The 141,493-nt window shown below is 50.6% G+C and overlaps 1 protein-coding gene and 1 long non-coding RNA gene across 16 annotated transcripts; one reads left to right on the top strand and one right to left on the bottom strand.

Annotated features, from left to right (window-relative positions):
* Positions 1–39,897: 39,897 nt before the first annotated feature.
* Positions 39,898–92,690, bottom strand: FOXP4 (forkhead box P4). 14 transcript variants are annotated; one of them, XM_035295591.3, is made up of 18 exons: positions 78,019–78,358; positions 77,224–77,394; positions 73,622–73,841; positions 61,882–61,977; positions 55,462–55,584; positions 54,831–54,917; positions 53,179–53,326; positions 52,822–53,035; positions 52,443–52,547; positions 51,609–51,696; positions 50,482–50,565; positions 50,170–50,374; positions 49,993–50,069; positions 49,060–49,161; positions 45,383–45,504; positions 43,271–43,337; positions 42,567–42,736; positions 39,898–41,752 (listed from the first exon to the last, which is right to left on the bottom strand). In XM_035295591.3, exons 3-18 carry the CDS (start codon positions 73,823–73,825, stop codon positions 41,605–41,607), a joined length of 2,040 nt encoding a protein of 679 aa, XP_035151482.1. In that variant the 5' UTR covers positions 73,826–73,841; positions 77,224–77,394; positions 78,019–78,358; the 3' UTR covers positions 39,898–41,604. The 14 variants fall into 14 exon arrangements, with proteins under 14 accessions (XP_035151482.1, XP_078226795.1, XP_035151481.1 ...); XM_078370669.1 differs by having other exon boundaries at positions 50,170–50,341; XM_035295590.3 differs by lacking the exons at positions 77,224–77,394; positions 78,019–78,358 and adding an exon at positions 92,228–92,690.
* An 83-nt stretch (positions 92,691–92,773) lies between these two features.
* On the top strand, positions 92,774–118,427 carry LOC144582332 (uncharacterized). 2 transcript variants are annotated; one of them, XR_013534809.1, is made up of 4 exons: positions 92,774–92,940; positions 114,180–114,586; positions 115,122–117,844; positions 118,105–118,427. It is a non-coding gene; the product is annotated as an uncharacterized LOC144582332 (long non-coding RNA). The 2 variants fall into 2 exon arrangements; XR_013534807.1 differs by having other exon boundaries at positions 114,180–117,844.
* Positions 118,428–141,493: the final 23,066 nt, after the last annotated feature.

Genomic DNA, 141,493 nt, shown 5'->3' with positions numbered 1-141,493 from the left:
TCTGTATGTTGGGCCTTTGCTGGATACTTCTAGATTTATTTCCTTTCATGCCTACAACAGTCAGCATAGTTATTATCCCCATTTTATTGATGAGATAACTGAGGTATGGTGAGGTGAGGTGAAGAGACTTGCCCACTAGTAAAGGGTGGAGCTGGTACTTTGACTATGTTTTCTGAAGCCAAACGCAGCATTCATCCTAATCCCAGGCATGGCCTTCAGTGTGTAGAAAGGACTGTGATGTTCTCTTCCATGTGCTGCTCGCCCCCCCGCCCCCACCAAGCTGGTTACTGAAGATGAGGACATGGCCCTCTGTCCTCTGTATCCCTCTTCTGTCTCATTGTGTTGGGGTACCAGGAACTTGGCAGGGTATATGGGAAGAGTGGGGCTTGGTTTTGTGTCATGGAGACCCAATTTGTATTCTGGCTCAGTCACTTCTACTGCCCTATGTGATTTTGGGCAAATCGCTTGAACTCTCCAAGTCTTTAGTTCTCCTGGGTAAACGTGGCAAAGTCATTGGCTGTCAGCAAATGGGAACTCTTGCCCATCACATCCCTCCCCAGTGCTTACCCTGTGGTGAGGGAGGGAAGCTTCAGAGGGCAACATTTCTGTGGTACTGAGTCTTACTTACAAACCCTTACATCATACTTACAGTGCAACAGGCACAGTTCACAGCTTTTACATGAATTAACCAATATATTTTATTTTATTTATTTTGAGACCTTGTCTCAGTGAGCTATGGCTGGGACTACAGGTGCATGCCACCATGTCTGGCTAATTTTATTTTATTTTTTGTAGAGATAGAGTCTCACTTAGTTGTTCAGGCTGGTCTCAAACTCCTGTCCTCAAAGAATCCTCCTGCCCTGGCTTCTCAGAATGCTGGGATTACAGGCCATTTCAACAATTTTTAAGTGTACAATTTGGTGGCAATAATAGTATCCACCATGTTATGCAAATTGCACTGCCATCTATTTCCAAAACTTTTCATCAACTCAAAAAAAACCTGTAACTATTAAGCAATAACTTTGTTTTAATTTCTTAGACTCGTCATGACAAAGTACCGAAAACTGCGTGGCATAAACTAACAGTAATTTATTATTGTCTGATGGAATTGGAGGCTTGAAGTTCAAAATGAAGCTGTGGGTAGGCCTGTGCTCTCACTGACAGCTCTGGGGGAGAAGCCTTCCTTGCCCCTCCGAGGTTCCGGGAATTGCCAGCACTCCTTGGCTTGCAGATGCACTGCTCTGGTCACATGGCTGTCTCTCCCTGTGTGTCCTCACATCAGTGTCCCTCTATACATGTCTGAGTCCACATTTTTTTTTTTTTGAGATGGGGTCTCTCTCTGTCACCCAGGTTGGAGTACAGTGGTGCAATCTCCAGTCACTGTAACCTCTCTGCCTCCCAGGTTTAAGTGATCTTCCCACCTCAGCCTCCCAAGTAGCTGGGATTACAGGCATGCACCACCGTGCCTGGCTAATTTTTGTATTTTTGGTAGAGACCGGGTTTTGCCATGTTGACCAGGCTGGTCTTGAACTCCTAAGCTCAGGTGATCCACCCATCTGGGCCTCTCAAAATGCTGGGATTATAGGCATAAGCCACCACGCCCAGCCTGTATCCAAATTTTTTATAAGGACAACAATCATATTGAAATCGGGATCATATTAACCTGGTTAAATCTGCAAAGAACGTATTTCCAAATAAGGTCAAATTCTGCAGTATTGGGAGGTAGGACTTCAGCCTATCTTTTGGGGGTACACAATTCAGTCCGTAACACTGCCTGGAAAAAGCTGGATCAAAGTAGAAAAGTAAAGAAGTGAGATAAAAAGTAAGCATAAATGAATCTAATATAAATAAAAGTACATGTAAACATGTGTTTCTTCCTTGACCCCACCGTGGAGACAAGGATGTGCTCCTCTTCCTGAAGGAATATATGTATTTGACAAATAGGCTAGTCTTACCCCGCTGGTTAAGCTTTTTCTGGAGCCCACATTTCCTTGACAATCTGATGAAAGCTAAAACACCCTCTCCAAAAACCTTCCCCTTGAGTAAATGTAGCATTTCTGGTACAAGCTGGGGAGATTCCTGGACACCCTAGGAAGCTGCATTGAAGATGATTTGCCATAATTGGAAGCACTGCTCCAGGGGTGGAAAGTCAGGCATCTATGTGTAGTGCCATGGGGAGAGGAAGAGAGAATTGTATCCACTTCTGTGGTCCTGTTTCCGGTCTGTAGGTTTTTGAGGGCAATCTAACATTACTGAAGACAATACATAAGGCCAAATCCATGGGAAGTATAGAAAGTGAACTGAGTCAGATAATCAGAAAGCACTTCCTAGCAGCCAGGAGAATAAGACAGAACTGTGGGTGAGGAGGGAGGTGGAGAGTGGGGGAGAGCATTGGGTGGGGCTTTCTATGTATCCTGGTCTCTGAGGATGCCCGTGAACTCTAGTTGGGGTGACAGGTGGCCTAGCCTAAAGCAGTCAAGCTGATGGGTGGGATGATATCAGATTTCCACTAAGGGGGAAATCACTGAGCATTTGGGTTTGGGGTTTCCTTTCTGCTTTGGCCCTTGTAATAAAAAGAAGCAAATAATTTTCATATTAATTACCCCATTTTTGCCATCTATATCAATTAGAGCCCAATCAGGAAAATAGAAAGCAGTCTAGGCACCTCAAGGAGAAGGTTGTTTAATTTAGGGAACTGGTTACAAATGTCTTGGAAAGATGAATGAGCAAAGGGAGAAAGTGATGCTCTTGAGTTGAGGAAGCTGCTACTGCCTGTGGGCTGGAACCAGAGGCACACACCTGCTGGTGAGCAGCTAGAAGCACTGCCATTGTTGCTGCTGCCACTGCCGAGATGGGACGCTGCCACCACCACCACTGCCACTGCCGAGATGGGACACTGCCACCACCACCACTGACACTGCCGAGATGGGACGCTGCCACCACCACCACTGCCACTGCCGAGACGGGACGCTGCCACCACCACCACTGCCACTGCCGAGACGGGACGCTGCCACCGCCACCGCCACTGCCGAGACGGGACGCTGCCACCGCCACCGCCACTGCCGAGACGGGACGCTGCCACCACCACTGCCACCACCACCACTGCCACCACCACCACTGCCACTGCCGAGACGGGACGCTGCCACCGCCACCGCCACCGCCACTGCCGAGACGGGACGCTGCCACCGCCACCGCCACCGCCACTGCCGAGACGGGATGCTGCCACCGCCACCGCCACCGCCACTGCCGAGACGGGACGCTGCCACCGCCACTGCCACTGCCAAGACGGGACGCTGCCACCGCCACTGCCACTGCCGAGACGGGACGCTGCCATTGCCACTGCCACTGCCGAGACGGGACGCTGTCATAGCCACTGCCACTGCCGAGACGGGACGCTGTCATAGCCACTGCCACTGCCGAGACGGGACGCTGTCATAGCCACTGCCACTGCTGAGATGGGATGCTGCCACTGAGCCACAACCAAGGAGCCTGCACTCCCAGGGATGCTGCCGGGATGCCTACCCCGGGGCCACCACAGCTGCTGCCACTACAGAAGTCACCTCCAGAAGCAGAGAAAGCTGCCTTTCCCTCCCTCATGCCTTCCCATCTCTCACTAGTTTATCCCATTGGCTGAACCTAACTGGAGTTTGGGAAGTGTCATTTGCAGGCTTCCTGCCCCTGCAAAAGACAGAAGGGAGAGAAGGAATCTCAGAGCCAACAGGCAAAGAACCAGCAGACTGTAGTAGCTAAAGCAGACCCCAGCCTCTTTCTCTCCTCCCTGCCTGAGATTATGGCCTTTCAACCTCACTGCTTCACAGCCCTTACACTAGAAGTAGGGGCATCATTTACGAGTGTGTTTTGTGTCTCCCCTCACTAGAATATGATTGCCTTGAGGACAGGGTGCTGTTTTGTCTACTGTGCTTTCTCCAGCACTTACAACAGGCACCTGAGCCAGTGCTCAAAGCAATGTTCTCCCTTACTGGTTTTGTCCTCTCTTAAGTAGACAGAAGACAGGGTCTCGCTCTGTCAACCAGGCTGGAGTGCAGTGGCACGATCACAGCTCACTGCAGCCTCAATCTCCAAAGCTCAAGTGATCCTCCTACCTCGGCCTCCCAAGTAGCTGGGACTACAGGTGCATGCCACCACACCCAGCTAATTTGTATGTGTATGTGTGTGTGGTGTTCTTTTATTATTATTATTTTTTATTTAAGAGATAGAGTTTCACCATGTTGCCCAGGCTGGTCTCAGACTCTCAAGCTCGGCCTCCTAAAGTGCTGGGATTACAGGTGTTAGCCCATCCCATTCTCTACTTTTTTTTTTTTTGAGACCGAGTCTCGCCCTGTTACCCAGCTGGAGTACAGAGGCACGATCTCGGCTCACTGCAGCCTCTGCCTCCCAGGTTCCAGTGATTCTCCTGCCTCAGCCTTCCAGGTAGCAGAGATTACAGGCACACGTCACATGCCTGGCTAATTTTTTTATTTTTAGTAGAGATGGGATTTCACCATGTTGGCCAGGCTGGTCTTGAACTCCTGACCTCAGGTGATCCCCGCCACCTTGGCCTCCCAAAGTGCTGGGATTACAGGCTTGAGTCACCACGCCCAGCATCTCTACTTTTAATATACAAAAAAAACAAGATCTAGAAAGCTCTGACTTGCCCAAACGCACCGAGCTGCCATGACATGTCCAGCTGGCCAGCCTCAGAAAGGTCTTGGGTGAAGACAGGGCTGACTTGGCAGCTGCCTGCTCCCTGCCATGCCTTGGGATCTGGCTGCCCCAAGCAAGCTATGAGCTCTGACGTGGATGCCTCTTTCATGTTTCCATGTGCTCTTGGAGCTGAGGGGCAAGAAGGGGTGACTCAGCCGTGGCCTCCTACCGGTGACTTCCTTCTGCCCCAAGAAATAGGGCATCCCAGTGGCTCTGCCAAAAGGGCCACGACGGAAGTCAGGGTGTAGCAGCTGAGGCAGGGACAGGGAGACAGGTGTGAGGCCCGTGCTGGCCCCTCCCTCCTCTGTTCCCCAGGGTGGAGTGCTCAATGGCAGAGTCACTGATAGACTTATGGTGACCGTATTTCCCAAACCAAAAATTCATACACATGATAGACACATATGACTGTCCCGATGAGGGAAATGGGAGAGAGAATTAGACGTAGGGTCTATCCTAGGGTTTTTCAACCTCAGCACTATTGACATTTTAGGGTGGGATGATTCTGTATTGAGGGCTGTCCTGCTCATTATAGGATATTTAGCAGCATCCACGGCCTCCACCCACCAGATGCCAGTAACACCTCAGCCCCTAATCATGAAACCAAAAATGCCTCCACCAGACATTGCCAAATGTCCCCTGGCTTTGGGGGAAGGAGGGGGTTCAGAAGATTCATGATTGAAGAGCACCAGTCTGTCCTTGAAACACAACATGTATTCTGTTCTGGACTGTCTAGGGGCCTGGAGATGGTGCCCAGTCTCGTAGAGGAATATGGCCCTTGTCCCTCAAGGGAGAGAGGCACAGTTCTGTCCCTAGTCTAAGGGTAGAAATAGAGTCCTATCTTCAGGAACTCCTGGGCTAATGGGGACAATGGACAATAGTCTCTAGACAGGTAGAAAAACACGGTGGTCAAGAGCATGGACTTTGGTGTCAGAATGCCTGAATTCAAATCCTGGCTCTGCCATTCATAGCATAAGTTACCTCTTTGTGCCTCAGTTTCCTTATCTGTAAAACGGGCATAGTGATAGCATCTATTTTTAGAATTTTATTACATTTAAAACTTTTTGTAACAAACTTTACAGGACAGTTTTAGATTTACAGAAACATTAAGAAGTACAGAGAGTTCCTATAGATGTCACCACCAGTTTTCTCAATTGTTGACACTTGTTGCAATGAATGAAGCAATATTGATACATTGTTAGTATTGTTTTAAAGCCCCCAGTTAATTCATATTTCCTTAGTTTTGACCTGATGTTCTTTTTCTGTGTCAGGCTCCCATTCAGTACACCACATCACATTTAGTTTGTCCTGTCTCCTTACGCTGCTTGGGTGTGACAGTTTCTTATACTTTTCTTACTTCTGATGACCTTAAGAGCTTTGAGGAGCACTGGGCAGGTAGGTATAGTGCAGGATGTCCTTCTGTTGGAATTTGCCTGATGCTTTTCTCATGATCAGCCTGGCTTATAGGTTTCTGAGAGGAAGACCGCAGAGATACAATAGTCATCAAATTGTATCAGTAGCACATCGTGTGAACATGACTTGTAACCACTGAGGTTGACCTTGGTCACTTGGCTGAGATCGTGTTTATCAGGTTTCTCCATGGCCAAGTTACCTTCTCCCCTCCAAACTGTACTCTTTGAAAGGAAGTCACTATGTGCAGCCTATGCTTAAGGAGTGGGGAGCCTCAGAGGGTTTTTGTGCATGTTGAATAAGGTTAGAAAAGTAAAGTCCGTGGGGCAATGCCTGGCATGTGGTAAGCCCTATATAGTGATTTGCTGTTAGTGTAATGATGCCAAGACAGTCAGGAGGGGAGATGAGACAGGGTCCACATGGAAAACATGCTTAGGGCAACTTGATAGATATCGTACTGTGTTAGGCTGAATGAGGGTCCCCCAAAGATGCCCCAGGAGTTTATGAGTATGTTACCTACAGGGCAAGAGGGACTTCATAGATGTGATGATGGGCGTAGAACCTTGAAATGGGAATATTAGCTTTGATTATTCAGGTAGGCCAATCTAATCACATAAATCTTTTTTATTTGAAACGAAGTGTCACTCTGTTGCCCAGGCTGGAGTGCAGTGGCATGTTCTCAGCTCATTGCAACCTCCTCCTCCTGGGTTCAAGTGATTCTCCTGCCTCAGCCTCCTGAGTAGCTGGGATTACAGGCACAAGCCACCATGCCTGGTTAATTTTTGAATTTTTAGTAGAGACGGGGTTTCTCCATGTTGGTCAGGCTGGTCTCAAATTCCTGACCTCATGATCCGCCCGCCTCAACCTCCCAAAGTGCTGGGATTACAGACATGAGCCACCGCGCTGGCCACATAAATCTTTAAAAGTGGAGAGCCTTTATTGGTAGAGATCAGAGAGTGTGACAGCATGGCAGGGGGCAGAGGCGGGCAGCAAGAGGGGCACTCTACCCCTCTTGGCCAGCTTTGAGGGTGGACAGAAAGAGCCAGGCCCCAGAAAGGCATGCACCCTGCCAGCACTTCAGCATAGCCCCATGAGATGCATGATGGGCCTCTGACCTACAGAACTGCAGTAAGACAGGAAACTTGCATTGTTTAAAGCCGCTGATGGAATGACGGCAGTGATAGGAAACGAACACGTGTACTGACATGCACAGGGCTGGAAGTGGAACCATAGTCCTGGAGCAAAGTGACTGCTTACCAGCTACGAATGAATCAGCCCTCTATCCCTGCAAGCTCAGTGCTTTCTAACAATAACAACCACTGAAAGAATGGATGAGCCTACCATTTCTTGAGGGACGACTTCAGGCTAAGTGCACCACTAGGCCTTAAACTGTTTAAAAAACATTGTGTCATTTGATGTTCATACCATGTAATGCTCTTTCTAAATTAATAGCGTAGATAGATGGAGACATCTCTTGCCCTTCCTTCTTCTCTCCCAGGTTAGCTCCTTGCTGATAATTAACTCTCAATGAGTCAAAGCAAGCTCTTCAGTAAGCCAAAGTCCCTTCAAATCCAAAGAATTAGTTGGAGAGGTGTGTTGACTATCTTTGAGGCTTCAGTTCAAGAGGATTTAAAAGACAGTCTTGTAGGTTTGACAGAACATCACCAGAATGTCTGCAATCTTCTGCAACTGTTCGTTCATTCAATACGCATCTGTCGAGCACCAATTCTTGAGCCCCCTCCTTCAAGAAGCCCAGACTCTCTGGGGACAGTGAGGCGTGGACAGGCATAACCACAACCTGGAGAATGTGGGTTGTAGCCGCCTTCAGGAAGCATACCATGATTGTTTACATGGGGAGGAGGCACAGGTTGTGGGAATCTGGGAGGGCATCAAGGAGGTGGTGCGTTTAACTTGAGCTTTCAAGAGCAGGCAGGCTTCACTAAGCAGAGACAGTGCCAGAGGCATCCCAGGTAGGACAAGTGAAGGCTGGGAGGCAGGGGAGCAGAGGCCTGTGGATCTTCTATGTCTCATGGCATCCTTCCTGAGTAGGTACGAGTATTATGCCCATTTTGCAAAAGAATAAACTGAGGCATAGAGCAGTTGAATGACCTGCCCTAGAGAATACTCAGCTTATCAATGGTGAGCTGGGTATGCAGCTGCAGTCTGACTACAGAGTGAGATGCATTTCACCACTCCCTTTGTCATTCAGTAACTAACAATGTGCCCATTGGGTGCTAGCTCTCTGCTAGGGGACTTAGCAGTATCCCCCGCCTCCCCCCAGCTCCCATCTGGAGGGGAAGCAGATGTGTGAATGGAGACCTGCCTCACTGCTCAGTGAGTGCCCCAAGAGAGGGGGACAGTGGAAGGAAATTGTGGATGTGAAAAGCTGGCTCCAGAGGAAGCCTTTTTCAGGAAGATGAGCGAGGGAGCCAAGTCACTGGAGTCAGAGAAGAGCAGCCCCAGGTGCCAGAAGGCAAGCCAAGAGGGCAGAACCACGCCCACCCCGAAAATCTGCAGGACCCAGGAAACCCCATGAACTGCCCCTGGCTCACAGCCAGCCCCTTTCTATTCACACTCTAGGCTTGTCTGGCAGAGTGAGGCTCCTCGTGTGAAGGAGCATGGGAGTGCCAGCAATGCCTTCAAGTTCTGGCCTAAAAACAGCTCCACCTATAAACAGCTGCCCCTGGTTATCCCTCAGGCTGAGGGACACATACCAGAATTACACTTCACCCCGTAAGGACAAATCGAGGGAAAGGAGGAAGATAAAACGAAAAGCAGAGGGGCATGCAGAAGCTTTTAGAAGTGATGGCTGTTGACTGCCTTGAGTGTGGTGACGTTTTCACAGGTATATGCATATGTCCAAATGCATCAAATTGTACGTAGGAGATGTGTGCACAACAACAAAGAAGAAAAAGGAGGATCAAGAGGAGTTGAAAAAAGAAAACCAAATTAAATAAAAGAAAATAGATGACAGGCTGCGGGGATGGGAGGAACAGGAAGTGAATGCAAACGGGTGCAGGATTTCTTTTTGGGGAGACAAAAAGAATCTAAAATTGATTGTGGGGATGGTTTGCAACTCTGAATAAATGAAAAACCATTGAAAGCATTGAAATGGGCAAATCGTAAGGTACATGAATTACATCTCAATAAAGCTGTTACAAAAAATAGCTATATGTTGGGGCATATGGAAGCTTCAATAAGCTTCAAGGAATTTAAGTAATTTTTTGGAAAATAAAAAGAATAATAGGCAGGCTGGGCTGGGTGGCTCACGCCTGTAATCCCAACACTTTGGGAGGCTGAGGCAGGTGGATCACTTGAGGTCAGGAGTTTGAGACCAGCCTGGCCAACAGGGTGAAACACCATCTCTACTAAAAATACAAAAATTAGCTGGGTGTGGTGGCATGTGCCTACGGTCCCAGCAACTCAGGAGGCCGAAGAAGGAGAATCACTTGAGCCCAGGAGGTGGAGCTTGTAGTGAGCCAAGATGGCCCCAGTGCACTCCAGCCTGGGTGACAGAGCAAGACTCCATCTGAAAAAAGAAAGAAAGAAAGAAAAAAGAAAAGAAAGAGAGAGAGAAAGAAAGAAAGAAAGAAAGAGAAGAAAGAAAGAAAGAAAGAAAGAAAGAAAGAAAGAAAGAAAGGAAGGAAGGAAGGAAGGAAGGAAGGAAGGAAGGAAGGAAGGAAGAAAGAATAATAGGACAAACCGAGGGAGGAAGCCTTGTAGGCTCTAGAAGAGGGCCTAGGGCTATTTGGGCAAATAATGTCCAAATATTGGTTACCTGGCCCATGGCCTAGTGACAAGTTACACACTCCAGGGAGGTATGTTTCCTTGGCCCCATGAGCTCCCTGCTCTGTCAGGGACCCTGGTTGTCCAGGTGTAAAGGTCATTTTGCATAGAATCATGGAAGCCCTAAGAACAGGTTTCATCCTTTCTCCCTCTTCTCCAGGGAGTCCGAGTGGAGCAAGGATTAAGGAGAGGCCACACTGGGCATGTTGTCTCATGCCTGTAATCCCAGCACGTTGGGAGGCCGAGGCGGGTGGATCACGATGTCAGGAGATCGAGACCATCCTGGCTAATGTGGTGAAACCCCATCTCTATTAAAAATACAAAAATTATCTGAGCATGGTGGCACGCACCTGTAATCCCAGCTACTTGGGAGGCTGAGGCAGGAGAATTGCTTGAACCGAGACCCAGGAGGCGGAGGTTGCAGTGAGCTGGGATTATACCACTGCACTCCAGCCTGGCTGCAGAGCGAGACTCTGTCTCAAAAAAAAGAAGCAGCAGCCACTGCAGCCAGAATGTGCTGGGGCTTGGTGAGAGAGCAGTGTCTGTGCAGTGGGGGCTTGTGGAGACATAGCGGGCATTAGGTGGGAATGGAAGGTGGAGGGCACAGAGCGCTCTTTCAAGAAATTTGGCAGCAAAAGGAAATAAAGCAAGGGAAAAAGAGCTGGAGAGGGAAGGAGGACGGGGGAATGTTTTTGTTTGTTTGGATTTAGAAGGCAGTAGACAGGAGTATGTTTTCGTCTGAGGGAAACAGAGTGTGGAGAGAGAGACTGAAAAATCAGGGTGGAGGGAAGGGAATGAAAAGGAAGTATGACCAAAAAGAATCTTTTTACCTCATCATCCAGGGGATTTGACAGCCTTATGAAAAAGGCAGGACCTGTCTTCCTCTGAGGGAAGGTAGAGGATAGATTGAGGGAGCCTTAGCCAGGCGGTCTTGATTGTCCCTGAAATAATTACATTTATTGAACATTCACTCACTATGTGCCAGGCACTGTTTTAGGTGTTAAACATGTAATATCTTGCTCATTTCTCACAAACGCCCTCAAGGTCAATACAATCATTGTTCTCTTCATTTGACAGTAGGGAAAACTCAGGCACAGAGAAGACTGGTAACTGGCCCAAAGTAACGCATTGAGTTAGCAATGCTCTTAGACATAGGCAGAGAGGCCTCTGACCCGGGGTCTGAATGTTTGAAGGCTCTGAATGTCACAGCCACCCAGAAAACAGATTTATTAACAAAGCAAGACTTCAGCTACTGGCCACAGTGAAGTTACAGAACCAGATTTATCATCCTGCCTTAAAAAACTAGGGCTCCAGATAAAGTAGATGAAACAATGATTTTTCAGACTTTAAACAAAGGCAACTCAGGACTAAGATCTCTGAGAAAAGGGAAACAAAGGAGGTGAGCCCTGTAATTACCTCTAGCTCACTGCCACAGGCAGTTTGCAGGCTTCAGTACAGGGACAGGGAATCCAAACAGAGTTTGGATTCTAGCTGATTGCGAAGACCGACAGAGTTCAAGAGGCCAAGGTGCTAGAATTTGCAGGGCAGAATACCAGAGAGTGGGGAGCTGAGCATATATCCAAAGATCTGCAGAGATGTCTCCTTAAATCTTTGGCTGAGTACTGATTTGCACACGCATGAAAGGAAAGGCCTGGGAAAGAACCACAGAAGGCAGAGCAGTGCCTGCAGCTCACACAGGGTTGGGATTACTTTGTGTTCCCAACTGGCAGAATGAAAAGACCTTGTAATACATGGGATATCGGGTACAATTCTCAAAAGGGCATATTGCCTTAGTAGAGGTCTGAATTAACCTTAGACTAACAGCTACTCTGTATCTGTCCTAACAAATCTTAAAAGTAAGCATCAGAAGTAAAAACCGGATTCCAAATGTGTTCAGTGTGTGGCCAGAGCCAAGTCTGATACTACTTAAAGGAATGCAACAACGTGCAGCACCAAACAATGTAAAGTTCACAACGTTCAGCATCCAGTCAAATTACAGATCAATTACCTCATAAACAGAGATGCAAACATTCTGAACAAAATTTTAGCAAATCAACTCCAGCAACATATAAAAAGTATAATACGCCATGGCTAAGTGGGGCTTATCTCAGGAACACAGAGTTGGTTTAATGTTTGAAAATTAATCGAATTTAATTCACTGTATTAACAAAATAGAAAGTGAAAACCATGTGATCATTTCAATAGATGCAGAAAAAGCATTTGGTAAAATCCAATATTCATTCCTGATGAACACTCTCAAAAAGCTAGGAATAGAAAGAAAGTTCCTCAATCTGATAAAGACCATCTAAAAACAAACAAACCAATAATCACAGCAAAAGGCATGCAAAGAAGTAGAAAGTGTGACCCACAACCAAGAGAAAAATCAGTCAGCAGAAACAGACCCTGAAATGAAGAGGTGAAGAAATTAGCAGAAAAGGACATTGAAAGAGATTACATAAATATGACATATATTCAAGAAGGTAGAGAAAATCATTAATATAATCATGAAAATGTGATTTCCAGGAACAATATACAGCATCTCAAATAAATAAACAAGAACAGTATATTAAGTAAAAAGTATGGAGTGAATAAAGAGCAGGTTATTTACTAGAAAATAAATTATTTTGAAAATATAGCAACTAAAAAATCTAAATAAAATACAGAGAGAAAATGGAGGGGGTGGATAAACAGAATATCAGTGACATTTGAGGTAATATCCAACAATCTAACACATGTGTAATTTGAGACTCAGGGTGAGGAGATAAAAAATTATATTTGAAGGAATAATGTTTAAAAATTTTCTAAATATACCAGGCACAGTGGCTCATGCCCATAATCCCAACTCTTTGGGAGATGGAGATGGACAAATCACTTGAGGCCAAGAGTTCAAGGCCAGCCTGGCCAACATGGCAAAACCCTGTCTCTACTAAAAATGCAAAAATTAGCTGGGTGTGGTGGCATGTATCAGTATTCCCGAATACTTGGGAGGCTGAAGCAGGAGGATTGCTAGAACCTGGGAGGCAGAGGTTGCAGTGAACCAAGATTGTGCTACTGTACTATAGGCTAGGTGACAGAGTGAGACTGTATCATCCCCTCCCCCTACAAAAATCCAAATTTGATGGAAACTAAAAACAGCAGATTCAAGAGGCTCATGAACCTAGGCAGAAGAAAGATGAAGAAAGCCACACAAAGGCAAAGAAACATCATAATAAACTTGCTAAAAACCTGGCTGGGCACAGTGGCCTGTAATTCCATTACTTTGGGAGGCCAAGGTGGGCAGATCACTTGAGCTCAGGAATTCTAGACCAGCCTGGGCTACATGGTAAAACCCCATCTCTACAAAGAAAAAAAAAATTCCAAAACCCACTGTATTTGGTGCTGTATTATATTTGGAAAACCAGTGTATTTCAAATTGTATAAGGAACCAAAGAGAAAAGAAACATCTCACACAGAGAAACAAAGAAAAAGAATGATGACACATTTCTCACAAGAAACTGTGCAAGCCAAAGGACAATGGGAAGCTATCTTTAAAGTACTAAAAGAAAAAAAGAAATTGTCGACCTGGATTTCTATACTCAGTGAAAACACCTTTCAAAAATGGGCCAGGCATGGTGGCTGATGCTAATTACAGCACTTTGGAAGGTGGAGGGGGGAGGATCACTGGAACCCAGGAATTTGAGATGAGTCTAGGCGACATAGTGAGGCCCTGTTTCTATTAAATATAGATATAGGAGAATTAACACTGACTGATTTCAAGACTTACCATAAAACTATAGTGTGATATTCCTGTACAGACAAATGATTAACTGCTATTCATCAATTATAATTTGTATTTTTTCTTTTTCAATTGCAATCGATAATGTTGAATATTTTAAAATAAAAAATTAAAGTATTAAGGTAAATAATTTTGTATTGCATTTTAGGTTTTGGGATACATGTGAATAACATGCAAGATTGTTGCATAGGTACACGCACAGCAGTGTGATTTGCTGCCTTCCTCCCCATCACCTATATCTGGCATTTCTCCCCATGCTATCTCTCCCCAACTGCCCACCCCCTGCTGTCCCTCCCCTATTTCCTCCCCACAGACCCCAGTGTGTGATGCTCCCCTCCCTGTGTCCATGTGTTCTCATTGTTCAACACTCACCTATGAGTGAGAACATGCGGTGTTTGATTTTCTGTTCTTGCATCAGTTTGCTGAGAATTATGGTTTCCAGGTTCATCCATGTCTCTACAAAGGACACAAACTCATTTTTTATGGCTGCATAGTATTCCATGCTGTATATGTGCCACATCTTCCCTGTCCAGTCTATCATCGATGGACATTTGGGTTGGTTCCAGGTCTTTGCTATTGTAAACAGTGCTGCAATGAACATTCGTGTGCATGTGTCCTTATAGTAAAACAATTTATAATCCTTTGGATATATACCCAGTGATGGGATTGCTGGGTCAAATGGAATTTCTATTTCTAGGTCCTTGAGGAAGTGCCACACTGTCTTCCACAATGGTTGAACTAATTTATACTCCCACCAACAATGTAAAAGTGTTCCTATTTCTCCACATCCTCTCCAGCATCTCCAGATTTTTTGATTAAAAAAAAAATGATCCCATTCTAACTGGCATGAGGTGGTATCTCAATGTAGTTTTGATTTGCATCTCTCTAATGACCAGTGATAATGAGCATTTTTTCATATGTTTGTTGGCCTCATGTATGTCTTCTTTTGTAAAGTGTCTGTTCATATCCTTTGCCCACTTTCGAATGGGCTTAAATTTGTTTTTTTCTTATAAATCTGTTTTAGTTCTTTGTAGATTCTGGATATTAGCCCTCTGTCAGATGGGTAAACTGCAAAAATTTTTTCCCATTCTGTTGGTTGCCAATTCACTCTAATGACTGTTTCTTTTTCTGTGCAGAAGCTGTGGAGTTTCATTAGGTCCCATTTGTCTATTTTGGCTTTTGTTGCCAATGCTTTTGGTGTTTTGGTCATGAGTCCTTGCCTACACCTATGTCCTGAATGGTTTTGCCTAGGGTTTTAAGGTGTTAGGTCTTATGTTTAAGTCTTTAATCCATCTGGAGTTAATTTTAGTGTAAGGTGTCAGAAGGGGGTCCAGTTTCTGCTTTCTGCACATGGCTAGCCAGTTTTCCCAACACCATTTATTAAACAGGGACTCCTTTCCCTGTTGCTTGTTTTTGTCAGGTTTGTCAAAGTCCAGATGGTTGTAGATGTGTGGTATTGCCTCCGCGGCCTCTGTTCTGTTGCATTGGTCTATATCTCTGTTTTGGTATCAGTACCATGCTGTTTTGATTACTGTAGCCTTGTAGTATAGTTTGAAGTCTGGTCGTGTGATGCCTCCCGCTTTGTTCTTTTTGCTTAGAATTGACTTGGCTATACGGGCTCTCTTTTGGTTCCATATAAAGTTTAAGGTGTTTTTTTTCCAGTTCTGTGAAGAAGGTCATTGGTAGCTTGATGGGGATAGCGTTGAATCTGTAAATTACTTTGGGCAGTATGGCCATTTTCACGATATTAATTCTTCCTAACCATGAACATGGAATGTTTCTCCATCTATTTGTGTCCTCTCTTATTTCGTTGATCAGTGGTTCATAGTTCTCCTTGAAGAGGTCCTTTACGTTCCTTGTTAGTTGTATTCCTAGGTATTTTATTCTCTTTGTAGCAATTGTGAATGGCAGTTTGTTCTTGATTTGGCTCTCTTTAAGTCTGTTATTGGTGTATAGGAATGATTGTGATTTTTGCACATTGATTTTATATCCTGAGACTTTGCTGAAGTTGCTTATCAGTTTCAGGAGATTTTGGGCTGAGACGATGGGGTCTTGTAAATATACAATCATGTCATCTGCAAATAGAGACAATTTGACTGCCTCCTTTCCTATTTGAAAACCCTTTATTTCTTTTTCTTGCCTGATTGCTCTGGCTAGAACTTCCAATACTATATCGAATAGGAGTGGTGAGAGAGGGCATCCTTGTCTAGTGCCAGATTTCAAAGGGAATGCTTCCAGTTTTTGCCCATTCAGTATGATATTGGCTGTTGGTTTGTTGTAAATAGCTTTTATTATTTTGAAATACATTCCATCAATACCTAGTTTGTTGAGGGTTTTTAGCATAAAGGGTTGTTGAATTTTGTCAAAGGCCTTCTCTACATCAATTGAGATAATCATGTGGTTTTTGTCTTTGGTTCTATTTATGTGGTGAATTATGTTTATAGACTTGCGTATGTTGCACCAGCCTTGCGTCCCCAGGATGAAGCCTACTTGATCATCGTGGATAAGCCTTTTGATATGCTGTTGCAATTGGCTTGCCAGTATTTTATTGAAGATTTTTGCATCTATGTTCTTCATGGATATTGGCCTGAAGTTTTCTTTTCTTGCTGAGTCTCTGCCAGGTTTTGGTATCAGGATGATGTTGGTCTCATAAAACGATTTGGGAAGGATTCCCTATTTTTGGATTGTTCGGAATAGATTCAGAAGGAATGGCACCAGCTCCTTTTTTGTATGTCTGGTAGAATTAGGCTGTGAACCCATCTGTACCTGAGCTTTTTTTGGGTGGTAGGCTGTTAATTGCTGCCTCAACTTCAGACCTTGTTATTGGTCTATTCAGGGTTTCAACTTCTTTCTGGTTTAGGCTTGGGAGGATGCAAGTGTCCAGGAATTTATCCATTTCTTCCAGGTTTACTAGTTTATATGCATAAAGTTGTTTGTAATATTCTCTGATGATGGTTTGAATTTCTGTGAAATCTGTGGTGATATCCCCTTTACCATTTTTTATTGCATCTATTTGATTATTCTCTCTATTCTTTTTTTTTATTAATCTGGCTAGTGGTCTGTCTATTTTGTTAATCTTTTTGAAAAACCAGCTCCTGGATTTATTAATTTTTTGAAGGGTTTTTTGTGTCTCTATCTCCTTCAGTTCTGCTCTGATCTTAGTAATTTCTTGTCTTCTGCTAGGTTTTGAGTTTTTTTGATCTTGCTTCTCTAGCTCTTTCAGTTTTGATGATAGGGTGTTGATTTTAGATCTTTCCTTGCTTCTCATGTGGGCATTTATTGCTATATATTTTCCTCTAGTCACTGCTTTAAATGTGTCCCAGAGATTCTGGTACGTTTTGTCTTTGTTCTGGTTGGTTTCAAAGAACATCTTTATTTCTGCCTTCATTTCATCATTTATCCAGTCAACATTCAAGAGCCAGTTGTTCAGTTTCCATGAAGCTGTGCCGTTCTGAGTTAGTTTCTGAATACTGAGTTCTAACTTGATTGCACTGTGGTCTGAGAGACTGTTATGATTTCCATTCTTTTGCATTTGCTGAGGAGTGATTTACTTCCGATTATGTGGTCAATTTTAGAGTAGGTGTGATGTGATGCTGAGAAGAATGTATATTCTGTGGATTTGGGGTGGAGAGTTCTGTAAATGTCTATTAGGTTTGCTTGGTCCAGGTCTGAGTTCAAGTCCTGGATATCCTTGTTAATTTTCTGTCTGGTTGATCTGTCTAATATTGGCAATGGGGTATTAAAGTCTCCCACTACTATTGTGTGGGAGTCTAAGTCTCTTTGTAAGTCATTAAGAACTTGCTTTATGTATCTGGGTGCTCCTATATTGGATGCGTATATATTTAGGATCGTTAGCTCTCCTTGTTGCATTGATCCTTTTACCATTATGTAATGCCCTTCTTTGTCTCTTTTGATCTTTGTTGTTTGAAGTCTATTTTATCAGAGATGAGAATTGCAACTCTTGCTTTTTTTTTGCTCTCCATTTGCTTGGTAAATCTTCCTCCATCCCTTTATTTTGAGCCTTTGTGTATCCTTGCATGTGAGATGGGTTTCCTGGATACAGCACACCGATGGGTTTTGGCTTTTTATCCAATTTGTCAGTCTGTGTCTTTTCATTGGTGCATTTAGTCCATTTACATTTAGGGTTAATATTGTTATGTGTGAATTTGATCCTGCCATTTTGATGCTAGCTGGCTGTTTTGCCTATTAGTTGATGCAGTTTCTTCATTGTGTCGATGCTTTTTATCATTTGGTATGTTTTTGGAGTGGCTGGTACTGGTTGTTCCTTTCTATGTTTAGTGCCTCTTTCAGAAACTCTTGTAAAGCAGGCCTGTTGGTGATGAAATCTATGAGTACTTACTTGTTTGTAAAGGATTTTATTTTTCCTTCACTCATAAAGCTTAGTTTGGCTGGATATGAAATTCTGGGTTGAAAGTTCTTTTCTTTAAGGATCTTGAATATTGGCCCCCACTCTCTTCTGGCTTGTAGGGTTTCTGCTGAGAGATCTGCTGTGAGTCTGATGGGTAACCTGACTTTTGTGGGTAACCTGACTTTTGACTCTGGCTGCCCTTAGTATTTTCTCCTTAATTTCAACCCTGTTGAATCTGATGATTATGTACCTTGGGGTTGCTCTTCTTGAGGAATACCTTTGTGGTGTTCTCTGTATTTCCTGGACTTGAATATTGGCCTGCCTTGATGGGTTGGGGAAGTTTTCTTGGATAATATCCTGAAGAGTATTTTCCAGCTTGGATTCATTCTCTCCATCACATTCAGGTACACCTATCAAATGTAGATTAGGTCTTTTCACATAGTTCCATATTTCTTGGAGACTTTGTTCATTCCTTGTTACCCTTTTTTCTCTAAACTTGCCTTCTTGTTTTATTTCATTGAGTTGGTCTTCGACCTCTGATATCCTTTCTTCTGCTTGGTCAGTTCGGCTGTTGAAACTTGTGCATGCTTCGTGAAGTTCTCATGTTGTGTTTTTCAGCTCCATCAATTCACTTATATTCCTCTCTAAGTTGTTTATTCTCGTTAGCATTTCATCAAATCTTTTTTCAAAGTTCTTAGTTTCTTTGCATTGTGTTAGAACATGTTCTTTTAGCTCAGAGAGTTTCTTATTACCCACCTTCTGAAGCCTGATTCTGTCAATTCGTTATACTTATTCTCCATCCAGCCTTGTTCCCTTGCTGGTGAGGAGTTGTGATCCCTCATAGGAGGAGAGGCTTTCTGGTTTCGGGTGTTTTCATCCTTTTTGTGCTGGTTTCTTCCCATCTTTGTGGATTTATCCACCTGTCATCTTTGTAGTTGTTGACTTTCAGATTGAGTCTCTGAGTGGATGTCCCATTTGTTGATGATGAAGTTATTTCTTTCTGTTTCTTAGTTTTCCTTCTAACAGTCTGGCCCCTCTGCTGTAGGACTGCTGAGGTCCAGTCCAGGCCCTGCTTGCCTGGGGATCACCTGCAGCCTAGTCACTGTCCTTGCTGAGCAGCTGTGGGCTCCGCCCAGCTGCTGTATGAACTTCCCTGCAGTCCTGTGTATAGCAGTGTAGTTAGAACTGCCTCAGCAATGGCGGCCCACCTCTATAATGATGGACTCTCTCTGTAATGGCAGGCTGCCTCGGCAATGGCGGGCTGCCTCAGCAGACTACCTCCGTAGTAGTAGACTGCTTCAGTAATGGCAGACACCCCTCCCCCACAGAGCTGGACTATCCCAGGTTCAGCTGTGCTTGCTGTGAAACTCTCAATCCAGAGCATTTCAGATTGCTGTTTTTTTTTTTTTGTGGGGGTGGGATCAGCCGAGCCTGATTACCTGGCTCCCTGTCTCAGAGCCCTTTCATTTTTAGTTGAATGGGCGACTCTGTGTCCCAGGTGTTCCAGTTGCCTGTTGAAAAGGCACCAGGATCTGTGTGATTTCCCATGCAGTGATCCACTGCACTAGCTGAAACAGTGGCACTGAGATTCGTGGTGCTTTTTTGGCCTCAAATCGCCTGGCCTGGCTCCCTGTTTTAGTCCCCCTTTTTTTAAATCAGTTGAATGGGTGACTCTGTATCCCAGGAGCTCCAATCGCCAGCTAAAACGGCACCTGGACCAGTGTATTTTGTGTGGAGAACTGCTGCGCTGGCCAAAACATCTGCATGGGCCAAAACAGCCACGCTGGTGATTCGTGGGGCTCCTCTGCCTGGGAATCTCCTGGTCTGTGGGCAATAAAAATCCATCTGGAAATTTGGCATCCACTCACCCTCCATGCTTTCACTGGGAGCTGCAATCCTGAGCCATCCTAAAGTAAATAATTTTAATTTTTTATTACATTTACTTTAAAATGCATTCATAATAATATATTAAAACATATATTTTGAACAATTACATTTTATTTTTAATCTTTATATTATTACTATTAATAAATTACATGAAAATCTAGATTATAAAAACATATCTGATTTTACTGAAATGAGAACATAAATAAGAAATATTACAGGATACAATATATTCCATAAATTATAGATGTTTTATTAATTTTTCATCCAAACATTGCCAGCCCATCAAGAGGCCCTATAGACATTCGGTATTAATTAAATTCAATGATTTTAGGCTGCAATTGGTGGCTCACACCTGTAATCCCAGAACTTTAGGAGGCCAAGGTGGGTGGATCACAAGATTGGGAGTTTGAGACCAGCCTGACCAACATGGTGAAATCCATCTCTACTAAAAATACAAAAGTTAGCCAGGCGTGGTGGCATGCAGTTGTAATCCCAGCTACTCAGGAGGCTGAGGCAGAAGAATCACCTGAACCTGGGAGGTGGAGGTGCAGTGAGCTGAGATCACACCAGTGCACTCCAGCCTAGGCGACAGAGCAAGACTTCATCTCAAAAAACAAAACCTCCCCACATCCCCCCAGAAAAACCACAAAAAATTAGCCAAGTGCGGTGGCACACACCTGTAGTCCCAGCTACTCAGGAGGCTGAGGCACAAGAATCACTTGAACCCGGGAGGTGGAGGTTGCAGTGAGCTGAGATCGATCACACCACTATACTCCAACCTGTCACAACTGAATGAGACACTGTCTCAGAAAATAAATACATAAATTCAATGACCGTTATATTTTCTTTTATCACATAAAAACCTAGTTCTGCAGGTGCACATGCATACACACACACATGTTTTCTGGTATTAGGAAGATATGTTTACCAGCTAGGAAGCTGGAACATAGTTTATGTAATGGATTGATAGCTTTATTTGTAACTCTTAATTATCAAAAAATAGATTTTGGGGTCCTCCTTTGCACTCTTGCCTTGGGCTGCAAATGTGAGGGGTGGGGTGTGTCTGGCAGGTGATGGGTCCAGGACTTTACCCCGGTAGTCTGGGAAGAGAGAGTGGAGAGGGTGTTTGGAGTGAGTACAACATGGAGAAGTTTCCCAAAGAGGCTTACAAAGATGCCACAAAAGCTCTGTGGGGGCTGGAATGTAATATTGAGGAGGAAATGTTTGATGCGCGAGGGTGGTAAAGAGGACAGATTAAGGGTATGAGGTGTGTGGGTATTGACTCTTTCTCTGAGAACAAAGGGGTATTATCAGAAGAGAGCTTGTAGCCTGGAGCTGAGCAGCCTGTGGACTCTGATGCCGTGTTGAGATGGCTCTCTTTACTTAGCTAACTCCCTATTGCCCTCAGGAATGGACAGCCAGTGTCATCTGGCAATCTTAAAAATACATGTGGGGAAACAAAGCAAGGTACTACATTTTAATACCACGGCTGTCAGATGTTGTTAAATTCTGGGCCAGCGATCCACTGGGGCTTGAGAGCTGTTGTGGACAGGCTGCACTAAGCTGAGATGCTTCTCTTTGATGGTGTCAGAAAAATGGAAAGAGAATTCAAAATGCAAAGTTTCTGCTTCCCAAGGTCCACCAAGTAATCTTCAGGACCCCAGTGATATGGTCACTGTGGTCTGGGAAATTCTGGGAGAGGAGGTTAGTCCAATTGGCCAAGCCAGACTTCCACCACTTGTCCAAACTTATGTGCAGAGTACACTGTTTTCAGACAGTCAGAATTTCTCCTATCCCTGGTCCGTGTCACTCCTCCTACCAGGCGGTAGAGGCTGTTTTCCTTCTCCTTGATTCTGGGCTGGCCTTGGGACTCCTTTGACCAACAGAATGCACCAGAAGTGCTCTGTGCCAGTTCCAGCTAGGTTTTAAGAGGGCTGGCTGCTTCTGCCTGCACTCCCTTGGAACCCTGGGCCACCATACAAGAAGTCAGTCTACCCTGCCAGAGAAAGAAGTTCCGTCAGCCTCCACCCGTTCCAGTCACCCCAGCTGAATGCAGACAAATGAGCAATGGCAGCTAACACAAGGAGCAGAAGAACTGCCCGCCTGAGCCCTCAGAATCATGAAACATAATGGGTAGCTGCTGGTTTTGTGTGTGTGTGTGAGACCAAGTCTCATCTGTCATCCAAGCTGGAGTGTCGTGACACAATCTCTGCTTACTACAGCCTCTGCCTCCTGGGTTCAAGTGATTCTCCTGCTTCAGCCTACTGAGTAGCTGAGATTACAGGCGTCCGCCACCACGCCCAGCTAGTTTTTGTATTTTTAGTAGAGATGGGGTTTGACCATGTTGGCCAGGCTGGTCTCGAACTCCGGGCCTCAGGTGATCCTCCCACCTCAGACTCCCAATGTGCTGGGATTACAAGCCTGAGCCACCACACCCTGCCTAGCTGCTATTTTAAGTCACCACATTTAAGTCATCACTCGCAAATGTGAGTGATTTTTGCACTATGTAGAGCTTTCCACGTGTTATTTATTTACAACAAAATGTTCCCCACAACATTCCTCTGACAGTGTTATCTTTTTTTAATAGAAACTTTTATAATAAAAATTATTTTAAGACTCCCTACCCTGGCCATCTGCTAAATTAAATCCATTGCCTCATTCCATTCTAAAAATAAGGGAGACAGTTTGATATGATCTTATAACATTGGTCACGTTTTTGTTTGAAGTTTGAGGAGTTTTGTGCATATAAACTGCACGAATAAATATTTCTTTTTTGTAGTTTTAAAATTTTAGTTGAAATGTAATAATTGTACATATTTACGGATACAGTGATATTTTGATACATGCATACGATTGTAATGATCAAATCAGAGTAATTAGCATATCTATCTCCTTGATTATTTATCATTTATTTGTGTTATGAGAGTGTTATCTCCAGCTCCATTTTACAGATGAGAAAACCAAGGCTCAGAAGCGAAACAGCTGGAGTCCATCCACTGAGGGAACACGTCAGACTCCCTTTGGGGAGAACGTCATCTGCTTCCTTTCTCTTGAACTAACCGCTCCCCTCAGCCTTGTCCGTCTCAGACTCTGGCATCCTGCTGACCATTCTTCTTGGGTCACCAAGCTAACCCTGGAATCTCTCTTCCCTCTGGATTAGCTGGATGCTTTCCCTGGTGGGTGCAAGGGGAGGGATAAGGTAGACCTTTAAGCACGCTGATATGTCCTCAGGCACTTCAAGCAGGGTGTCCTCGATAAGCCACTCTGGGACTATACTCAGAACTGGTTGGCTGGCGGCCCTCTGGGCATCTGTTTGCAAGAGTTTACTAATGTGCTGGCGGCATTCCTTTGGAGGCCTCAAAAGAAAAGGGAAGTTTGGAGCAGTTGCCTGGGACACAAGGAGAGATGAAAGGGAAGGCCTGAAAACAACAGAGGGCGTGGTAGAATCTGGTGTCAGTTTCAACCTCTGGTCCACTCTTCCCTGGAAATGTTGGAATGCTGAAAGCCACATTACTCAATACTTCCTTTCCAGAGGGATCCAGGTGGAAACTAGTTTCCGCTTCATGTCAATACCTTTGGTGGTGTCTGGAAGGCAGAAGTGAGGTGGAACTTTCTTGCCCCTTTGGCGGCTTTGCCCCCAGGTGAAATGTTGGAGATGTGGTTTTTCTGCAGCAGCATCCAGCATCCATTCTGGAGTTTGCTGGCTGTTGACAGGAGGGTTTGGTGGCAGCAACAGCAATTTCCTGAGCCCTGGATTGCAGCCATGGGGTGTGGTCTTGAACTTTTAGCTCCAGTGGGGCCTTGGAGGGAGGAATCCCCTGGTAGGCCCCGGGTGGCCACCTCCTCTTCTGTGGAATGCTGTTCTCTTGAGAGGCTAGGGCCATGTTACACAATTCTGGGAGGAGCCACCTGAGCCTCTCTAATACCTCTACCTCCTGGAAGGCTTCATCTTCCCTCTTCTTGTTCCCTCTGATTTCTCTCTTTAAATGCTCTTCCTGGTCAGGCATGGTGGCTCATGCCTGTAATCCCAGCACTTTGGGAGACTGAGGTGGGTGGATCACGAGATCAGGAGTTCAAGACCAGTCTGGCCAACATGGTGAAACCCCATCTCTACTAAAAATACAAAAAAAATTAGGTGGACTCAGTGGCAGGCACCTGTAATTCCAGCTGATTGGGAGGCTGAGGCAGGAGAATCACTTGATCGTGGGCGATAGAGGTTGCAGTGAGCTGAAATTGTGCCACTGCACTCCAATCTGGGTGACAGAGTGAGATTCTGTTTAAAAAGGAAAAAAAAAAGTCCTCTCCCCAAGGGAGCTGCTTGCCTAACTCATCACCTGAGAACTGGGGAACATGTCATTTCTACTCTGGGCCTCAGCTTTCTACCTGTAAAATGAAAGTTCCCTCCCAGCCTGAACCTGCAATGATTCATTCCACAAGTGTGTCATTGCAGTCTGCCAGGTTCTGGGCTAGGTGGTGAGCCACAGGATGAGAGGGTTCTGGTCCCTATCCTAGTGGCTCTCACATTCTGGAAGACAGGCAGACAGGTAAGCACAGAGTGACAATAGAGAGGGCTCCAGACCGGGTCACAGAGCATCAGTTGGTTCCACTGGGCTTGCTAAGAAATGCAGGAGTGTCCTGACTACCCCAGCCTCTCCTGCCTGCTCCCTAGACACAGCCACTTTCAGTTCTTCTAGAGGATTCTTTTGATTTTCAGCCTTGCATTGCTACTTGCTGATTTTTCAGTTTCAGTACTCATTAAGCCCACACTCTATGAGACATGGATTCAATCTCTTTCACCTGCTCACGCCCTTATGACCTTCCCCCAGCAATCCCTGCCTGTCTCCCCATTCTCTCAATATGGTAACACCATACTTTTGGTTAGATTAGAATTTCATGTTTTCATTATTAGGACTAACTGTCATGTACAGCTAAACCACACAGTATGTTATTACTTTGCTTTCAACATTTTGTTCCCCTGAGTTATTTGCTTAGTTTTCTTTTTCTTTTTTTTCTTTTTGAGATGGAGTTTCACTCTTGTTGCCCAGGCTGGAGTAAAATGGTGTGATCTTGGCTCACTGCAACCTCTGCCTCTCAGGTTCAAGCGATTCTCCTGCCTCGGCATCCCCAGTAGCTGGGATTATGGGCATGCGTCACCACACCCGGCTAATTTTGTATTTTTAGTAAAGACAGCATTTCTCCATGTTGGTCAGGCTGGTTTTGAACTCCTGACCTCAGGTGATCTGCCCGCCTTGGCCTCCCAAAGTGCTGGGATTACAGGCATGAGCCACTGCGCCCGGCCCAGTTTTCTTTATTATTATCATATTAGGGATTCAACCCCCAAATCGTCCCTCATCGTGTAAATCTCACCACAGTGTGTTCACTGTCAGGCATCCTGTGAGTTTCGTCTTCTGCGGGAACTCCTCTCCAGAGCTTTTACCTTCTTCAGTCTGGTCTGGTAGCTCTTCGCTTCCAGAGTGGGGACCTCCGCCCTATTCCTTACGGTCATTTTCTGCTTCCCTTTTCTTGTCTTTGGTGGAACACATCCTTCATTCTACCACCGTGAGAAGTGGTCAGTGGAGCTGCATTTTGGGAATTTGCATGTCTTGACATGTGTTTATCCTGCACTTAATTAATAGTTTTGCAGAGCATGGCATTTTAGGTTGGAAACAATTTTCTCTTAGAGCTTCAAAGGCAATGCTCCATTATTTTCTATGATACTATTGTTGTACAATCCAATACTGTTTTGAGTCTTGATCCCTGAATATGACTTATTTTTCTCTCCTGGTGTTTGTAGGATCTTCTCTTGTGTCCCATGTTCTGAAACGCCATGATGATGTGCTTTGGTGAAAGTACATTTTTTTTTCTTTTGAGATGGAGTCTTGCTCTGTGGCCCAGGCTGGAGTGCAGTGGCATGATCTCGGCTCACTAGAATCTTCACCTCCCAGATTCAAACAATTCTCCTGCCTCAGCCTCCCGAGTAGCTGGGACTACAGCCATGCATCACCACACCTGGCTAATTTTTTGTATTTTTAGTAGAGACAGGGTTCACTGTGTTAGCCAGAATGGTCTTGATCTCCTGACCTCGTGATCTGCCCGCCTAGGCCTCCCACAGGTGCTAGGATTACAGATGTGAGCCACCACGCCCGGTGGTGAAGGTACATTTTTACACACACTGTGACCCATTCAGTTAGACATGATAGAAACTCATGTCTGTCAATTCTGGGGCATGCTTTCAAGTTACTTAGAAGTCTTCTCTTCCCTGACTCTCTTTCTAGGTCTCCTGTTACATAGACGTTGGACCTCCTGAACTGGTCCTCTATTTGATTGTGTTTTACCTTCTGTTCTATTTGCTGTACTTCATGGAAAATCTCTTTGACTTCCAGCCTTCCTGCTGTAGTTTTCATTTCTGCTATCATATTTTAAATTTCCAAAGCCTCATTCTGTTCTTGGAATGTTCATTTTTATAACATCTTAATCTTGTTTCATGAGTGCAATATCATATTTCCTTGAGAATAAATGATTTTTAAAAGTTTTCCTCTCTCTGTCTAGTAATGTCCTCTGTGTTGCTTGTTGTCTGTTTTTCATATTAGATGTTTTACTCATCTCTCTGGGGGTCCTTGCATTTTTATTGGAGAATAGGATTCTAAAAGCTCTGTGTCCTGGGTGGGCCTCGCTGACCTGACCTTTGAGAACCCTTGATGTCTATGGCTTTTGATCCCCCTGGAGTGTCCCTGCTTCAACGACATCAGTGTCTCCCAGCCTGAAGATCCTCTACTCCTCCAGAACATTCATCTCCCATCATCTACCATGGTATAGGGAGAAGAGGCCCGCCGTATAGCGTGGGAGAGTGGGCAGGGAATCTGGAGGACTCACTACTCCTTAAACTGACTTTCAACCAGCTTGCCTGATTTTTCTTTTTTCTTTTTAGAGATGGGGTCTCGCTATGTTGCCCAGGCTGGAGTGCAGTGGCTATTCACAGGCACGATCCCACTACTGATCAGCACAGGAGTTTTGACCTGCTCCGTTTCCGACCTGGGCCAGTTCACCCCTCCTTAGGCAACCTGGTGGTCCCCCACTCCCGGGAGGTCATCATATTGATGCCGAACTTAGGGCGGACACCCGATCGGTATAACGCACTACAGCCCAGAACTCCTGGGCTCAAGCAATCCTCCCACCTCAGCCTCCCGAGTAGCTGGGACTACAGGCATGCGCCACCGTGCCCGGCAGATTTTTCTTTTTTCTTTAAAAAAAAATAGGCTTGGAGGAGCATGGTGGCTAACGCCTGTAATCCCAGCACTTTGGGAGGCTGAAACGAGTGGATCACCTGAGGTCAGGAGTTTGAGAACAGCCTGGCTAACATGGTGAAACCCATCTCTACTAAATATACAAAAATTAGCTGGGCATGGTGGTGTGCACCTATGATCCCAGCTACTCAGGAGGCTGAGGCAGGAAAATAGCTTGAACCTGGGAAGCGGAGGTTGCAGTGAGCTGAGATCATGTCACTGCACTCCAGCCTGGGTGACAGAGTGAGACTCTGTCTCAAAAAAAAAAAACATGGGCTTAATTTTTTTAGAGAAGTTTTAGGATCACAGCAAAATTGAGTGGAAAGTACAGAGAATTCCCAGACACCCCTCCCCACACACGCACAGCCTCTTCCATGATTAACGTCCCCACTGGAGTGGTACGTTTGTTACCATCTGTGGAGCTACACTGACCATCATTGTCACCCAAAGTCCACAGTGGTTCACTCTAGGTGTACATTCTGTGGGTGTGGACAAATGTATAATGGCGTGTACCCACCATTGTAGTGTCACTCAGGGTAGCTTCCCTGTCCTATCATCCTCTGTGCTCTGCCCAGTCATCCCTCCCTCCCTCCCTCCCAAATTGTGGCAACTGCTTGTTATTTACTTGGTTAAAGATATGCCATTACTACCATTTCTTCTTTTTTTTTTTTGAGACAGAATCTTGCTCTGTCACCCAGGCTGGAGTGCAGTGGCATGATTTCAGCTCGTTGCAAACTTCACCTCCCAGGTTCAAACAATTCTCTTGCTTCAGCCTCCCAAGTAGCTGGGATTATAGGCGTGCACTACCACACTTGGCTAGTGTTTGTAATTTTAGAGATGAGGTCTTACCATGTTGGACAGACTGGTCTCAAACTCCTAACCTCAAGTGATCTGCCCACCTCAGCCTCCCAAAGTGCTGGGGTTACAGGTGTGAGCCACTGTGCCTCGCCATTACTTCCACTTCTAGGAGTACCCAGCACCAGCCACCGGTCCCTGTGCCTTGGCGGGGAGGTCCGCATGGACGGTGGGCTGCCTCTGAGCTCTTCTCATGCTGCCTTAGGACTCAGCAATCTCTGCCCATCCTCTCCAAGCGTTCTGAAAAGTACTGCTATTGTCTCCTGTCTTGTTCTATTTGTCTCTCTGAGGCTATTCCTTCAAAGAAAAATCCCTCAGCTGGGCGTGGTGGCTCACGCCTATAATCCCAACACTTTGGGAGGGCGAGGCAGGTGGACCACCTGAGGTCAGGAGTTCAAGACCATCCTGACCAACATGGAGAAACCCATCCTACTAAAAATACAAAATTAGCTGGGCATGGTGGCGCATGGCTGTAATCGCAGCTACTCGGGAGGCTGAGGCAGAAGAATCGCTTGAACTCGGGAGGCAGAGGTTGCAGTGAGCCGAGATTGCACCATTGCACTCCAGCCTGGGCAACAAGAGCAAAACTCCATCTCAAAACAAAAACAAAAACAGACAAACAAACAAAAAAAACCATGGTTATACCGTTCCCCCGCTCAAAAATATTGTATTTTGTCTAGAGTAAAAAGTTCACAATGTTCTGAGTTGGGCCAGTGATTTTCCACACTCTAACTCCAATCTATGTTTCTGGGCCTAATTCCCCTGCCATGCCTGCTGGGCACTGGTACTCTGAACAGATCAGCCCCTTTCAGAGGCTGTGCCCTTCACGTGCGGTCCTCTTTGCCCAGGCACCTCCCAAACACCCAGCTCAAGTGCTGCCCTGACATGAAGCTTCCCAGGTTACCCCAGGGAAGTTGCATGCATCCTTTTCTGGGCTCCAACCCCAAACTTAATGTTGTATTGTCATTCTTCTGCTTATATATCTGTCTGTATATATAAGCTTCATATATCTATGTCATTCTTCTGCTTATATATGTATCTGTTTGGAGTTCTTTGAGGAAAGAGACTGTGTCTTACTCATATTGTACTTTCAGAGCTCAGCTTTGTGCCTTCTATGCAGAAAGTTCTCAATAAATTTTGAATGTATGAATGATTAACCTCAGAGTTATACTTCACTATTTGTCACTTTCTATTCTTTTCTATGCAGCTGTCTTCACTGTTACCATATTAATAACAATTTTTATAGGAAAGCCTTTCGAATAATTAAATTCCTTGGAAGTGTTGTAAGAAGACCCTTTTCTAGGCTGGGCTCAGTGGCTCATGCCTGTAATCCCAGCACTTTGGGAGGCCAAGGCGAGTGGATCACCTGAGGTCAGGAGTTCGAGACCAGCCTGGCCAACATGGTGAAACCCTGTCTCTACTAAACCAAAAAAATTGGCTGGGTGTGCACCTGTAATCCCAGCTACTCGGGAGGCTGAGACAGGAGAATCGCTTGAACCTGGGAGGCAAAGCTAAGTTTGTGCCACTATATTCCAGCCTGGGCAACAGAGTGAGACTCCAACTCAAAAAAAAAAAAAGAAGAAGAAGACCCTTTTCTATATGGGGAGCACAAAAGGGAGTCGAGCATGTTCTTTTGTGTGCTGCCTTACCTTGACTTTACTTAGTTACATATCAGTGTTATTTTTTTTCTCTTTCTTTCTTTCTTTTTTTTTTTTTTTGAGACAGAGTCTTGCTCTGTTTGCCAGGTGATTCTCCTGCCTCAGCCTCTTCAGTAGCTGGGGTTACAGGTGCCCACCTCCATGTCTGACTAATTTTTTAATATATTTTTTAGTAGAGATGGGGTTTTGCCATTTTGGCCAGGTTGCTTTTGAACTCCTGACCTCAAGTGATCCACCGGCCTCGGCCTCCCAAAGTGCTAGGATTACACGTGTGAGCCACTGTACCTGGCCAACATAGAGTGTTCTTTTTCCAGCTGCTCTGTTAGCCCCTCATGGTAGGGCCTGTGGCTAGTCATTGCTTTCTGTATTCCCTGTAACACCCAGCCCTGTAACACCCACCCCAGGTTGGGTGTGGAACAGATGCTCAATAAAGGTTTGTGGATTGACTGGGTGTGCTCTGGGGTAGGGAGAGATACATGCCACCACACTAGGCCCCATGCTCCTTAAAAAGACACCGAAGCATATATAACCATCACTGCTGAGAAAATTAATAAAACCTTTTCTTGACATTCCTTGGCTGTGTCCTACCTCCTCTCCATCTCTGGAGGTCTCTCTCTTTCCCTTTACTACTTACTAAAATCACTGAAAGACGGGCCTACACCTGTGCCTCCACTTCCTCTCCAGGTAAGGACTCCCTAACCCAGGGGTTCCCAATCCCCAGGCCATGGGCTGGTTCTTGGCCTGTTAGGAAGTGGGACACACAGCAGGAGGGGAGCAGCTGACAAGGGAGCGTTACCACCTGAGCTCCGCCTCTGTTAGCAATGGCATTAGATTCTTGCAAGAGTGCGAAGCCTATTGTGACTTGTGCATGTGAGGGATCTAGATCATGTGCTCCTTGTGAGAAGCTAATGTCTGATGATCTGAAGTAGAACAGTTCATCCCGAAACTATCTCCCCACCCCTACCCTGGTCCATGGAAAAACTGTCTTCCACGAAACCAGTCCCTGGTGCCAAAAAGGTTGGGGACCGCTGCCCTAACTCACCATGTTGCCCTCCCTCTCCTTAGAAACTGTTCTGTCCTTGGGCATCAGAAGCCTCCAGGTACAAGTCCATGGAAGCATCTTCAAGGCCTCGAATTCTGGGAGCCCTGTGGCGTCTGTCACAGTGAGCATCAGGACTGCCCTCTCCTGTGGTTCTCCTTCCTTGCTACCCGCGGACTATCCCCACCTTCCTTTGTGGCCATATCTCCTGCTCCAAGACCAGATGTGGGCCCAGATGTGCTTTGCCAATCCCCATCTGTCCAGCCCTGCCACCCCTGCAAACCCCTCTCATGTTTTACCTTTTCCCTTGCTTGTCTTGAGCCCACAGGGGCTGGAAGGATAAGGATTCTTCCTGTGGCATGGACCCCAAACCTTGGAGCCATTTTTCTTTTAATTTTATTTATTTTAATTAATTAATTAATTAATTAGAGATGGAATCTCACTTTGTTGCCCAGGCTGGAGTGCAGTGGCGTGATCTTGGCTCACTGCAACCTCTGCCTCCCAGGTTCAAGCGATTCTCCTGCCTCAACCTCCTGAGTAACTGGGACAACAGGCATGCACGACCATGCCCAGCTGATTTTTGTATTTTTAGTAGAAATGGCGTTTCATCACGTTGGTCAGGCTGGTCTCAAACTCCTGACCTTGTGATCCACCCACCTTGGCCTCCCAAAGTGCTAGGATGACAGGGGTGAGCCACTGTGCCTGGCTGCTATTTTTCATTTTTAAAAATCTTCCTTTTATTTATTTATTTAGATATGGGGTCTCCTTCTGTCACTCAGGCTGGGGTGCAATGGTGTGATCTCAGCTCACTACAGACTCCACCTCCTGGGTTCAAGCAATTCTCCCACCTCAGCCTCTGAGTAGCTGGGATTACAGGGGTGCACCACTACGCCCAGCTAATTTTTGCATTTTTTTTTTTTTTGGGAGGAAGGGAGGAAGGCAGGAAGGGAGGGAAGGAGGAAGGGAGGAAGGCAGGAAGGGAGGGAAGGAGGAAGGAAGGGATGAAGGAAGGAAGGAAGGGAGGAAGGAGGGATGGAGGGAGAGAGGGAGGGAGGGAGGGAGGGGAGGGAAGGGAAGGAAGGAAATCAAGCAATGAGAGAGACATTGCAGACCTGGATCTAAAGGTTTACAAGTTGATTTCTTTTTTTTTTGAGAGAAGGAAAGAAAAAAAATGAGTAAAGGAGAGGAAGAAAGAGGAAGAGAAAGAGAAAGGGTGAAGGGAAATATTGCTTTATTCTGAAAAAAAAAATGGGTATTAATAATGGCCAATGAATGTTTCATTTAAACCTATGAGTAGGTGTGATGTGGTATTGACAAGAATGTATATTTTGTGTATTTGAAGTGGAGAGCTCTAAAAATATTTATGAAGTTTACTTGTTCCGGATCTGAGTTTGAGTCTTTGATATCCTTATTAATTTTCTATCTCACTGAATCTAAGTCTCTATGCATCTGGGTGTTAGGATCGTTAGCTCTTGTTGTTGCATTGATCCTTTTACCACTATATCTTTGTTGCTTTAAAATCTATTTTATCCGATAAGAGAATTGCAACTCCTGCTTTTTATTTATTTATTTATTTATGTTTGCTCTCCATTTGGTTGGTAAATCTTTCTCCATCCCTTTGTTTTGAGTCTTTGTGTATCCTTGCCTGTGAAACAGGTCTGGATGTAACATGCCGTTGGGTTTTGGCTGTGTCTTTTGATTGGGGGATTTAGTTGATTTAAATTTAGGGTTACTGCCATTTGATGTTAACTGGCTGTTTTATCCACACGTTGTTGTAAATTCTTCTTTATGTTGGTGCTCTTTACTTTTTGGTATATTTTTAGAAAGGCTAATACTGGTTGTTTCTTTCTGTGTGTAATGCTTCTTTCAGAAGCTCTTGTAAAGCAGGCCTGGTGGTAATAAAATCTCTGAGTACTTGCTTGTTCATAAAAGATTTTATTTTTCCTTCGGTTGTGAAGCTTAGTTTGGCTGGATATGAAATTCTGGGCTGAAGGTTCTGTTCTTTGAGGATGTTGAATATTGGCCCCCACTCTCTTCTGGCTTGTAGGGTTTCTGCTGAGAAATCTGCTGTAAGTCTGATTGGCTTGCCTTTGTGGGTAACCTGACCTTTCTCTCTGGCTGTTCTTAGTATTTTCTCCTTTGTTTCAACCCTGGTGAATCTAACGATTATGTGCCTTGGGGTTGCTCTTCTTGAGGAATATCTTTGTGATGTTCTCTGTATTACCTGGGGTTGAATATTGACCTGCTTTGCTAGTTTAGGAAAATTTTCCTGAATAATATCCTGAAGGGTATTTTCCAGCTTGGATTCATTCTCTCTGTCACATTCAGGTACACCTATCAAACGTAAATTTGGTCTTTTCACATAGTGCCACATTTCTTGGAGACTTTGCTCATTCCTTTTTATCCTTTTTTCTCTAATCTTGTCTTCTCGTTTTATTTCATTAAGTTGGACTTTGACCTCTGATATCCTTTCTTCTGCTTGAACAATTCGAGTGTTTAAACCTGTGCATACTTCTCGGAGTTCCTGTATTGTATTCTTCAGTTCCATTAATTCACTTATATTCCTCTGTAAGTTGTCTATTCTCAATAGGATTTCGTCAAACCTTTTTTCAAAGTTCCTAGTTTCTTTACGTTGGGCTACAACATGTTCTTTTAACTCACAGAAGTTTCTTATTATCCATTCCCTGAAGAGTGATTCTGTTATTGGGATGCGCTCGTTCTCCATCAAGCCTTGTTCCATTGTTGATGTGGAACTGTGATCATTTTTAGAGGGAGAGGCGTTCTGATTTTGAGTATTTTCATCCTTTTTACACTGGTTTCTTCCCGTCATTGTAAATTTATCCTCCTGTCGTCTTTGAAATTACCAACTTTCAGATTGGGTCTCTTGAGTGGACATCTAGGTTGTTAGCTCCCAAGGCCAGAACAGCAGCGTTAAAGCTGATGGTGCTTTTCTGCCCAGGATTCTCCTGTCTGGCTTCCTTCTTGTGTCCGTAATAGGCGACTCTGCCTTCCTAGGGCTCCAAACCTCGGTCAGAAGGGGAACCGGTCTTGTTTACTCTGTGCCGAGAGCTGCTGCACCGAGGTGCCGTCACAGCTGCTGCGCCAGTCTCAGGAGTCCTGCTGGGGACCCGTGTGGGTCCTCCAAACCTCGGTCAGAAGGGGAGCCAGCCCTGTTTACTCTGCTCCGAGAGCTGCCACGCCGAGGTGCCGGTTAAACCGCGGCACTGGCCACAAGAGTCGCGCTGGCGACCCGTGTGACTCCTCCACTGGGGATCTTCTGCTCCGTGAGTGACCAGAATTTGTCTAATTTGTCTGAAAGTGTGGCGTCCTCTAGTTCTCTGCGCTTTCACTGAGAGCTGCAATCCCGAGTTGTTAGTGATCGGCCATCTTGGATCGTTCCTAATTTTTGCATTTTTAGTAGAGATGCGGTTTCACCATGTTGGCCAGGCTGGTCTCAAACTCCTGACCTCAGGTGATCCACCCACCTTGCTTCCCAAATTACTGGGATTACAGGCTTGAGCCACTGCACTGGGCTCATTCTTCTTTTATTTTTAAGTGAAATATTCTAGCCACAAAAAGGTACAAAGAACAGATTTAACCTCTGTGTTGTCACCACCCAGCTCCAATGCTAACTGTTACCAATAGACTTGAAGCCCCCTGAATACTCCTCCCATTGCATCCCCCTCCCCAGAGTGACAGCCGGGATCTTGAATTTGTTATCATTCCTACAAATTATTTAAATGTTTGCAACATGTACGTGTGCCCATATGTACTATATAGATTACACGTTTTCAAATATTACATAAATGAAAAGTCTTTATGTATCTTTTTTCAACTTACTTTTTTTATTTTGCTCAAATTTACCCTGCCGATGGGAGCTCTTCATTTACTTTCTTTGCAGTATAATATTCCACTGTCAAACTGTGCCACACACATTTCCCTCTCTCCTGTGAACAGACATTTAGGAGGACCCAGCTGAGCTCATTCCCGACCTTCCTTCTCTCAGGTAGCCGCCAGCCTCTCTTTTTCTCTGTTGTTATGCAAAAAGCCTCCTGTTATCATTTTCCAAAGCACCCCCCGCAAACACCAGCATTTTCCAAAGCACCCTCCCCACACACACACACCCGTACTTAGGCCTTCATTATCCGTCACCTGGACAATCACAATTGTTCCACTTGGCCTATTCCCCAAATCTCAGGTCAATCCTGCTACTCCTCTGCTCTAAATGCCCCTGTGGGCACAGCTCCCCCAAGTCCCAGCTTGGTCCCCAGCTTGACCGGTGGGGCCCTCCCGAGTCTGGTGCCTGCCTTTCCACTATCCAGCCTTCCTGGCTGACCCCAGGTGTCCTGTTCAGTCCGCCTGTGCATTTTCAGCTATCCCCTGCCTTGCAAAGTGCTCCTGCTAAGTTGAATCTATTCAGCTCCTTGTAAACTTTATCTCCTTCAAGAAGGCTGCTCTGCACACCTCTGAAGGTCACAGCACAAGGTGTGGGAACCACTGACTGGCCCCTGCCATGCCTGCGAAGTACCTATTAAGTTCAAGACAGTCCCTCTCTGAGTGGAAACTCCCCAGTGGCATCAACAGCGGCAGCAGCATCACCACTTACCGGCATAAGCAGGTGTGGGCAGGCCCAGCCCACCAAGCCAGGTCGTTCTCCCCTTAACCTTCTGAGTAGTCGGGGAGTCTTGGGGCCACTTCATAAGGAAACCACACTCCAATTCACCTGCCCAGGTCCAGGCCCAATCAGTTGGTAATAACAGGGATGGGGCCAGGTTTCTAAGTCCCCGTTGGCCTCCCTGCCTCTGCTTCTGTCTGTCGCCCCATTTAAGGTTTTGTTTTCTGCCACGCTAATCTTCCCTAAGCTCCATCTCAGTTCCCCTGCAGGCCTAGAACATTCTCGCTTCTCCTTTCTTTCTAACCAAACATCCCCTCCTCAGCTCCAGAACTCTTTCAGGGAGTCTTCCAGGTCACACTGGTCCCCAGTGAGCACTTGGGCCCCCCTGAGCCTCTATGGTGACTGGTACCCAGGACTCCATTTTATTAACAGCCATTATGTATTGAGGGCATGTTATGCACCAGAATCTTTTTATATATCATTAATCTTCTCAACAAGCCAGTGATGTAGAGATGATTACTCCACCCCATCCTACAAATGAGAACTCTGAGGCCCAGAGAGTTCCAGTGTCTTTCCCAAGGCCACAGAGCTGGTGAGCAGCAGAGGCAGGATTCGAACCTTTATGTTTACTCCCTCACAGCACATGACACTTGGCTGCTCTCCATCTGTTTTCCAGCCAGAGAACCAGCTGTTGGAGAACAGAGACCCACCCTATGCTTCTCTGGTGACCACCCACCCCTATCCCCTGCACCTGGCCCACTCCTGGAGCCCAATCATGGTGGCCTGGTGTAGATAGGCCTGCATTCCAGGTCCCAGAGCAGGAGGGGCCCTGGCGGGAAGGCCAGGGCCAGAAACCCAGAGTGCTGGCTTGGGTGCCCAGCCCGCCACTGCACTGTCCCTGTTAATTCAGCCAGTCTTCTGAAGTTGCCAGCCCCCACACCCTGTCCCTGGCCCCTCCTGGCTAGGACAGAGGGCCTTTCAGCCCGGGCTGCCACCATGACCACCTTCTTGGGAGGGGCTGTTTTTCTAAACTTTTGATCCTGAAGCAGATGCAGACTGAAAGCCAGTGAGGTGTTGGGGGTTCTGTGAGGTGGGAGTCCCTCCCTGGGGTCCATGGCTGGTCACCTAGAGATGACTGCAGAGGAAGGGCCCGCTGGTGTCAGCATATCGGGTAGCAGCATGTGGGTGTTTGTGTAAAGGTGTGTGCTGTGCGTGAGGGATGTCATTTCTAACTCCCCACCGCAGACAAGGACATCTTTGTCTGCACTGCTCTGCCTCCCCATCCCATCAGAAGGGCCCCTGTCTGATTATTTTATAGGGTATTTCAGACTTCTTTCTCTGCTTCACTCTGTCCTTCAGTGACTGTTCCAAGATTAATTTACCTTATTCTGCTTAAAGAATGGCAGCTGGGAATCTTATTCTCAACTCTGAGGTGTTTGGAGACTCCAGAGAAGCAGGGAGGTGGCAAACACTACGGTAAATTGTGTCGCTGCTGGCCGGGTGCGGTGGCTCATGCCTGTAATCCCAGCACTTTGGGAGGCCAAGGCAGGTGGATCACAAGGTCATGAGTTCAAGACCAGCCTGGCCAATATGGTGAAATCCTGTCTCAACTAAAAATACAAAATTAACTGGGCATGGTGGCACATGCCCGTAGTCCCAGCTACTCGGGAGGCTGAAGCAGAAGAATTGCTTGAACTCGGAAGGTGGAGGTTACAGTGAGCCAGGATCACACCATTGTACTCCAGCCTGGGCTATGAGTGAGACTCCATCTCAAAAAAAAAAAAAAAAAAAAAAAATTGTGTCACTAGAAAGCTGGGGTAAGCTACAGGGCCTCCTCCCTCTTCTCTTTCCACACCATCAGCCACAGATTCCTCCTCCTTCTTCTTTTTAACCCGGATTGCTCATCTGCAAAGATTCTTTATTCTTAATGCTTTATCTGTTCATCCCTTTGACTCTGCCTCAGTTTCTTCATCTGTAAAATGGGGATAATAGTATCTAACTCAGTTGTTGAGGGGATGAAATGAAATACAAAGCTTCTAGGATAGTGCCTGACACATGATGAGGGCTCACTAAATGTTAATAGTTATTACTATTAAAAACAGGTACTGAGCCCTCCGCTGCGCAGCAGCTGCCATTCTCATGGAAGTTGTGCTGTGCCCCCAGACAGGTTAAGTTGGTCCGGAGGAGGAGCCGGTCCGCTTTGTTTAAAGCGCCCTCTGCTGGCCATTGGTAAGAAGGCCTTGGACAAGGTGGCGAGTTCGTGGTGGGGAAGCGAAGTGCTGAGTGCAAGGGGAAGGGAGACTTCTGCAGGACGCAGAGCCCAGAGTGCTATTCATCCCACCCCAAAAAGGTCCAGCTTAGAGTATTTCTCTTTACCAGCCTGAAAACAGGTTCCAAAGCTGGCTTCCCCAACAAGTTCAGCAATGCTAAGACCAGGACAAGCTGCCAGCTGCAGCTAACAGCCTGCTCCCTGGCTGTAACAGTAGGAAGGAGAGATGCTACATACCCAGCATCGAAGGCTTCCTCACGGCAAGGCATGATGGGGGTAGGGGGTGGAGGCATTGGTTCTTACTTCGAATAAGGTAATGATGGTGGTGGGGGTGGAATTGCCCCATGTAGGATGTCAGATCAGGAAGAAAATAAATTACTGACTCTCTAAGCCCAAAGCACCCAGAAGGTGGTGGTTCCTAACAGCTCTTATTTCTGACATTGCAAGACCCTCTCCTGTACCAGTGTGCAAGACAGATCGTCACCCCACCTGCAGATGCACTGGCCAGACCTTCACTATTTCCCGGTGAGAGGAGTAAGAGGACTCCAGTGGAAGCAGGAGAAACTAAAGTTAGACTTCGGGAAGGATGGTCCTGAGAAAAAGGCTAGGTGTAGTCTTGTCCCTTCAGAGTCAGGCATAGGAAAATGCCCCCGGGGCTGGTCCACAGAACTGACCCTCTTCTTCAAGGGGGTAGAGCAAGGGGGCTGGGAGACTGGCAGTCAACATCTAAGGATTCTCTGGAGCATTTCTGGTAGGTTCCAGCTGGGAGGGAAGAAGGGAAAGAGGAAGCGGCTGCAGCAAAGTCATGGGTCATTGTTTTATTGCATTGTAGGGAATGCTGCAGTCCACAGATGACATGCAGCTAGTTCCACCGTACAAGGCCCTGGCAGCCTCCATGGAGGGTTGGGGGCAGACTACGATACACATCAATGCTACTTTGTGTCTGGCGGGATGGGGTGGGGACTCTGAGACCAAGCTGAGCTCCCCAGCGCCTCTTGAGGTATCATGGGGGACAGGGAATTCACCCCAAACTCTACAGAGTCCACAGGATTAGAGCTGTGGTGGAGTAGGCCTGTGGAGTGAAGGTGAGACAGAGAGAAAACAGGGCAAGTGAGCGACAGAAATCCATGGAGGAAAAGGACAAAAGACAGGCCTGAGAGTAGGGAGAGATCAGCAAAGACTCAACCTCCAGGTCCTTCTCTGACACATGGCTGGAGAGTTCCAGCAGTTTGGTGATTTGTAGGAAGGGTAATTGATTCCTGTTCAGCTTTCTCAACATTCCTGCTCCCCCAATACACTTTCCTGGGCCCTGTCGCTAGGGACAGGCCTGGGGCTCCTTTCCACCCTCAAGGAGGGAGTATCCAGAAGGTGGTATAAGACCAATGAGCCAGCTGAGGTCCTGGGGATGTGCACAGGGGTCTGAGGTGGCAGGAGGGGCTCTGTGTTGAGGAGGGGCGGCAGGTGGGGAACCAGGACCTAATATGGGTGGAGAGGCATGAAGGCTGGTGTGCAGGGTTGGGAGAGGTGGCAGGGCCCACCCTTGGCTTAATAGCTTGGCCCTCAGCCTCTTTCCTTGCTGCCTATCCAGGGTCCCCTTCGTACAGGTTGGATGGTCCAGTTTCTGCCATGAGCCCACTCTGTGACGACTGTGGTCACAGCACAGTGTGCCATGTGGGTGTGCACGCATTCACTAATGGTCCTACTGCTTCAGGACGCCGCTGCCACACCTGCACACGACTACACACACACACACACACACACACACACACCAATCCAGGCAGCCCCCTCAAAGATGCGGACAATGGGCCTACAAGGACACCTGGGCATGGGGATGGATGTCTCCAGAGCTGGTGGCCCAGGTAAAGGAGCCCTGCAACAGTGGCCCTCTCCATCCCCGCAGCAGATCAGCTGCCTTGCTCCAGCACTCTGGCAGGAACTTGGATTTCAAACTAGCGAGAGAACTAGGGCAAGGGATTGGCACTCTGGAAGAAAACAGGAAAATGACAGACAGCCCTGCTTAAGTGTGGAAGGGACCGGAGGCTCAGGGGAATGGAGGTGGGCGGGCCCTGTCCACACAGCAAGGGCACATGCCCAGGGCCCAGCATGGTGGCTCATTCCATCCATTCACAGAAACTACCCCCACAGCGGCCTTCACATTGCCTCAGCTCTCCTGAGGCTCCCAGAGCAGAGAGATCCTTCAGCTTTAATGCTCCTCCCCTCTCACACCCTGGCGACACACACGGGGCCAGGTGAATAGAGGACGTTTAATATTTCTGTGCTGGTCAAACGGAACACAGGTGGGGAATACACGGGTAGGGGGCAGAGGGCCCCCTGCCTCTCAGGAGGGGTGGCTTGTGAGGGGTGCATGTGGGGGGTTCTTGGGAAATATCCAAGGAGTCTTCTCAGGAAAGGGGCCAGGCCAGGGGTGTTATGAGCATCCGACACACCCAGTCCTTGGCCTTGAGTTGGGGTCCCCCATAGGGGGTCTGTGGAGTCTCACTTTTTTTCCAGCTCTTTTGCTGGAATCCACACTCCCAGCACGACGGGTGACTTGGTCCTAGAGAGGGGTCTGGAGAGCCCCCAGGAAGCAGCCCAGGGGCAGGGAGGAGGGCTCCTGTGCCCACTCCCGAGGGGGTGAGAGCCCACCTGCTCCCCTCCTTCTCCTTCCCCCAGGCTGGGCAGGAGTAGAGGGGAGGGGAGCAGGGCCCCAGCCTCCACTGAGCCCCAGGGCCCTCAGGGTGGGTGGAGGAGGGGTGGAGGGAGAGGGTCTTGGCCACCAACAGACACTGTAAACTTTGGTTTAAAACAATAACTTAAGTGGAGGGAGGGCTTCCAGCCTGGGGCCAGGGCGGGAGACTGGGAGGGCAGGTGCTGGGGAGGTGACAAAGGAAAAAGCCAACAAAAAGTTTTGGTTTTTGCTTCCGGCATAAGAAAGGTCTTTGGTCATCCGTTTAACTGGGGGGAGGGGGGGCAGCGGGGCAGCGCAGGGAAAGGGAGCCAAGGGAGGGTGAGGGAGAATGCAGAGGAAGGGGAGCTGAGGGAGGGTAGGAGGACTGCAGAGGGGCCTGCCGGCTGGATGTGGGTGTGGAGCTGGGGTCCAGCCTGGCATTCCCCTGGGCTCCCGATGGCCCAGGCCCTGCCTGTGGCCTCAGGGGGAGCTTGGCTCCACCTGCAGAAGCACGCCAGGCAGACCTCTGTGGGTGAGACGGGCACTGGGTCTCTTCCTATGGGGTGGCTGGAGGAGCCCCCAGCAAATGAGGGTGGGGGTCGGGGCAGAGGCCTGGCTCAGCCTGGTTCTGTCTCAGGTTGGGGGCAGGGCTGGAGCCAGGTGGGCCAGCTTGCACAGACCCCCACAGGGCACACAGATGGTCCCACCCCAGCAGTGGAGGGGGCCGTTTCTTCCGGGAATGGTCTGGAACTGCAGTTCCTCCACCCAGGCCAGGGCAGGTAGGAGCTAGGGGTGGAGAGTTCTTTCTTCACAGTACGGAAAAGAAGGTGGAAGGCAGAAGGAATTAGGTAAGCAGGGTCTCTGGCCAGAAAACGAGGCCAGAGCCAGGTGCCAGGAGGCCCTGGGTTTGAGAGGGGTGGCTAAGCCCCGCCTGCGGGTCTCCATGGCGCTGAGGGGCCCTGTGGGGAGAGCTGGTGGGGGAGGAGGGCCCTGATGCTGCTGGTGGATGGGGGGAGGTGGTTTCAGATGTGGGGAGGGTCTGAGGAGGGGTCTGAACCCTCCGTGTCCTCTACTGGTCCCAGACCAGGGGTTGTGTCCCTGGGGGTGGGGACTGCCCCTGCCCCTGTGTGTTTTTGTCAGGTCACACTGGGAGCTGCTGGCCCGGGCCTCCCCCATTCTGAGTCCTGGACGTGCCTTGAGGCTTGGGAAGGGCTGTGGAGTGGGGGGAGGTGGGGCCTGGATTCTGGGAGGGAGGGTCTCACCCCAGCCCCTCGGGTCCCTACACGCCCTTAGGACAGTTCTTCTCCCGGCAGCTCCTCCTCCAGGTCCCTGTCTTCCGGAGGCCCTGAGGTGCTGGGGTTGGAGGCGCCCAGGGAAGGCCCGGGCTGCCTGTCTTCCTCTGCCTCTGCTGGCTCCTCCTTCACCTGCACCTGGTGGCTGAGGCAAAAGTATGGCATGGACACTTGGGGGTTCTCCTCTGATCCCCTCGGCCCCCTGCCCCCCAAACTCACCCAGAACTCTGGGGACAGTGGGGTCCCCATAGCCCCCTCCCCAGGATCGGATCAGCACTGAGGCTTCAAAGAAAAGTCAGTGCTGGGGCACAGACTGCTCTGGGTTGGGGAGGAGAAAAAAGGGGCGCAAAGGGGAGATGAGCAAATGGAGGAAGGAGAAGAGAAAGGAGCCAGGCATGGCAGTTCACACCTGTAATCCCAGCAGTTTGCGGGGCTGAGGCCAGTGGATCACCTGAGGTCAGGAGTTCGAGACCAGCCTGGCCAACATGGTGAAACCCTATCTCTACCAAAAATACAAAATTAGCCGGGTGTGGTGGCGCCTGTAATCCCAGGTATGGGGTTGGGGGGCGCTGAAGCAGAATTGCTTGAACCTAGGAGGCAGAGGTTGCAGTGAGCTAAGATCTCACCATTGCACTTTAGCGTGGGTGACAGAGCAAGACTCTGTCTTAAAAAAGAAAGAGAGAGAGAGAGACGAGGAGGAAGAAGAGGAGGAAAAGTAAAAAGGAAGGGGGAAAAGAAGAGGAAGAGGTGGGGAGAGGGGAGAGGGGGTGAGAAGAACAGGCAGGTGGGAGAAGGGAGGGCTGAGAGGGCTGCTGAGGTGAAGGAAGAGAGAGGCCACTTGTCTTGGGGAGAGGCATGGTTGGGGTGGGAGGGAGAACCCCACCCAGAGTGGGAATGAGGCCTCCTCCCTGGTGCTTGAGGGGCGATGGGGTGGGTGGGAGTCTGTGCTGTGTGCTCACCTGTACTGGGGTGGGGAGAGGCGAGGGGGGCTGCTGCTGCCATTGCTGGACAGAGGCTCCAAGGGTGCACCCACGTCATCGTGGCTGAGGGGCAGGAGGCTGCTGGCAGAGCCAGGGTTCAGCATGCCAGGGCTGTTGAGGAGGGGGAAGCTGCTCTCGGCCAGGGCGGCCTGGAGGGCACAGGGTTGGGGCCCGTCAGTGGCTCCACAGGATGGGGCACACCCAGTCAAGTCTGTGCCCTTCCCACCTGCTAAAGAGCCACCTGAGTGTCTGTCTGCTGGCCCCATGGCAGATCTGTCTGGGCACCCCTAAGTCCCAACTCAGCCTTCGAATGAAGCACCCCTACCATGGCTGGAACTCTGACCCCCACCTCCCACCTCCCAGCTTTCCTGGAACCTGGGCCTGGCTTATCCCCTCTCCCAGGGGACAGAGAACACCCAGACTGACAAACCAGGAAAGGGGATGCTACGGGTATGCCAGCCTCCCAGCTCTCTGCCTGCCTTGTCTGAACCCCGCCTTGAAAGCAGAGGTGGAGGCTGGCCTCGAGTTGGGTTATGGCAGAGAGATGGGGTCTTGGGGAGTTTGGGTCTTCACCCTCCTTCCCTCCTCTGGTGAGTCCTCTGCAGGGGAAGATGGGAGTCTCTTGCATGAAAAAGCAAGGAGGTGGGAGATAGAGGTGAGTGGGTGGGCTCTGGGACGGTCACCTGGTAGCTGGCATTAAGTGCTCCATAGCTGAGGCCCGAGATCATATTCTTCACCAGGGTGGGGCTCCTGGAGGACAGAGAAGGCCATCTTTGGCTCACTCATTTTCTTAACTCTTCATTTGCATCCTTTACCCCCATTAAGCAAGGGCCTGTGCTAGGGCAGGGACTGGCGCATTCCTTATCCCCGGAGGCCAGAGCAGATCAGCCACCGTCTCAGAGCCGTGGGTGTGCTTGGTCTGGTTTGGTCCTCACACTGACCTGGCCCTGCAGGAGCAGCCCCTTCACAGTTGGGCGCAGGGAGCTTGGTTCGGGGACCTCCAGGTCTCGGAGCTGGGAAGTGGGAACTGGCATCCATCCCCGCAATGTCTGCTTTCACAGCAAGCCGCCCTCCACCACCCCCATTTTCTCTCTTCAGTCTAGATTTTCCAATGTTTGGCAAGATCTGATCTACAGCCTCGATAGTTCCACATCTGCTCTGCCCACACCGTCTTGCCACCCTGGATTCTGGGACTTGTCAGACATGTACTCAATCTGTCCCCACATGCTCCGTTCAAAAGGCTCCTCTGCGCTGGAAGCTGTTTGGGAGCTGGGACAGGAAAAGCAGTGGCTCAGTGCTGTCCCTCTTCCACAGTGATGACACCATCAGAGAGCTCTCACAGAGCTTAAGGAAATGGCCAAGGGTCACCAAACTGGTGAGAAGCAGAGGTGCAAGTGCAGCCAGGCCTTCTGATGTAACACGGTAATGAGATGTGCCAGAACCTGGCGGCCTGGGGACTGGCCCCTGGGGCATTCACCTGGGATGGCTTCCCTCCATCTTCCAGGCTCCCACCCTGCCTGGGGTACAGAGGCTCCTGCCTGGAGAGCAGGCATCTTTGAGGGGAGCAGATACCCCACACTCCAGAGACATCCATCTAACTTGCTCTCCTCTCCTTACCCAGGGGCTCTGGCCCAAGGGGCATAGCAGGTGGGTGGCTAGGGTGGGGAGAAGGCCAAGGCTGTTATGTGTAAGCCAAATGGGATTCTGACCCTGTTTCCATTTAAACTGTCAGGTGGAGGCTGGGCGCAGTGGCTCATGCCTGTAATCCCAGCACTTTGAGAGGCCAATGCAGGTGGATCACCTGAGGTCAGGAGTTCAAGATCAGCCTGGTCAACATGTGAAATCCCGGCTCTACCAAAAATTAGCTGGCCGTGGTGGTGCGTACCTGTAATTCCAACTTCTCAGGAGGCTGAGGCAAGAGAACCGCTTGAAGCCATGAGGTGGAGGCTGCAGTGAGCCAGGATCACACCACTGCATTCCAGCCCCAGCAACAGAGCAGGACTCCCTCTCAAAAAAAAAAAAAATAATAATAGGCCAGGCATGGTGGTGCACAACTGTAATCCCAACATTTCGGGAGGCCAAGGCGCATGGATCATCTGAACCCAGAAAGTGAAGGTTGCAGTAAGCCTAGATCATACCACTGCACTTCAGCCTGGGCAACATGAGTGAAACTCCATCTCAATAGAAAACCAATAAAATTATAAATAAATAAATAAAATGCCAGGTGGAAAAGCCGAGCACAAAAGACCAGGAGGTCAGCGACCTGGTCCTGAAACCAGCTCTGCCACAAATCTGCTCCGGGGCCTCCCGCCAGCCCCTGGCCCTCACTGGTCCTCCTCTGCCATAAGATAAATTGGTGGGGTCCCTGGGACCTCAGAGGGTATACTCATTCTGATGAGCTGAGGAAGCAGGTACCCTGGGGCTGGCAGCCCCTCACCCAGGGCCCATTGGCCGGCATCTGCCTGTGTGCCAGCTCTGGCCTGGGCTACTTGGGGCCTCTGTCTCTCTTAGCTACCAGGCCTCCTGCTTGACCCCTTCCCTCAGCTATAGTGAGGCCAGAACAAGACATAACTGTCTGCTTTCTGATGATCCATCACTTCCAGATTCCAGCCACCCCCCACCACCTGCCCCGAGCACGAATCTCCTCCGCTCCTTTCTCCCTACACCCCTTCCCCCAGCCAGGAAAAATGTGGTGCACATGGGCACCCTGGAGAGACAGGGGGTGGGGGTGAGCTGGCTCCTGCCCCTCCCCCACCCCCAGCAGGTACACCCCACCCAGCTCTGGAGCCACATACCCTGTCATCTTTGGCGGTCTCCGCTTCTGATACTCCCGCTCGTCTACAGTCCACACGGCACCCTTGACGTTCTCCACACGGACGAAGCACTTGTGCAGGCTGAGGTTGTGACGCACGGCATTCTGTGGGTACAGGGAGGAGGAGCTCAGAAGCAGCTTGCTTGGCCGAGTGCAAACAGGACAGTCCTTGTCCAGTCCCAATTCCCAGGCAGCAGTAGCCCTCCTTCCCCAGCTCAGGGATGAGCAGGGGAGGGGGTGGGCTGGGAGGAGACCTGGCCAAAGGGAAGGCAGGCTGCTACCCTTTCCGTAGAGCCAGGGGCTCCCAGCCTCTTCACCACAAATGACCCATTTTATTAGCTGCCTTCTCTTTCCCTGCCACATGGTGGAAAGTTCTGACTACCAACTAAATGCTATCTAGTTAGTAATAATCTATTCCATCATCTTCATTAATCAAAGACACATGTAACTGTTATTCAGGACTTTGGATCAGCAGCTGATCACATTCAGGCCCCGGGATCTCTGCAACCCTGGATGCTTTATCTCAGGTGCATGCAGAATTTTCACTAAGCTTTTAAAAGTTTGGGAAAGAGCTCACGAACCCTTGCTGCCTTGTTCACTGACCCACAGGAGTCTGGGCGCCGTGCTTTGAGCTGTGGCTCAGAACAGGCAGCTTGTGTTTCGAGAGCAGGAGGTATACAGTAGAGGCCACATACATACTTGTTGAAATAAACAGGGAGAGAGGAGAGTGTGGGTTGACAGCTGAGAGGCAGAAAGAGGAGAGAAAGAGGTAAGTCACCTTGTCCGTCCCACCTCCTCCTGGCGGGATAACTTCAAGAATTGAGGTCATCTGGTTTGTAGGACGCCTGGGTGATGGTGGGGGGGTGCTTGGCCCAATTACCCCCCTCACTGCCTTGGGAGCCCAGACTACGGCCCTAGTCCACCCCTGCGAGTCGTGTCCCTCAGTCCTGCCCCGCACCCTCCTCTCGAAGCTCCCAGTCATCACCACCGCTGCCTGCATCCCTGCCCCTGTTACCTGTCCTCCCTCCCCCGCCTCATACCCATCCTTGTCTCCTCTTTACATTTCTAAATGGGGAAGAAAGCGGGCAGGGCAGGCAGCCCGTGCCCCTGGAGATCCCCTCTCCCTCTCTCCCTTCCAACTCTTGCCACTTGCAACTGGCCCGATTTCATTACCAATTTTAATTTGCCTCTAATTAAATCCTGTGTATTTTTCCGACTCGCTTGCTAATCCACGAGGGAGGCGGGCGGCTGGAGTGGAATCTCTTGGAGCGATAATTACAAAGGGCCTAATCACGCCGGGGCTCCTGCCTCGGAATAAATTTGCCCGCATTACGGGGCTCCAATCCTCCGCTTTGCAAATGAGAATGACCCCAATTTCCGAGGATGGCCTCACCGGGGCTTTTTTCCCTCATTTCGAAGCCTGATTCGTGATGAGAGACTAATTCGTTACGCTGAAACATTAACGGCAATTTAAGGGGTCTGGTGGGGGCTGCGTAAACAAAAGGATGGGCCCACAACACGGGCCTTGGGAGGGGATGGACACAGGGAGGGCCAGCAAGGACCATCAGCTTGGCAGATGGCAGCTCTGTCCCTGGACAGAGCCAGCAGCTGGCTGGGCCCACACTATGCCCGCTCCCAACCCTTCTGCCCTGGTCTGAGGTGGAAAGTATCTCAGGGTGGGAGGCAGCAAAGGTGAAGAAGGAAAAGAAGGAAGCACACATAGTTGGGGAAAGGAGCAGAGATGACCTGAGGGACTGATGAGTGGAAGGTAGAAGTGGAAGGGAAGCAGAGTTGAGTGTAGACAGGACGTATTTCCCAAGTAACATGAATGAATTTGGCTGAAAAGAAACCAGAAGGTCAAAGTGGACCTCAAGCTGGATGGAGTCTGCTGTGCCATGAGGAAGGCTCAGGCAGTGACCTCAAGCAGCAGACGCAGCAGCAGAGCACTGCTAACTGGGGAAAGTCACCGACTTAGTCACTCAATTTCCCCAACCCAGATGGCTTCTTACCTGGCCCTAGACTAGGTGAGGGGAGATGGGAGTGAAGATCTAGGAGGGAGACACACACCACAGAGAAGTCAAAGGCTGGGCTATGCAAGGCCGGCAGGGTTAGAATACCAATATTGGGGTGGCTTCAGCATGGTCACTGAGTGGCTTAAGGAAGTCACCTAAACCAGCTCCTCCTGACCTCAGAAGTAGAGAGAATTAGAAAATTGCAGCAGGGTGGAGCAGGTAAGAGGGAAGGAAGGGAGGGAGGGAGGGAGGAAGGTAGGTGGCTTAGCAGTACTTTGCCCCCAAAGAGGAGGCTGTCTGATGGAAAGGAGGCTCTATATTGCTACTCCTAAAGGCAAAGAATTTATATGCATTATTAAACATTAGGCAATAATTATAATGATTCCTTACATTTGTATAGGACTCTATCATTTATAAAAACCTGGTATCTGAACTGAGTTGGGGGTTGGAGACTGGACCAGGTGGTCCCAAGCAAGCCCTGCTGGCTCAGAAAAAGGGCAGGACTGTGGTTGGCAAAAAATGACATCACTCACAGCCAATTAGAGCAGCTGTCCCAGCCTCCCAGATTCTCCCCCAAGGTTTGGGAATTGCACATGGGGATATGAAAGTCATGATTCAGTCCCTCCTGCTGCACTTAGCACACTCCCAGGGCAAAGGCAGGCAGGCACTGTGCAGACCCCACCAAGTCCTCCTGGGCGCTGGTGGGGAGGAGGGGGTCAGCAACACTTGTTGAACTAGTGGGATTGGAGGAGGTAGCCCATTTAACTGCAGTTTCTACACTGGCCAGCAGGGGGACTCAAGAGCCAGGGATGCAAGTAAGGTTCTGCGATAGGGACTCCCTCCCCGTGTCTAACCTTCCCTGCAGGGGCTAATGCTCTCTTCTTCTTCCCACATCCCTCTACTAATTTAGCGCTTTCTGACCTTGCTGCAAGTGCGCATGCACACACACACACACACACACACACACACACACACACGCCCTCATCTTGACTATAGAAAAATAAATGGCCTAGTGCCCCAGCATCTCTGTGTCCCATTTTTCTAGGGTCCCCCTCTTGCCTGCTTCTGGTCTCCCAGGAAAACTCATGGCTGAAGGTGCTGAAATAACTAATTGGATGGAAACAATTATCTTCCTGCCAGGGATGGCAGAGCTGAGGAGGCCTATGAGTGCCGTCAGTGCCCCAGTGTGTGGTCCACGGCTCTTGGTCCATCCATTTGTCTACACCTGCACCTCCCCAGCCCCACTGCAGGCTTTAGAACATGCACCTTAAGCCAAGGTATCCAGACCTTTAGGGTCTCTGTGAATTCAGCCTAGGCTGAATGTACCAAGCTTGGGCATTACCAACTCCTAGAAGCCCTACTTCATGGGGCTGGCGTCTTTGGGGCCCTTCACCCTAGAGAAGAGGACTGCTTCCCAGAAAGGAGGCAACACCAGGCTGGCAGGAAGGGATCATAAAAAGGAGGTTCTGGAACAACCCACAGCTCCTGTTGAGGGGGGCGTGGGCATGCAGCCCTGGCTGGACTCTGGGGTGGCTGTTCCTACAGAACTAATGGTTTAGGGAACTAATTGTTAGGCAGCCTTGGTCTCCATGGGATATGGAAGGTCCAAGGTGACTGGGGCCCAGAAGGTGGACGGGGCCTGCCTCACCTTCCAGGTGGCAGTGTTTCTGCGGAAATAGGCGAACATCCTGGTGAACCAGTTATAGATCTCATTCAGGGTCAGCTGCCTGTCAGGGGTTTCCAGGATGGCCTGCAAGCAAGAAACAAGCAAAGGAACCATCAGCCTGGGCCTTGAAGGGTCACAGCCCGCTGCCAGTGTCTCTCCCTTCTGCCTGGCCCTGAGCTCACCTTGTGAGAAGACCTGCTCAGATATGTGTGGGTAAAAAGATGGGTGGTAGCTGGTGAGTCCCCTGAGAGGGACAGGCTGGTTACAGCCTGGCCAATGATAAAGGGGGCAGGAGCCTCCAAGGGCTATGTATTTGTACAAAGAGGATTGGAGCTGCTTCTGGAGAAGTACTTGGCCTGCACCGAGAGAGACAGCAGTCAGTCCTGTCTTTCTTGTGAGAGATGTCCACAGGGTGGAGGCTGTTTGACGTCTATCCTGATTTTGGCAAAAGGCACCCTAAGCACAGTGTGTGTGAGAGAATGTGTGCAAGGGTGTGCTTGCCTGTGTGGGGCATCAGGGAGGATGTACGTGTCCATGTATGTTCATGCTTGAGTGTGAATATTACATGAACACTGGTGACATGCAGATCATGGGCTCAAGAGAAAAAAGAGGAAGGAGGCAGACAAGGAGCGACCCTGAGTCTATCATGGGGAGGGTGCGTACACGGAAATGAGTGCATGAATGCCACGGTGGGGGTCAGTAGGAAGAGCAGAGTGTGCACCCTCAGAGACACATGACCCTACGCAGCAGGCTGATGGGGCTCAGCCCGCAGGAGAGACTGCACAGCAGAGAGGAAAGAGAGTGGTGTGAGAGGGAGCCGGAAAGCTACGATACTTGGCCCCAGGACCCTCCTGGAGACAGGGGTGTGGTGGCGGCTGGGGGAGGCACCTTTGTGCCATTCCCAGCCCTGCTCACCTGGCGGATGAGGGAGGCGTAGGTGAAAGGGGGCCTGACGTCGGCGTTCTTGTAGAACTCATGATTCTGGGCCAGCTCTGCGGAGACAGGCAGAGGGTGAGGTAGCCAGACCTGGGGCCCAGCTGGGAAAAACAGCCTCTCTCTGCAGCTGCCCTGCAGCTCCCAGCCTGCCCTTACCTGAGGAGATGGGGGAGCAGAACTTGTCGCTGCTTCTCCGACGGGCTGGGCCCCCACCATGCAGGGAGGCAGAGCCCAGGCCAGGGGGCCGTAGGGGGGTGACAGGGGCTGCGGCCGAAGTCGGGGGGTGCACAAGACCATCTGGGAATGAGTCTGCTGCAGAGACGGTCACCTTGGAGAATGAGGAGCCGGGGACCGGGTTCAGCTGTGAGCAATGGGGAGGGTACTGAGACCAGTGCCCAAGGTGGGGGTCCCGAGGCTCCAGGGGCTGTGGAAGGCTCTGGGAGGCATGGGGAGGGCAGCAGCACTCACCGGCTGGCTGAAGGGCTTGGGCTCCGAGGGCCGCATGTGCAGGTGGGCCATCATGGCCTGCAGCCGCTCGCTCTCCTTGGCGAGCTGTGGAGGGTGGCAAAGGAGGAGGTGAGCGGGAGGCTGAACCCTGGAGGCAGTGACGTCCCACCCCTCCACTACCAGCCCTTCAGAAGGCTGCTGGTTCCCACCCCCATTTGCCTCCTGGCCTCAGAATCCTGGCTCCCTCTGTCCCCTGCTCTAGGGAGGCCTCAGCAATGCTCTGCCCCTCAGGGGCTGCCAGCTCCACGAAGCCTCTCCCTTTCTCCCCTGGACGGTGACCATTTAGGTCCTCCCAGAGTGTCCTGGCTGAGCTTATCCCTGCCTCTACACATTGGGGAGCTTCTTCCTACCCACCCACAGAGGACGGCCACTGTGCCTTGTGCAGTGGCACTTGTGTGTGAGGGCCTCGAATACTGAATGCAGACGCAGGAATGGGTGAATGGCTGACACCCCCTTCATAAACTCAATGGGTCTTTCATGGCCACCCTCTCACAGCAGGGAGCTCTGCTACGTGCCAGAGGGATGGGGTATGCACGGGGTAAGCACGGAGGAGCTGCCCTGAGTTGCCTCCTGGGAACCGTGTGCTACCGAGTGTCCCCTCCCAAGTAAATGGGAGACTCCCTCGGGAGAGCGAGGCTGCCTGGGTTCTAATCCCAGCTCTGCTGCTCACAGGCAAGTTACTTGAGCTCTGTGTGCCTATTTTCTCCATCTGGAAAATGGGGAGAATAATGGTACCCACCACATACGGTTGTTGAGAGGATTCCTTGAGCTATATAAAGTATTTAGTGCAGCACAAAGTAAGTGCTCCGTATGTTAGCAGTTAATATTATTTTTGCTGTTGCTATGTAGAGTGAGTCTCTTCTGGACCTCCCAGCAGAGACGCCCCCAACCTTGGTTTACCCCTCAGAATCCAGCTGTCCTCACCTCACAACCATGGTCATTAGGACCTAGAAAGCATAAGATGGTGGCTTTGACCATAGGACTCTTCCATGAGACCCCCCCAACAGAGCCCACCTAGCAAGTCAGTGCTGTGGGTGGGCAGGGGCTGGAGCCCACCAGGTCCCTCCCCAGCATCCTCCGGGCCACACCTGGATCTCCAGCTGCTGCACCACCTGCATCTGTACCCGGCACTGGGCCGTGCTCCGGTCATCCAGGGCGTGCTCTGTGTTGAGGTGTCTTCAAGGGGAGGGGAGGAGGAGAGAAAGTTGGCTCAGGTTTCCCTGCTGCCGCCATCCTCCCATCCTATCCTCTAATCCCACCCACAGCCTGAAAAGCAGACGGACCAAGAGATACAAAGAAGAGAAAGAGGTGGGGAAATGGGGCAATGGAGGAAGGCTTCTCCCTTCCAGTCAGCCTCCTTTGATGTCTTTGCTAAAATCCCAGCTACAGAGAGATCTAATTGCAAATGAACTAATTAAGTAAACCTCTGACGAAGCGTGAAAACAATTTGTTTGACCCTGATGCTGCAAGGGTCTGAGAGACAGCAGAGTTAATCAGTCAGTGACAGAGCCTGGCATGGCTGTGGCAGCTGGCCGCCTGCTGCCAGCCGCCTGTCTGCCTCCCGTCCTGCCTGTCCTGGGCCCTCAGCCTGTCACTCGCCTTCACTCCCCAGGGCTGAGGCTGGAAGGGAGCTGGGGAGGGTGGGGGGTGGAGAAATGCTTATGTTTGTCCTCTCCTCCTCCTTCTACCCCCACCTTGTGCTGGGGATGGGGTTGGGGGAATGCAGGCCTGGGAATACAGATGGAGTAGGGAGTGGGTGCTCAGCGAGTCTGTCAGGGGCAGAGAAAGAATTAGAGCCCCCTGGAGTGAGGACAGTAGTACAGCTAGTGAGGGCCCCCAGAAGGGGTAAGCTAGTGGGCAGGCTTGGGGGAGGGGCCCTATGGGGAAAGGCTGCCGGGGGAGTGGCTGGGGCTGACACATACTTGATAAACTGGCCCAGGTCTTCACACAGGGTCTCACAGCCTGGCCACTTGCACTCTCCATGACCATACAGGGGGTGGGAGCCGGGGGTCTCCTCGTGGGAAGAGCTGGGAGGACAGCAGGGAGGTGGCGATCAGGAACCTTGAAGACCCCAGTGGCCCTGTGCTCAGCTGAGCTCCAGCTCCCCTGCTGGTGACATTTTTGCCCCTAATACAGGTTTCCCAGAGGCCAAGCACCATCTGTACACCCGGGAGACGGAGTGAACCTCCAGTCCCTAGGCTCCACCCCTCCCTCCCAGTCCCTGTCACAGGGCCAGCCCTCCGGAGCAAGGTCTAGCCCCAGGCAGGGCTTTGGTGCCCCTCCCAGCATGGGCCCCTGTACCTGTCTCTCCGAGATGTGAGCACAGTGGGCTGTCCGTTGGGCAGGGTATGGTGGGAGAGGGGGGGTGAGACCTTAGGGGGGGCGGCGAACGAGGTAGCAGTGGCGGCCGTGCCAGTGAGGTCCAGCCCCTCCTGCTTGACGCTGTCCTCAGCAGGCTGCCCGGGGGCACCCTCACCCTTCCACAGCTGGGGCAGGTCTGTTGGGCAGACAGCTGCTGTGGGAGAGACAGGGGAGGCTGGCAGGGCCCCACGAACACTCGGCTTTCTACCTGGCCCCAGAGAGCAGGGGCTGCCAGCTCTCGGGTACAGGCAGGGCTGTGGGGTTAGGGCTGGGAGGGGAGGAGTGGTGGGCGCTCACCTTGCGGAAGGGTCTGGAGGGGCCCGGAGGCTTGGCTGGGCTGCAGGCTGACCAGCCCCTGCCTCTGCAGGTTGAGCAGGTGCTGCTGCTGCAACTGTTGCATTTGCAGGAGCTGCTGCTGGAAGGCCAGCTGCTTGTTCCCCAGCGCCTGGTGAGGGGCCCGAGGGGGCGGGCAGAGAGGGGTGCCATCAGCTTCAGGCATGCCATCTGGCCCCCACCCTGCAGCCACCCCCTCCCAGGGCCTGTCAGCCCCTGGAGCTGTCGTTGTGGCGTCTGCAGCTGCAGCGTCTCTGCTCCCGGCCCAGCTTCCATAAGGCTGCATGCCTCCTCGCAGTAAACACACGCATGCACGCACGCACGCACGCGCGCAAACACACACAGCCAGACCCAGACACGCAGCACGACGCCTTCCCTCCTCCCTCCTCCCTCCTTCCGCTGCTTCAGCTCCCTGCACCGCAGCTGTGCACGCCTGGGGGGGGGCTTCATCACAATGATCCATGAGCCTGTCAGATTCTGGGGGCCACTCCTGCCTGCCACCCTTCCCACATGCCCGGGGTGCCCCCTTCTGCTCTGGGGAGGGAGTTTTCTCTCCCCCAGCTCTTTTCCTCTCTTGCTTTTTAGATACAGAGAATCAAGGAGTCTGAGCGGGACTCACTGGGACCCAGGCTCGGACAGCAGTCACATCGCTACTGCCCAAGCGCCCTGTGCTCACTGGCTCACCCGCTCTGCCTGCCCCCGCCCATTCAGTTCTTCACACAGGCACTGACAAGTCAGGCTGGTAGCAAGTCTTTTCTGAGTCCCAGGAACCAAGCATGTCCTGGGTGGGTTGAGAAGCAGGTAGGTCTCTGCCTGCCTGCTGGGGGTGGGAAGAATGGGGTAGGGTGGGGGCTGGCTATTCAATACAGAGACACAGGATAAACCCAACCTAGAGATTTAGTGGCCGATAACACAGCAATTACAAGACTGCTGAGGGGGAGAGACTGGGGGTGCTGGAGAATGCCTGGTGTCAGGGCAGCCTTCCGGAAGAGGAAACTTAGAGCTTGCGGCTGTGGTTGGGCAGCAGGAGGGATGCACAGGTCTGGGACCCAGGGGAGAGGGGCCTCCCGGACCTGGTATGAAAACTCGGATGGGGCAGGGGGTGTAGGCTGGGGAACTCTGAGAGGAGACGGAGGGGTGGCTGGAGGGACAGGGCAAGACATGACAAGAAAGGGAAGAAGCTAGGGTAGGCTGAGGTGAGGGGAGGTGGTTTGCTGAGGGACTCAGAGATTCACGGGACAAGGATGGGAGGGCTGAGGTGCTGGGTCATGAAGAAACAACAGGGCAGGAAGATGGCATGACCACAAGGCAGCTGCACATGAGTGTGGCCCGGCAGACGCCACACATGGGGGAGGCATGCACACACCTGTCTACACCCATGTGCACAGAGACAACACAAGGCAAGGAGAGGCAGAACGAATGAGGATGCGGGGAGATGGAGACACACAAGGACCACCATCTCCTTTCCCCGCACGCTGCTCCTTGGTCCCCTCTTCCTCAACCTTTTCTTGATTTTTCTACTATTCCTGCAAGGCAATTCCCTCCTGACTGGCTCTGGACACCCAGCCTCTGGGTAGGAGGTGAGGGTGGTGGTGGGCCCTGCTACAGCCCCTTACCTCTTTGGGCTGCGGTTTCCCAGCTTGCTGCTGGGTGAGGAGCTGCAGGTGGAGTTGCTCCTGCTGCTTCTTGTAGTACTCCTGCAGCTGGGGGTGGGGGAGGATTACCACTGGCAGGGGACTGCTGTCCCCACAACAACCCCAGCCCTGTCCCATCTGGGCTCCTGGGGGCAGGAGAGGGAAGTTTCCCTAAAACATGGCTTGGCTCTCCCTAGTCTGCCTGGAGGGGCCCTGAGCAGGGCCTGGGTGGGGAGGAAGGGGGTAAGGGATGGGTCGGGGGGGTGTTCATTCCCACAGCTCTGAACCCTCCCAGCTTTTGGTGGATCTCCTAAACAGGTCACAGGGGACAAGGTGCCAGATGTTCCAGTACTTTGCCCTTCCCTGCAGTTCAGGAGATAGAATTGGGGCCAGCATGCAGGGAGGGAGGATGGGGAAGTATTGTGGGGGCGGGGCTGCCAGGAGAGATGCCTGACCTTTGACCTCTCCCCACTACCCTAGAGGAATGCAGATCAGTCTAGCCTGAGCAGTCCCTCTGGTTTCTGGGACAGCTTGGGCCCTCTGTGAGGTGTAAACAGGGTGAGAGGAGCCAGGCCAGGCAGAGGAGGAGCAGCTGCCCTGGGGCCAGACTCACCTGCTGGAGCATGAGGGCTTGCTGCTGCTGGAGCAAGGCCTGCAGCTGCGGGGGTGACAGGATCTGCTGCATCTGTTGCGGGGTAAGCATCTGCGGTGACATCATGGCCACTGACACGGGCACCTGCAGGATTTGGCCCATTAGCCCCGTCCCCTTGACTCCACCCCAGGAGGAGGCACCACCCAGGGCCCCACTCACAGCATGGCAGAGTGGCTCCCAGGGAAGCTGCCTGGGTTCCAGTTCTGGCTCTGCTATCTGCTGGCTGTCTCTCTGGACAGTAACTTACCTCCTTGTTGTCCGTTTTGCTTATCTCTAAAATGAAAACAGTGATAGCACCTACCTATTAAGGTTACCATAAAGACTAATCAGTGAATACTTAAGACAAGGCCTGGCACACAGCAAGTGTATATAAAGGTTGGCTATTATCGTAGAACGTGCTGTCCTCAGAGCAGGAAGATTAGGCCCTCGTGACACTGGTCAGTAGAACCCATGTTTTCACTGGTTCCCCCCAGTAATGGGGAAGGGCAGCACACCAGGCCACTCCTAGTCTCACGCAGTCTATTTTGAGACCACTTCCTACAAGGAGGGCCTGGCTGGGAGGGCAGCCTACAGCATGAAGAGGATTCAAAACGTGGCCCACCTGACACACCTGCCTGGAAGGCACACACAGTGGCCAGAGCTGAAGCCCACGGAGTAGTCTTGGAGTCATCCTGATCCTGATGTGTGTGCATGTGCGGAGCTATGTCTATTGTGGGGTGGAAAGAACGGTAGGGAGGGAGTTAGCAGGGCAGGCTTCGGCTGCTAGCTCTGCACTGAACTTGCTGTGTGATTCTAGCAAGCCGCTTGCTCCCTCTTATGTTTCAGTTTCCTCAAACATAAAACATCAGAGATTGGGCTGTAAGAGATAATTCCTTCTAGGCTGGAACATTCAGGATTCTCAAAGTGGAACAGCTTTCTGCCTCTTGCCCTGGCTCAGGCCTTTATAGAAGGCCCAAAGAATCCAGCGAGAGGGACAAGATTCAGAGAAAAGCAATGAAATTGTTCTCTTCCCAGCCCCACCTCCCCTGAAACCCCCAGGCTTGTGCAGTCGTGGCCAGGCAGGTCTACGCAGCTATGTTGTCTTGTTCCTGTGTTAGCAGGACAGGTGCCCTGATGGGGCTGTCTGCCGCCCCTCCACTCTGGGACCCCATGCATACATCCTCTAATCTCCTCTCTCACTCCTAAGCACTAGCAGAGTCCCTGGCACACAGCAGGTACTCACTGTTTGCCCTCCTGAGCTGAAATGCCTTTCCCAGCTCCTCAGAGGCCCCTTTCCCAGCCCTGGGGCAGGAAGGGAAGGGTACAGGGCTCACCCAGCCAGGGAGGAGTGCTGTGCAGGGACTTGTCCTAGGCTGTGACAGGTTAGGTCCTCAGGGGACCCTCCCCCAAGCCTCGGCCCCACCTGTGGGGCAGAGGAGGAGGAGGTGGTTCTCTTTTCAATCCCTGGCAGGCGCAGGACTCAGCCTTGAACCACCCCTTAAGCCATGGATTAGGAAATCCCCAAGCAGAGAAGCAACCAGGGAGGTACAGTGAATCCAAGGAGGTCGGGGAATCCCACTGCTCCCAACACCCACACTGACCCCCACTAGCAGCTACCCCTGCCCTGGACTTTACTCCTTTATCCCAGCCCATCTCTATCCACAGGGCCCCAGGACAGGTAACACCTAGCTCTTTAGTCATGGATATACCATGTGAATGAAGGCTCTAAGGAACCTCTAGGCCAGAGGGGGATGTGCCCATAGGAGTGTTTTTCTTTTTTTTAACCTCATTTTTAACCAGTGAGGAGATCAGAAAAGTCTGGCAGCCTTAAGTGGCAGGGTTGGGATTCAAGCGCAGGTCTGCATACTCCATGGCTCCCAGGGTTTTCACATCCTAAGCTGCCTGCCCCACCCCAGGGCAGGTTTTGAGAAGGGTTAGGGAGAGCATGGCATGTGGAGGTGGGAGCTCCAGAGGCTGAGGGGGCTGATGAGGCTGAGATCCCAAAGGCTAACTTCCTGCTCTACAGTGGTGTCATCCCAGAAGGAGTCTCTGGAAAGCCAGGCGGCAGGGGTGGATGAGGAGGCCTGGGGTTGGAGGCAAACAATGGTATAGACCCAACTCCAGAGCCAGCCCCTAAGTCTGTTGTTGGGAGTTCCAGAGGCAGCTGGGGAGGCTGCTCAAAGAAGGTGGGTTTTGGCATCCAAAGACATGGAACAAGTACCACGGACTGTCCTTTCTTTCCTCCTCCCGGGTGGGGGTCGGGGGGTTTGCCCAAGAAAGAGAGGCATCCTGGTGGGGGTGAACTCAGAGCCCTAGATTTCTGAGTCTGGTGACCTTGGTTTTTGTCCCTGATATTTACTAGTCTTGAAATCCCAAGCCTCACTTTCCCTGTCAGCTAACTGGGATTTGGGGCACCTGCCCTCCCCACATCATTAGAGGATGTTGCTGACTGCTTATTACGTGCCAGGCACAGCACCTGGCTAAGACCTTTATATGTTTATCTCAGGGAATCTTCACGGCAACCATGTGAGGATGGTACCATCATCGTTACCATTTCACAGATGAGATGGGGAAACTGAGGCCCAGGGAGGTTCAATAACCTGTCCCAACCCCGACCCTGAAGGGACAGTGGGAGTAGGGGTGAAAGTGACTTGCATGCCATTAAATCCTATATAAATGTGAAGAAAATAACTTTTTAAAACATTCTGTAGTTTTCCTTTCCCCTCTTTCTCTCGTCCCCTGGTGGGCCTTAAGGGTGCTGCTAGACGAAAGTCACTGAGGACCAAGGCACCAGGCCACTCAGTCTCACTGCTGCTATAGCTCAACTAGAGACGAACACGGTCTGCAACAGGAGGGACTGAGACCAGACACTCCGAAGATCTTCCCAGGCACCAGGACTGTGAGTCACTGACAGGGGAATTTGAAAAAAGGTTCGAAAAAAGGATGTGGCCTTTCCTTCCTTGGGCCTTTCTTCCTTGGAAGCAGGGGAATGGAAAAGATGACCTTGGAAGGCCTTCTTGGCACTTGCTGCTCCTGCCACTTGGATGAGCAGCAGCCTCTGGAGGCTGCTACCGAGATCTGGAGAGATTATACGGCGTGCACTCCTCTCGAGGTGGCCCAGTGGGGTCACAAAGGGTTGGGGAAGTAGCTGCCGCATGCTGATCTCCCGAGCTAGTTGACCTCATCCACCTCTCCCCATGCACCTTGGGGGTCTGAGAACTGAACTGAGCTCCTCTGGTGTCCCTGCCGGCCCTTCACCAGACTCAGATGCCTCAGGATGGGTGTTCTGCAGCTAGCAGGCTCAGCAGGGCCCAAGAGTCACCATCTGGAGAGGGGCAGCTAAGTGCTTACTGAAGCCCTGGCAGGGTAAGCCCTGGGCTAAATGCTGGCAGCTGCCTCTAGCCCCTCCCTCAGGGACCTGGCACCCACCATGAATACAGTGTGCTCCGCTGGATGGCCTGATTGAAAGGAACAGGGAGAGTGCCTAACATACAGGAAGCTTATTTGAGGGCTGAGGGTGGGAATTAATGCAATTTGGAGCCAGGGTCAAGGACCCAAATTCAGCCTTAAGTATGGAGTCCCTGTGAGTTGGGGACAATGTGGGGAAATCAGGCCAGAGCTTGGTTTGGCTTAAACTGTCTTGCAAATGACCAAAAGGAAGTCCTCAAACTAATTCTGGGCTGGAGCTGCAGCAAGGAAAGACAGCAGTGAGCTATAAAGAAGAACTTCTGGAAATGCCAGATGGGGATGGACGAAGCCAAGGCCCCAGCCACCTCTGCCCCCACCATGCCCCCAACTCCCAGCCACCTGTGCGGCCTTCTATCATGGGCCTCTCCCTGGTGGGGCCCAGGCCTGGAAGGAGGGCTCCTCACTAGGCTGGAGCTGGAGACCTGATACAGTTTTGGAAACTCTTCTGAAGCTGGTTTTGGAGGAGAGGGGTGGTGAATGTGTCTGGGAGGTGCGTGGGCAGAAAATCCTGCTGGGGAGCAGAGCAGTGTTCTGTGGGGACCCTTGGGAAAGGAGCTGCCTTTGATCTCCCTTCATTATCCACTGCACTCAGGCTCAAGATGCACTCCTCTGCTCAGGTGAGGAGCACAGCCCTTGCTCTCCCCAGACCCTCACCAGTCTTGAGCTCACAGGAGAGCATTTCAAGGCCCTGGGCCCTACTTAAGGACAAGGATCCCACCTCTTTGGAGATAATAAACTTAGGAATAGGGGCAGAAGGCAAGGAAGGTATCCAGGATTGGAGGAGAAATAGAGGGATCAATATAGTTGGGGAATCCAGGCTCCTGGGGAGGCATAGCTCCATGGCCTCAAGAACCCCCAACTCCCCCAGACCCTGAGAACCATCTGGCCCAGGCTTCTGCACCTGGGAAATACTGGCATTATTACTGTGCCAAGCACAAGGGATCGTCACAATGCAGAGATTAAAAGTGTGAGTTCTGGAGCTACTGGGTTCAAATCCTCCCTCTGTCCTCTATTTGTTGTATGCTTTAGATAAGTTTCTTCATTTCTCTGGACCTCAGTTTCCTCATCTGCAAGATGGGACTGGAATAGTAGCTCTCCCATAGGACTGTGAGGATAGATGAGACATCTTCAAAGTGCTTAGTGTCTACTTCATGGTAAGCGCTCTGTAAATGTCAGCTGTTTAGTTTGGGATGTAGTCAGGAAGTATTTGCGGAATGAATGAATGAATGAATGAATGAATCAATCAATCAATCAATCAATTTTGGGAAGGTAATGAGACAAGGAGAGAGAAGGCCTGAGAAAAGGGTCATTTTATCTGTCTTTCTGACCCTGAACGAGACCTCTAGGCCTCTCTCATTTTAGAGGGAGGGAGTTTCCTAAGGAAGATTCCATAGTCTCCCTTCCTCTCTCAATTATTTCAGATCTGTGACACTTAATCCTCATCTGAGAAGTCCTTCTGGATGTCCGATCCCAGTCCCTTCCATGACCATCAAGCTCCTTCCCTCCTGCACTGGGTCAGCAGGCCCTTTCTGGTTTGAGGGAACACTCCTTCCTGTTCTAAGCTGGGCCCAGGGTGGGGATGATTCAGAGTGGAAGCCCGAGGACCACTTCAGACCCTGGGAGTGTATGTGGGGGTCACTAATTTAAAGAGAACCAATTCTGACCAGCATGTGTATGAGAACCTTTTCAGTCATCCAGATGAGATCATTCTCTTCCTCCCTTTACTGACTTTCCAGATTGTGTCTTCCCCTCCTCCACCCCAGGCCATGCCCCCCTCTTTGCCCAGCTCCTCCCTGTGAGGGTTGTCTCCTTAGGGTCCAAATTTTTAAAAGAGGGTTACTGCTAAGGCTGCACATCTGTTGGGCACCTTGAACTTTTTCCAAACATAGACTTGTTTTATATAAAACCCAGACTTTGTCAGAGAACTGGAATCTCCACCCAGGACAAAGCCTGGTCCTGGGTCCTTCTCTAAGCACCCTGCACTCACCCCATGCTCCTCCTTACTTCCCTCAGCACCCAGCCCAGACTCCAGAGCACCTCCGGCTCAGGACCAACCATGCTCACCCTTCCTTCTTTAGATAAACTTCCTTTCAAAGCCTGGCTTAATCCTTTCCCCAATTCTGAGCCTCCTTCTGCTGGGGGAGGGGTGGGGGGTAGCAGGGATGCTGGGCGGCTGGGCAGAGGGGGAGGGGAGTGGCTGCCCGAGTAGTGACCCCACCCGGACTCAGACTGCAATTCTCCCAAGTTCTTTGTGACACAAAAGGTAAACAGAAGGCCTGGCTCCCCCACCCCCCTGCCCACCCCCCACAGATCTCTCCTTCCCCAGCCAGCCAGATGGGCTGGCAAGCTGGGGGGAAGGGAGAAGGGGAAAAAAGGGCAGATTGTGCAAAGGAAAACAAAAGAGACAGAGAGACATCAAGAGACAGGAAGCATGGAGAGACTGCGAGAGAGTTGGTGGGTGAGGGGAAAGGGGGGAGGATAAGGGAAGGGGGAGATTTGGTGACGAGACAGCCAGCAACAGAGATCCCCTGGGAGAGGCTGAGACCCAGACAAGGGAACAGAGAGGGACAGAGGGAGTGACCTACAGGGATGCAGAAACAGAAACAGGAGAAGTGACCGAGAGAGACCGAGGGGAACAGGGAGGGGAGAGGAAACAGTGAGAGGTACAAACAGGCAGGGAGAGCTGCAGACAAACTTTGAGTGACAGGGACGAAGAGGCCAAGCTGGCGGAAGGTCTGGCTGATCAGGTGGAGATGAGAGAAAGTGGAAGTCTTTCTGCCCAACCCCTGCAGTGACTGTATGTGCTTTGAAAACTTGCCCACATTTTGGCATTGGGCCTGGCAAGAGCAGTTCGCCAACGGGTCCTCGCCCTCCCTCTGCGCCAGGCCCACTCTCCAGCCCAGCCCAGAGCCAGCAGGGTGCTCTCCTCCTCACCTGCACAGCAGAGGCAGACTGTTTGCTGTCATTGTTCCCTGGGGAGCTCAGGCCCGAGGCCTGCTGCAGCAGGAACTGCCGGGCCACCTGGAGAGCCTGCAAGACAGGGGCTGAGTCAGCAATGGCCTGGGAGGCTGGGTGGGATCCAGGGATTAGGGCGTGTTTGGGGCAGTAAGCAGGAGCTCAGGGTAAGGTGGAAGGTCTCAGGGGTAAGAGGGTCACCGGTCCATAAGTGCTTGGGGTAAGGGCAGTAGGAGTCACTGAGAAGAGCAGTCAGGGTTCAGGAATCAGAGCCTCTAAGCCATCCTGGGACCCAGTGAAGTTTTGTTAGGACTCAATGGGGGCAGCAAATGAAAGGGCCCAATAGTCAAAAAAGGGCTCTAGAGGAAAGTAAAGGGGGTGGACTTAGGGCATTAGTAAATCAGAACTATTTGTTGAGCATCTATTATGGGTCAGGCACTGTTTAGGAAAGAGCTTATTTAATCTTTCAAGGCTATGAGGTAGGGATTACTGTCCCATTTTGCAGATGAGGAAACAGAGTCTCCAGAAGGTTAAGTAATTTACCCAAGATCATACAGCTAGGAGGTATCAGAGCCAGGATTTGAGTCCAGGAAGCCTGGCTCCAAGGCCAACTGCCTTACTGGGTAGTCAGTCTGTGAGGGGGTAGGGGTGGGGGGTGGGGGCTAAAAAAGTAGGATTCACCATAGAGCCAGAGCACACAGTTGGGAGGATGAAGGAAGAGCCCTGGGGTCAGTGGCACAAGGTCTGAGTACCATGTGACTTTCTGAGTTCAAGGATTGTACATGCATGGTGCTGGAGGAATTAGATCAAGTTCTGAAAGGTGAAATATCAATAGAGATGCATGGATTATGGTCGTCTGGACTTGGTGGCCACAGTGGCTTAGACTGAACTGAGCCAGAGGGGTCAGGAGTAGGAGGCATATAGAGACTGCAAGAGGAATGGCTCTAGTGGGTCAGCGTGACACTCAAGGAGTAGGAGGGGCCTGGGAGGTAAACTGATGGGCAGAGATGTCTGGTGGGAGTGAGAAGTCAGGAGGGCCCAGGAAATTATCTGTGAGGCCAGCCAAGCACTCTATGCCCTCTCTGTGGGTCAGTGGAAGGTCTGAAGGCAAGTTCTGAACCCACATTTCAGGAGTACAAAACTTAATCTGCCTCCAGACTGCTCAAGACCCCCTTGGGAGCCAGTACAGTTGCATCCAAGCCCTTGACACAGGGCTCCAATCTTAGGCAGCCCTGGGTTTGAATCCCAGCCACGACCTTGGGCAAGTTATTCCAGTTCTTTGCACTTTAGTCTCCTTATCTGCAAAACTGGGAAACTACCCATCTCCAAATTACTAGGGGGATTAAAGGACCAATGCTTGGCATCCAGTTGGCATTTGGGAAGTGTTCACTCCCTTCAACTTTCATTAATCTCTCAACAATTCTCCATTTCACCTCCTCCAGCCTCTCCCCAACATAGCCTTGTGCCCTGCGCACTTATTAGACGAAATGAGCCTGCTTGTGGCTCACTCTCACATCTTTTGTTCACACATGCACTTGTTTTTTCCATATGGATGCCTATTCTCCAACCCCACCACAAGCACCTTCAAGGAAAAACCTTTTAAGGTGGGATATGGCTGCACTACCCATCGTTCAACAAGGAAGAGCGTGACCACTGTGTACCAAGCATATACACACATCCACCTTCGCGCCTGTTCATCACCGGAGTGAACAGCCAAGACTCCCGAGGCTTTACATCTAGTTTACCTGAGGGTGGTATCTAAATGTGCACTGGCTTATTGACAGTAATGTGTCCTGCAGCAAACCTGGAGCTCAGAGTGGTGTGCTCCTCACAGGCCACCCCCACCCCACCTCCTTCCCCGGGGCTCACACCCAGAGAAGTGCCCTGGGCTTCCAGAGGGAAGCAGGATGTTTCTCCTCTTTCAGATTCACTTTGGAAAGCAGAAATCTGACGTTTTAAGTAAAAAGACTGTGGAAAGAGGAGTAAGGAACCGGGGTGGGTGAGGAAAGGCAGGGAGTCAGGTGGTCATCAGGAAGGAGTCCCTGCCTCTACTACCTTGCTTTTACAAATCCCTCCAGGTCTACTGACAAGTGCTCCTTGTCCTGCAAAGGTGGAGGTAGGATAGGGTGGAGGGGGTACAGGGATCAGAGGCCAGAGCGCAAGGGTTGGGGAAGAAGATGACTCAGAGAGGCTGGCCAGCCTAGGCGACCCAAAAAGAGACACTGGTTGGGGCGGGGAGATGAAGCACTCCAGATCCCTGGGGAGCAGGAGGGAGCAGCAGGGGAGGGGCTTCTGGGGAAAGCTGGGGGCTCAGTCTCTTGGGGTGGGGTGGGGAAGTGGCCAGGAGAGTTGAATTCACTCCCTACTGACTCTCTTACTTTGTGGTTTCCTGGAGCATGAAATTACATGATTTACAGGAAAAAAAATGACAAGACCTTGCAATCTCATTCTTAAGACTTCCCTCCGTGTGACAGGCCCTTCTCACTGCCCCGCCCCCCCCCCCCCCCCCCATCCCACAACCTTTCCTTCTTCCTGCCCAGGCCAGTGCCCTCCCCTTTAGGCCAGATTAGAGCCAGGTAAGACCTTAGGTCTGGCCAAGGCTCCCCTCTCCCACCTTCCCACCATTCCTGCTTATATGAAGGTCCTCACTCACCCACTCCTCTCACATCTACGAAGTACCTGCTGTGTGCCAGGGACCAGGCTAGATGCTGGGAATATAGAGAAACAGAACATGGCCTCTGCCCCCAGGGCTCACAGCTCAGGTTCTATGATGGTAAGTCTCTTATAAAGAATGATAAGGAACTAGTCAGCCAGAATCGAGGGTGGGTGCCAGGGCTCAGAGAAGGCCTTCTACCTGGGGAAGTCTGAGAAGGCTTCCCAGAGGAGGTGGCAACACTAACTGAAGTCTCACCATCTGAAGGGAGAGTTCACACGGCGAATGTGGAGGGTCACATCTACCACTACCATGCTGCTGCATCAGATGTGTTCACAGTGCCTCCTGGCACCGGGGCCTGGAGATCACTGGACCTCCCACCTCCAAGAGACGTGGGAAATAACGAGTCCTAACTCTGGCAGATCCAGCCCCACTTTCTTTGATGATGCCAACCGGACTGGGGCCTCCTTGAAAGCACAGATGTTGTCAAATGTAGCTGTGAACCCCCACCGCCACCCACCGGTATACAGCAGCCATGCGATACCCACTCACAAAACTCCTTTTAGTCTAAGCTGAATACGGTCAGCTGGCACTAAGCTTAGCAGCTAACATATGCCTTGCAGTTTCCAAAGCACTTTTTCAAACATTTAATGGAAGCTTCACAACATTGAGCTAGGTGGAGCAGGTATTGATGTCCCTATTTTACAGACAAGAAAACTGAGGCCTTAAGGTTGCACAGCTAGGAAGTGGGAGAGCAGGGCTTACCCCACTAAGGGGTCTCCAATCTGTGCAGAGTACAGCAAGGCCATCGAATCTCCCTTTCCCTCATCTGCATGTGTTCAGCCCTCCAGTGAGAAAGGGAAGTGAAGATGCAGGTAGAGGAGGAAGACCAAGAAAGGAAACTCCAGGGGAAAGGTGGGCTCAGGTTCCCTTTCCTAGAGACAAGAGATACCCAAACACAGCCCTGGGTGAGTAAGATGTTCAGACACCCACTTCAGGAAGAAGCCATTATGGAAAACTTAGGGGAGGAAGGAAGAGGGGGCTTAAGCAGAATGGGAATCAGGGAGTCATTTGGCCTCTCAAACCTTACTTTTTCCCTCCTTCTACCCCTTGGACTGAAAACCAAATGTCCAGCTCTGTGGTTTGGGGATGACATCCAGTTTTCCTCTAAGGGAGGTGTAGTGTCCATTCATGCACGGACTTCAAGAGAGATTCGGATCCAAGTCCTGGCTCCACCATATACTGGGTAACTTTGGGCAAGTCAACATCTCTTTGAGCCTCCATTTCTTCCTCTGCAAAACTGGAACACAACCCCATACTTTCTTTGTGGGGTTCCTGGGAAAAGCACATGGGACTATGCACGTGGAAAAGCACATGGGACTTAGCACACTGCCAGGCACCCAGTAGGTCCTGGACGAACACTATTACTATGATTGATCTTTCACCAGCAGCTCCTGGTCATTTGCCTGGTGCCACCCAGAAAGCCTTGCTAACCAACCCTCTTTCAGCCCAGCCCCCATTTCCCCTCAAGCTTAAGAACTCAGTCTCGGTAATGAAGCTGAACTCTCCTCCCCCATCCCCCATTCAGAAGTCATTAGCAGGATCTCCACAATTAGGAACAAATGGCTTATAACGGATGGCATCCAGGGAGGGCGGTTGGGATGGAGGAGAATGAAGCTGTAGCTTTGGGGGCAACAGGGAGCTGCTATGAATAGAAAAACAAGTCTTGGTGCTGTGGGGTCTCTCTCTCCCCTCCAGGATGGGATCACACTCCTATGTCTGGTTCTGGGAATTTGGGGTTGGTGGGAGGAGTGGGAGAGGGGTCATTGTCTGCAGGAAGCCAGGTGCAGGGCTGTTTACCAGCCCTTTCAGCAGGCTGGAGGGTCCAAGATCTGTGTTGGGGTGCCAGCCTTATTCTTTGTGTGTGCGGGAAGGTGGGGACGTGATAATCAGGGGGATGAGCTTGAAGGGCTGCTGAGAATGAGAAGTTGAAGAGCATGGGCCACAGCCCTGGAGAGCTCCAAGTGTTAGAGGGTATTGAGTCCAGCATTTCTCAAATTGCTGCTCATGGCCCAGCAGTGGGTCACAGTATCAATTTAGCAGGTAAAAGTTAGGAATTTTCTAGTTCACTGATAAATGAAGAAATAGAGATACAGAGATGGGCAGTGATTTGCCCAGTGGGACACAGTGGCAAAAGCAGAACCTGAATGCACCAGACCTGAAACTGGGCTCTGCACAGGGAAGAGAAACCGAGCGCTGGCAGGCGGGATGGAGGAGGTACTAACACATTCTGGTTTAATTTGGATTGTGGTGAGGGGCAGCCAAAAGAAACAAACTCTAAACTTCCTTTGTCTGCCTCTGGCTGGTTTTGGCAAAACCGGGATTCAGTCTTATCTAAATTGTCTCCATAATTAATTTTCACTGGGAATTGGCTGAATTTAGGAAGAGGAGGGACTAGAAGGGTATCTGAGCATGCTGGCCCACCTCACCCCATTCCAAACCAGAAAAGCATCCCCAGGAAAGCCTATCACTTTTACCTCCAGAGCCACAGCACAACTACTAACTTAGCAACAATTTAATGAGTGGTTATTAAGCCCCACAGGGCACTCAGTGTCCTCAGCACTGGGGACTCAGTGTCTTTAAAGGGGCTCACATTCTAATAGGCTGAGACATACACTGCACAAAGAGTCAAGCAAACTCTGAGCTGGTGGTGAGTGTTACACAGAGGCTGGCTGGCTCTGTGGCGTGTGGCCAGGGAAGGGCTCTCTGAGGAGACACATCAGGAAGAGGCAACTCTTCCAAGTAAGAGTATCTGAGGTGGAGGGAACAGATGGTGCAAGGGACCTGCTGTGGGAAAAGCTGGGTATATTATGAATTGAAAAGCCAGTGTGGCTGAGAGAAGAGTGGCCTGAGAAGAAGTCCCAGAGCTGTGCAGGGGCCAGATTACACAGGGACAATGATTTTTTATTTCATTCTACACTTGAAAAATCACTGGAAGACTTAGAATAGGAAGTGATAGAGTCTTTCAGGGTAGACACTTAACTTACTGCTAGTAAACAATGGATGCCTAGTACGTACCCATTGGTTCAAAGTAAAGAAGGAATACCTCTTCATCTGCCGCTCAAAATGCAACTCCTCAGGGGCCAGAGGGTGGAAGAAAGGGGTACAGGAAGGAGGAGTTGGAGAGCAGTGGCCCTGACTACTAAGGGCACTGATCTTGGGGGAAGAAAAGTTCTCAACCAGCTAGGCTTTGTCCTCCAGCAAAGAGACATAAAAATGAGATTACACAGAGAAGGGGGACAAGGAAGGTGGGGAGAGGAGACTATAAAACCCCAGAAGTTATTCTGCACCCTTTTCCCTTGGAAAAAAAAAATGCTTTTTGGAAAAGGCTGTAAATTTTTTTTACACCAACCTCGTAAAAATGACATTGGCGCATTCTCAAATTAGAACCATTAAAATGAAAACCAGCAATGCACAGACACAGACAGGCCCATGTGGGTGGGAGACGACTCACATCCTGGGCGTACAGCCCCGGTTTCAGGACCACTTCCCCACCAAGCGCCTTGAAAATGCCTCCGCTCTACAAGGAACTAGTCTCTGGCCTCAGAGAGATGAGAATTTACAGCTGAACTCAGCAGCGTGGATGAGGGAGCTGCGATCCTTCAAAGGGCTCCTTCATTCTCTTCATTCCCCGCACCACTGCTCTCAAACTCAGGCAGGCTTTACACCAGCAGTGCCCGGTCTCTGCCCGCTTCCAGCAGTGATGCAGCCCAGGACTCATTCGACTCCTGCAGCCAAAACCAGCTCTGCAGGGTGTCATGAGAGGGAGGGCCAGAGTCCTCAGTGCCTGGAAGGAACCCTCTGACCACCAGCAAGGAGGTGAAACCACCAAGGTGGTGGATGGCTGAGATGTGGTGGTGCAAAGTTCCCATGATCACTTTCCTCACTCATGGCGTTTGGAGGTGGCTAATAGACATACTTCCCTCCCACCCGTATCTGTGGAGTTCTCTGGAAGTGGGTCTGTGCCAGGGTCTGGGTTCTGAGCTGCTTCACTCTAGCCACTTCTGCAGTGTAGGGTTGGAGTGCGGGCAATGGCGGAGGGGATGGAGTTCTTGTCCTGAAGATTCCTACTGGGCGTTCTCAGAATAAAGATGCTCCCCCAGGGGAAAAGCTAGCTCTCCCATTGAGGGTTCCAGGCCAAGTTCTGCCCTGATGAGGTGACCCTAGGATGCAGCCTTCCCCGCTTCAATCCTCAAGATAAATCCTTTCTCAGAAGGAACATTCACCTCCCTTCCCCAAATTCTCCTCAGTATCCCCAGTTCTAATCAGCAGGGACAAGAATTCTGCCATAAAGGGGAGATGAGGGAGGGGAGAAAAAGAGGGAGCTCAGAATTCCATATTAGGAGGGAAGCTGGGGGCTCTCCTGCTGGCTTACTTTTAGTCCCAAGAAAGCAGGGGTCTGCAGATCCCTCCTCCAGGCCCCAGCCCCATACTCTGCCCTTCTAGCACTACTCCCTCCTAGGGGAATTTTCCAGCTTAAGAAACTGGGCTGCCTTTGGCTCACAGGGACCTGGGAGGGGTACAATGGGGGACGGTTAAGGCCCTCTCCCAGCCACAGCACTCCCCAGCTCCTCCCACCTCCTACCTGCCTTCCTCTCACTGTGTCCAGGCCAAGTAGGAAAGGGCAGTTTCTGAGTGTTCTCCAGCAGCTGGTATGAACTGGTATGATGTGCCTAAGCTTCCTCTCTGGAGAGTCCAGGCCCCAACTCTCCCTCCGTGCCCTGGCTACTCCACAGGAGGGGCTCATTCTCCAGAAAGAAAAGGAGAATGCAGAAGGTATGCAACCAGACAGGATCTGGGGCACGCAGGCAAGAGTCCTGGAGAGAAATGGGCCCTGGACCTGCAGACGAAAGACAACTGTTGAGTGAGTGAGTGTGTGAGTGTGTGTGTGTGTGTGTGTGTGTGTGTGTGTGTGTGTGAGAGAGAGTGTGTGTGTGTGTGTGTGGTGGGGTGGGGGGAAAATGCACCCTCTGAATCCTCCCCTTCCCCCGCTGTCATCCCTTTAAGTAGCTTGGGCAGAGGAGGGCCAGATGGGGGAGGATAAGGGAAAAAAACCTTCCATTCTTCTTTTCCCCTCCCCCAAGTCCCTGACATTCCCCCCATCTCGTTGAAGGGGGGTGAGTTAAAAGCCCATTAATGTGCAGAGCCCCCCAACCCTTTTGAATCTCCTCACAGGATGTGAACGGGGTGGGATTTGGCCCAGTTGCCACGGCAACTGCGATGGGAGTTCCCAGACGCTAGGCAACCCTCCCGTGACCCTCGCTGACCTGTCACCCCCGCAACCCATGGACAATGGGAGTGCGCACTCTAGAGGCCCAGGACGCCTTTCAGGCGGCCTCAGCACCACCACCGGCGGCTCTGCCTGCCCCCACCTCATCAGCTCAGCCCTCCTGGCCCCAACTTCGCCAGTGCACGCAGACCAGCCCCCAAGATATCCCCTCCCAAAATCTGGCACATACTTCTAGGCTCCATCACCCCTATCAGAGAGTCCTAAGGGTATGTGTGGGGTCCTACTGGGAACATTTTCATACAAGTGAAATCAGATTAGGATAAAACACAAGGGCAACTTTCAAATAAAAGAGCCATCCCACAGGGTAAAAATGCAGGAAGGGGCACTGTGGTAGAAGCATTTGCCTTGGTGAGGGAGGGGATGGATGGGCAGTGGGTGTGTCTACAGTCTAGTGTATTCTTTAACAGCAGCTGGGGATCACCAGTGCCAGCTGGCCAGCATGGTGCCCAGTGCAAAATAAGTCTGAAGGTGTTTGCAGATTGACTGACTGCTCCAGAGCCCACTGCACTTCCTGCACCTTCCCCTCAGGGTAGACAGATTCCCCATGGGGTAAGACTGCAGACTTGGTGAAGCCCCAGGGACAGCGTGGAGGTGGCAGGGCTCTGTCACTCACCAATGACCAGGCTGGGATGAGGGAGGCAGAAGCTGGGGCCTTGAGGGCTGAAATGGGGCAGCCAGCCAAAGACCCTCTCCCTCTAGTCAAACCTGGCCTGGAAGCCAAGCCAGGTCACCCCCCAGCCTCTGTTTAAACAAGCTCCCAGCCTGCTGGTTGCATGGAAACAAGTGCCTGCTCTTGTTCCGAAGTGACGTGGCCACCCTCTTCAGCACTGTTTGTTTCAGCCTAAAGTCCTGTCACAGGCCTGACTTCTGACTCGACCTGTTTATCTCTCTCCTCTCTGTCAACTCATTACTCCCAAAGGCCAGGATTGCATTTCCAGGGCTTGTTTACCGAGAGCAGGGGAACAAGGACCGACAGACAGACGGACAAAGGCAGAGGGGCCTGGAGAGCCACGGAGGGTCCCAGGAGAATGGGACCAGTGCGTTGTCCACCGACCCTCTCCCACCCCAATTCCTATCGAGTTTGCAGATGGCGCTAGAGTGGCTATTTAGGGCCAGCGGGCAGTGCTGCTTTTATATCATCACAGAGCCCTTTCAGGTTGGAAATGAAATGCACTCATTTACGCATCAACAGACATTTCTTCAGCTCCCACTATACTCGAGGCCTTGCTGCCTCCATTTCCCATGGGGACTGCATGATGGAGAAGAAGTGAAGGGGCAGGTGTGCTGAGCCCTCAACTCGGAACTGGGAGACTGAGGTCTACGCAGTCTTTGTTGTGCCATCTCCACAAGTCAGTGCCTACCTATGGCTGTCTCATCTGTGAAATGGGAATAATCATATCGACCTAACAGGGATGGTGAGCTGATTTGATGACAGCATATGCGAAGGCCCCAAAGCACCAAACAGAAGAAAGGCATCTGTTTGTCCTCTAAGGACTTTGTGGTTGGGGTTGAGAAGGAGCAGGAACCCAAAGGGCCAGGCTCTCTTTCCTGTACTTGTTTAACCTACAATTAGGAAGTTTTATTGTTGGGAACCAGAAAATGATACCCTTGAAGGTCCCCGAAAAGCTTCATTCATACACGGAGGGTAGAGAATAGCCCACGGACTGTTTCATTTCAATTGAAACTCTTGTCATTTTAGGTTTGCAAGGTTCTTTTCACAGTTTGGAGCCAAGAAAACCTTTTTTAAGTCTCAAATATGTTCCTTGGCCCTGGGCACTATGCCCATAGTGAGCCCAAATGGATAAAACAGCCCTCTGCCTGCCTCCAACTCCCCACCCCAGTTTATTTGTGAAACAGATATAGGATTTTCCAGGACTGTGGGATATTCCCCAAAACAAACAGCAGTAACTGGAACGTGGAATACAGATGGGAAAACATGGCTCATGTGCGATGCAGAACCAAGAAACCTGATCAGTACAGACAGTTCTGTCTTTCTCCACCCCAAACATTTCCCCAGTTATCCAGAGATCTGTATTCATTCTTCACTTTCAGTAATTTTTTAAAAGAAACTTTCCAGTTTCAGTACTCCCGAACCTCCATCACATTCAAAATTTTTCATAATTCTATTTCAGAGAGGGAAGAGCTGGCCATACAAAATGGGTGGCCTTGGGGATTCCTGGTGGGGCACGTTTTGCTATTATGTTGGTAAAGGGTAGGATTTTGCCCTTTAACCTTCTCTCCCCAGCAGACTCTGTGGGTCTCTTCCCCAACCTGCTTAGGAAGGCATGGGAAATGCCAGCAAACTCCTGAGGACTCTCTCCCTAGGGAAGGGCTTCAGGCTCTTCCCTACTCCAGTCTCCACCACTGGCAAGAGAAAGTGATTTTTGAGGTCCTCCATTCCGCTCACATCCACATCAACAAGTGAGCTGCACGTGTTGCACACCCAAATTGCATCCAATCCTAACAACTCTGTACTTGAGATGCCAAGGAGGCCAGGGCTCAGGAAGGCCTATGACTCTGTCAAGGTCATGCTGCTGGTTAAGGGGCTTGCTGGGACTTAACCCAGGTTTCTTCAATTCTTGCTTTAGTGCTGGCTGACCAGCTCCGTGCAGGGGTGCCAAGCTGCTGATGGTGCTGCTTCCAGTCTGACTTCTGGTTCCAAGGAATATGGTGGGAAAGGGGCTCTTAGGGGTTATGAAGTTGGGTTGTAGGAGAAGGAGGACAGAGTCCTAGGGTGAACTTGAGAGAGACAGCAGGGCCACAGAGGGGCACATGAGGGCACTGTGGTACATACGTGTATGCACGTATGAGGCAGGAGTGGGGGACTAAGGGAGGTACACACAGGTCCCTGCTTCTCCATGTTCCTAGCAGACCCCCGAGGGCCAGCACCACTGGCAGTGGTTCCAGGAGCAGAGTCAAATTAGAGAAAGACAATCCCAATGCCAAGGCTGGCTGGGCAGGTTCTCCTCAACTTGTTGAGCATGATTCTCCCTTTTTCCTTGGGTGGGACCAGGACATGAACCCCTGCTCTGTTATCACCCAACCAGATCTAGGCCCATCCTAAGTGTCTCTAGATCCTCGGAGAGGCTGGTCTTAAAACTCCTGAACTCTGTTCTTAAGGATGGAAGAGGAAATATAAGACACAGATAGGGGTTCCCAATCTGAGTCCTAAAAATGGAGGCTTGCCTTTGCCTACCTCTTTTGGCCTTTACTCAGCTGCCTGGGCCTCTCTTCACAGCTTGGAAGCTTGGATTGGAGGCCCAGGCTGACTCGGACGCGGAGAATGTTTAGCAACAGAAATAATGTGAAGACCCCTGTGTGCACAGCACTCTCTTAACCCTGTTCAATTAGCCAGTTTCCTAGCCAGTGTGTAGGTGAAGAGTGGAGTGCCCAACAACCCAACATGCCAATCTCATGCCTGCTGCCCAGGTGCGTGTCTGTCTCTTCTTATTGGCACTTCTGGGACAGTTTCAAGCTTCGTGATCTTAGACCTCTGAGTCCCACTTCTCTCTCTTGAAAATGCTGTGGTAGCCCAAGGCTCCAGGTGGCCACCAGAATGGGAGGGCACACAGGGAGTCCTCAGAGGCTGAACTGTCTTCAGAATGGTAGTGATGCCACCTGGCAGGGAGTGCTGCTCCAGTAGCCAGGATGAAGTGGCATGAGGCCTAGTGCCCCATCTCCCCCTCCCTGATACCCAAAGGCGCACCAGCTCCTACCTGTTGCTGCTGGAAGTGTAGCAGCTCCGCAGGGCTCATCTCACCATTGCTGTCTGCACCCGTGGTCATGTCCCTGCCCGTGCCACTTGCGGTTGTCCCTGTGGCCCCACCGCTGCTACCATCGGCTTGCCCGGAGAGGCTGCCCACGCCATTCTGACCGGATGGAGCCGACCTGATTGTCTCTGAGGCAGATTCCACCATCATGTCGCTCTAGTGGGAACTGGAGGAGGAAGAGAGACATGGGGGAGAGGCTGAGGCTCAAGGCTGAAAGTGCAGTGACTGCTGATCCCCAAAAACACAACCATCACCACGGGAGGAGCTGGGCATCCATTCCTCCTCAACTTCCCAGAGGCTGCTCCTGGGACACCTGATGGAGTGTGGCCCCTCTTGATATCCCCGGAGGTAAGGGGTAGCTCCACATTCCCCAATGTTTTTTTGACTTCTAGGAGACCTTGTGCTGGGTGGGGAAGGGAGGAGAGAAAGCCCTTGCACTGGCCCTCTCGGTGGGTTTTTTTGTCCCAGTTGAGGTTTGCACTGTTTATAATAATGACATGAAGCAGGGCTTTTTTAGTTGAAGACAAAGTCTCACTCTGTCGCCCAGGCTGGAGTGCAGTGGCTCTATCTTGGCTCACTGCAGTCTCCGCCTCCTGAGTTCAAGTGATTCTTCCACCTCAGCCTCCTGAGTAGCTGGGACTACAGGCACCCACCACCCTACCTGGCTGATTTTTTTTTTAGACGGAGTTTTGCTCTTGTCGCCCAAGCTGGAGTGCAGTGGCTTGATCTCGGCTCGCTGCAACCTCTGCCTCCTTGGTTTAAACAATTCTCCTACTTCAGCCTCCTGAGAAGCTGGGACTACAGGTGTGTGCCACTATGCCCGGGTAATTTTTAAGTATTTTTAGTACAGACAGGGTTTCACCATTTTGGGGAGTCTGGTCTTGAATTCCTGTCCTCAGGTGATCCACCTGCCTCAGCCTCCCAAACTGTTAGGATTACAGGCATGAGCAACCAAGCCCAACATTTTGTGTGCATTTTTAGTATAGACGGGGTTTCACCATGTTGACCAGGCAGGTCCCAAACTCCTGACCACCTGCCTCAGCCTTCCAAAGTGCTGGGATTACAGGCATGAGCCACAGCGCCCAGCCCCACTATGGGTCTTAAACCCACGCCAACAAACCAAAGACAAAAGTTATTCACTAGGGACCCACCATATTACTGCCTTCCCACCCGCACCTGAAATGGACTTTGTGTTTGCTTCCATCCCAGGACAGACCACCTTCTTCAGGCCACAGGAAGTCCAAAGCAATAATTATTCTACAATAGAAAAGGCCGCCACTTGCCCAGCACCTACTGGGAGGCACACACTGGGCTTGGGCATGGAAGTGTGCAATGAAGGAAGCCCTGGTTCCATTTTCCATCTTCCATTTTAAAGCCCTCAGCCCAGTGCCTGGTCAAAAGTAGACACTTTTAACCTCCAGTGTAGCTGGGACTATAGTCATACACCACCAAGCCCGGCTAATTTTAGTAGAGATGTTGGCCAGGCTGGTCTCGAATTCCTGGCCTCAAGTGATCCACCCGCCTTGGCTTCCCAAAGTACTGGGATTAAGGGATTATAGGCATGAACCGCTGCACCTGGCAAGGTTCCACTATCTTTAGTACGAAAAGCTCTTCTCAAATTCTGGGGGTTCCCCAACTACCCACCAGAGTCACAGTACCTTGAAAGGAACATGGATTTCAGTCAAACAGGTCAGATCATGCTTGGTATCCACTACTAATATTTGACACATCTTAAACTCTCAGTTTCCTTGTCTGTAATAGGACAATGTTTCTCGGCACCTACGGGGGATTGGTTCCAGCACCTCTGGGGATACCATAATCTCCAGAGGCACAAGCCCCCCAGTTTGTCTTGCAGGACCTGTGGATACAAAAGTTGGCCCTCCCTATCTGTGGGCCCTGCATGCTGAAAATACTGTACAGTATTTTCCATTTGTGGTGGACTGAATCCACAGATATGGAACCTGTGGATTAAAAGGGCCAAGTATATTTCATCCCAGCCTCTGAGTCTTTTGAGGAACCCACAAAACAAGCATGTACATGGCACCTGACAGAGCAGGCCCCAGTATTGATCAGCGCCTTCTCCACCCACCCTAATTGTAAGGGTGGGGACATTGAGACCCAAACAGGTCAAGGACTTGGCCCAGATAGCACAGAGATCATCAAGGGATAGAAGCCACATGAGCATTTAGCAAGGTCCGTGGAAGCCAGCCAGTTTCTTTCCCCCATTTGGTCTCCTTCGGCCTAGGCAGACCCTATAACCACATGGTCTCCTTTACTCAACTAACAGATGAGGACCTTGTAGGTAACCAATGAGAAACTGCAGAAAGAGACTGGACTGTGATTTCTCTAGTTCCTTCCCCAAAGCATCTCCTTTCTACTCCCAAATTCTCTCCTTTCACTCCAGTACCTGGCCATTTGCTCAGCTTTCATCCTGGCTGGAAGCAGAGTAGGGAGGAGACAGGGAACTACAAGGGGTCCACAGAAGCCACATCGCTGTTTCTGTGGCCCCTCGCTGTCTGTGCCTCTGGGTGTCACTGTCCCAGTGAATCTGAGTGGCCTCCCAAGTGCTGTGTATTTATGAATTTCTCTATGTTCCCAAGGGCTTGTTCTTCCCCCAACTCAGCTGCTACTCCACTCCTAACTTCTGAGAGGAGCTGGGCTAGGGTAAGGGCAGTATGGCAGTGATGGTTCCGAAGAGATTGCGCACTCGGTCTCAGGCCTTAATGGTCATGTCAGCCTGAGGGCTAGTGGCAATGAAATGATGGATGGGGTGGGCACCATCCTCCACTAGCCATAGTACAGGGCTCCATCTCCCTCCCCTGAAACCACCCAGCCAGCAGCACCTTCCCCACAAGCTGAGGCCTGGGCCTAAGCTACATGAGGGGGATGGGGAGACAGGAGGGAGCCCCCCCCCCCCCGCCCCGCCCAACCCTGGCTCTGCTGGTGGTGGAGAGCAGCTGCCCGCTCTGATTCCAAGTCTAGCTTCTCTGAGATCTGAGAACTCCTGGGCCCCAGGGGACAAAGACCAAAGCCTCAGGGGTGAATGCATGCAAAGGAGAAAGGAAAGAGAATCTGGCAGTTACTTCCCTGGGGTTAGGGAGAGTGCCCCTCTTCCAACACTCAAGTAATACCATAAAGTTGCAGATCAGTTAAGTTTGGAAAAAGAGAAAAAAGGAAGAAGGAGGATACAGACAGAGGTGCTCCTTTCTTTTCTGTCTTCTTACTGGGGGGATACAGAGCGACACCCAGTGAACAACATAATTGCTGCAATGTGGTGTATAATAATAGCTATTCAGGGGCCGATCATTCATATTAAACAGGGTGAAGCAAGCCTCTCATTTGCATGCTTGAGATTATATGCATTTGAAAAGTCATTTCCGCAGGGTGTATGAATGGCATTAATTCCCATGTGGCATGTTCTGCCCCCCTCCAGGGCCTTCACCCCACTGACACACACCCATACACCTCCTTCAATGCTCCCACCCACCTACTAACATACCCCCCAAACCTGCATGACAGGTACTCCCAAGAGCTTTCTGAATTCTCACCTCTGCCTTGGGACACCTGCCCTCCAGCAGCCTCATGTCTCCTGCCCACCTCTTCACAGGGTGTCGAGACTCACTGTGGTGAGCAGGCTCTGGGTGCCTGGGACACCCAGCCAGCTACAGACAGGATGGGGTGGGTGCTGGCAGGAGGCCTTGATTATCAGTGCCCTGTAACTGCAAGGTTGTGGGACATGAAGGAGGAAGTCAGTGTCCACAGAAGCCTGTGCCCTGGCTAGGGGAGCAGGTAGGGGCCTGGGCTCAGCCACACACCATTGTGAATGCTCTGTCTTCCCTCTTCTCTGAGCCTCTATTTCCCCATCTCTATATGGATAGGCGGTCTTGAAGGTCTCTTCACTCTCAGTCTGGCATGTGGACATGAAGCCACAGTATTTCAGTGAATACTTGGAGGCACTGATGGTCCACTGGAGTCACAGCTGGGTCCCTTTCCCAGTGGACTCCACCCAGTGTAGACCTGAGCTGCTTCCTCTGGTACTGAGGGGCAAGCTCCAAGAGGCCCTCCTTCCTTCTCCACACACCCCTAGCCTCCCCATCCATGCTCCTCCCCCAGCCACCAAAGTCCACAGCAAGGAGCAGCTGAGCACCTGCAGAACAGAAAGGCAGAGGATCTGAGAATTAGACCATCTGCTTTCTAGGCTCAGCTGTGTGACCTTGGGCAAGTCACTGGGCTGCTCTTTCTGCCTCCATACAATGAGGTGGGGGTTGGTCAGGAGTCTTTCTAAGGTTCACCAATATTGGGTTCTTATCCCCCACCCCAGACTTCCCATATCCCTCTCCTACCACATGTTGGGGGCAAATGGAGACAGCACTGGAAGCCGAGTTATTCTGGCAGGTCCAGGATTTGTCGGAGGCTCAGGTCCTGTACTTGGGCAGGACCTAGTCGGCCATCCCTCAGCGTTCCCCGTGGGGGAGCCAGGGCACCTGGGAGCCTAAGTCGGGCCCGAAGGCTCCTGCAGATGCCGTCGGAAGGAAGCTGGGTCAAACCCGCGGCCGCCTCTTCCGCTTTGGGGTAGTCTGCGGGCCGCTAGGGGCTCCCACTTCCCCTGAGGCTCCTGGCTCTTCAAAGAACCTGGGCCGGCAAGTGCGCAACTAGGGACGCCCTTGGAACTTGCCGGAGTCTGCCCGGTCCCCTCCCTGGCCGGAAGTGACGAGTGCCACCTACCCTGGGGCCAAAGGGGGGACCCACGGGCTGGGGTGCTTTTGGGGAAGGAGAAAAGAGAAGGGGAGCCCCACACGCGGAGAAACCTTTTGTGCCTTTTCGCGGGCCCATATGGCGTAGCAAGTATTAATTACCGTCGCTTTTTAATTAACAATCTCTTAATCTGAGCCGTAACATTTGCCATGACACCCTGCGCCTCGCCGCGAACCCGCGCCGCCCGCCCTGCCAACTCATCAATTAATTTTTATTGACGTTTTCTTCCCCAAACAGGCACAATACCAGGGTTTTCCAATTAACACCTCCGCGATCTCTAATTAGTGCAATTAACAGACTGATGGATGCCTGGAGTTTACCCGCGGGGGAGGAAGGGAGGGGGCGGGATAGCCCCCAGCGCGCTCCCGGGCGTACACGTGCACGCGCAACTGGAGTGGGGATGCGACCCCAGCTCTTAAGGGACACACGGGTGGGGCATGACCACAGGTAGTCCGTACCCAGAACAAGGGTGGCAGTTGGAATTTAAGTAAGAAGATATCCTTTCCAGTTCTCCGGAAACCTATAATCTAGTCTGGGAGATAGCAGGAGGTGGCCCTGCTGAGAGCCTGACCCTGGAAGTTGGAGTTTAGCCCCCGGTTCTAGCCCCCCCCCCTCCCGCTCAACACCAATTTACTACTGAGTGACTTGTTTTTTTTAAGAGTGGTTGTAGTTGCAGGGAGTCTCACTTTGTTGCCCAGGCTGGTCTCCAACGTCTGGACTCAAGTGATCCTCCCTCCTCAGTCACCCAAAGTGCTGGAATGACAGGCCTGAGCCACCGCACCTGGCCTACTGAGTGACTTGGAGCAAGTTAATTCTCTTTTCTCCTCTTTGTAACGGGGAGAACTGGACTAGATGTAGTCATCTATTTTATTATTTATAATTCCAACACAGATTAGGAAGCAGATTGCAGTTAAGAAGATTTCTTAAAATACAACGATGGACCACAACGTTAAATTGGGGGTTGCAGACCTGAGTGCATCAGAATCACCTTGGAGAGCTTGTTAAAACACAGATTACTGGGCTCCAATATAAGTTTCTAACTCAAGTCCAGTGTGGGTCTGGGAATCTGCATTTCTAAGAAGTTCCCAGGTGATGCTGATGGTGGTTGTCCCAGGCAATGGGGCTCCAATTGACTTTAGTTATAAGCTTCCTGGTGGTCAAAACTAGACGACTAGATGATATGTCTCCAAAAGCCATTCAGTCATTCAACATGTATTTAGGGCCCCATTAAGCTAAGCACTGGGATCTACCTGAAGGAAACTGAAATGTGGATCCTACTGAACAAGGCAGTACAGCAGTGCCCTTAGATGCACTGAGAGCTGCAGGTGAAGGACTCAGCAAGGGCAACTGGTAATAACCAAGGTCCTAGCCCCTTCTTGTTTTTTCTAGACAAACCTGGCACTTGTTCTTTTCCTAAAAACAAGTTTCCTAAAAACCAGTGGGGTTTTAGCCATGAACAAAGTCATGCTTCTCTCTCCTCTAATGGTTGGCCAGGAGCATGGTTCACCAGCAACGACCCTTCATCCATTCACTGGTGCGACCAATGCTTAAGTACCTACAGTGTGCCGGGCTCTGTACATGCAGACTCCAGCAGAGCAGGACACAGCCTTGCTCTTGTGGAGCTTATGTTCCCATGAAGGGGGTGCGAATGATGACTGAAGACACAGGTAAATGGAGAAGCCCAAGTCAGATACATTCTATTGAGTGTGAGTACAGGACAGGGAATAAATGGGGATCTAACATATCCCCACTTGTGGAGAGGGGCAGGGAAAGCCCCCTTTTTCAAGGAAAGGGCATTTATGCTTAGATATGAAGGCTGAGTAGGTATTGGCCGGGCAAAGTATACAATGAATGCAGGGCAAACAACATATGCAAAGGCCTTCATTTTACAAAGGAAGGGTCACCACTTTCAGACTTTTCCAGAACTAAAAATCTTTGAAATACATGTATTTCTAGATATACAAAAAGACACACATGTGGATACCAGAGCACAAGGATGCCTTCTAGTTCCTTCTTTCCCCATTTCTTTCTAGCTATACTGCTATCAGATCTTACTTGTGTCAAGAGATATAAAACAGAGGGCTTTTCAGAGCAATGAGCACTGGTCCTACAAGTAACTGCAGGATGCTTCCCAATCCAAAGTCCCAGGGACCAGCCTCCCCGATTCAGCTCTGGCCCCAGAGGCCCACTGGCTTCTAGCTTTAGGCTCAAGGTAAGGGGAGGGCTCCAGGGCAGTGGCCACTTTGGGCCTCTGGATTATTTAGCCAGCCACTCATTTGCCAGATGACCTGCTAACCCTTCCTGGCCTCTTACTACCTTCGTGACATTGAGGAATGAGGTCATCAGTCTGAGCCTTGGTTTCCTTATCTGTAACATGGGGCTAATACCAATACACCTTCCTTCCAGGGTTGCTGTGGTATCAAATCACACTGCATGAGGAAGACGTTTGGAGCAGGGTAGTTACTATAACTGTGGGAGTCCAGAAAGTCCTGCTACAACCTACCTGTGAGTGGGCTATGGTTTAAAAATTGATTCCAACCCCCCCCAGCCCCCCGCCCTTGGTTCAGCATTGAAGAAAGTGAGGCAAGACCCTACAGTGTGGGTTAGAATGTGGCTATAGCTCCAAAATAGGCCCTGAAGCCAGAGCTGGGTGATGTGAGTCACACACTCCTTGGCTCCGTGATCATGCCAGCAGCTTCTCTTCCCAAGCACATGGGGTTCTGTGGGTTCCAGAGTAGGTTTAATCCCTCTCCAAGACCCTGCCCTCCTTCAGCACTCCCCGTTGTGTGGGTCAGAGGCTGGCACCCTGGGCTTCCCTCTGTACCCCCACCTGTGCCTGAGTTCCTGGCCTGGGAGTCTCCCTAAATGACTATGACCTCCTAGAAGCTACCCACCCCAAACTCTAAGGACCATTTAGCACAACCCTTTGGCGCTCAGAGGAGATCAGTACAAGAGGCAGGGCAAAGACATTCCCATCTGAAAGGCTGCAGCAAAGCCTTCGATTTGGAAGGTGAGCTGCCATCCTGTGCCAGGACCTGTTCCAGGTCCTCTCCCAAGTTCCAAAGAGCTCTATCCCTGAATCCTAAAAGTAAGAGACATCCTCGTAGAAAATTTTGAAACAGACAAAGAAAAGGATAAGAAAAAAACAGAATTCTCATAATCCTACCACCCAGAGATCTAGCCCTTTGGGATATACAGCCTTTCCAGTCAATCTACTCTCACTCTCTTTTGGCATACAAACATTTAAAAAGTGAAATTGGAGTCATAATCTGTACATGGTTTGAATTTTCCTCTTTTTCCACTCACCGCTTACTATCATAAGCATTTCCACATGCCATCAAATATTTTAGGCAACAGTTTTTAATGGTCACACAGTTGCTTGAATGGGCTGCATGTTCCAGAATGTATTGAGCCAATCCCCTAGAATTAGACATCTAGGCTGTTAGCTATGTTTTACTATGACTCTGCAGTAAACACCTTTATGGGAACAGGATACTCTACATTTTTGACTATTTGCCTTGAATACATGTTTAGAAGGTGGAACTGTGTATTTTTAAGGCTCTTGATAGGTTTATTCCCTAATTGATGCCCATAAAATTCATACCAATTTTGTCCAATTCTCCCTTCACAAGGCAGCCACATCTCATAAGACCCTCAGGCCCTTACCTTTTTAGCCATTTCCCTCAATTCTCCTCAGCCCCTTCTCCAGGAGATTCTCAGAGCCTGACTAAGGCATTCACCACTCAACACTACAGGCCCTGCCAAGTCAGGATGAGCTCCCTAAGCTCAGAGTGGGGCAGGGAGCTTTCAGCTGCAGCTGATACTGAGCACAGTGGGCACTGGGGTCGGAGCAAATGGAGGTGATTAAAATGCAGACCTTGCTTTTGAGGGACTTGAAATGGAGAGAGAGACTAAACGGGCAGGTAAGCTTTCCTTCTAAACATCAGAATCACCTGGGGAGCTTCAAACCAACCAACAAACAAACCCACACCTACGGCCCGCCTAGGTCAATTAAATCAGACTCTTCAGGGAATGGGACCCAGGGGTGGATATTTTAAAAAGCTTTCCAACCATTCTAAATTCCCAGTGGCGCCAGGATTGAGAACTTCTGTCTTACACAACACACACAGCTTTACAAAGGTTATGTTAGACACGGGGGACGGACCCTGGAATCTGGAAATAGTAAAGGGTGCTCCGGAAAGGTTTTTCTGTAGGAGGTGGCTTCTGAGCTGAGCCATGAGGCAGTGAGGTCTCGGCACACAATTTGTGAATATATTTTATTGTTAAAAACCATTTGATTCACAGAGTCCCTGAGAGTGCTTTCCTACAGCCTCTCCCTCCCCCCATGCAATTTTGGGCTCATTTTGACAGAGGAAGGAACCACACTTCAAAGCGGCCAAAGACTTGACAAGGTGACCTGACTGCTAAATGGCTGAGCCAAACTGAAACCAGGTGGCTCTCCTGACTCCTAAACCAGTGCTCTTCCCCGCATCCAAACTTCCAAAGTGACTCTGGAATCCAAGCCTTCCCTCACCACCACCCTCCTCCACCTTACCTTTTACTGGCTCCAGCCCTGAAACGCTCCCACAGGCCCTGGCACGGTGGCCTCCCTCAATACCCCTTCCTACTACACAGACCAAACGGAAGAATTAACAATAAAGGGGGGAAAAAAGAAAGAACCAAAGATCCCACTCCATCTCATTAAGAAAGTAAACATAAGAGCCATCTAAGTGTCTAATTAAGCTTCTAATTAGTCCCTGCTTGTTACTAATGCAAATTAGATTACTCCGCTTAACTACAGCATGTCCACAACACCCTTGTTAATTGCGGCCTTTTGAAATTAAATTACTCCCTAATTAGCATATCAAAGCCATTGATTCGGAGCTGGGAAAGATGAGGGCAAGAGGAGCCCAATGCCAAGTTTGGTTAATCAGAGACGGCTAATTAAATAGTGACGTCTTATGTGGGGGGCCTGCTGGTTAAGGGGTAGGGGCAACTAGCCCAGGGCCTGAATGGCCATCTGGAGCCTGGTTCTGGTAGTGCCTTTGGCACCAAGGTTTCCTGTGGGCACAGGAGGGGCTCTAGTGGGCCTGGGACAAACCACTGAGTATGGCCATGTCTGGGCCCCTGGCTGCTCTGCCCAGCCTGCCCCTGACATGCCTTGGCCCCTCCCTTCATTTCCCCAGATGATTTCCAAGTGTGGCTTTCACAGGGATCTTGGGCACCAATTCAGGGGCATCCAAAACACAGTCTCAGGGGCATCCAAAACACAGTCACATTTGAATATGCAAAGATTCAGCGTCCTTCCACGTCTCTCTCCTCATTCTAAGGTGAGTTCCAGAAGGGTAACTTCTGCGTGTGGTTTCATTCTTGGAAGAAAGCCCCTCCTCCCCAAAAAAAGTACACAAAGGGAGTAAGTGTTGGGAGCAGGGGATGACTTTATCATAGAGGGTCTCACCCTGGCAGGGATGGGCTAGTTACATCTTGAAACAGGGCCCCGGAGACACAGGCCTTATGGTAAAAAGGCCTACCCTCAGTGGTAGAAAGAAGGGAAAAACAATCACCCACCACCATCAGGTCTTTTTTTTTTTTTTTTTTTTTTTTTTTTGGAGACAGGGTCTCACTCTGTGTCGCTCAGACTAGAGTGCATTGGCACGATCTTGGCTCACTCACTGAAACCTCTGCCTCCTTGGCTTAAGTGATCCTCTGGCCTCATTCTCCTGACTAGCTGGGACTACAGTCACATCCCACCACACCCTAATTTTTGTTTTTGTAGAGAGGAGGTTTCACCATAATGCCTAGGCTGGTCTTAAACTCCTGAGATCAAGTGATCCTCCCACTTCGACCTCTCAAGTGCTGGGATTACAGGCATGAGCCACTGCGTCACTTCCACCATCAGTTCTTAAGTAGCTATGCAGAAATTAGATTTGGGTCAGAGTGTCCTTATAGGTCTTCTCTGCAGGGTCTTTTTTTTTTTGGAGACGGAGTCTCACTGTCACCCAGGCTGGAGTACAGTGGTACAATCTCGGCTCACTGTAACCTCTGCCTCCCAGGTTCAAGTGATTCTCCTGTCTCAGCCTCCCGAGTAGCTGGGATTACAATGCCCAGCTAACCTTTGTATATTTAGTAGAGATGAGGTTTTGCCATGTTGGCCAGCCTGGTCTTGAACTACTGACCTCAGGTGATCTACCTGGCTCAGCCTCCCAATGTGCTGTGAGCCACTGCGTCTGGCCAAACCCTGCAGAGTCTTTCAGACACTGTCCCCAAATAGATTTTCCTTGAAGAATACTGGGGACTGGTGAATCTCCATGTCAAAGCTGCTAGCCAAAATATCCTCAGGGGCTAGGCTGGTCACTTAGAAGGCCAGGTGAGGAGGGCACAAGAAGGTAGCTGCCACTCAATCCCAGTCTATCCTTCCTACACAGAGATGCAGACTCAGTGTTGACAGGGCTTGGGTTTTTCAAAAGGAGCCTTAGTGGGAATATTTATGTGAAATTTACCATTGTAATGAACTGTGTGTGGGTCAACAAAACTCAACAGGGATGAAGTTAGGCCATTTGTGACCTCAGCCTTTATGGCCAGCATTCCAGAGAGGCATGTTCCAGTTAACTGTGACCCTGGGCAAGTCAGGTCACCTCTGTGGGCCTGGGTCCTTCACCTATCAAATGAGAGTGGCCACTGCCTGGAGAATCGTTCAGGATTGTCGTGGGGATGAGAACAAGGAGGTATGTGAAACTGCAAAGCACAGTTCTCAGTCAGGGCCTGGTGACTACCTAGCTCTACCTGCCACAACGCCCTCTCAGGTTTCCTAATGGGGGTGTCCCATTAGAACTTTCTTCCCCCATCTTCCATGCAGGGGGCAGAGCGAGGGCTCCCAAGTGTCCTTGAAAATGCTGAGGGCTTTTTCCTGCAGATACCTGGCCTGGCTGTTGGGAGGCTTGGAGGTACCACACACTTGTGCCCTCCGCCCTGCATTTAATGGATCAGGCCTGGCAGGGGCAACAGCTTCTGAATGACAAAATCCTGAGGGTTGAGAGGTCCCTAGCTTAGTCCTTCTATACCTCCTCCGTCCCCAACTAGGGTGGAGTCTGTTCCCAGCTCTTCCTCCTACCCCTAGTCCTCCTCTCTAAGTTTCTCACCAGTAGCCCCTGGAGCACACAGGGTCACAGCCAAATTCCCAAAGGGTGAGATTCTGTTTATTTAAGGAGAGATCAGACAGGGTCCAGGGGAGGGGAAGTCCTCCTGCCCCTACCACAGAAAGGGCAAATCCAGCCAGTACCCAGCCCATGGGTATCCATCCAAGCCAAACTGGGTAAAGGGGCCCAGAACAGTGGTTTTATTTTAGAAAATAAGTGAAATTAAAAGAAAGGCAAAAAAAAAAAAAAAAAAGGAATGGGGGAGGGGAAAGCTGCCCTGGTGTAAGGGGGAGGGGGAACGGCGGCACATAAGGGCCAAGCTGCAGCCCGCCTCGCCTCACAGAGCACTCTCTCCCAACGAGATTCAATTAATTGATAACATGAAGCATCAAATTAATTTCTGGAGGATGTGAGATTCTGATGAAGGGAAATCTCGGCGATGGGGATCTGGCGGGAGGGGGCAGGCAGCACCCCTTTTAATCAGGCTCCACGGCCTAATTGGGAAGGAGGAGACTTGCATGGGTCGTAGTGTCCCCTGCCCTGAGCTCCACCGCACCCCTTTCAGGAAGGACTCACGGAAGCAGTAGGCTCCCAACGCCCTTGGAACAAACAGGGGTGTACACTGAGACCTTCAGGTCTCTTCTTCCCTGGCTCCCAACCCACAGCTTCAGGACTTTGGACTGCAGGCACACTCTTCCCCCCACTCTACAGTTAGGAAAACCAAGGCCCAGAGAAGAGACAAGTCATGCCTAAGGCCAAAGAGCAAGTTAGGAAGTTGGCGGCAGTGTGCTTGCTGGGGCTTCTCATGATGTATCCGTGTGGGTTCAGACCCTGTTTAGACCCAGACCCACGAAGTCATCTCAGAGCAGCATGGGTGGGAGACCCTCTCTGTGGATACAAACTGCCATACTGCCTGAGCCGTCCCCACTTCCAGTGTTCCTGGATCCCCAGCTGCCAGCCTGAGCTGACCCAGCTGCAGTTATTTCCTTGGAGTCTGCTGAGTGCCGAACACCTTGCGTTACATCCCTGTGCTCCGGTCTCAGATGCAGGAGATTCCAGCAACTCCAACTGAGGTGCTCAGTTAAAAAGGTAAAAGCTCACCGGGGAACTATCCAAAGCGAGTGCTCAGCCGGGGAGGGGAAACAGGTAGCTCTGGCTCTCAGGGAAAGGAATCTCAGAGGCTTCCAGAGGAGGATTCTCTCAGTGGACCAACTCTACACCCTCAACATGGCCTGACCTTTCAGCTCCTCCAGCTCCCATCCAGAGATGCGGCCTCAAAAGGCCTGGTGCTTTGCTCCCTGAGTGCTTACTGTGTCTGCAGCAGCCCCTCGCTGGGTCTCCCACAAATCCTAACGTTCCATATCCCCCTAGAATTCTCCCCAGTGCATCCTTTCCTTCCAGAATGCGGATGTGCATCTGCAGGGGGAACCTTAAAGGAAAGAAGAAAGTACACCACCACCCTCTTTTGGAACAACTTCTTTAGGCCTGGGTCTCCTAAAGACATAGAAATGTTCCAGAAATGTAAAGCCAGCTGGGAATGGAATCCAAGGAAGCCCCATTGAGATGAGAATGGAAGCCCCCGCAACCCCCTCCCCCTCCTTGTCCTATCTCAGCTGGGGGTTTCAGGACCCACTCCGGCTTAAGCGGCCAGCGACCACAGACGTGTGCTCCGAGGCGCTTGCTCCATTTCTGATTTTCCAAGTTGCACGTGAGTCACCTCTTTTCTGGGTCCCTCCCACCGCCCTTCACCAGCCTGGCCTCCAGCACACAGTAGGCACACCTCTGTGTTCACAGGATGGATACAACTACTGAGTCCCTGGCTCCATTTTCTAAGCCATGCTGCCTTCAAGTCGACATCATTTTGCCACCCCTTTCCTGCTAGTTGAGAAACTTCTGCTCCTACCAGTCTTGCCTACCTTGAATAACTGCCAGTCTCTATTCTACCTACTCCACTTTGTTAGTCTGAGGAAATCACCCCACTTTCCATTTACATGGCAGCTTGGGTCACAGGCCATCAGAACTTTAGCAGGAAAGGAAACACCATTCACCTCTATCTTGTACCAACAATTGGCCCCACCCACCATTAGGCCTGGCTGTGGAGGCTCCAGTTGGCCAGAGGATTGGGCCCAGGGAGGTGGGCAGTGCAGATGGGATTCAGGGCACAGGCCTCTGTATGGCTTCCATCCAGATGTGAAAGGAGGAAGGTGCAGGGCTGTGCCAGAGGGAGAGCCAGGGAAAAAACCCTGGTCTCAGGAGGGGTCCTGGGACCAGGATCAAGCAAGGAGGGCATTTGCCAGGCTCAAGCCTACCCAGCCCAGGCGATGCATCACAGCAGCACTGACTCCACGGCCCAACACCCTGCGGCCCTGTCCACATGTATACCTTTTGTGCCAGGAGCTCTTGTTTTCCAGCTCAGGCAGGTATGCCGAGTCCAGGCTCTGCAAGGGCCCAGGGGCAACATCTCACAAGACCACAGCATCCAAAGTGGCAGAAGTCAGAGGAAAGAGGTTTCCACTGTGATCCTGGCTTGGAACTGGCAGTGGGCTGAAGGTGTGTATTTCCACAGAGAATCCTGGGAGGCAATGCTGAAGGGTGCCAATAACTCCAGGCTCAAGAGGAGTTTCCTTTTGCTTCTTTGAGATGATCCCTTCAGTGCTAGGTCCCAAATTGGTCTGAGACTTGCTGCTAAAGTCTTCCAGAAGGACGTGTAGGCTAGGGTTTCCAAACCCCAGAATCTCCCTTACTGGAGAGAGGGTTTATCAGTCATTTTTATTCCTCTGCCTTCTGGGGAATTCTCTCTCCCATTTATGTGTGTCCCATGGGCTCCTTAGGAGTGCCTGGGGAATGCTCCAGGGTTGCCCACAGGTGTAAACACCAGATTCTGCACCTACAGTCCTCCTCCCCACTTAAAGGGAAAAGAGAAAGATGGCCTTGACACTAGAAGGCAAGCGGCTTAGGCCAAGCTTGTGGAGGAGGGAGCAGTGGCAGCTCCTCCCATCCCTTCCTTTCTCCCTTCACCAAGGCACAGGCTCAAGCCCTACTAGTTTTACGGGAGTTAAGGGCCCCACGTTTTAGTCCCAGCTCTGCTACCATGTAGCCCTGTAACCTTGGAGAAGTTGCCTCTTCTCTCTGGGCTTCATTTTCCCAACTCATAAAATGAAGATTAATCCTTCACTATTTCCAGTATTCAGCCAACATGCGGCCTGGCAGTGCTAGCAAATTAATAATAAAAGCCATCCCTTGATCAGTACTACCATGCGCCCGGCACAGTGCTAGGTACTTAACATCTGCTCGCTCATTCAGCTCCCAAATGGAATCTCTAAGGTGGGTATTATTGACCTACTTTACAACATAAGAAAATTGAGGTTCAAAGAGCTTAATTAAGTTCCCCCGAGTCCCATCTCTACTGCCAAGTTCCAAAGCCTTTTCCACTCTGACACATGTTCTGCCCTGGGGAGGCCTCAGTTCCTTGTGCTGGGTTCCAGAGTTCTGGAACCAAGTCTGAGGGGGCCATTCCAGCCAACAGAGCCTCAGAGTCTGTCAAAAATAGTACCTGCCCTGCGTTGGTCTGGGGAAGCTGGAGTGTGGCTAAGATCTGTGAGAAGGGAAACTGTGAGGAGTTTCTTGGATGGAAGAAATGATTATTTCACACAGTTTAGGCTATTAGAAAAGTAAAGACATTGTGCCTGCTTAGGATGGGACTGGGGGGCTTGCACCGAGGCTGAAGAGACAGGAAACTGCCAAGGCAGTGGAGTAGGAAGGATTAAGTTTCAAGGAAGGCTTCTAAGGGAGACGACCCTTCCCTCCCCTTGCACCTCACACCTTGCCTGTGAAACAGACACTCTGTTCCCATCCTTCTCTCCTGGATGTGATATATTATCTGTCTCTCCTACCCCAACAATCTGAGGTCCAGAGAGCAGACTCCAGTCTTCATTGCTTGGGTACCCCAGGCAGAGTAGGGGCTCAGCAAACATTTAGGGGAATTACTGGATCAAAAACAAGCCCTCCTCTCTCAGTCCCTCGGCTTCCCTCCCTGCAAGGAAGAGGTATGTTGGGTTAGAGGCCAGGCAGGATGCACACATTCCTGGCAAGAAGGGACCTACCTGCCCGCCGCCTGAAAGGAAGTTTTTGGCAAAAGTCAAGGGAAGGAAGCTGGTGGAGTCTATATGTGAGGAGGGTCCCTACACAGAAAGGGACAGGAGCAGGTCCCTTTGCAAGTGGGACTCTTTGCAAGTGCTCTGGCCTTGCCGTTCTCCAGCACTGGGATCAGGTCTTTCTCCCCCAGGGCTCAGGGGTTCCCTAACTCCATAACTACTAGGAAACCTGCCCAGGACAAGGAGGAGGATAGAAAACCCACTCAAGCGCCCAACCCTTAGTGCCAGGAGAGAAGGTTCCCGTGGTCTTCCAAACTTAGCAGCAAGCCTAGAGCCAGGGTAAAGTGGGTCCTAAGGGTCCCGCAGGAGAGAGTCAGTGCTCACCCTGAGCCTGTGATTGCTGAGAGGGGACAACCACAGAACCACCTTCTCCCCTTGCCACCTTGCCCCTCTGACTAGAGTGTGAGTGACTCCCCCAACTCAGTCTTCTGAGTGTCTCAGATCAAAAGGCATCATGGGAGCTAACAAACTGTTCACATACCAAGAGCAGAGCCCCAGCATCCTCCCTCCAGCCACCAGGTAACAGCTCCAAAACCCCGAGGCAAAAGTTTCTCAAGTTGGAAAAAAAAAAAAAGCCCTGCAGACTTCCCCACAGTGGTTTTCCGCGGGGGCGGGCAGAGGTTTTCTGAGGCCGTGGCTCCCCTTCAGGCAGCTGAGTCCGCTGGGCCTGGCCTTCGGTCCCTGCTCCTACCGGCTGGTTCACCGGGAGGTGGAGGGAGGGCTCAAAATGCCCGGTGCCCGCAGGGCATGGCGGTCAGGAGGCCGTTCAGCTCCGATTCTCTGTCAAGTGAGCTTCTGGGTTCTGCGGTCTGAGGGCACAGACCTTACCGCAGCTACAGGCCATATGACGACCCCGCTGCTCCTGCTTTCTGCGGACACTCGGGGCAATCCTAACAATCGCCTCTCAAGCTGCCCCAACCTCAATCCCAGACCCGAGGAAGTGTGTGCTGGGACGAATCCAAGCGGGTCCCCAAAACCGGGGTGAAGATGCTGGCGTTCAGGTAAAAACCCGCATTGGCCAAAATGCTCCCGAGCTTTCTCAGGAACCACCTGAATGGCAGCTTCAGACTCGGGTTTGCTCCTCCAGACTCCCCACCCCTATTCCCGGCTCCAGGCGCCGCGGTCAACCTGCAGGGAGACTAGGTGCTGGGGTGCTAGGCACGCGGTGATCTCCAGATGCCCGAAACGCCAGGCGCCAAGTCAGCAAGGAAACCAGCCAGGAAGGGGCTGGCCAGGGAGCAAAGGAGAAAGATGGGCGCTCTCTAGGCTCACTCGGTTCCCATGCCCTTTCCCCCTAATCTAAGATGGGGTGGAATGCGGTATGTTCGCGAGGTCGCCCCAGTTGGGGTACAGAGGGAATCCGCCACCGTCTGGGCCTCTGCCTCAAAATCCTAATCCCGCGAAATTACCCGGTTCTTTATGGGGACGGCCGGGACCCCAGGTGGCATTTTAGCACCACTGGCTCTGCTCTGCCGCAGCGCAAGGAAGTTTGTTTGGTGTGGATGGGAAGCCCGAAGCTGAAGCGCCGCGGGTCAGAGAGGTGCTGGGGTTGTCCAGGGGAGATACCAGTCTCCTCAGTTTGAGGGGGGCGGGGTCCTGCTCCGACACTCCGGGCTCCTTCCCTGGTGGCCTCCGGGCCTCCGCAGCTGCCCTCTCTTCTCCCCATATGTGGTGGGGCGGCAGCTCTCTCCACACCGGGTGCGTAGAGGTATCGGCCAGATCGTTCCCCCACCCTCCATCTCCGGCGCACAAATCACAGGGGCCATTTCCAGACGCTCTCAAGTCCCCAAGAAGTTTTCCGCTCTATCCCGGAGCTGAATGAGCGATAGGAAAGGCGCTGACCCGTCCTGGCACTTTCGAGGTGCGACCTCAGCAAGACAAGTCCCCTCTTCGCCCGAGACGACGCGGCGGGTAGGACCGCGATACCCCGCACCCCCTCTTGCCCAAGTTCATCGGCCTTCTGCGCGTCCTGGGGAGTCCCGTACCGACTGGAGTTGGGGGGAGCCCAGTTCACCACTTCCCTTCCCAGCTCAGGAAAGTCCGGGCCGGGAAGTATTCTTTGTCTGACTCCGGGCGGGGAGGGGGTCGCGCCCCGGTACACCCCATTCCCAGCGGCCCAGCCGGGAGGGGGCGGGGCCCAGATTCTTGGGGAAGGGCGGGCCTCGGTGGCCTCTCTGGCCGCCCCCTCCCCGCGCGGGCCTTCGGCTGCCCCCACTCCCGCCGCGCCACAGCCCCCACCTGTTCCCGAGGCAGCTCCCGCCCGCGGGGGCCCGGGCCAGGGGCGGAGTGTCGCGGCTGCGCGGGGTCAGTGCGCCGCGGCCGGCCCTGGCTGGAACAAAGTGCGCCGGCCCGGGCCCGGCTCCTCCCGGCGCCCGGCGCGTCTCGGGCGGGCAGTTTGCAAACACAAAGTGAGCCAGCGAGCGGGCGAGAGAGTGCGCGAGCTAGGGAGTTGGTCTGGTCGCCCGCCCAGCCCCCACCCGCGTCCCTGGGCCCGGCCCGCCACCTACCTGTCCCGCCCGGCCGCTCCGTACGGGCTCCGGCCCGTCAGCCCGCGCGGGGCATGGGGCTCGCTCCGATCGCAGCCCGGGCCCGCCGCCGCCCGCCGGGGCTGCCCCTCCGCGCCGCCCCGCGCCGCGCAGCTCCCGGGTGTCCTCCCAGCGCGCCGCGCCGACCGCCGCGCGCCTCAACCCCGCCGGGGCATCGCACTTTGTGGGCTGCTCGGCTCGCTCCGGCTCCGCTCTTCCTTCCCGGTCCTTCCGCGACGCTCGTCACCTCGCTCCGGCTCCCGGGCTCCGGGACCCCGGCGTCCCCGCCCCCGGCCCAGCCCTGGTTCCGGCCCGGGCTCCTCCCCGCCGCGCCGCCGCCGCCTGCGCCGCGCCCTCCTCGCGGGCTGGGGGCTCCGTCCCGGCCGCCGGCCGCACTGTCCGGTCCGCAGGGGCGGCGGGCTCCGGACTCCGAGGGGCTGCGACTGAGCCTGGGCTGCTAGTGGCTGCGAGCGGGCGGCGCGCGGGCGGGGCGGAAGGGGGCGGAGGAGGAGGGTGGAGAGGGAAGGAGGGAGCGCGCGGAGCGCGAGGGAGGAGGGAGCAAGAGAGCGAGCGGCGAAGGGAGGGGAGACCAACTTCTAGTGCTACCATAATTCGCCTAAAGCAGGTGCAGCAACTTTCACCCCGCCAGGCAGCCGGCTGAGAGCGAGAGAAGACCACGTGCACCAAACTTTAGGGTAGGAAAAATGGGAACGTGGGGAGAAGACGTGGGGCGGCAGATCTGAAAAAGGTGGTAGGTGGAGGGACCCCAGGGATTCACGCTGGCCTCGGGCTAATTCTACGGCGCGCTTGCAAACCCTGGCCAACCCCTGGAGTCTGGAGGTACCGCCAAGTCCTGCTCCCACACGGTTCACTGGTTCCCAGCGGTCTGCGCCCGGCGCGGGGAGTGGCCGGGGGCCCAGAGACGGAGCCAAGGACCGGCCTGGGCCCTCCCTGTCCTCCCTCCTGCTCCCCACTGCGTAGGGGCTGAGGATGGGCTTTCTGAGCCGGGGGCGGGGGGGGGGGCGAGGCCCCTTCAGGGCTTTGTGAACGGTCACCCCAGGTGCGCACTGCCTCCCTCTGCGGAAAGGGAATTTCCCGTAAAGTGTTCTGTGAACCAGTGAAGAAGGAGCCTAAGGCTGGAGTCACAGCGACAAAGTGACGTGCAAAGTTGAGGCAATTATCCGGACAAATTAGATTGTAAACAAAACTCAGCATCTCTGAATATCACTTTTGCCCAGGAGGACTGGAGGGTGGTCGTGGTGATGGGGGATGGGAGAGGGAGGTCCGGACGAGGGAATGCCCATGGCCTAAGGGGGAGGGCTATGTTGGTAGCAGACGCCCCACTCAGAGTCCCGTGGAAATCTCAATACCTGTCCTCCCTCACCCCCCCCAACACACGCCGGAAATGTCTCCCATCTGTCTGCGTGTGTTGGGGGTGGGGAAAAGTGAAGGAGGCCTCAGGGGTTCTCCTGAAGTGCCCCAACCCAGCTCAGTGATGCCAGGTCCTCATGACCAAGGGAGGACTCTGTTGTGGAATCAGGGCAGGAAGACAATGGCTCTGAAAGCCTACCCTGGCCCCTGAATCCTCAGACAGGTGGACAAGGGGCAAGCATAGTATGTGAGCCCCTGTGGAGTGGGAGCTGGAAGCCTGAGGGGTGGGGCTGAGCTGCAAGGATGGATGCTTAGTTGCCTGGGGGGAGGGGATTTCTTGGCCCTTCAAATGGCCCTTGAAAGAAGAGGGACTTGAGAGAGGAGGCACCCTCTTGGGTTATTTTTCATCACTTCCGACCCTTTTCTGTAATGTTAGTGACACCTACACGGGTCCATATTTTATGTATTTGCCCTGTTGGGCAAGTGTAACAGGCATACTTAGGTCCTGCTGCAGTGTTTCAGATTTCTAGGTGTGAAATTGTGCAGGGAAGACTCTAAGTGGTGTCCTTTCCAGCGTGGCAACTGAGATAACCACAGCCATAAGAATAAAAAACAGCTAACATCTGAGTCGCACCACCCACCAGCCATTTAATCTTCACAGTAACCCCAGGAGGGAGATAGTTCTATTATCTCCATTTTACAGAAGAGGAAACTGAGGCACAAAGTGATCAAGTCACTTGCCAGGGCTTACACAGCTGGTCAATGATGAGCCAGATTCCAACTAGAGTCACTTCAGTGAGGACAGGAAAAAAGCTAATGGCGGTTTCTAAAGTGCCTGCTTGTGGGTTAGCTGAGGGGAAGGATATTCCAGGAGAAAGCCCTTGGTAGTACCATCCAATTTACCTTCTGTCGAGGGCCAGCTCTGGTGGAAGTCATGGTGTAGGGACAGCCCCATGGGAGGTCCTTGTGTCAGACCAGCTGGGCCAGTGACTACATCCTCAGTTCTCCTTCCCATCCTTCTTGCAGCAAAGGCTGAGGGTGGGGCGAGAACTAGGGACTGTGGAGACGAAAGAGAGAATTTCTGTAAGGGGGCATGGAAAGAGGTGACCTCTGAGGGGCTTCTCCAGCCCTTTTCTGGCTGGTTCACTGAATGCTTTTCCCATCCCCTTCCTGCAGCAGCCTTTGTACCTCACACATGGGCTCACTTGCCCAGAGAGATTGCCCTGGGAAATGCTTTGCTTTCCTTTCCGTTTACCCCTCATCTCCAGGCCAGTTCAGTTCCCAGCACCCTGTGATCTACAGTGGAGGGCTCAAGGCATCAAAAGACCCTGTCTTGTTTTTTGACCTAAAGGACATTTTAGTGAGGAAAACAAAACCTCCCCAAAGAAAGATACAGAACAAATGTCCCCAAATCAAAGAAACTAGTCCAAAGCCCTTCTTCCTGGTGCAAGAGCTTTGTTAAGAAGGTTGACGCGGTGGCTCACGCCTGAAATCCCAGCACTTTGGGAGGCCGAGGTGGGTGGCTCACGAGGTCAAGAGATCGAGACCATCCTGGTCAAACCCCGTCTCTACTAAAAAATACAAAAATTAGCTGGGCATGGTGGTGCGCGCCTGTAATCCCAGCTACTTGGGAGGCTGAGGCAGGAGAATTGCTTGAACCCAGAAGGCAGAGGTTGTGGTGAGCCGAGATCGTGACATTGCACTCCAGTCTGGGTAACAACAGCGAACTCCGTCTCAAAAAAAAAAGAAGGTTGAAAAGAGTAGCCCTTGACTCCAAAGTGGGAGTGACTGGGAGCAGGCAAGAGGGTCCCCTTTCTGTCCTTGTTCCTTCATAGGACTCAGGGCAGGTGCAGGTGCTCTGGCAGTGGCAGGAACCAAGGCTTATGACTTGGCTTCTCTAGGGGGACCATAATTAAGAGCACAAGGGCTAGAGTCAGGCAGCCTTGGGTTGGGTTGAACTTCAGCCTCTGTCACTTAACCAGTGTGTGACCTGGGCAAGTTACATGACGCTTGAGTCTCAGTTTCCTCACTCATCAATTGGGAGGTTGGGAGGTCTCCTTGGGTGGTTGGAAGGGAGGATGGGCAAAACTTCTAGCCTGGTAACCTGTTCCTCATATGCTTTCCATAATTACTTATTTCCCCTTTGATGAGCTCCGGGGTCCTACTTAAAATGAGGAGTGCTGACCTCACAAAGCTGCAAATCATGAGTTGCCACTTATTAAATGCTTGCTGTGTGCCAGGCAGTCTGATAATGTGTTGTTCAGCTTATTACCCCAGCAATGGTAACTGTTCTCCAGGTGAAGCTAAGAGAGGTCAGGTGACTTGCCCAGGTCACATAGCTAGGAAGTGGTGTGGCAAGGACTTGCTCCCAGGTCTCCTGCTCTGAAGCAGATGCCCTTTCCCAAGGTCAGCTGCCACCCTATTGTGGAGATGAAGTGGGTTGATGGATGAGCTTGTTCCTAGCAGCAGGCCTCACACTCAGGGGTGGGGTGAGGTGGTAGTGGTATATGCATATAGAAACATTTGTCTCATTCCCATGGTTCCAACCCAGCTAAGCACAGATATTTTATGTTTCTGTTCATCTGAGTGCTTGAATCTCTTTTCTCAAAAATAATTTTTTAGCATTTTTTTTTTGACACATTCTCGCTCTGTTGCCCAGGCTGGAGTATAGTGGCATGATTTCGGCTCACTGCAACCTCTGCCTCCTGGGTTCAAGTGATTCTCATGCCTCAGCCTTCAGAGTAGCTGAGCCTACAGGCGCACTATATGTCCTGCTAGTTTTTGTATTTTTAGTAGACATGGGTTTCACCATGTTGGCCAGGCTGGTCTCAAACTCCTGACGTCAAGTGGTCTGCCCACCTTGGCCTCCCAAAGTACTGGGATTACATGTGTGAGCCACTGCACCCGGCCAAAAACTATTTTTTAGTTATCGGGGAATAAAATTTGATCAGCATAGGCTGGGTGCAATGACTCATGCCTGTCATCCCAACGCTTTGGGAGGCTGAGGTGGGCAGATCACTTGAGGTCAGGAGTTTGAGACCAGCCTGACCAACATGAAGAAACCCCATCTCTACTAAAAATACAAAATTAGCTAGGTGTGGTAATGCATGCCTGTAATCCCAGCTACTCAGGAGGCTGAGGCAAGAGAATTGCTTGAACCTCCACCAAGAGAGGTGGAGGTGGCAGCAAGCTGAGATTGCACCATTGCACTCTAGCCTAGGTCTCAAAAAGAAAAAAATCTTTATCAGCATAATACAGTAACTCCACTCCGAAGTATAGGTATATATATGCATATGTACATATGTACATAAAAATGCATATGTACATATGTTCACCAAAAGGCATAGAATGCTATGCCATCTATTCGCATGTGCTGACTATTCACAGTAGTCGGCAACAGTGGAGTAGGTGACTAAATCCTGGTCTTCTCATCCGTGGGCTAGTACTTGGCAATGAGAATGAATAAACCATTGCCATGTGCAACAACATGGAGGAATCTCACAAATATAACGTTGAGCATAAAAGCCAGACACAAAAGAATACACATTCTGATTCCATTGATCTGAAATTCAAAACCCGAGCTAATGAATTGATGGCATTAAAATTCAGGAGCATGGCCATTTTAAGTGGGGGTGCGACAGGGTCATGAGATTTCTGGGGGTCTTTTTGAATTTGGTTTTTGGGAGTTGGTTACATGCATGTGTTCACTTTGTAAACTTTAATTGAGCTATACATTTTATGCTTTAAAATGTGACACATAAAAATCATTGCTAACATAGGCCTTTTCATGACCGTCCTTCTTTCCCATTCTCTATCCTTCCCTTGTAGATTCCTGAAGTAGGCCTTCCCAAGTAAGGTTTCTACTCTTACTCCTTTGGTATTGCTTGGGTATCTCAACATTTTCTTTTGTTTAAGTTATTTATTTGTATTCATTTTTGTAGCATAGTAAAGTATCAAGCAATTAAAGTTTTAAATGAGGCCGGGTGCTGTGGCTCACACCTGTAATTCCAGTACTCTGGGAGGCCGAGGCAGGCAGCTCACGGAGGTCAAGAGTTCAAGACCAGCCTCACCAACAAGGTAACGCTGTCTCTACTAAAAATACAAAAATTAGCTGTCTGTGGGGGTGTGCACCTGTAATCCCAGCTACTTGGGAGGCCGAGGCAGGAGAATTGATTGAAGAACCTGGGAGGCAGAGGTTGCAGTGAGCCGGGATCTCCTTACTGCACTCCAGTCTGGGTAACAAAACAAGACTCTGTCTTGGAAAAAAATAAAATAAAATATTAAATGAAAGGTAGCCTGCTCCTTGTTTTTACTTGTGTTTTGCTGAACTACATGCTGCTGAGATGTCTACACGTTTGTTGCATGTTTTGTGTGTGTCTCTAGGTCATTTACAAGAGGCCGCTGGAGAGGATTCTACCATATAAGTGTGCCCTGTGTTGTTTTATTACCCAGCTTCCCACTGATGGACAGATTGTGGTGGATGTTTGGCTATTATGGTCTCCTTGCTGCAGCAGGCTTCCTTTTGTGACCTCCCTTCCCACTGTGCCTCTCCTTCCCCACTGTGGTTCCTCTACTCTGGAATCTTATCCCCTTGCCATCTCCCCACTATTCCTCCATTCCCTGCTTCCCAATCTTTCTGACTGGGAAAGACCTCGGATCTGTGCCAATTGGAAGTGAGGGAGGGATAGGAGAGGGACAGCCTTTTTCTTTTCCACAAAGGCTCCTCTTCCTCAAGATCAATGATGATTTAAACAAAGATATGTTTCATTAGGGGTTGATATCTTTTTTTTTTTTTAATTTTTTATTGGATTATAGGTTTTGGGGTACATGAGCAGAGCATGCAAGACAGTTGCGTAGGTACACACATGGCAGTGTGCTTTCTTTTCTTCTCCCCTTCACCCACATTTGGCTTTTCTCCCCAGGCTATCCCTCCCCACCTCCCCCTCCCACTGGCCCTCCCCTTTTCCCCCCAAATAGACCCCAGTGTTTAGTACTCCCCTTTCTGTGTCCATGTGTTCTCATTTTTCATCACCCGCCTATGAGTGAGAATATGCGGTGTTTCATTTTCTGTTCTTGTGTCAGTTTGCTGAGGATGATGTTCTCCAGATTCATCCATGTCCCTACAAACGACACAAACTCATCATTTCTGATTGCTGCATAATATTCCATGGTGTATATGTGCCAGGGGTTGATATCTTAATGAACTGTGTCAGGAACCTTCAAGGCACACTTTTGGCTTTCTCGGTTTTAAGGGGAGCTTCTACCTCTTTGGGAGGCTTATCAGTTTACCATACTGCCCTGAGTAGATGAGCATGGTAGTGTGGGGAGCTGTGCAGGGGGCTGTGGAGGAGAGGGCCTCCAGGACTGGAATGAGGCCGGTTTGTCTTTCTCGGTGCCAGGCTGACTGGGGGCCTGGGCCCTGGGAGATGTTTGCAGTTCTTTTTAGGGACTTTTAGGGGGTCAGAGACTCAGGCCTTGCCCAAAGAGTGGTGGGCATGGGACTTTGGGCTGATTGGTGGAAAATCAGTCATTAAAGATCAGGAAATTAACGATAGCTTGACAAGCAGTGAGCAATTTTCCACTAATTGGAAGACAGCATCTTTAGGTCAAATGAGATCCCTACGTGGAGGGATTTCTGTGCAGTAAAAGAGTAGGACACATGGGAAGGGGCCAAGAGAGCAGACCCAGTGCCTTATCCCTTCCCCATGTACTGCACCCAGTCATTGATACATGGGGATGGGGATGGGGTGGAGGATGCAGGAGGGTAGAAGCCCCAGGAGTGGGCACAGAGAAAAGAACTCCTTCCCCCTTCATTTAGTTCTTCCTCATCTTTTTTTTTTCTTTTGGAGATGGGCCTCAGCTCTCTTGCCCAGGCTGGAGTGCAGTGGTGCAATCACAACTCACTGTGATCAAGCTCCTGGGCTCAAGTGATCCTGCCACCTCAGCCTCCTGATGAACTGTGACCACAGGTTTGAGCTACCATGCCTGGGTTTTTTTTTTTTTTTTTTTTTTTTGGGTGGCGAAGGGGTCTCTCTGTTGTGCAGGCTTATCTCAAACTCCTGGACTCAAATAATGCTCCCACCTCGGCCTCCCAAAGTGCTAGGATTGCAGGTGCAAGCCACCTCGTCCAAGCCTTCCTCAACTTTTTTGAGCTATCCATGTCTTCCATCCACTCGAAGACTTTTGGGTTTAAGTCTCAATTCTGTCACTTTCTAGCCCACAGTCCTGAAGCAAAAGGTTTAACCTCAGTTTATTCAACTCCAGATGGGAAAAAAGATGAGAGTCTGGCAGAGACGTGGTGAAGACGAGTATGGCTCATGTAGGATTCTTCTCAGTTTAGGCATTGGAGAGACTCTAGCTGCTGTAATTCCTTCTTGCTTACAGCCCACTTCTGCCTCTTCCCAGATGATCTTTAGCACTCCTGTGTTGTCAATGTTACAATGTGTTGTTGGCTAACTTGTTTAATAAGCTCCCAGTAACTTGTAACACACTGTATTGTTTGTTAACTGTTTAGCCATTTTACGCCTCATTTCTCCAACTAGATAATAAACTCTTTAGTTTAGGGACCTACAGTTTTAGTTATTTGCAGATTTCTCATTGCACCCAGCTTAATATCTTTTGCAAGGTAGCTGCACAGTAAATGCATATTGATTTGATAACAATTTGATACTTTAGAGCAGAGTTTAAAAAACAAACACAGCCTAACACTTTAGGGCGAGTTGGTGCCTCATAGGTATCTGCTGCATGTTGTAGAACACAGGTCATAACTGCGTCTTCATTGCAAGAAAAGAGCTGACTGGGGTCAAGGGGGTACTTGGAAGGAAGACTCTCACTCCCTCAAAGCCATCCCCTTCTCCCAGAGGGCTGTGCTTTCCATTCCTCTCATCTCTCCTCTGGCTCCCTTTCTGCTTGCTGACTTAGTTTGCTTCAGAGCTCTGTTCTTGGCAGAGGATGCATTCCTTCACCATGGAACCTGGACCTGGGGTTTAGGGTCTCAGCTGCTGGTTCTGGAAGGTGAGGTGGGGTGTAAAGGAGGAAAGTTAAAGCCCAGGTAGCCTCACACTGAAAACAGCTGCCACCTGTCGAGCATCAACTGTTTACCAGGCACTTTTTTTTTTTTTTTTTTTTGAGATGAAGTGTTGCTCTTGTCACCTGGTCTGGAGTGCAATGACTCGATCTCAGCTCGCTGCAACCTCTGCCTCAGCCTCCTGAGTAGCTGGGATTACAGGAGCCCACCACCATGCACTACTAATTTTTGTGTTTTTAGTAGAGATGGAGTTTTGCCATGTTGGCCAGGCTGGTCTTGAACTCCTGACCTCAGGTGATCTACCCTCCTCAACCCCCCAAAGTGCTGGGATTACAGGTGTGAGCCACTGCACCTGGCCCACCAGACACTTTTAATATGTATCTCTGATTCCTACAACAGTTATATATATATATATATATATATATATATATATATATATATATATTTTTTTTTTTTTAAGAGAAAGCAGTGCTCCAAATGTCAGAGGCAATGAATGTAGGGAGGAAATAAGGGAAGATAAGGGAGTCTTTATACATCCCTTATTGTGTGTGGCATCTGGCTGGGTCCATGGAGTGGGGCTCACATATTTCCTGATCCTCGTAATTCTATGCCAGGCCTGGGCCCAGGCCCCACCTCCTTTTTGGTTCTCCTGCACCCTTTCTTCTTTCTGGTCTTTACCATGTTCCCTAGGGTCTTCTCTCCTCCAGTCCCCTCTGCTCTTGACCTGTGGCTCTCCAGTCCCCAGGACCTCTCTCAAGGTTGTTAGGCAGAAGGAAGTTCCTGGAGCCAGGTAGCTAAAGACAAAGATGAAGCTGGGTCTTGCTTAAAGAAGAAGCACCCATGCATCAGGCACTGTGGTAAGCACTCTCCAAGCATGACCTCATTTCACCTCCCGCCAGTCCTCTGAGATGATGCAACAGATACTTGTTGGTGCCCTGTCTGGTGCACTGTGATTTTTCACCCCTAAGGCTTCCAATCACTAGTGCCTGCCTTTCCTAGCTTAAGGGTTTCCTTTGGGCATTAGAACCCACTTTTCCACTGTGGAGGAGACTAGAAGTGCCAGGGAACTAACACTTCCTTGGGGAGCCCTCCACCCATAAATGATGGGAATTGGTGTATCAATACCCCTACTCCCTCACTCCCTGTGTGGATTATCTCCAAGTCATGTGTTCTATGCATACTCTCAGGGTTTCCTTTGTGGGACTGAGCCCATCCTGTAGCTGGTTTGGTAACATAGACTTTGTTGCCTCTTTTCCTTGTCTTACTTTCCCACTTGTCTGCTGGTATTTCCTTCACCTCCTAAATCAACCATTTGCAATGGAATAGTGTCTCAGGGCTGCTTCTGTGGGAACCCAGCCTAAGTCAGGTTGATGCTATTATTATCTTCATTCTATAAATGACAAGACTAAAGCTCAGAGAGGTTGAAATCATACACGGTTCCACAATTATGTTAGTACAGCGCCTGCCTTCATACCCTGGCTTGTTACACACTAGAGTGATCACCTCATTGCTCTACTATATGACTTCTTAAGGCCTCTTTTCCTCTCAAGAAGTATGGTTCAAGGCAATTCCCCTTGGCTTGCTGCCTTGAGAGGTAGGAGATGGGGAGCAGGGTGGGTCAGGGGTACACTGGGAGTATTTCCAGCCCACCCAGCCCCTGTCTCCCTGTGGGGAGTCATAGCCAGTCCCTGGATTGCAGACAGAAAGAGAAGTGGAGAACACCTACAGGGCTGGAGATATGATGACTAGAAAGAAGTGAAAGCCATCTGGAATGCTGGAAAAGAAGAGGACAGGGTCAGGGGTACAACATGAGGGCGGGCTCCGGGCTGAGGAATCCTTCTGAGCATTTGCAGTACACAGCAGCTCCTGCAACAGAAGGAATGAGATGAGAGACAGGAAAGGATTTATTTTTTTCTGTGTGTGTGTGTATGTGGGTTTTTTTGTTTTGTTTAGAGTCCATATCTCACTTTGACACTCAGGCTAGAGTGCAATGACATGAGCACAGCTCACTGCAGCCTCGGATTCCTGGGCTCAAGAGATCCTCCTGCCTTAGCCCCTGAATAGCTGGGACTACGAAACCATTTCTTGATGTTGGAGTCTGCTCAGCCTGGGAATGTGGAAAGTCCCCTGCTGAGAACCTTGAGACCAGACAAGAAATTGGCCTGCGTCTTTCCTGAGAGTGGAGGTGGGCCCCTCAGGGCAGGAAAGACCTGATGATCCCTTCAGAAACAAAAGTTACCTGGTGAGAACACCTTCCTGTTTTCTACTTTTTGGTTTTCATGACACCTTTGTCTTAGTTTAGGTTCTCCCTGAAGCAGACTCTCAGCCAGTGATTCAAGCATAAGTGGTTTATTTGGGAGGTGGTCCCAGAAATACCAGTGGGGGAGCAGGGCAGGGAGAAGGAAGGGAAAGCAGCCAATGAAGGGAGTGTTATCCCACTGTCAGCAAGAGGAGTGCAGTCTCACTGGGGACTTGAGCATGTGTGACACACACCACACACAGGCCAGCCCACCGGTGCAGGTCCTAGGGTGCTCACCCACCAACTTCCCCTTCACCATGGGCTATGGCCTCCTTCCAGGCACATTCACTCTCCAGCACTTCCGGCTTGCTCTGGGTTGGAGCCAAGGGTGTTTCCATGGCCAGGAAAAAACCCTTAGGCAAAGAGCAGGTGTTGGCAGTAAGCAGCCTTCTACCTTTCGAGGCGAACAGAGAGAGATGGGCAGGGCGCCAGAGCCTGCACACTCTGCCCTTCTGTTCTCCTGCTTAACTTTTCCTTTTCCTGATTTTGTGTGCTCATCTCCTCTCCCGCTGTCCTATCTGAAGCACTGGGGGTTGCCCCACTGCTCTCCTCATCATCTGTGCTCTTGGACAAGCCCATCTACTCTTATGGTTTTATCCACCACCCATGAGTTGGTGACTCTCAGCACTATCCGGGTGGGACCTGGATCCCATGCCCATATCTGTGGGCCTCCAGGGATGGCACACGCAACGTGTTCCCAGCCCAAGCCGTCTTCTGTATCCGTAACATGCTCCAACTCTGCATCTTCTCCCCATTGGTGGCACCATATGTACCCAGTCACTCCAGAAACTAGAATCGTCCCTTGGTTCTTCTTATCCCTTCCTCTTCACATCCACTCTCCAAGTCCTGTGGCTTCCAAGGCATTTCTCAGAGTCATTCCCTCCTCTTTACCTCCACTCTGCCCCCACCATTTGTCAGGGCAGGACCCTCATCATCTCCCATCTGGAGTATTCAAATAGCCTCCCAGCTGGCCTCCCCACTTCCAGCCTTATCCCATTCTGGAGCCTCCCTTCAGTGCATCCTCCACAGTGGTGAAAAAGTTCTATCTAACATGCCAGCCCAGGCTGGATGTGGTGGCTCACGCCTGTAATCCCAGCACTTTGGGAGGCTGAGGCAGATGGATCGCTTGAGGCCAGGAGTTTGAGAGCAGCCTGGACGACATGGCAAAACCCCATCTTTACAAAAATAAATAAATAAATAAAATTCCAACCGGAACTTGTCATGCCCTGTTTAAGATGCATTCAAAATTCAAGCACCTTGGCTGGGTGCACAGTACACAAGGTATCCTTTCTTGAACCTCTGATTCTATCCCTGGCTCCTCCCAGCTCTGCCACCTGGGACTTGTGGCATGTCCATGTAGCTGGGCTTCCTCTTATACTATGCCCTGTGCCTGGAATATTTTTCTCCCATGTGCTTTCACTGCTGACTAAGCTGGGTCTTAGTCAGCAGTGAAAGCACATGGGAGAAAAGATGGCACCTCTTCTTGGAAGTCTTCCCTGAATGCCCCAGGCTGGATTAGACACTCTTCTTTTGTATGCTTGTATCAGTGCAAACATCAGAAAATCCACTTCAAATGAGTTTAAATAACAATGAAAATTGACTGGCTCTTGTACCTGAAAGTCAAGGGAGCAGGACTTGGTGCAGATGATGTGTGATCCAGAGGCTTACAACGATGCTGTTGGGTTCTCCCCTTGCTTAACTCTGCCTTCTCCTGGGTGGGCTTTATTCTTAGAGTCCTTGGAGAGAGTCCCATCAGTTTCAGACTCACATCCTGCCCAATTCAGTCCAGTGAATTGTTCAAGCCAACACTTGGCTTATTTGGACCTGACTAAGGATTTACTTGCCCTTCTCCAAACCCATCAAAATGGCCAAGGACTTATAGTGTTCTGCTTCCGGGGTTGGTGGATGATGGCCAAATCCTGCCTACCACTTGTATCTGTAAATAAAGTTGTATTGGAGCACAGCTGCACTCATTTGCTTATGTATCATCTGTGGCTGTTTTTGTGTGACAATGGCAGAGTTGGGCAGTGAAGGCAAAGACCAGCAAATTTTGCTGTATTTTAAGCCTTGCAGGCTAAGAGACAAAATTGAGACTATCACGCAGGGATTTACATAGCAAGAGAAAAAACAAATTTCCACAAAGTTTTATTGATGAAATTACAATGTCAATAATAATTGAATATTTTCTTTTTTTTGGTAATACAGGTCTACTAATGAGAAGAATGAGATTTGGGAAAAGGGAATAACATTTTGCTTGGTTGGGGTTCAGAGTTAATGATCCCTATGATCAAATCGACCACCAGTGTTCATCTATGAAAAGCACTCTTAGCTAACAGAGCATACAAAACCGGGCAGGATTTGGTCTGTGAGCCACAGTTTGCAGACTCCTGAATTAAATGAAAGCAGTACGGAGCTAAGGGAAGGGACAGTGGGAAGCTGATGCCGGAGATGATACTGACACCCTAGGTCTGTGGGAGGCATATTATAAGGCATTTCTTTATTAGGCAAGTTCATGTCCACTGAGCCCCTTAATCCTGACAATTCTATGAAGGTGGGTGGGACAAGGGTGGTTGTGTACTTTTCAGAGAGGAAAATGAGGCTCAGAGAAAAGTGGCTTGCCTGAGGTTTCAGAGCAAAGCCTCTCTGGGACACCTTTGAGGATGCTAAGGCATGGGCCGTGGAACATGTGCTTTGATGAGTAATTGAACAATTATGGTGTCTCCTGGTTGGAAGACAGAGGCTGAGCCAACAGGGGGGTACAGGCTGATCTGAACATGGCCTGGGAGGCTAAGTATCCAGCTGGCTCTGTGATATCCAGTGGTCTCCAGGAATGGGGCTGGTCAGCATGGTGCGTAGGAACCCAGTGTGGCTTCAGGAATCTCTGAGCATAGGCCTGTCTCCCTGTAACTCCCTATACAGGACTGGGGATACCAGCATAGCAACTAGAAAGAAATCAGGTATGGGCGGGTGGCTCACACCTATAATCCCAGCACTTTGGGAGGCCAAGGCAGGAGGATTGCTTGAGACCTGCCTGGGCAACATAGTGAGACCCCTTCTCTTTCTTTCTTTCTTTTTTTTTTTTTTTTTTTTTGAGACAGAGTCTCGCTCTGTTGCCCAGGCTGGAGTGCAATGGCATGATCTCAGCTGACTGCAACCTCCACCTCCCAGGCTCAAGTGATTCTCCTTCTCAGTCTCCCAAGAACCTGGAATTATAGGCATCATGCCTGGCTAATTTTTGATTTTTATAGAAGCAGGGTTTCACCATGTTGGCCAGGCTGGTCTTGAACTCCTGACCTCAGGTGATCCCCCTGCCTCGGCCTCCCAAAGTACTGGGATTACATGCGTGAGCCACTATGTCTGGCCGTGAGACCCCTTTTCAACAAAAAATACAAAAATTAGCCAGGTGTGGTGGTATGTGCCTATAGCCCCAGATACTCAGGAGGCTGAGGTGGAAAAATCACTTAAGCCCAGGAGGCGGAGGTTCTCGTGAACCAAGATCTCACCACTACACTTCAGCCTGGGTGACAGAGCAAGACTGTCTCAAAAAACAAACAAACAAAAATAAAAATCAGATTTCTGGTAATAATGTCCAGGCCCACACCAGTGATTTTGGCCCCATACGTCACTGCTTGCAGCCTTCAAGTGACTTGTGACTCTGGGAAGGTATGTTTATATCTGTGTCACTATGGCAGCATGGCCTGTGCATATGAGATTTTTCTGGCCTGGCCTCATCTGGGTCCCTGAGGAGCAAGCCTGCCTCCTATATCCTGTGGGCAGGTTATGGGCAGCCTGCCTTCAGGCTTGCCTGGCCTCAGGTAGGGGTTGTGCAAGGTCAGGGAGGGTGGGTAGAGGCAATCAGATGTGAAGGATGTATGCTGAGTTCCTTTCCAGGATGATGATTTGTAGGTACTGAGCATCTGTGTGCTGGTACACACATATACACATTTCACACATTCCCTGTCTCACATACTTTTTCACACCCACATAGTCACCTTTATCTTCACTACCACCATCTCACACTCACATACATGCACATTCTCTTGGTTTTTCACTTTTTTTTTTTTGAGATGGAGTCTTGCTCTGTTGCCCAGGATGGAGTGCAGTGGCATAATCTCAGTCACTGCAGCCTCTAACTACTGGATTCCAGTAATTCTCCTACCTCAGCCTCTGGAGTAGCTGGTGCACCACCATGCCTGGCTAATTTTTTTTTTTTTTTTTTTTTTTGAGATGGAGTCTCACTCTGTCACCAGGCTGGAGTGCAGTGGCATGATCTCAGCTCACTGCAACCTCCACCTCCCGGGTTCAAGCAATTATCCTGCCTTGGCCTTCACAAAAATTGTGTTGTGAAATAGTGCACTCTATACTGAAATGAATGAGGAGAAAAAAGTCAAAACTCCTTTCAAAACTATATTCAAAGCATCAGAAATTTTTTTTTCTTTTTACAAAGTTATGTATAAGCCACAGGACCACCAAATACTGAAATATGAAGACTCTATGACCAATGTTCAAAACTGACTTTAAGGAACTGTGTGAAGCAAGACAGGAAGATTTGTGTTTAACAGTCTAGAACTTCACAGGGAAGCGGGAATTTAGAGACTAGTGGCTTAACAGGAGTGTTGCCCACAAGGCCTTTCGTTGCTCAGAACCATCTCTCATCTCGTAAGAGTCATATACTGTTGACAAGTTGTAACAGCAGACTTAGATTTCTTTTTTCTCTCTCCACATTTTATTGAAGAGGAAATGATACTCAAGGTAAATGACCAATTTAAGGCCATACCTTGATTAAGTGACAGACCCGGGCATTGAACTCAGATTTCCTGAAGTTCTTTCCCTTATACCTCTGCTACTTTCGGCCTATCTCTCTACGGTGCTTCAGATACCATGTCTGTCCATTTTGTTATAAGTTCATTGAAGACAAGCATTAGCTCCCATTTGTGGCTCATGTTGTAGTATGTCCATGCTGACAGAAGTGCTTTTCTGACTTACTCCTTAGTCCTCAAGTACTGTAAGGGTGATGAAGATAGCCTTATGGAGATTTTCAAACTGAACACCCACTCCAAGGCTGGGATTACAGGCGTGCACCACCGTGCTTGGCTAATTTTTGTATTTTTAGGGCTCACACACGCACCCCTCTGGCAGCCCTGTGAGGTTTCACCACGTTGGCCAGATGGCCTCAATCTCCTGACCTTGTGATCTACCCACCTTGACCTCCCAAAGCACTGGGATTACAGGAGTGAGCCACCTCGCCCAGCCAGTTTTTGTATTTAGTAGAGATGGGGTTTCACCATGTTGACCAGCCTGGCCTCAAACTCCTGACCTCAGGAGATCCGACCGCCTTGGCCTCCCAAAGTGCTGGGATTACAGGTGTGAGCCACCGCACCCAGCCAGTTTCACACATTTTTTCACGTATTTTCAAGTTCACATAACACATTCATATGCACAACATGTTCATACATACCTGTATCAGTTTCTTGGGACTGCCATAACAAAGTATCACACCCTGGGTAGCTTTAAACAACAGGAATTTATTGTATCACAGTTTTGGAGGCCACAGTCCAAAAGTAAGTTTCCTTCTGAGACTTGCGGGGAAGGGCCTTTCCTTGCTTTTGCTTCTGGTAGCCCCAGGTCTTCTCTGGTCTGGAGGAGCCTCACTCCAGCCTCTGCCTTCATCTCTCTTTGTGTCTTCTTCACATGAGCATCTTATAAGGACACCAGTCATATTGCATGAAGGCCACTCTTTTCCAGTGGGACTCATCCTAACTGATCACATCTGCCATGATACTGGTTCCAAATAAAATCATATTCTGAGGTGCTAGGGGTTAGGACTTCAATATATCTTTTTGTGGGAGGGGCACAATTCAACTCAAAACACCACCTACGGCCATAAAATCTCACATGCACAGATCATAGTGGCATAGTGACGTAGATATAAACACACATTCCCAGAGTCACAAAACTCACACCCCCTCCCGTATATACTTTCAGGATCAGACACTCCCACAGTCCCACCACACGCATGTACATACTCACACACAGCAAGGTCATCACACACACACTCATTTAGTTTCCCAGTCTTACATACAGCCCTACACACTCCCTACAGTCACACCCCTTTGCACGCCCTCCTGCCCCTGCCTCACTCCCAGAGGCCACTCTGTAGAGGTCACGCTTAGAGACCCGGCACATTTGCAGCCTCGCACTTGGCTCATGCATCTCACATCCTCCCCCACCCACACAGTCTCTCCCCTCTGACTCCTCCGCCCAGCTTGCCGGTCTCCCCACCAACCCTCATGGCGAGGAGGCAGCAGACTGGCTCTGTCCCACCCCAGTGGGTGGGGAGGGGCCCAGGTGGCTCCCCCCTTGTCTTCTGGAATCCGGTGCCCTCACAAGCCTTCTGCTTTTTCAGGCTCCCACACTTCCCTCTCAGGGGCAGACCGACAGACAGACAGACACATCCACACTCTCTCACGCTCACACACGCGCCCCTCCGGCAGACCCACGGCAGCAGTCTGTTCCTCATTATGGGCCAATGCGCCTGTTTACTCACCCAGCTGGAGATGGTTAGAGAGTGATAAATAATGAAAGAGAAAACAGGCTTTTCCCCTCTGTGGCTTCTATTTATGTAACATGTGTCACTGTGCATTCACAGACTTTGTTTCGGAGCTGGTTGCAGGAAATAGTTTATTTTTTCCGGACGGTGGCTTGAGGGGTGGGGGTGGGGGGTGGCAGGGTTTGGGTTTCTGGTCTCACGCCCATAGGAGTTTCAGGATCTGGCTCCCAGAGTCCTCTCCCCTGGTGCCTCCTCTCCTCGCCTCTGCTGACAACTCTGGGGCGGACATCCTGGCTCGAGGCTGCCTTAGACGGGGTTCTCCCACACCACCTATTTGGAATGAGCTGGGGTGGTTGGGGGCCCCTCCCAGCTGCCTCTGAAACCTCCCAAACAGATGGGCTTGTTTTTAGAGCCAGACAGCTCGAGGCTGGGACTCCCAGAGAGGAGGCAGTTGGACAAGGGGCTTCCTAGGTAGCCTGCACCTGTTGTTGGGGGAGGATGCAAAAAGATTAATTCTATAAAATAAAATAAAAAATCCATACATTGTGTTCACTTTACACGTTCATCCCGTGGTCTCTCTGAGGCCTTACAACTTTTTTTTTTTTTTTTTTTGAGACAGAGTCTCATCTGTCACCAGCCGCCAGGCTGGAGTGCAGTGGCGCAACCTCGGCTCACTGCAACCTCCGCCTCCCAGGTTCAAGCAATTCTCCTGCCTCAGCCTCCCGAGTAGCTGGGACTACAGGCGTGTGCCACCACACCCAGCTAATTTTTTTGTATTTTTAGTAGAGATGGGGTTTCACCACGTTGGCCAGGATGGTCTTGATCTCTTGACCTCGTGATCTGCCTGCCTCAGCCTCCCAAAGTGCTGGGATTACAGGCCTAAGCCACCGTACCTGGCCGAGGCCTTACAACTTTTAATGGCTGCTTCCCAAGTGAGAGAACTGGAGGAGGGCTTGCCGTGGTCTATGTAACTGGCTGATGAGAGCCAGGACTTCACACTCAGGCCTCTGAGTCCAGAAGAGCCTCACACACCCAAGGTGCCTCCCTTGGTAGGGCTCTGGTCAACCTCACTCATGTTAAGGTGGATGGGAGTAGTTATAAGGGTCTGGGGGTTGGAATTTGGGGAAAGGTGAGTCATCAGAGGTCTGAGAAGTGTCTCCTCCTCCACCCTTTCCTAAACACTAAGGTGAGCCTCCTTTGGGTGACAGACCAGAGAAGGAAGAAGCAGGGGAAGGGGCACCTGCCCCCACCTGAGCCTGTCTCTTTGAATGCCAGGGCAGGAGATAATGTCTGTCATTGACAGGGAGTCCCGGTTGTATCCCAGGCCACCTGCTCGGGGGACCCAGAGGTTCCAGCCTTTGAGGAATGTAGCATCCCTATGGAAGATGGACCCAGAAGCCCCAACTCCTGCAGACTGTGAGGGATGAACGTATGCAGGTGCCATGGGATTAAGGTGCAGGACAGAATCCTGCCCAGTGGCCTCGGGATTCTTGCAGGGAGTGTCCCACAGGAATCTCCTGACTGGGGGGTGAAGCAGCCACCTTCCCAAGACAAGGACTTTAAACACAGTCTGACAGGCAAGAGCACATATGAGCCTAGGGCAAAGAGAAAAAGTGCTAAGGAGGCAGTTTTCAAATTTAGTGGGTGTCACATTCACAAGGGAGTTTATTAAATGCGGATTCCCGGGCTCCTCTACCTGGTGTTGATTCGGCAAGTCGGCGGGGCAGGAATCAGCATGGTTCACAAGTTCCTGAGAGTTCTCAGACCAGTAGTTTCCCAAAGACTGGGAGACAACAGTGTCCTGTGTGGGCCCTGGAGGCAACCCTCCTGCCCCAACACACCGAGGTGAGATGCAGGCCTCATGGTTAGGTCAGGAGGGAATTTGACTTCCCCCAAGGAGTGGGAATGATTTGGTTAGAGAATGATAAAATGCATTGGTCCGAAGGAAGGGAGGGAGGAAATGAGAGTTTACTAATACCTGTATGTGCCAAGCTGTTACATGACACTTTTCGTTTTGCTTTGTGTTTTTGTTTTTGAGAAACGGGGTCTTGGTATGAGCCTCAGGCTGGAATGCAGTGGCGCGATCAAGTCAGAGCGCACTGCAGCCTCCAATTCTTGGGCTCAAGTGATTCTCCTGCCTCAGCCTTCTGAGTGGCTGGGACTACAGGTGCATGCCACTGTGCCTGGCTGTTACATGACAGTTTTACCTGGCTGCTTTGACTTTTTGACATTCATATACATTTTTGGAACCTAAAACACTGTCAACATTCTACTTCTTATTACCAAGTAATCCTCATACAGACACACCCGCCACAGCCCGAGTCGAAACTCTGTCAGCTGGGATGTCGTGCACACCTTGGAGCACTTACCACGTGCCAGGCATTGTTTTCAGTGCTTTGCACGTTCTGCTTTGCTTTCCTTACTGCACCACAACACCAACAGGTAATACTATTCCCATTTTACCGATAAGGACAGCAAGGGTCAGAGAGGTTTAGTGACTTGCCTAGGGCTACCCAGCTATGCCAACCCTGGCAACAGGAAGAAGTGCTTTTTTTTTTTAACTGATCCAAGGAGAGGCCCTACTGGGGAGGTAGAGGGACTGAATCTAGACGCTGCTTTGTCGCCCCCTCTCAGCACTCCCTCCCTCCCACTCCGGAATGGAAAGGTGGATGGAGAGGCACCCTCTCTGCCACTCAACCCCTCTGTCTTTGGGACCCTATAGACTCTCACCAAGCCCACCAGCTTGCAGCCTGAGCTCTCTCCCAGGAAGCTGAGCACCTGGGTTCTCAGGCACTCCCTTCTAGTTCAGTTCCTGGAGCACTTATGGCTTTGGGGGAGTCCCCAAAGAAGGAGCTGAAAGGTGAGAGGAGCTTAAGGAGCACCTATCTTGGGCTTCCAGGAGCCTCTTCCCTCGCTGTCCCCTTGGCAGAATGGGTGTGTCACAACCGGAGGGTGGGGGTGTGCAGGGATGGCAGAACTGGCCAGATCTATGGTCCCAGATGTTTGTCAGGCTGCAGTCTGAGTCTGATTTCAGATGTAGGGACTTACAGCAGCTTCATGGGGGTCTTGCCCAGACCCCCACATGGATACTCACTTGCTCACTTGCACACACATGTGCCCTCATTCGACTCCCATTCACACAGAGTTCCATTTATGAAAACCCAGACAAAGCTTCAGACTCTAATGTCCCTGTGGACAGTGACATGAATGACAAAAATCATCAGCAACCTAGGTGCTCTGCACACACTGACTTTAAACGTCACATTGTGGCCAGGCGCGGTGGCTCACGCCTGTAATCCCAGCACTTTGGGAGGCCAAGGCAGGCCGATCATGAGGTTGAGTGATTGAGACCATCCTGGCCAACATGGTGAAACCCTGTCTCTACTAAAAATACAAAAATTAGCTGGGCATGGTGGGGGATCCCTGTAGTCCCAGCTACTCAGGAGGCCAAGGCAGGAGAATTGCTTGAACCCAGGAGGTAGAGCTTCCAAGATCACACCACTGCACTCCAGCCTGGTGACACAGTGAGACTCTGTCTCGGAAAAAACAAACAAACAAAAAACACTCTAAACTTCACATTGATCCTGCAGGGACGCGATTACTTCCCCCTTCCCACCACAGAACTTACAGATGAGAAAACTGGGCCTCAGAAAAGCCAAGTGACTGGTCTGAGGCCACACAGCAACTCCACAGCAGAGCGGGGGTGGGGATCCATCTGTTGCGGAGCTCACTCCGTCCCCCTCACCAGGCTGCCTTCCCGTCTGGCTCCCAGGACCCAGCAGGTGTTCAGCACGTCCACTGATGAATGTGTATGTCTGTGTTTTCTTTCACACACACTCAGTGCAGGCTCCAGCTGCCCCTCTCTCCAAACTCACTCTGTGCTGTGCTCTCCCTGCAGGCTCAGAAACTCGCAGACCCCTTGGCTTCCTCCACAGCCAGAACTAGAGCCAGCCTGAATTCCCTGGGCTCCAGCCTCAGTTTCCCCTATGTTTCTCAGGCCCACACACCTGAGCAAGTCCCTCCCTGCTTTGAGCAGACCCACAGCGCTGGCTGGGCTCCTGCCCCAGGCCTGACCCCCACTGTGGAAGCCTCTGGGGTCCAGCCACCTCCATTCTCCTCTCTTCCTCCAAAACGTCAGGCCTGGCACTGCCCCCGCTCAGCCCCCTCTCCCTGCAGCCCCCTGGGAGCCCAGGCTTTGCTTGAGGGCAGCGAGTGAAGCCGGCTGTAACAGAGAAACCTCAGGCTTCTCTTTAGAAGTCCCCGGAGGAGGCAGATCTGAGGAAAGGCTGCCGAGAAGGCGCCTGCAGCAATGTCAGCTTGAGAACAACCCGGCTGACAGGATGCTGAGCGGGGATTAAGGTCGGGATCAGGGAAGCCGGGGAAATGAAGGCAAGTTCCCTGCTCCCTGCGCTGCCACCGCTGCTGCTGCCCAGGCTGGGTTTGTCTTCTTGTTTGTTCTGGCTCTGGGAAAGTGGGCGGGGAGGGAAGTGGGCAGGGGTGGGGTGGGGAGGTGGAGGGAAGGACAGGGCAGAGGTGGAGAAGGGCAGGTAGGGGGTTGGAGGGAGGTGGAGGGAAGAGAAAGTCAGGGCTCCTCTGGGTCTAGGGTCTCAGGTAAGGACCCCGTCCCTGAGCTCAGTCAGGGACGGGGTCCTTACCTGAGACCCTTTCCCTATACCTGTCCCTACAGTCGGTACGCCAGCCAGTGGAGCAGCCAGTCACCCCTGAGACCCCAACCGCGGAACCCTCTTTCGTGTCCTGAATGTGGGTGGCAGGACCAGTGAGAACAGAATTGGCCTTACCCTGGAAGGCTCCCAGATCAATGAAGCAGATGCAGTCTACATCCAGAGAGGAGCTGAGCCTGTTTCCATCTATTTACAAATGTTAAGATCCCCCATTCTGGGGAAAGACTATCACCCAACCTGCCTCATCATCAACGTGTCACAAGAGCCCAGCCAAGTGGGCACTGGATGACCAGGTCCAGGGAAACCTCAAGCCCTTGCATTGCCACTGGTGTGGTAGTGAAGAATGTGGCTTCTGGTTTCAGACTGCATGGGGTCAACTTTTGGCTGTCACTGATTTGCCGTGTCACATTGGGTGAGCTGGGTAACTCTCTATTCCTCAATGGAATAAAATCATAGCCCCTCCTTACAAACTTGTCAGGAAGGTGGAGGGAGTGGACACGTGCACAGTGCTTGGCATAGGGCCTGCCATGGAGGACAGAGGATATATACCAAAGGGTAGCTTTATTTATTATTGGGACAGAGTATAGGAATAAATGTGGCAATTTGAAGTGGCTTGCCTGAAGGCTTCCTGGGGGAAGGGGTGTGGAAATCTGATTTTGGAGGCCGAGACTGGGCAGGGGTAGAGAAATGAATTGGGGGTATGGAATAGAGCTCCCGTTTGCCAGGAGAGTGAGTTAAGGATGTGTCTGGTAAGAGGCAGAAAGGATGCATTTTCTAGGATGCATCCTAGAAACCCCCTCCCAGCCAGCCTTTCTCCAAAGTTCCTACTTTAACTGGGGGTAACTCTTCCAGACCTGCCAAGGGCAGGCCAGGGGCGCTAAGACCATGAAAAGATGCCATTTTTCATGGTGATCTTCCCAGAATGATATTTATTCCAGAAACTCTAGCCATTTAGGGAGACTCCACTTGTACCTGGGTTCTCTGGAGCTGGCAAGGGAAGAAACAGGCATATACAAGCCTGGAGGAAGATCGCCCCTGGGCTTGGATTCCAGCTCTGCAATTAATCATCTGTGTGCCTTGGAGCAAGTGAATCAGCCTCTCTGGGCCTTAGCTGCCAGGTCTGTGAAATGAAATAGTAATATCTACCCTAGAGTTGTAATGATGAGTAGTTGCTCTATAAATATCCACTGTTGATATTCAACTTAACAAAGAGTTGCTGAGCTCCAGCCAGCTACTGGGGCCCTAATGAATGAGACCCTTTCTTAGCCCTTGAGTAGCTGGTGGCCTGCATGCGAGTCCAAATATGATGCCGAAGGTTGTGGCGCTACCTTACATAAAGGTCCACCCAGAAACCAAAGAGAAGGAGCTCCTGGCATCCACGTCCCAGGCTGCAGGGGCTGCTTCCCTGGCCCACCCTGCAACCCTGCAACTCTGCTTGTGTGTCCTCAGCCTATCACCCTATCTCTGGACACCCTGGCCAGCAGGCTGGGGATGGGAAGAGTGTTGGGGGGGTGGGTATGGGAGCCTGGGATGGGGTTCTTGTAATTGGAGAAAAGGTCTGCTGGGTCTGATTTCTAGGGGAAAGCTTTGGGCAAGGGGGCCCAGTCCCTGCAGACGTGTGTGAGGACTTTATCTCCAGGGGCCTGGTTCCAGAAAAGCAAATTTTAAAAACACCTTTTCTTTTTTTTCTGTTAATAAAAGTTATGTATATTTATTCTTCAAAAAAAAATAGAAAATACAGAAAAGTATACAAAACAAAATATAGATCAGCCATCATCTTCCCATGCAGAGATAAACATGGTATGATTTTAGTGTATCTCCTAGTTTTTCTTTTGTTTTCTTTCTTTTTTTTTTTTTGATATAGAGTCTCTCTCTGTTGCTCAGGCTGGAGTGCAGTGGAATAGTCTCGGCTCACTGCAAGGAATTCTCCTGCCTCAGCCTCCTGAGTAGCTGGGATTACAGGCACCAAACAACACGCCCGGCTAATTTTTGCATTTTTAGAGACAGGGTTTCACCATGTTGGCCAGGCTGGTCTTGAACTCCTGACCTCAGGTAGTCCGCCCGCCTCGGCCTCCCAAACTGCTGGGATTACAGGCACGAGCCACTGTGCCTGGCCTCTCCTAGTTTTTTTAAGCTGGCTCTCATACACACATTTACACACGCTCACGTGGTTACACTCATACACATACACACATATTCACAAATACACACACACACATTTACATACACATATATGTAACTTTTTATTACAGCATGGCATGCTTAATGTACACATGTCGTTAAAAGTTTAGAACAAGATCATGGAATCATGAATACATCACCACTGTGTAAACTGATTTTTTTAATTAAATAAACTGTCAAGAACCCTTCCCCCAGGTCACTAAATATTCTCTCCAACATAATTTAAAATGAGTGTCTAGTGCTCCATCTTTGGGTATAAAGCATATCATTTTATCAGTCATCACCTGCTGGCCATCCATCCATTTCTAGATTTTTGCTATTCTAAATAACACTGAGATGAACAACCTTGCAGATAAATCTTTGACGGGATTGCTCACTTTCCAATTGTCTGTTCCTGTCTGTCTACTCCCAGCTGCAATTTTGAACCTGTCTGGGCAGGATCTATGTCTGATTCATCTTTGTGACCCCACAGTCTAGCTTGGCTGCTGGTTCACTGTAGGCATCCAGTAATGGTTGAATTGGATTGCTTTTCTAGAGCAGGTTCCCTGGGCTGAGGAATTGGGAAGGTGGGCTGATGAGGAAAGAGACCACCTTCCCTGCTAGAACACTCAGGGGTCCCCAGTGCCTTTATGCTCGGCCTGCTAACTTCTCCTAGAAAAACACCTTCCCAAGCCCAGAGCCACTGGCCATCCCAGAGGGTCACTGAACGGCCTTCCTGTATCTCTTATCTTCCCAGGCAAACACTGAACCTTGCCTGGACCCTCCCACTTCATGCCCCGCCATCTCTGACTCTTTTGAGTTCTTTTGTTGTGTCTTCAAGCTGAAGGCCCAGCAGACAGAGCCCTCTCACCTGCCCATGATTGCTGGAGCAATATTGTGGCAGCTCGCAGCTCCCCATGCAGTGGCCCCCTGCCTGGCCCCCACTGCTGCCAACACAGCCCACTTGGCTCCTGGGAAATGCCCACGTGGCATACCTCACCCCTGCCCCTGCTCTGCCTGCCACCTCTCATGACACCAAAGGAGCCTTTGTCTCTTTCTCATGGGGACCCTCAGCAGATGCTGATGTTCTGACCGAAACAGATTTGTTGAATCATGGAGTTTGAGGTGGAGATCCAGTTCCCTGTTTCAGTGGGTCTTTAAAAAAAAGAGAAAGAGTGCCAGACCTGTAATCCCAGCACTTTGAGAGGCCAAGATGGGCAGATCACGAGGTCAGGAGATCAAGACCACCCTGGCTAACACAGTGAACGCCCATCTCTACTAAAATTACAAAAAATTAGCCGGGCATGGTGGCACACGCCTGTAGTCCCAGCTACTCAGGAGGCTGAGGCAGGGGAATCGCTTGAACCCGGGAGGCAGAGGTTGCAGTGAGCCGAGATCATGCCACCGCACTCTGGCCTGGGCAACAGGAGTGTGAAACTCCATCTCAAGAAAAAAGAGAGAGAGAGAGAGACACACACAGAGAGAGAGAAAGCAAGCAAGAGCACGAGAGGTAAGAGGCAAAAGCTGAGAGGTAAAACTTACGCATTTAATTTTCCCCCCATCATCTGCACTCCCAACCTCCTGGAATTTCCTCTCTTCTTTTTGATTTTTAATCTCTTCTTTTCCTCTGTTTTCTCTCCCTCTTCCCCATTTTCACTCCTTTCCTTCTCTGTCTCAGCTCTGACACGAACACCCCCCCCTCACCCTCCTGTCCTCCTCTCCCCTCCTCTCCCCTTCTTTTTTAAGTTTTTTTTTCTTTTAACTTTCAAGGTCATTCCGGACTCCTGATGCCGCCAGTCCCGCGGTGAGATGTGAGCGCCATTGGCGTCCGTGGCCTCTGTTTCCGTGGCAACCCAGTAACCATTAATTTTCAATTAAAGGAGACAAAAAGCTCGATGACAGCTCCAGGTCTGCTGAAGATGTCAAGAATCTGTATTAATATACAGCAAGAGAGCATAATTGTGTGTCCATCTTCCAGAGCAGCGAAAAATGGAGGGATAATTACCAGCTCGAAAGCCACTCTGTAATTTAGTTCTTACTGTCACCACAGCCCTACACATTAGCATAAATTAAAAGCAGAGTTTATTGTTATCAAAGTGCATTGATATCGCCAGACCTGCTTTCTTCCTTTTAACTGTTTGTTGTGGGTGAGTGACTCCCCAACTCTTGCCAGGGTTTCCCCAGGGTGGGGAGGGTGGAAGTATGGGGCTGCCGGCCCTGAAAGCTCTAGCTGCTATCCTCCCTCAGGGCAGATGGGGACAAGGGTCAGGGTGTTGCTCCTCTGATAGGGTCTGGGGATGATGTGAGGATGGAGGAGACTTGGATATTTATTCACTTTTCACGTGTCAGTGTTTTGTTTTGCCTATGAGCGCTCCAGCTCTTTGCAGAGGGGGTGGCTGCCCCATTACGGGTCCCCCTTTAGTGCCTAGTACAGTACAGGGCAGGTGGTGGGTGCTCTAAGGCAACCTGTTAAACAAAGGAATGAGTGCATGTGTAGGGTATCCTCTGGTGGGGGGATGTCAGTGGAGAGACCTTGCATTCCTCGTTCAGGGCACGGCCAGCTCAGGTGATGTTCCTGTCTGTGGCCCAGTTCCTGCTTGGCCACCCAGGACCCCAGCTCCCCAAAGGGGTCCCTTTGAACCCCATCCCCCTCATCTTGCTGCTTGGCCACCCACCCCCATGGCCTGGGTCCTGCACGGCCACCGTCTTCAGACTCACCTCCGAGTGGTTGGAGCACCTCGAAGTGTCTTGCTGCCAGAGTGCCAGTGACAGCCACAGAAATCATGAATTTCCGTGAATGGGGGATGCGGAGTTTTCTTGTATTCTATCCAGAGAGAGCTGTCCTTCAGAGGGGAATTTAGTGTAATTACCCTTAAGGGAGCGATCCTTACACAGTCAGTCACAACACTGACCTCCTGGCTGAGATTTGACAGCAAAATTGCAGGCTGTGTACTCAACAGAAGGGGCATCCTCCTTTTTTGGGGGTTGAGGGGGGAGGCGGGAAGGAAGAAGGAGGAGGGAAAAGAGACTCAGAGGCTTTGAAAAGAAAAGTGCTGGCTTACAGCTGCCAGGCAAGTGGATTCTCCTTGGCAAGGCATCTACGGGGCAGGGAGAAGGTGTCCAGAGATCCGCTGGCAACTTCACGTGGCTCCTGAAGAGGGGCCAAGGTAGGCACTCCAGCCCTTCAGACCTTTGAGCTCTTGTCTGTGATCTTAGCTAAAGTGAATCTTACTGTAAGAAGGATTTGGAGGGTACTAGGCACTATTTGATAAACTACTCAGGGATGTTTTCCCAAACGTATCTGTCTCTTGGTCCCTCCCATGGTACTAGAAGATCCACCGTTCCTTTTACCTTGAAGCTGACAGACCTGAGACCCTGTAAACCTACACCTGGGTTACCTGAAAGGACTAATGTGCTAATGCGTGACCACTCCAACTTTAGCACGGACTCATTTCTCAGATGTGCTGGCCCATCACATGACTGAATCCAGTTTCTGTGAAGCATTGGAAAAAATCTGGTGTATGGGTAGATCTTGATGGTCTGTGGAGCCTGGCAAGGAATGGAGGTAAATCCCCAAATCTCAAAGCTAGACGGGACCCCAGAAGCCAACTGGTCCAAACTTCGCGGAGAAGGAGTCCTTGTCTCTCTATTCTTCCTCCAATCAAAAATCAGGGCTGGGCGGGGTGGCTCACGCCTGGAATCCCAGCACTTTGGGAGCTAAGGTGGGCAGATCACCTGAGGTCAGGACCAGCCTGGCCAACATGGAGAAACCTTGTCTCTACTAAAAATATAAAAATTAGCCTGGGAGGAGGAGGTTGCAGTGAGTGGAAACAGCGCCACTGCACTCCAGCCTGGGTGACAAGAGGGAAATTCTGTCTCAAAAAACAAAACGGAACAAAAAAACTCCCACAAAACAGGCACCTCTGCCTGCACAATTCCTAACAGCAGGGGCTCACTGTCTCTATAGAGGTCCATCCTGCTGTTAAATAGCATGGACCACTGCCAAATTCCTCCGGAGTGCAAAGGAAAATCTGTGTCCATGAAATTTCTTCCTTCCTTTTGGAGCCCCTTTGGCAAATCTAGGCTTTCTCCAGAGGGACATCCCTTCAGTTACGTGGGGACCATGCTCAGCTGTCCAACATCTTCTCCTCCAAGTCTGAAATCCAGTGGTTTCATCACCATCTGGCTCATTCTCCCAGGAAAAAGCCCAAAAGGAGCCTGAAAGGGCACAGGAGGGCCTGAAATGCAAACCCAATGTTTATTGAGCATTTGCTATGTTCCAAGCAGAAAAAACCACCCTATCTCTTTTCATTCTCCCAACCAATTCAGTGTAGGGAGGATATTAAATTATTCCCATTTTACCGTAGAGAAAAGAAGAACCCAGGAAGCTTCAAATCACTTGCCCCCAAAAGGGGCTGAGCCAGAAAGGGAGCCCAGACTCCTGACCCAGGCCCAGAACTTTCCTTGAGAATCCAGCTGTGTTGGCTTCTACACCTGTGGGGCACCATTGGGTTTGGGGAATGATCTGCCATCATTCTCCTCTCTCCACCTCCATGATGATTTTCTGCAGAGCCTTTCTCTCCACTTGGCAGGGAGAAGGAATGCCCGGGGAAACCCAGCTTCCATCCTGAATCCTCCCCGAATGCTTCCCTGCCCGTCCCAGTCCTCAGTAACTGCTTCAGCTATAATGACAACATTGATCGTTATTTACTGAGCACAGGACCATGCTCCAGCACCTTCCCTAAGGTATTGGATTCAATCCTCCAGGCATTTGCCCTGGCTGAGAGGTCTGTCTGGGCTTCTCTCCCCTCAGATACATGCATCTCCTGTAAGGACCACCTTCTCTGGGAGGGCCAACCTAATGCTCCTTACCAGGTCTTTGTACCTGCTCGCTTTCTTTCTTTTTCTTTCTTTCTTTCTTTCTTTCTTTCTTTCTTTCTTTCTTTCTTTCTTTCTTTCTTTCTTTCTTTCTTTCTTTCTTTCTCTCTTTCTTTCTCTCTCTTTCTTTCCTTTCTCTCTCTCTCTTTTCTTTCTTTCTTCTTTCTTTCTCTCTTTCTCTCTCTTTCTTTCCTCTCTCTCTCTCTTTCCTCCTTCCTTCCTTCCTTCCTTCCTTCCTTCCTTCCTTCCTTCCTTCCTTCCTTCCTTCCTTTCTTTCTTTCTTTCTTTCTTTCTTTCTTTCTTTCTTTCTTTCTTTCTTTCTTTCTTTCTTTTTGAGATGGAGTCTCATTCTGTCACCCAGGCTGGAGTGCAGTGGTGCAGTCTTGGCTCACTACAACCTCAGCCTCCTGGGTTCAAATGAGTCTCCTGCCTCAGTTTCCCAAGTAGCTGGGACTATAGGCACGTGCCACCACCCCCAACTAATTTTTGTTTTTTTCAGTTGAGATGGGGTTTCACTATGTTGGTCAGGCTGGTCCTGATCTTATGATACACCCGCCTCAGCCTCCCAAACTGGGATTTACAGGCATGAGCCACTGCACCAGGCCTGCTGTATTTCTTTTGAAAGCTCACGTCACCTTCCAAAGAGTATTTAATTTACTGATTATTGTGCTCATGGCCTATCTTCCTCCTCTTTAAGTTCCAAAAGGCAGAGGCTGTGTTTTGTTAACTGTCACATCCCAAGCCCCTAGAACACCTCCTGCCGTACAGTAGGTGCACAAGCCATCTTTGTGAAATGACAGGAGGAAAACTCAAAACCCTTTGAGGCAGTTGTGCTGATTTCACAGCAGAGAGGAACTAGGGCTCTCATTCTGGGTTAGGTGGCTTGTCCGAGGTCACAGAGCTGGCCATACCCAGCTGTGTGCTGGGCTGCTGAGTATGAGGCCATTTGGGGTGGGCCTTGAGCCTGAGCCTCTTCTGAGTGTGTGTGTGTGTGTTTGTGTGTGTGTTGGCTTTGTAGGGAATTTCTACCTGCATTCCAACCAGCAGGTCCTCCTGGGCACCCCTCCCCTCCTTTACAGGGCTCCTTCCCTTCCTGCAGCTCCTTTCAGCCCCTGCGTTCTTGCCCCAAGCCTGGAGAGTCCTGCAAGTGCAGCTCAGCTCACCTCCCTCCCCTGAGCACATGGGTCCCTGGCCTGGGCTGAAGTCCACACCAGGAGCCCGAGATGCCCGTGAAAGGCCCCCACCCTGGCCTCCGAGTGGCTCCTCTCCCCAGAGATGTAAATCTGGGCCCCAGAGTGGCCACACAGAACATACATCTTAAACAAACACTTCTCCTTGCTGTTTATCTCCCTGGCCTTTAAACAAACTCTTTCAAAGGTTTCTGCTGATAGGAGAGATTTACTGAAAACCATTCCTTGCTTAAAAGCCCTGGGTTTATGCTGCTGGGGTGGGGGCAGTGGGGCCTTCAGGCCTGGGGTTTCTCTGACTCCGGGCCACATGTTTATCCTCCAGGCCTTGATAGAGGAGCAACACAGACTAATCTTTATGGAAAAGAAAATAATAAAAGCAGGAAAGGGGAGGGGTGGAGGCTTGGGGAAGTTTGGTTCTTGTCACTAACTCCAAGAGGCTGTGGCAGGTCCGGGTGTGGCAGTGCCCACCACACTGCAGCCCTGCCTGGGGGTGGTGGGGTGAGCTAAGCATCCAGGAGGGGTGGGGCTCCCCTGAACTTTGGACGGAAGGCCCTTGGGCAGGTGAGCCTCTTCTCGGGCCTCTCTCTGCTGGATGAGGGGTGGAGGGAGGGCAGCAGTCACATGATCACGTCTATCCCTGCATCAACCAACACTCAGAAGGCACCTAGCCTGTGCCAGGACCTGGGGGTGGAGAGAGGAATAGTTGTTAGCATTTAGTTCAGCATTTCTGTGGGCCTGGTACTGTTCTAAATCACTTAGGTGAATCAACTCTCATTTAAGAAGTAGATTCTGTAATTATCTCAGTTTTGTATATGGGGAAACCAAGTCACAGAGAGATTACTGGCCATATTCCAGAGGTTTTGGTTTACAGGGATGCAAACTGGGCACTGGATTCCAGAATGTGTCTCAAGTGGGAAACTATTGCTGTAGAGATTGATATTCCCATTTCCTACCCACTCCTCACTTGTCCTCCCAATAATACAGTATCTCATCCATTTCAAGGTGTCTCACAATTCACTGACATGGTATTTCTTCTTAGTGGATTGTAAAATAATGGTGCATCTTTCAATCTTTGGTTCAATAAAATATAGTAATAGAGAACTAATGTCTACCAACTGTGGGGCTTGGGCTGGGTGATTTGCATGCATATCTCATTTAGTCCACCTCCCAAAGCTTTAAGATAGGTCACAGGAGCACCTCTGATGAGAAAACTTAGGCACCAAGAACTCAATAACCTGCCCAAGATCACCAGCTGGTGGGAGGGGGAGGCCAGGATTTGAACCCATAATTAAATGGCCTAATATTTGTCCTTGACCCTTTCAGATTGTCTTACACGTTTCAAACTGTCTTCCCACCTCTTTTGTCCATTGAGGAAGACACTGAAATCCAGCAAGGTGAAGTGACCTGTTCTAAGTTACACATCTGACTCCTCAACCTGTAACTGCAGGAGAACCGTGGGAAGTGGGTTTTTGTTTTTTTGTTGTTGTTGTTTGCTTGTTTTAAGCCTACCTGGGCTTTTATAGCTGGAAGCTGCTTCTAAGAGAACAGGACCAGGAAAGTGGGCCAGGGCAGGGGCCTCTGAGAGCATGGGCCATCCTGGGTCTTGGGTGCTGAAGGATGGAGCCAAGGCCTGTTGTGGGATCTCCCAAGGGCAGAGGACCTGGGCAGGGGCAGATGTCATCACAAAGACTCCACTGACTTCCGTCTCTGCTTTGTTTGTGAAGCAAAGTTGCTACAGTGGCAGGTGGGGAGGGAGCAGAAGGCTGGGTAGGAATTTCCAGTCCTTCCCTGGGCCCATAGTTCAGGCCAGAAGCCACTCCCTTTCTCCATGTTTACACGAAGCGGGCCACACCCCTCGAGATGGCACAGACTGACACCCCCTTCCAGTCCCCTTGCTTCAGGCCAAATACTTTTTCACTCACGTTAAAGCACTTTTCAGCACCTGGGCTCTGAGCTGGGGAGCATTTCCAGGGAGGAAAGAACAGAGAGAGTTTGAGGAGGAGGCTGGGGGTGGGTTGAGGGGAGGTGGGGAGCTGGGGGTAGTTGAGGCTAGGACAAAGTTATGTGGGTGATTGTCTTGTACCCATCATCTTTCTTTGTGTATTATTCTTTCCTTATATAGTGACATCTAGTTTCCAAAACTTTTCCTTCCTCCTAGCAACTCTTGCCCTAAGACACTTAATTCACACCAAGGTAAACATGACTGATAACAGCTTCCAAAGTGATCCTTTCAAGGGCATTTTGGCAGTGGCCTTTTTATTTGTTCATTCATTCTTTGATTTACTCAACAGTTTCCTTTGGCATTCCTGGAGACCCTCCATCCTATCTTGAAGTCTTAGCTGGGACACCTCTAAGCTGTTTGGTGGGCTGCTGTCCAAACTCTGGGTTTTGTGAGTAATCACACCCACACCCTCTGACAGCATGTAGGTGTATTAGCAGCAACCCAAACTGTCTTTTTTGTGCCTTCAATGGAAGGAAAGGTAATTTCTCCTCATGAAAAAAGTTTGGGAGATTTTGCCTAAATGAAAAGGGAGGTGCTTTAATGATAGATCTCCAGGCGTCAAACCCATCAGTCCATCTGAGTCTGGACACAGCTGAGCTCCCCAGGGCAGCTGGGCAGGAGCTCATCCAGGACATCAGACCTTGGGGTAGAATTTCCACCCTACTTGCCCTCAGGGCTCTGCATAGATTTCTCTCTCTGTCCTTCTTGGCAGAGGAGTGGCTGATGATGAGGAAGACCCTGAGCTCAGAGCTCGAAGAGATCCGGGGAATCATTTACCCAGTAGTTGGCAGAGGACAGAATGACTCAAAAGTATATAGAAATCCAAAATATCAAACAGCTAAGAGTTGTAGCTCCAGTTGAAGGCAAAGGTCTCGACCCTGCCTCCTTTGCTCTCCCACTTCGCCCATAAGTGGTCCAAAGCTTCCTTGTGGACTTCAAAGCTCAGAAGAACATGAATAGAATCCACTGAGCTAGTCTAGTGATCCATTTTATAGACAAACTGAGTCAGAGTGTGATGGGATGGATGCGAGTCCTTAGGGCCCTCCAGCCTCCCACGGTTGCTCTGGTTCATGTTCATTTCCTGAACTCACAATATATCCTCCTTTCTAATGTGACCTGTGCAATTCTATACACTCTTCAGGCTCAGCTCAAATGTCACCTCCACCACGAGGTGTTCCTCAATTCTCTCTTCCAGTTCTGGCCCTACTCCCACCCAGTTCTGTGTTCCTGGAGCTCACTGCTTTTGCATTTCTCTTAAGTTCAACCTCTCATTTCTGTTCATTTGAAGCAACTCTTTCCTCCCTTGTCAGGCTGTTGGTCTCCCAGAAGTCCGGAGTTTTTAAAAAAATCTCAAGCCTCCAGCCCATGAGTAGGTGTGCAATCACAGTGAGGCTGCTGACATGTTTTCTTGGGTGATGGTGAGATGCTTTGCTCACAGGGGTCAGGGTCTGCCTACTGGACAGCCCTAGTTAATTTGGTGGGGAGGGCATTGAGTTTGATTAAACAGTTACTTGGAGACCTGAAGTAGGGCAGGGAAGGGGATGCAGAATCTTCAGAGCCTGGGGAGGGGGGACCCTTCTGCTCCAAATTCCCCCCCCATCCTCAAGAAGATGGAGAGCAAAAATAGGGGTAGTGGAAGAGAGCTGGGCCCCATACACTTCCCACCATCACTGATTTCCCTCTTCTGTGGCATTTTAAGAGCTCAGACTCAAACCCTTCAAGGGCTTTTGAAACAATTAGATTTGAAAGTGCCCAGTGCTCAGTCTAATTGCTTAAAAGCCACTTCAGGCTCCAACTGACCCAGAGTAAAGCCTGGGGGTGGGCAGGGGGGAGGGGAGACCCGAGACACTCTGTCGCCCTGTTTCTTAGGCCTTTCTGGATAACCAAGGCCTGGGTGAGTGATGATGCCAAATAGGGGCCTTCAATTGTCCCGGGGGGCAGAGCCACCAAAATCTTTCTGCCCTTTTCCCAGACCTTGCCCCCAGGGAACCTCTCACATCTAACCTTTCTCTAGGATACCTTCTCATGCAAATTCCAGCATTCCTAGGGGTGACTGGAGTACGTATGTCCAGAACCAATTTTCAGTGTCAGAAAGTGGACTAAGCCAATGTAAAGAGGCCCAGGAGTATCAGGAAATGAGCCGTGGTGTGTCCAACTCAAGGATGATGCTTTGCTTCTGAGAGATTTCAAGACTGGGGCTTTTGCAATCTCTAAGTCAGTTCCATCTCTTCATTCTTTCCTGATTACTCTTCCCCCAACCCCAAGTTCTTTTAAAAAGTAGATATATATATATATATAGGCCGGGTGCAGTGGCTCACGCCTGTAATCCCAGCACTTTGGGAGGCCAAGGTGGGCAGATCCCTGAGGTTGAGAGTTTGAGACCAACCTGACCAACATGGAGAAACCCTGTCTCTACTAGAAATACAAAAAGTGTCTGGGAATGGTGGCACATGCCTGTAATCCCAGCTACTCAGGAGGCTGAGGCAGGAGAATCGCTTGAAGCCGGGAGGCAGAGGTTGCAGTGAGCCAAGATCGCATGCCATTGCACTCTAGCCTGGGTGACAGAGCGAAACTCCATCTCAAAAAAAAAAAAAAAAAATACACACACACACACACACACACACACACACACACACACACACACACAGGGTCTTGCTCTGTCATCCAGGCTGGAGAGCAGTGGCATGATTATGACACACTGCAGCCTTGATCTCCCAGGTTCAAGTGATCCTCCTGCCTGAAGCTGGGACTACAGGCATGTGCCATCACATCCAGCTAATTTTTAAAATCTTCATAGAATTGGGGTCTCACTATGTTGCTCAGGCTGCTCTCAAACTCCTAGCCTCAAGTGATTCTCCTGTCTTGGCTTCCCAAAGTTCTGGGGTTACAATAATGAGCCAATGTACCCAGACTTAAATGTATTGTACATGAGAAGAATTGTAACATTGTTCTCTCTGGCCTAAGACCTTGCGATGGCTCCATGTCAGATAGGAGCCACTGCAAGTCTTAAGCTATAGAGAAGCTCCCCCAGCCTTCAAGCCCCTCTGTAATTTGGCCCCACCTCACCTTTCCAGCTCCATCTGCCCTGTGCGCCCTCAGCTCCAGCTCTTCCTGATGCCTTTTCACAGGTCCCGCTCTTGGCCTTCACTCCTTCACCATGTGAATGAAGACATCTGTGTATGTGCCCAGCAACAGGCCAAGCAGAGGGGCCACTGAGATGAATGAGCCATGGGCCCTGCTCTCAGGGGGACACATTCTAGCTGGGACATGAAAATGTAAACAGATGATTCCTTTGCCAAGTTCTTCTTGAGCATCTCTATGTGTCAGACCTAAGAACACTGAAGTGGACAAAACAAACTAAGTCCCCACTCTTGTGGAGCTTAGCTGGTGGAAGGAGAAACAGACAGAGACACGAAAGCAAAGGAGGTATACAATTTGCCATGGGGACATGAATGTGTGAAGGAAAACAAAGTAGTGGGGAACAGAAGGACCTGGGAGGTGAGGACATGTGGGCAGAAACCTGAGTAAAGAGAAGGAACTGCTTGGACAATGGTCTTGAGGCAAGAGTGCCTTTGGGTTTAAGGAGGGGCAAGGAAAGAGATCCGTGTGATTAGAGAAGAGTAAGTGAGGAGAGGAGGAGGGGAGAAGAGTAGAGGGAGCAGGGGGCAAATCATGAAGGATGCTATAGTCCTGGCAAGGCCGTTGGATCCTAGAATGAGATGAGAGCCATTGGGGAAATTGAGTAGGGGGTGATATGAGTAAACACATGTCTTAAAAGGCTCACTTTGGCTGCTGGTGGAGGACAGCCTGGAGGAAGGGGCAAGAGTGGAAGCATGGAGGATAGTTAGGGAGCCACTGCAATAATCCAGGCAAGAGATGGCAACGGTCGGGGTATTGAAAAGTGGTTAAATTAGTGATAGTTAGAATAGAGTGTAGACACTAGCTTGAGAGCGCAAGCTGGGGACTCCCTGCCAGACCTGAGGTGGGAGTGGGCTGTTGACAAGAAAGGATTGCTGCAGGTTTGACTGTGAAGCCAAATCCTCAAGAAGAAGGAATTCATAGCGACAGGAGATGAGAAAGTGGGGCAGAGGAGGCAACACACACCACAGTGTGTACTTCATGTCTTGCAGGGACCTGGGGGCAGTGTAGACAGACCAGGGCATCATTTAGAGGCAGGGAATGGGGCAGGCTGAGGCTGGAGGGCTGGAGAGGGGCTGGACACCAAGGTCAATGGCCAAGTTGAATTTAGGGCTTCTTTTGTGTGCAGCATGGCTGCATCATGATCCAGTTTGTGTTCAAGAACGATCAGTGGCTGTGGAGGGGTGGGCAAAGGGCTGGGCTTGGGGGCCCAGTTAGGAAGCTGTCATGGTGACCTGGTGACAGATGAGCGTGGCCTGGACTAGAGGGCCTGTGATAGGGCTTGGAGAGCTGTTTAGAAAGGAAAGTTGCCAGGATGTGCAGATGTTGGTTGATTAGACAAAGGGATTAGAAAGCAGAAGGAAGGAAGAGTGACCCACCTTAGGCTCCAGTGCCTTTAGACAAGGGGCCCCACACTTAGGCCCTCCTTTGGCCACCATCACAGGGTAAAAGTCTGCCCAGAAGGAGGGAGCCACACCCCCTCTGGATTATGCTTCAGATGCCCAGGGCCCCAGAAATTCATGCCCCAAGGGCCTGTACCCCGCATCCAGGACCTCCCCAGGTCCAACCTCCAGAGGGTGGCCTGTGTCTTGGCTGTGAGCTGAGTGCAGGGCATGTGGTCAGCAGTTGTGTGTGCAGATTGGAGTATCCACACATGTGGTCTTGAAGCCCTAGTTGAAGGTGAAGGTGGGGATGGGAAGGGAAGAGGCAGGTTGGGGGCAGGGCTGGGGGAGAGCAGAGATAGTTTCTCCCTGTACCGTGTCCCTGTACAGAACTTCAAGAGGCCTGAGAACTCTAAATTCAAATCTGGCCTTCCAGATCTTTAGAAGGTGTATGTGTCAGCCTAGAATAGAGCATATTTTATTAAACAGTTTGTTAACTTGATTTATAACTTTTAAATATTTAGACATATGGAATGTGGGCCTCCATTTATACTTTCGCCTGGTCTAAGAGGGGTGAGTGGAAAACTCCCAAGGGCCAGGATTATGTCTTATTTGCCTCGTTCACCCTCCTCCATCCCCCCAACCTTGGGCCCCTGGACCTTGGTAATTTCCATGGAACTGGAAAGAGAATGAGATCCCAGCCTGATAGTGAGAAACACAGACCGGATGAGATCCCAGGAGGGAAAAAATTGGTTGGGCAACTGACTGCAGAGGCCTTTGGAGGTGTGGCCAGGGGCTGAGGAGGAAGTTGACCTGGTGCTCTGGCGGTTAAGAGCACGCAGACTGCCTGGGTTCAAAGCCTGGTTCTGCTCCTTAGGACCGTGTGGCCCCAGCAGGTTGCTAGCTCCTGGGGTATCAGCTGCCTTCTTGTAATATAGGATGATAATAATCCCTAATGACCCCAACTGCCTAGTTTACTGGGGGAAGACATAGTGTTTGGCATGTAGTGAGTTCTATAAAAGTTTGTTGTCATGTGAAATGACACCTTGGAAGGAATTTTTTTTTTTAAAGATGGAGTCTTGCTCTGTTGCCCAGGCTAGAATGCAGTGGGATGATCTTGGCTCACTGCAACCTCCACCTCCCTGGTTCAAGAGATTCTCCTGCCTCAGCCTCCTGAGTAGCTGGAATTATAGGCACATACCACCTGTAATTTTTAGTAGAGACAGGGTTTCACCATGTTGACCAAGCTGGTCTCGAACCCCTCACCTCAAGTGATCCACCTACCTCAGCTTCCCAAAGTGCTGGGATTACAGGCATGAGCCACTGCACCCAGCTGGAGGGAACTTTTAAGCCCAGCTAAGGGGCAGCTCCAGGAAAATCAGGGAATGAGAAGAAGTCGGTTTTCGTGCCAGACTTTTCTCCTCCCACTTTCAGGGTTCCCCATAGTGGGTTGGGGACTCAGAGACCAGGCTGTTCCCCCTCCTCCACCAGGGCTGTCTGTGTCCACGGGGTAACTTCCTCTGTTCTCTGTCTCTTCAAGCTCCACCAGCTCCATCCTCTAGTTCCCTGGGGACTTTGCCAAGCAATTCACTTGCTAATCCCGGAAGACCACATTCACAGGAAGTTATCAGTGAGCCCAGCACTGTGTTGGGTGCCCTAACAGGTTATCTCATTTGATTCTTTTTGTTTTCCATAAGGGAAGTTGAGACAAATTGTTCCCTTCTTTTAATAATCCTCTGAGCACTGTTCCAGATATTCTTTTCCCTGTTTCCCAGAGGAGACCAGAGCAGAGAGAGATGAAGTATTTTGGTATTTCTTAGCCACAGAGCTTGGACTAGAATCCAAGACTGTGTGGTTCTGGAGTCCACTCTTGACTTCGATGAATCCTGCCTGTATCAGAACTACTGGAACACTCCTGCTTAGGAAAGAGGTGGGACTTTCTGGAGCCAAGTCTGTGTCCCACAGGAGGCACTGATGGGATGGTAGACACTGAGGCAGGCTGACGGTGGGTTGATGTTCTGGTTTGTTGGGAGAGAGGAAGTTCTTTCGGTTTCTAAGGGCCTTCCGGGTCACCAATCAACCAACCCATCAACCATTCTTTTGGAGGAACATGGGTATGGGTGGGTCTGGAAAGACAGGTGCTTTGTGTATTGAAAATGCTGAGGCAGAGAGCTCTGTTTGGCACTGAGGGTTCGTCCTTGCTCTCTGGAACTTCCAATCTCCTAGCAGGATAGGCATACACGCTGGGGAAACCATCCCATGGAAAGAGTGTCAGGGAGCCTGGCCCTCTCATCAGGGACCTCTCTGGTGCTGATGAGAACTCTGTGTGATTTGGACAAGTCACTCACCCTCTCTGATCTTGATTTCTCACCTGTGAAATGAGAAAGTTAGGTTAGATCACTGGGCTAAACCCTGTTTTTCCTCTTAAAATTAGCTCTAATGAAATCCAACACAGAACTTTGCTGTAAAAAGGTAGAGCTGCTCTGCTTGTGAGAGGCGGGAGCCCACCTTCTCTGTTTTTTTTCCTCTTCTTTCAGGATGATCCCCAACGGCGGCTCTCAATGTCTTTCACTGAAGGCATGAACCTCATGGGACAGCTCAGGATGGCCTCAGGGAGGCAGCCAAGATGGGCTTGAAGGCTGGGAGGATTTTGATGAGTGGAGGTGTGGGGAGGGCACACAGGGCAGGAGGCATGGTGTGAGAAAAGATGCAGAGAAGGGAGGAGCCAGCCTGGTTGGGGTTGGAAAGTCCTCGAAGAGAGGAAGTGCAACAAACCCAAGAAGGGGATGCCCATGGGAACATCACAGCAGCACCAAGGGGGAAAATGGTACCTATGATTGGGAACTCAAGTCCAGGCCCCTTCCTACAGAGACACATAGGGTGCACACCCCGCTGTGAGGGGACTGAAGAACCAGTATCCCTCTCAGAGGGTTGAAATTGGTGAATATAGCTAAAGCCTAGGACAGAAGGAATGCGACACGGGCATTTGTTAAATATGATCAAACCAGAGTGGACCCTGAGCTTGCCCAAGGCCTGCATCCCTCCGGGCCCTGGGCCCAGTGCTGGTGGTGAGAGCTTAGAATTTCAGCAGCTTCTGTGCTCAGCAGTTACGGTGATTATGAGATGTATGTGTATGTGTGTTGGGGGGGGGAGATGTGGCTGCAAGTGTCTTCCAGCCACCCCCTAACACAAATGCGAGTGTGTACGTGCGCACGCACACAAATACACACACACAGCCTCTGTCTTTTCTCTGGAGCTGGTGCACTCACCACCCCCACCCCTTCATCCTCCGAATCTCCACCCCATCCCCTTTGCTTCAGGTCCACACCTTGCTCAGCCTTCTTCCTCCCCTCACTCTGAGTCCCTGGTCCTCCCACCCACCATAAATCTATAACTCAGGAGCCTGTGTGTAGGGGGGAGGGGATGGAAAAGCAGCACACCAAACGAACCCCAGCTAATGAAAACGGTGATAAATCTCTGTCTATCAGGTTTGTTGTGAGCACAAACATTGCCAAACAAGGGCCCAGATGGCCTGCAGGCCCTCCTCCCTACGCTCTGCAGAGCTTTAAATGGAAACGGTTGCTTTATACATCTATTTACTACTTGGAAATGGGAGATGATTGAGACCAGGGGTGCCTGGCCAGGAAATGGAGTGCAGACCAGGTGTGAGCTTTCTGCCCCCCATACCTCAGCAGGACAGCTGTCTAGTCCCCAGCCTCCACCATTCCTGATCTTGGTGAGCCCTCTCTGACACAGGTCATTGGGCGGGGGTAGAAAAGAGGCCACCTTGCTGGCTGACATTCTGGTCTCCCCAGCCTGGCCTCAACCTGCTCCAAGACACACTCCTGGCCAGCCCGACCCAACTCCTCACTGTTGCTTTTGAAGTTCTTCATCTTTTGCCTAGAACTTTCCTGTTTTCCATCCAGCCAGCCCTGGATGGGCAGTAGTGGAAGCCTGCCTTGTCCTTCAAGCCCAAGCCAAACCCCACCTCCTCCAGGAAGTCTCCCCGTCCCTAGTTTTCTCTGGGCACCGTTTCAGTAACATCAGCCATGGAGAGCCCCAGCAGTCTTTACAAGACAACTACTTGGGAGGTGGACAGATTTGAGCACACAGCTAGGCTGTACCAATTAGCTAAGGGATCTTGACAGGTTAATCTCTCAGCCTCAGTTTCTTACTCCATGTAATAGGTATAATGATGGTGCCTACTCCTCACCTGCCAAATGAAAAGCAAATAAATTAATAAAAATGAAGCAAGTGTAGAATGTGCTTAGCAAAATGAGGAGCACGGTCTTAGAGCTTTGGAGGCATCAGCCTTTATTATTGGTGTCACCTAGTCATGATTGTCTGTGCCTTGTCTTTTCACAGAGGTGTGTGCGTGTGTGTGTGCGTGTGCGTGTGTGTGTGTGTGTGTGTGTGTGTGTGTGTATACATGCTTGCCTCTGCATGTCCTAATTTGGTTTCCCCTGAAATCAGACCCTGAGACAAGAACTTGCTTGCTGGTAGTTTACTGAGGAGGTGATCCCTGGAGGCTGGAGGGAGGGAATGGGGAAGTGAGACAGGAGGGGACAGTAGAAAAGCCAATGAAGAGTGGTTAATGATCGAGTTACATTGTGGGCAACAGGGGCTCCCTGAGGAATGGTGAGAACACACCACGAAATTGTCCCACGGAGTCCCAAGGCAACCAGGGTGCTTATCCACCTATTCTTATCTCTTACTAACAACTTGAGATTGCCCCTGCAGTGTTAAATCCCAGCTGTCCTGTGGGCTGAGTAAAGCTCCCTTGGCCCCTGCCCTGGAAAAATCCTATAGGTGAGAAGCAGAAAGGCTACTTAGGGTGGACAATTCCTGGGCTTGCTGACAGCTTCCCATCACAGTGACAGATGAGTGGAGAAGTGGGCTAGGGGACATGGGGTGAGGCGTGAACAGCATCCTCTGCTGAATTGTCACCTTTTAAGCCCCAACAGTCTCCAGCATGTGGCATTTTGCACACAGTAGGCACACTATAAGTATTTGTAGACCAAAAGGAGCTTTGACGTTAGAGCTGGAGCTGGGAAAACCTGGACTCTCCCCATTGCTCAGGTTTTTTTGTTTGTTTGTTTGTTTTTTGTTTTAGGTTTTTTTTTTTTTGAGACAGTTTCGCTCTGTCTCCCAGGCTGGAGTACAGTGGTATGATCTCGGCTCACTGCAACCTCCACCTCCAGGTTCAAGTAATTCTCTGCCTCAGCCTCCCAAGAAATTGGGATTACAGGCACCCGGCTCCAGGCCCAGCTAATCTTTGTATTTTTAGTAGAGAGAGGATTTCAACATCTTGGCCAGGCTGGTCTTGAACTCCTGACCTCGTGATCCACCCACCTTGGCCTCCCAAAGTGTTGGGATTACAGGCATGAGCCACTGAGCCCGGCCTCAGTTTCTAATTCATTGTGTGATGCTAAGCAAGACAGGACAACTCTGGGCTGCATCTTCTATAAAATCGAGACCTTTCTACCTTCTCTGCTTATGCCATAGGCAGGTTGGAACAAACTGGAATGTTGTTTGGGGGGTGCTCAGAACATCTAAGAAGTGGCTGTGATGATGATGATGATGTGTGTAGAGGAGGGGACATTTCTGCTATCTAGGCATGATGCAAGTGAGAGGTACTTAGTGCTGTTATTCACTTTGCCTTCAAAACACAAAGGTGTGTTCCCCTGGCCCTGAGGGTATGACTCCTGCCTCTTCCTGTTCCAAGACAACCCCACAGGCAAAAGATGGAAGAAGAAAAGGCCACGGGAGTAAGATCTGCTGAATTCTTGGTGAAAAGGATCCCACATCTTGCTGCCTACCAGGAATGGCCTGTGGTTCCTTTCACCTAGGTCAGCAGTGGGTTTCACAGATGTCTGATGAGTGTAGAAACGATTTTGTACAGAATTCCCAAACTTGGCGGTGTGTGTGTCTTGGAATTTTCAGGGAGCCCATGGATAACCCTTAAGAGCCCCTAAGTGCCTTAAAAATATAAATAAAAAATGGCCAGCCATGGTGGCTCACACCTGTAATCCCAACACTTTGGGAGGCCGAGGAGGTGGATCACCTGAAGTCAGGAGTTCAAAATCAGCTTGGTCAACATGGTGAAACCTTGTCCCTACTAAAAATACAAAAATTAGCCAGGTGTGGCAGTAGGCACCTGTAATCCCAGCTACTTTGGAGGCTAAGGCACAAGAATTTCTTGAACCTAGGAGGCAGAGGTTGCAGTGAGCCAAGATGGCACCGATATACTCCGGCCTGGGAGACAGAGTGAGACTCTGTCTCAAAATACACATATACATATATATGTATATATATATATATGTAAAAATAGGGTGCTTGAGTATACGTGTATACATCAGCCACTGTAAGTTGGTGACTTGAAGCTTCCAGCAAATTCTCAAAGGAGTTTGCGATCCAAGAAAAGTAGATTTGCTCTATCTCAAATCTCCCATCTCAAAGGGGAAGACACTGAAGTCCAGAGAGGGTAAGCAACTTGCTGGGTCACGCAGTAGAGGCTGGAGAGAACCCAAGGTCTCTAATCCTGTGTGGCTTTGTGGGTTAGTCAGGTCTGCCTGGCTGCACAACCAGAAAAGCAGTCTGGATCACCAGGACGCTGTGCCGAGAGCCCATTGCACATTACAAAGTCTCTCCTTGCTCCTGGGGGAAACATCTCAAAGGCAAGACCAAGTCACTATTTTCTGGGGATGAGGGTGAGCACTGAGCTCTACTTCAGTGGAAAACAGAACAAGGAAAAATAGACCAAATGTGGAAAGAAATGAAGCTCTCTGTTACTGACAGAGAGTGCTGGGGCAGGGAGTGCCCTTAAAACTCAAGTGAAGCTTGGGCACACTGGCAGCCCTTAGTTTCAGAGGCAGAGATGGAAATGATAATCATGCTTACCTAAGTTGTGGTGAAGATTGAAGATGATGCGAGTGAAATGGCTTATAAACAGGAAAGCTGTACACAAATGCTAGTAATGATCACTACAGCAGCGGCCTGGTAAATACTTGTTTTGCTGCTAGGAATAAATTGTATACCACCTGGATGTCAATTACCCAATTGTCCTTCAAGCCCCTGTAGCCTGCTGTTGGAGTGAGAGCCCTGGTTTTGAAGTGAAACCTGAATCTGCACCTCCGTTCCACCACCTGTGCACGTGTGTAACTTTGGGTAAATCATGTAACTCTGTCGGCCTCAAATTGTCCATCTGCAAAATGGGTACATATGCCTACATCCTGAGGACATAAGATTTGATGAGTTGGTAAAAATGAAAACATCTATAATGGTGACTGGCACACAATAGTTGCTCAATAAACCTTACCAATTTTGTTCCTGTTCCTCACCAGTTTGAAACTTTGGATAGTTTGTTTGCTGCGTAGTTTCTGTCTCTTAATATGTCTGTCTTCTCCACTAAAATGTAAGCTCTGCAGCGCAAGGACATGCCTTGTTAAAGGCTGTGCTTCCCAGGTCGGGCACACAGTGTGCTACAGATATTTGTGAAATGAATGAGTGGAAGTGCAAAAGCACGTTTTTAAAGGATGGGAAGGAACTCTGACAATGTGAGAATGCTCACGTTGGATCAGCCCCAAGGGGGACCCAGAGCTGTGCCAAGAGCCCTGTTAGGGGTCAAGAGAGTTGGCCTCTGGTCCCAGCTCTGCCGCTTAACTGCCGAGCCACCTTCGGGCAATTCGTTGGTCCTCTCTGGCCCTTTGTGTGTTTCCTCCAGAGCGTGGGAGCCCTGAGATTCCAGGGTTTCCCTCTGAGAGGCTGACCTCCAAGGAGCTCTGGCCAGCTGGGAAGTGTGGGATATCGGGATAATTCAGGGACTAAATTAATTAAGAGAAAGGAAAAGTGGGAGAGGATAAAGACCGGGAAGGAAGAAAAGTCAATGCGTGGCTGCGGCACTGGGCAGCTAGGGGTGGTGGTAGATTGGGGTAAGGCTGCGCTGGGCCAAAGCAAGGAGCTGCCGTGTGCGCCCCGGGGCTGGTCTCCGCCCGCGGCTGATGCGCCCGAGCCTTCGCCAGCCCCTCCTTTCCTTGAGCGCCTCGCCAGTTCCCGCCGCCACTGACTTTCTGACTTCTTAACTTGTCAGCAAATCCCAGAGTTAAAAATGCACACGCACCCCGGCCAGCCGCCAGCAGGGCCGTCTGGCCGAGGCTCCAGATGTGGGGCCACCGCGCGGGCCGTCCGCCCCGCCGCGCAGACTAAACAATCGGCCTTGGCCGTGAGCGCAGCGCAATTCCAGATGCCGCGTCCCTCGCGCCGCGCGCTAATTGGGCCGCGGGCGCGAGGCTCTGTCAGCGCCAGCAAGGCCCTGCCCAGGGCGGCCTTGGCCCGGCGCCCGCCCGCTGGGCTACCTAGGGCGGGGGGAGGGTGGAGAGACGGAGGGGAATGGTGGGGGGCGGGTGCGAAACAGGGAGAGAGAGAGGCTAGAGAGAAGAGAGGAGGAGGAAGAGGAGGAGGAGGAGAGAAGAAGACACAGTGAGACAGGCCACGAGACAGCGTCAGCTCTGAGACAGAGAAGCACGAAGAGGGGCAGATGAAAAGGGACAGAGACGTTCTCAGAGAGATAGCTTCAGAGACAAAGAGAAAGCCGGAAGCACTGAGCCATATTCAGATTTAGGAGACAGAGACGGAAGAGAGGGAGAGAGACCAAAGAATTGGAGAAACAGAGGCAGGGCAGACTGACACAGAGAACAGAATCAGGAGAGCCCAAGGCATCGAGAAGGAAACGAACGTGGACGCGGCCGGGGAGAACGCAGGCGGTGGTAGCACTGGAGACCCGCCTGTTTACCACCGGGTCGCTGCTGCCTTACGGTGTCCCCTTTTGTTTTACAGTACCTCCTCCCTTTACATTCTCACTTACTATCATTCTTCGTAGACCCGGGTGAAGCCGGGAACTGAGCCCACCCGCGCAGTGATCTACCCCTAGTCTGGCTGGGGGACTGCGTAGAGAAGGAACCCTCGCCCCTAAAGAAACCTGAGTCGTTGAGATTTCACTCCCAAGCCTAGGCTTGGAGACAGGGATTCTCCCTGGACGCTGCGGGAGGGTGCGGGATGGGGCTCCGTGGGGATTTGCCTAGATGGAGGGGATGCCCCGAATGACCCCTGCAGGGCCCCCCCCCCCCCCAGGCAGCCACCTCGGCAGCACCCTCCTTTCCTAGGCGCCCTGGGGCCTCCTCAGCTCGCGAGACGGGAGGATGACTCAACACAGGTTAGTCAAGGCCCAGGGCAGGGAAGCCCACCGGGGACCACCCGGGGGAGCCTCCCAGCCTCGCGTTCCGCCCCCGCCGGGAGGCCCGGGCGCCCTGGGGGTGAGCGCGGAGGGCAGTGCGGCGGCCCGGCGGCTCTTGGCGGCCCCTCTCTGACAATCTTTCCTTTGTTTGTTTTCTTAAATCTGGGAGGCCCGAATTCCTGCCGGATTCCGTAGGTTTCACTCAGGAAGGAGGCACCCCCACCCCCACCCCCTCTCACGTCGGGCCGGGCTGCGGGGGTAATGGCAGGTTCTTCTCGGAGGCCAGCCTCGCGCAGCCCCGCGGCCCGGGCAGGGCGAACGGGCGCCGGGCGCTGCGGAGAGTCCCGGGCGCCCTGCCCGCGCGCGCCACCACGCAGCCCCGCCTGAGGGCCGCAGACAGCCTCGGCAGAGAAAATTAAAAGGAAAAAAAAAAAAAAAAAAAAAACACAAAAACACAAAAAACAGGAGCGATTTAAAAGATACAAAGAATGGCCCTCCCCCCACTCAGCTTCAATCCACACCCCATCCACCTCTCACACTTCCCCACCCCTTTTTTATTTTGGTCTCCAAACTTGAGCCTCATTAATTTCCAAAAAAAATTTCCCCAAATAAAAGGCAAACATGGAAAGAAAAACAAACTATTAGAAAATAGAGGAGGGAGGAAATGTTATTTAAAAGGTTAGCAGACCGCATCATTTTCCAATGATATTATATACTCCCAGCAGTATCCAAAATATATATGGGCCCTGGGCCAAGAATGTAAAAAAAACTTTTTTTGAAAAAACCCTCACTTAGACACAACATCTGGACCGGAGAGCGAACAAACCCCCCATTTATCACACTTAATCCTCCAATGAAGCAATCGACAGTTGACTTCTGTTTTGCTAATTTAGTTGCTTTCAAGCGCCGGCCCAGTCCAGACCGGGAATTAAGTGTCACTTGTGGAGGGCCTGCCCGGCCCCCGCCGGTCTTCGCTCCCTCCCGCGCCCAGGCTCTCCGATAGGGAAAAAGGCCATTAATGAAGAAAGAAACTTTTTACGAATTCCCTTTTCCCCCGCCCACTCGGGTCAGTGAAAACTTCGACTGTGACCTAGCTCTGTCCCCTCGCCAGTACGCGACACCCCCTTCTTTGGCAGCCACGCCCCCACCCGCCAGCTGCCTCCCCCCAGATTCGGTGGAGCAACGCCTCAGCCGGCAAAACCTCCTGTAGCTCCAGGAGGTCGCCCGGCTCACCGCCTTCTCCGCGGGTTGGCTAGGTGCTGCCATCCTTGTACCTAGCACTGCCTGGTGGCCTGACAGCTTGACCTTTAGGCCTGGAGAGGGCGGGGGAAGGTTGTGGTGCTTGGTGGTAGGGAGCCTCCATATCCCCCCCCCCGGAAGTGGATGAGAGGCAGCAGCCCCCGAATTGGAGGCCCTTAGCCAGCAGTGTTGGAGACAATGGGATCTTGTGAGATTGCAAGAGGGAGAGAGAATACACCAGGGAAAGTGTATCATTTGAGGATTAGTCAATAAAGCCCTGGAACCCTGGCCCAGTGGGGCTGGTGCCAGAAGCAGGGCTGGCCCCAAGTGCAGACTTCCTCAGCAACCTTCTCTTCTCTTCCCAGAGGCCTCCTGAGTCTCTCTCTCCTCACCTCTGTGCATCTCCATGGCTCCTCCCCTAAACTTTGGAGTGTAAGGCACAGCTTTTGTCCTTCCTCTCCCCCGTGGCTGGAAAAAGTTCTATAATGGAGCAGTGAAGGTTTGAAGGTATCCTCAGGCACCTGCAAACAGAAGAGGCTGGAGAATGTGTCCCAACTCCAGCCTGCCCACTTCTGTTCACTGTGATCCAGCCCATCCCCCAGTTCCCAGCACTGAGTCCTGGCAGAGTACCCAGGAACAGCCTGCACTCCAAAAAGAGGCCCCCGGTATCCTGAATCCCAGTCTTCTGCAGCCTCTCATGGTGGTCTGGCTGGGCCTCAGACTTCTTGGGGAGGAGCCCTGAGTTCTGGCTCCAATCCAGATGCAGTCTCAAACCTCCTCAGCCCATCCCCCAGGGCCCATGGAAGCCTCATATCTGGAGCACCCTCCATACTCACTCTAAAGGGCACTTATGAGCACTTAGTATGTTTCAGGCAGTGTGCTAGACTCAGGACATTTGGAGACTCATGAAACTCTCTTCCTGCCCTTCCCCTGGGCCTAAGCCTCTACTGGGCCTTATTTTCTCTTCATAGGGGGCACCATAGTACCCAGCTATACTTCTTCCATAAGCAGTCATGGAGCACCTGCCACGTGTCAGACACTGTTCCAGGCACTGGGGGTTCAGAGCTGAGCAAAGGCTGTTTCTGCCCTCCAACTTGCCAGGGAAACAGACATGCCAACAATTAATTCCAAGACAAGGCCAAAAATAAGAGGCCACGGGCGGCATTTATAAAAGCCTCAGAGGAGGGACTGACTCACCTTGCCTGGGATAGAAGGAGGGGTGTTGGCTGGGCGCGGTGGCTCACACCTGTGATCCCAGCACTTTAGGAGGCAGAGGCGGATAGATCAGAAGGTCAGGAGTTCAAGACCAGCTTGACCAGGGTGGTGAAACTCTGTCACTACTAAAAATACTGTCGCTACTAAAAATTAGCCAGGCCTGGTGGTGGGTACCTGTGATCCCAGCTACTTGGGAGGCTGAGGCAGAGAATTGCCTGAACCTGGGAGATGGAGGTTGCAGAGAGCCGAGATCATGTCACTGCACTCCCGCCTGGGCAACAGAGTGAGAATCTGTCTAAGAAAAGAAAAAAGAAAAAAAAAGAAGGAGGAGTGTGATGGATCACAGGATGGTGGGGTAACCTCATCACTCTAGCTCTTAAAGCCCATCTCTGGGGACTGTACAGCCTAATGGTTAAGTGCAGATGCGATTTAACTTCCTGCTCTGCCACATGAGTTGTGGGATCTAGGGCCTCTTAGTCTCTCTGAGCCGCAGTGTCATCATCTGAAAAACTTCGAATAAGAATGGGAATTGCCTTGTGAGCCTCTGACACAGTCATATGGGGCAAGCAGCTGGCACATAGCAATCTCTGAATGAAGGTCCACTGAATTATCTTTCTTTCAAAGCATACGAATAGACTAGCTCATAGCCTCCTTGCCTCCCTGTTCTTGTCCCCCTCCTCAGTCTGAGGGCCTGGCACAGTGCTAGGCACAGAGAGGAAGTGGCAGAGTAAATCAACGGGTACAGTAGAAAGCCCATCAAACCTTTGCTCCAGTGCCGCTAGGAAGACAATGCTGTGGGCCTGAATGTTCTGTTTCTTTGTTCTGATACCCGGCCATGGGCTGGGTGGGCCATGATGGCTGTTCTTCTTGCTCCCACATTTAC

Source organism: Callithrix jacchus, chromosome 4 (genome assembly GCF_049354715.1).
Source record: "Callithrix jacchus isolate 240 chromosome 4, calJac240_pri, whole genome shotgun sequence".
Lineage (NCBI taxonomy): Eukaryota > Metazoa > Chordata > Mammalia > Primates > Cebidae > Callithrix > Callithrix jacchus.
This window is presented reverse-complemented; position numbering and strand designations above follow the sequence as displayed.

Excerpts from the sequence above, each read along its gene's own strand:
- FOXP4 (XM_035295590.3), bottom strand. The coding sequence starts at position 73,825 with ATGATGGTGGAATCTGCCTCAGAGACAATCAGGTCGGCTCCATCCGGT. Across the intron at positions 54,918-55,461 it reads AAGCCCTCATGCTCCAGCAG|CTGCAGGAGTACTACAAGAA; the intron begins GTGAGTCTGGCC and ends CCCCACCCCCAG. Across the intron at positions 49,162-49,992 it reads ACGCCTCCCTCATCCGCCAG|GCCATCCTGGAAACCCCTGA; the intron begins GTGAGCAGGGCT and ends TCTTGCTTGCAG.